Source organism: Pleuronectes platessa, chromosome 6, assembly GCF_947347685.1.
Source record: "Pleuronectes platessa chromosome 6, fPlePla1.1, whole genome shotgun sequence".
NCBI classification, from domain to species: domain Eukaryota; kingdom Metazoa; phylum Chordata; class Actinopteri; order Pleuronectiformes; family Pleuronectidae; genus Pleuronectes; species Pleuronectes platessa.
Window position 1 is genome coordinate 20,964,570 of NC_070631.1, and position 144,179 is coordinate 21,108,748.

At 42.2% G+C, this 144,179-nt stretch overlaps 6 protein-coding genes across 21 annotated transcripts; 3 read left to right on the forward strand and 3 right to left on the reverse strand.

Moving 5' to 3' along the window:
- Positions 1–34,429: 34,429 nt before the first annotated feature.
- On the reverse strand, positions 34,430–40,328 carry bcas2 (BCAS2 pre-mRNA processing factor). The gene is made up of 7 exons (XM_053423787.1): positions 40,132–40,328; positions 37,072–37,164; positions 36,906–36,976; positions 35,536–35,697; positions 35,392–35,442; positions 35,218–35,298; positions 34,430–35,118 (listed from the first exon to the last, which is right to left on the reverse strand). Exons 1-7 carry the CDS (start codon positions 40,222–40,224, stop codon positions 34,992–34,994), a joined length of 678 nt encoding a protein of 225 aa, XP_053279762.1. The 5' UTR covers positions 40,225–40,328; the 3' UTR covers positions 34,430–34,991.
- Positions 40,329–44,291: 3,963 nt separating this feature from the next.
- Positions 44,292–70,765, forward strand: trim33 (tripartite motif containing 33). 4 transcript variants are annotated; one of them, XM_053423790.1, is made up of 21 exons: positions 44,292–44,913; positions 49,405–49,523; positions 51,734–51,884; positions 52,153–52,285; positions 54,457–54,573; positions 54,667–54,781; positions 55,248–55,394; positions 56,314–56,431; positions 56,629–57,032; positions 57,758–57,952; positions 59,428–59,484; positions 59,736–59,936; positions 60,618–60,750; positions 61,250–61,313; positions 61,554–61,707; positions 62,379–62,800; positions 63,349–63,460; positions 63,543–63,617; positions 65,054–65,206; positions 67,193–67,243; positions 68,919–70,765. In XM_053423790.1, the coding sequence occupies exons 1-21, from the start codon at positions 44,343–44,345 to the stop codon at positions 69,183–69,185; spliced, it is 3,759 nt and encodes a 1,252-aa protein (XP_053279765.1). In that variant the 5' UTR covers positions 44,292–44,342; the 3' UTR covers positions 69,186–70,765. The 4 variants fall into 4 exon arrangements, with proteins under 4 accessions (XP_053279765.1, XP_053279766.1, XP_053279767.1 ...); XM_053423791.1 differs by lacking the exon at positions 67,193–67,243; XM_053423792.1 differs by lacking the exon at positions 59,428–59,484.
- Positions 70,766–71,184: 419 nt separating this feature from the next.
- On the forward strand, positions 71,185–78,752 carry slc66a1 (solute carrier family 66 member 1). 9 transcript variants are annotated; one of them, XM_053423796.1, is made up of 11 exons: positions 71,185–71,343; positions 71,448–71,508; positions 72,048–72,091; positions 72,768–72,830; positions 73,574–73,770; positions 73,862–73,991; positions 74,421–74,508; positions 74,928–75,082; positions 75,173–75,265; positions 76,350–76,535; positions 77,700–78,752. In XM_053423796.1, the coding sequence occupies exons 4-11, from the start codon at positions 72,813–72,815 to the stop codon at positions 77,784–77,786; spliced, it is 954 nt and encodes a 317-aa protein (XP_053279771.1). In that variant the 5' UTR covers positions 71,185–71,343; positions 71,448–71,508; positions 72,048–72,091; positions 72,768–72,812; the 3' UTR covers positions 77,787–78,752. The 9 variants fall into 9 exon arrangements, with proteins under 9 accessions (XP_053279771.1, XP_053279774.1, XP_053279769.1 ...); XM_053423794.1 differs by having other exon boundaries at positions 71,186–71,343; positions 72,626–72,830; XM_053423800.1 differs by having other exon boundaries at positions 71,186–71,343; positions 72,626–72,830; positions 73,577–73,770.
- Positions 78,753–79,675: 923 nt separating this feature from the next.
- Positions 79,676–91,104, forward strand: nr1h5 (nuclear receptor subfamily 1, group H, member 5). 3 transcript variants are annotated; one of them, XM_053424412.1, is made up of 11 exons: positions 79,676–79,832; positions 82,266–82,407; positions 86,083–86,478; positions 86,565–86,705; positions 87,152–87,276; positions 88,232–88,330; positions 88,413–88,509; positions 89,493–89,609; positions 89,729–89,818; positions 90,015–90,128; positions 90,407–91,104. In XM_053424412.1, the coding sequence occupies exons 2-11, from the start codon at positions 82,311–82,313 to the stop codon at positions 90,607–90,609; spliced, it is 1,479 nt and encodes a 492-aa protein (XP_053280387.1). In that variant the 5' UTR covers positions 79,676–79,832; positions 82,266–82,310; the 3' UTR covers positions 90,610–91,104. The 3 variants fall into 3 exon arrangements, with proteins under 3 accessions (XP_053280387.1, XP_053280388.1, XP_053280389.1); XM_053424413.1 differs by having other exon boundaries at positions 79,678–79,832; positions 82,272–82,407; XM_053424414.1 differs by lacking the exon at positions 79,676–79,832 and adding an exon at positions 79,856–80,296.
- brpf3b (bromodomain and PHD finger containing, 3b) lies at positions 90,665–102,229 on the reverse strand. Of its 3 annotated transcripts, none has more exons than XM_053424411.1 (13): positions 101,838–102,229; positions 99,118–100,691; positions 98,803–98,959; positions 98,497–98,628; positions 97,881–98,009; positions 97,160–97,472; positions 96,052–96,351; positions 94,787–95,389; positions 93,593–93,674; positions 93,417–93,502; positions 93,058–93,152; positions 92,713–92,867; positions 90,665–92,132 (listed from the first exon to the last, which is right to left on the reverse strand). In XM_053424411.1, exons 2-13 carry the CDS (start codon positions 100,665–100,667, stop codon positions 91,949–91,951), a joined length of 3,786 nt encoding a protein of 1,261 aa, XP_053280386.1. In that variant the 5' UTR covers positions 100,668–100,691; positions 101,838–102,229; the 3' UTR covers positions 90,665–91,948. The 3 variants fall into 3 exon arrangements, with proteins under 3 accessions (XP_053280386.1, XP_053280385.1, XP_053280383.1); XM_053424410.1 differs by having other exon boundaries at positions 93,417–93,505; positions 94,787–95,386; positions 101,838–102,228; XM_053424408.1 differs by having other exon boundaries at positions 93,417–93,505; positions 101,838–102,228.
- Positions 102,230–103,513: 1,284 nt separating this feature from the next.
- Positions 103,514–114,316, reverse strand: mapk13 (mitogen-activated protein kinase 13). The gene is made up of 12 exons (XM_053425307.1): positions 114,082–114,316; positions 112,081–112,210; positions 111,825–111,883; positions 110,480–110,585; positions 109,528–109,557; positions 108,329–108,376; positions 107,429–107,543; positions 106,734–106,805; positions 106,118–106,197; positions 105,162–105,240; positions 104,500–104,673; positions 103,514–103,888 (listed from the first exon to the last, which is right to left on the reverse strand). The coding sequence occupies exons 1-12, from the start codon at positions 114,186–114,188 to the stop codon at positions 103,803–103,805; spliced, it is 1,086 nt and encodes a 361-aa protein (XP_053281282.1). The 5' UTR covers positions 114,189–114,316; the 3' UTR covers positions 103,514–103,802.
- Positions 114,317–144,179: the final 29,863 nt, after the last annotated feature.

Here is a 144,179-nt window from a genome sequence, read left to right on the forward strand (position 1 = left end):
TTTGTGTTCATTAAAAGATAAGAGTGATGAAGGGCTGACATTTTTTTAAATAGTGCTTTCTAAATAATGACTTAATTATTTTTCTGGCACAAAAAGGTGAATGAATAATAACAAAAAGAAAATAAACAAATATCGGTATCGCCTATCGGCCAGATTGTTATTTTAAATATCGGTATCGGTATCGGCCAAGAATTTCCATATCGGTGCATCCCTAGAAATTACCATATACAGTTTGATTGTTTCTAGTTAAATTCATAATTAAAAGCCTAAGAAGTGAATAATAAAAAGTTTAAGAGACAAGTTGAGGCTGATGCTTTTTATTTTTGTGTCTGGTTTCACTTGGTACTCAATTGGCTCATGGGTTTTTAATGTTTTATCAGTTTCCTTTAATTCCAGGTGAAGCTAAAAAGTCTGACAGCTCATCAGATGAAGACCACAAAGACCCCAACAAAGCTGCTTGTCCAGTTCCACCAAAGACAGAGGACAATGAGAAAGACAAAAGAAAGAGAACTTGAAATCAGAAGCTTCTGAGGTCAAATCTCTCAATGGCAGCAGCGTCGCCTTTGATAGCAGCGTCGCCTTTGATAGCAGCTTCGCCTTTGATAGCTGCTATAAAAGGCGAAGCTCCTTCCAAAGGCGACGCTGCTCTCAAAGGCGATGCTGCACTCAAAGGTGACACTGCTCCCAGAGGCGATGCTGCACTCAAAGGTGACACTGCTCCCAGAGACGATGCTGCACTCAAAGGTGACACTGCTCCCAGAGGCGATGCTGCTCTCAAAGGCGACACTGCTCCCATTTGCGAAGCTGCTCTCAAAGGCGATTCTGCTCTCAAAGGCGAAGCTTCTCTCAAAGGCGATGCTGCTCCCGGAGGCGACGTTGATCCTGGAGGCGACGCTGCTCCAAAAGGCGACGCTGCTCCCAGAGGCTAAACTGCTCCCAGAGGAGCAAAACTGCTCCCAGCTGCCTTTGGGAGAAACGCTGCTCCCAGATGCGACACCTCTTGTCCCAAATGCGACGCTGCTCCCAAAGGCAGCGCTGCTGCTTCCTGAGGCGACGCTGCTGCTCCCTGAGGCGACGCTGCTGCTCCCTGAGGCGACGCTGCTGCTCCCTGAGGCGACGACGCTGCTCCCAGATATGAAACCTCTGGTCCCAGATGCGACATCTCTGGTCCCAGATGAGACACCTTTGGTCCCAGATGAGACACCTTTGGTCCCAGATGCGACGCTGCTCCCAGAGGCGACGCTGCGACCCGGCTCCCAGAGGCAAAATGGCTCCAAGAAGCGACGCTGCTCCAAGAAGCGACGCTGCTCCAAGAAGAACTGACGACTGAACCTCCTGTGGTTAAACCTGTGGAACCAAGAGAAAATGACTGGCAGCCAAGGATAAAAAGGCGAAAGATAAAAAAGATGAAGCTGGCCGTGCAAAGGATACGGAGGAGGTCGCATTGCACCAGGAGAACTCAGATAAGAAAAATGTAGAAAAGGAAAACGACGCAGCAACAGAAAATAAAAAGAACCACACGAGTATTGTCCTCCACCAAAAGGAGAATCCCCATCTCTACCTAGAGATGTGAAAAAGATGTAAGCAGCGGTGAAGTCATCGAATCACAAAGAGTATGAGAAGACAAAAGAGAACCCGGCCGGTACTCTCTTACGTCTGGAAGGACCGGAGAGGTTGAAGATCACCAGCTTGTCCGTGTGAGCCGCCATCTGGAGGAAGGCCTGCAGGCTGCAGACCGACTGGTTTCCTGCCGCTGACGCTCGTCTGCTCCCAGAGAGCCGGCCGTACCAAACGGATCGAGCTAGAAGGGACGACCGTCGATACCCAATTAACACACTGACACAAGCTGGACGATATGTTCTTCACCTGCTCACTGGTGACTGTGTGATGCTGCTGTAAATGCTGATGTGTGATGCACACTTTGATATTTAGTATCTTCATTTAACAGCTATATATTTTAAAATTTGTATAATAAAAACACTTCTCTATATTGTCTACTGTGCGTTTTCTGCAACTCACAGAAAGAAACCAGGAGCCGGCGCTCAGGCTCTGCAGTTCGGCCCAGGTAAACATGACCGCCGTGGTATCGGTCCGGTTTTGGGAAAAACCTTGTCGATGTTGGTCGTCCGCCGCAGCGTGCGGTCGTGCGTCAGGAAGGGGAATCCATAATAACTGTAACCAGGACAACACACCAGCTATCATCACAGTAAAGTGTGTAGAATTACTTTCCACGCCCACCGACCTGATGATGACGTCGGTAATGACCTGGCCATGACTTTAAAGGCCTGATGACTTGGACCAGTCGAGTTGCTGGGAGATTTCGTGGGGCACATCTGAAAGTGCCCCAGCTCCGCCCACCACCCAGTGTTAACTTCGGCCTGTGCGGTTCACGCTCATTGGTGTTCCATCCCAGAGCAGACGGACGGCAAGAGAGAAGCATTTCACAGAGCAAGCACACAGACAGAAACATACACATTACATGTCATTTGGCTGACGCTTTTGTCCAAAGCGACTTCAAATTAGTACACTCAACATTTATGAGGGGCCATTTAAAGGGGTTCAGTATCTTGCCAAGGACACTTCAGCATGCAGATGAGAGAGAGTGGGGTTTGAACCGGCAACCTTCTTGTCGGAGAACCACCACTCTAACCACTAGGCCACACCACCCCAAACAAATCAAATGACTCCAAAACAAGAATATAATGCTTGTGAGTCAAGTTTATTCACAAAGACATTCACGCTATTTTTCCATCATTTTTTCCAGCCAATTATTTGGGTCAAATGAAATCAGGGAGTATAATGAAACAGAACACAAGTAACCGTTTTTGAATGTTCATCATCACAGATGCTTGGACTAGACATGAGCATCATCTGTGCCTTTATGCAGCTTGAAGTCAAAATTAACAGTTGAAAAAAAAGATGAAGCACTTTATGGCCAAACATGTGGGCCAGTGTAGAAACTGGGCCAATGTACTGTCCTTGTCCCAGAGGCAGCAGCTGTTCAACTTCTTCAAGTCTTCGGCCTTTTTCTAAAACAATTGACTTAAACAATACACCCATTCAGTGTGGGGCCCTGGTTTGAAATGTTGTTTTTCTGTGTTTGTCGTAGAAGATATGGGTGCATAAAGGATAAGCGTCCATCTCCGTTCTCCCTTGTGCCGATGTTCATCACCACACCATAGCTGTTTCCAAATTCAGGGGTTCCTGCTGAGGTCACAGTCAACAGGGCCATCCCAGGCCACGTACACCTCAAAGGCCAAAACGAAATGAGACTAGGATTTCCTATTCAGCTTATCCCACACCTACCATGGCATCATTAGCTGGTTTGAGCTGCTGTGTTTACTGGAGCTCAGCTACGTCATTCGCTTCGCAACATTGGGGACGAGGTTGGCCTGAGAGGGATCCACCTGTTTGAGCGTCTGTTGCACGGGAATGAAAGGACACATTTGTTGGCCACACTTAAAGAAGCCTTGTCGCGGCACTGCAGTTTTCGCGGCACTGCAAAAATCTGGTGGCTCAATTTTGTATGACGTCATGTCACCGTCACAAAAATAGAGGTAGCTGATTATTATAAGCAGTAGGCCTGTAAAGACCAGTAAGATATGGGCTCCATTTTGAGTGCCAGCAGGGAGCAGAAATCCTATTACAAATACAATTCACATGCTTTAAGATTAACATTAAGATACATTTATTTATCCCAAACACATGCACAGACATGCACAGGCACACTCATGCAATTGTAGGGAAATTTAACCTCTGCTTTTAACCCATCTGGTGCAGGACACACAGAGCAGTGAGCAGCCATGTACGGCGCACAGGGAGCAGATGTTGGGGGAGTAAGGTGCCTTTCTCAGGGGCACTAGAGAGGGCAGGGAGAATCCTCTTGGATTTTTGGACAGAACAATCCAGGTTCGTCCTTTTGTTTTTTCACCGAGGAGTCGAACCAGAGACGACCCAGAGACCTTTTCTGCCCACAGTCCAAGTTTCTGCCACTAGTCCACCGCCTCTCCATAAAGCGCTCAGCGCGACACAACGATGTTGCCTATAATACAGCATTAAAGTAAAATGATTGCAACAAAGTTAAAAGATTAGACAGACACATAGCTTCACATCAACGTCATCATCAATACTCTGAATAAAGAGCTTTAGAGACGTAATGCTACTTTAAACAGCTGCTCTTAAAATGCAGATGTGACTTTAAATACTCACGTTTCAGTTGATCACATTAAATCTGTTTCTGCAGAATAATAATCTGTGTAACGTAGTCAAGTCAAATGGGTTGGTGAGTGAAACAACTTTACGTACCATTAGATATCTTACGTGGTGGAACTTATTCTCCAAACACACTCATCCTCATCAACTCTATCTCTGCGGGCCCTCTGCGGGCTTGCGTGTGTCGGCCAATTTTTCTAACTACACGACAAAGCGACGCGAGCCTCACGCAGCCCGCAAGGCTTGTGATTGGTCTGCTTACTACATCCCGTCCGGAGTCTAGTTTCCGGTTTCATGCCCCACAATACGCGGAAATCACGGAAGATTTAGAAGAACGAATATGGACCAAATAGAAGAGCACTTGGCAGAAGAGATCCGAAAGTATGACCACTTGTATAACCCGTCACTGACTGGCCGATTTGTCCGCCAGAAATAGGCTATGAGGAGCCGGAGTGGCGATGTAAATAAACAGTCGACGAAGAAGAAGACGTCTCTTCTTTGTGGGTTTTGTCTTTGAAAAAAAACGTTACTCCGCCTAGGGTTCTGGCGGTGAATTGCGTAGCCTTCCGCGGTTGCAGTCGCAGGACTATAATTCAGCCTTCAGTGTGCGGCACCGGGAGGTCCTCATCCGGTGGCACCTCACGGCGTCACTGGTGCGGGGGCTTTCTTTCTCTTGGACCGCGGGGCGGTGTCCATCGCCGGCGCGGAAGGCGGGCCGTTGGAGGGGACCGGGTACTTCTCGCGGATCACCTCAGCTACGGCGACCGCTGGGGGAACCCTGTGCTCGCGCGGGGGGCACCCTGCGGTGCGCCTCGGCTGGCGCCTATCAGCTGACTGAGAACTGGTGCGGACCAGGGGAATCCGACTGTTTAATTAAAACAAGCATCGCGAAGGGCCACGGTGGGTGTTGACGCGATGTGATTTCTGCCCGACACTAAAAACAGGTAAAACTCAGGAGGGCTTGTTAAGTTATCTTGACTCACGCAGTGTAACTTGGCATAAAAAGTATGAGCGTAGCGTCTGTTTAAGTACTTTATTCTCATTTGCATCGGCTCTATTCATCCGTCTCATGCACAGGTGACTAGGGAATTGACAACATACGTCATACACACAGAAGCCGTAACACATCTAATAAACGGGCAATACTGCTACCGTAAATCAATGAGAAGAGCGTTCTCTATAATGATACTTTAACAGGGCTGTTTTAGACAGGGTAAAAAGGTGCTGTTTTAAATTATTCTTGTGGTATTTTGACCAAAATATGTTACAGACATTTCATTAAGATCCCGAGGAACAATTTCAACTTGCGGTAAAATGGGCATAATATGTCTCTGTTAAATAAAGTTTAGTTAAATCAAAGATTGTTTCATAAATCTGATTCAATTTGTGTTCATTAAAAGATAAGAGTGATGAAGGGCTGACATTTTTTTAAATAGTGCTTTCTAAATAATGACTTAATTATTTTTCTGGCACAAAAAGGTGAATGAATAATAACAAAAAGAAAATAAACAAATATCGGTATCGCCTATCGGCCAGATTGTTATTTTAAATATCGGTATCGGTATCGGCCAAGAATTTCCATATCGGTGCATCCCTAGAAATTACCATATACAGTTTGATTGTTTCTAGTTAAATTCATAATTAAAAGCCTAAGAAGTGAATAATAAAAAGTTTAAGAGACAAGTTGAGGCTGATGCTTTTTATTTTTGTGTCTGGTTTCACTTGGTACTCAATTGGCTCATGGGTTTTTAATGTTTTATCAGTTTCCTTTAATTCCAGGTGAAGCTAAAAAGTCTGACAGCTCATCAGATGAAGACCACAAAGACCCCAACAAAGCTGCTTGTCCAGTTCCACCAAAGACAGAGGACAATGAGAAAGACAAAAGAAAGAGAACTTGAAATCAGAAGCTTCTGAGGTCAAATCTCTCAATGGCAGCAGCGTCGCCTTTGATAGCAGCGTCGCCTTTGATAGCAGCTTCGCCTTTGATAGCTGCTATAAAAGGCGAAGCTCCTTCCAAAGGCGACGCTGCTCTCAAAGGCGATGCTGCACTCAAAGGTGACACTGCTCCCAGAGGCGATGCTGCACTCAAAGGTGACACTGCTCCCAGAGACGATGCTGCACTCAAAGGTGACACTGCTCCCAGAGGCGATGCTGCTCTCAAAGGCGACACTGCTCCCATTTGCGAAGCTGCTCTCAAAGGCGATTCTGCTCTCAAAGGCGAAGCTTCTCTCAAAGGCGATGCTGCTCCCGGAGGCGACGTTGATCCTGGAGGCGACGCTGCTCCAAAAGGCGACGCTGCTCCCAGAGGCTAAACTGCTCCCAGAGGAGCAAAACTGCTCCCAGCTGCCTTTGGGAGAAACGCTGCTCCCAGATGCGACACCTCTTGTCCCAAATGCGACGCTGCTCCCAAAGGCAGCGCTGCTGCTTCCTGAGGCGACGCTGCTGCTCCCTGAGGCGACGCTGCTGCTCCCTGAGGCGACGCTGCTGCTCCCTGAGGCGACGACGCTGCTCCCAGATATGAAACCTCTGGTCCCAGATGCGACATCTCTGGTCCCAGATGAGACACCTTTGGTCCCAGATGAGACACCTTTGGTCCCAGATGCGACGCTGCTCCCAGAGGCGACGCTGCGACCCGGCTCCCAGAGGCAAAATGGCTCCAAGAAGCGACGCTGCTCCAAGAAGCGACGCTGCTCCAAGAAGAACTGACGACTGAACCTCCTGTGGTTAAACCTGTGGAACCAAGAGAAAATGACTGGCAGCCAAGGATAAAAAGGCGAAAGATAAAAAAGATGAAGCTGGCCGTGCAAAGGATACGGAGGAGGTCGCATTGCACCAGGAGAACTCAGATAAGAAAAATGTAGAAAAGGAAAACGACGCAGCAACAGAAAATAAAAAGAACCACACGAGTATTGTCCTCCACCAAAAGGAGAATCCCCATCTCTACCTAGAGATGTGAAAAAGATGTAAGCAGCGGTGAAGTCATCGAATCACAAAGAGTATGAGAAGACAAAAGAGAACCCGGCCGGTACTCTCTTACGTCTGGAAGGACCGGAGAGGTTGAAGATCACCAGCTTGTCCGTGTGAGCCGCCATCTGGAGGAAGGCCTGCAGGCTGCAGACCGACTGGTTTCCTGCCGCTGACGCTCGTCTGCTCCCAGAGAGCCGGCCGTACCAAACGGATCGAGCTAGAAGGGACGACCGTCGATACCCAATTAACACACTGACACAAGCTGGACGATATGTTCTTCACCTGCTCACTGGTGACTGTGTGATGCTGCTGTAAATGCTGATGTGTGATGCACACTTTGATATTTAGTATCTTCATTTAACAGCTATATATTTTAAAATTTGTATAATAAAAACACTTCTCTATATTGTCTACTGTGCGTTTTCTGCAACTCACAGAAAGAAACCAGGAGCCGGCGCTCAGGCTCTGCAGTTCGGCCCAGGTAAACATGACCGCCGTGGTATCGGTCCGGTTTTGGGAAAAACCTTGTCGATGTTGGTCGTCCGCCGCAGCGTGCGGTCGTGCGTCAGGAAGGGGAATCCATAATAACTGTAACCAGGACAACACACCAGCTATCATCACAGTAAAGTGTGTAGAATTACTTTCCACGCCCACCGACCTGATGATGACGTCGGTAATGACCTGGCCATGACTTTAAAGGCCTGATGACTTGGACCAGTCGAGTTGCTGGGAGATTTCGTGGGGCACATCTGAAAGTGCCCCAGCTCCGCCCACCACCCAGTGTTAACTTCGGCCTGTGCGGTTCACGCTCATTGGTGTTCCATCCCAGAGCAGACGGACGGCAAGAGAGAAGCATTTCACAGAGCAAGCACACAGACAGAAACATACACATTACATGTCATTTGGCTGACGCTTTTGTCCAAAGCGACTTAAAATTAGTACACTCAACATTTATGAGGGGCCATTTAAAGGGGTTCAGTATCTTGCCAAGGACACTTCAGCATGCAGATGAGAGAGAGTGGGGTTTGAACCGGCAACCTTCTTGTCGGAGAACCACCACTCTAACCACTAGGCCACACCACCCCAAACAAATCAAATGACTCCAAAACAAGAATATAATGCTTGTGAGTCAAGTTTATTCACAAAGACATTCACGCTATTTTTCCATCATTTTTTCCAGCCAATTATTTGGGTCAAATGAAATCAGGGAGTATAATGAAACAGAACACAAGTAACCGTTTTTGAATGTTCATCATCACAGATGCTTGGACTAGACATGAGCATCATCTGTGCCTTTATGCAGCTTGAAGTCAAAATTAACAGTTGAAAAAAAAGATGAAGCACTTTATGGCCAAACATGTGGGCCAGTGTAGAAACTGGGCCAATGTACTGTCCTTGTCCCAGAGGCAGCAGCTGTTCAACTTCTTCAAGTCTTCGGCCTTTTTCTAAAACAATTGACTTAAACAATACACCCATTCAGTGTGGGGCCCTGGTTTGAAATGTTGTTTTTCTGTGTTTGTCGTAGAAGATATGGGTGCATAAAGGATAAGCGTCCATCTCCGTTCTCCCTTGTGCCGATGTTCATCACCACACCATAGCTGTTTCCAAATTCAGGGGTTCCTGCTGAGGTCACAGTCAACAGGGCCATCCCAGGCCACGTACACCTCAAAGGCCAAAACGAAATGAGACTAGGATTTCCTATTCAGCTTATCCCACACCTACCATGGCATCATTAGCTGGTTTGAGCTGCTGTGTTTACTGGAGCTCAGCTACGTCATTCGCTTCGCAACATTGGGGACGAGGTTGGCCTGAGAGGGATCCACCTGTTTGAGCGTCTGTTGCACGGGAATGAAAGGACACATTTGTTGGCCACACTTAAAGAAGCCTTGTCGCGGCACTGCAGTTTTCGCGGCACTGCAAAAATCTGGTGGCTCAATTTTGTATGACGTCATGTCACCGTCACAAAAATAGAGGTAGCTGATTATTATAAGCAGTAGGCCTGTAAAGACCAGTAAGATATGGGCTCCATTTTGAGTGCCAGCAGGGAGCAGAAATCCTATTACAAATACAATTCACATGCTTTAAGATTAACATTAAGATACATTTATTTATCCCAAACACATGCACAGACATGCACAGGCACACTCATGCAATTGTAGGGAAATTTAACCTCTGCTTTTAACCCATCTGGTGCAGGACACACAGAGCAGTGAGCAGCCATGTACGGCGCACAGGGAGCAGATGTTGGGGGAGTAAGGTGCCTTTCTCAGGGGCACTAGAGAGGGCAGGGAGAATCCTCTTGGATTTTTGGACAGAACAATCCAGGTTCGTCCTTTTGTTTTTTCACCGAGGAGTCGAACCAGAGACGACCCAGAGACCTTTTCTGCCCACAGTCCAAGTTTCTGCCACTAGTCCACCGCCTCTCCATAAAGCGCTCAGCGCGACACAACGATGTTGCCTATAATACAGCATTAAAGTAAAATGATTGCAACAAAGTTAAAAGATTAGACAGACACATAGCTTCACATCAACGTCATCATCAATACTCTGAATAAAGAGCTTTAGAGACGTAATGCTACTTTAAACAGCTGCTCTTAAAATGCAGATGTGACTTTAAATACTCACGTTTCAGTTGATCACATTAAATCTGTTTCTGCAGAATAATAATCTGTGTAACGTAGTCAAGTCAAATGGGTTGGTGAGTGAAACAACTTTACGTACCATTAGATATCTTACGTGGTGGAACTTATTCTCCAAACACACTCATCCTCATCAACTCTATCTCTGCGGGCCCTCTGCGGGCTTGCGTGTGTCGGCCAATTTTTCTAACTACACGACAAAGCGACGCGAGCCTCACGCAGCCCGCAAGGCTTGTGATTGGTCTGCTTACTACATCCCGTCCGGAGTCTAGTTTCCGGTTTCATGCCCCACAATACGCGGAAATCACGGAAGATTTAGAAGAACGAATATGGACCAAATAGAAGAGCACTTGGCAGAAGAGATCCGAAAGTATGACCACTTGTATAACCCGTCACTGACTGGCCGATTTGTCCGCCAGAAATAGGCTATGAGGAGCCGGAGTGGCGATGTAAATAAACAGTCGACGAAGAAGAAGACGTCTCTTCTTTGTGGGTTTTGTCTTTGAAAAAAAACGTTACTCCGCCTAGGGTTCTGGCGGTGAATTGCGTAGCCTTCCGCGGTTGCAGTCGCAGGACTATAATTCAGCCTTCAGTGTGCGGCACCGGGAGGTCCTCATCCGGTGGCACCTCACGGCGTCACTGGTGCGGGGGCTTTCTTTCTCTTGGACCGCGGGGCGGTGTCCATCGCCGGCGCGGAAGGCGGGCCGTTGGAGGGGACCGGGTACTTCTCGCGGATCACCTCAGCTACGGCGACCGCTGGGGGAACCCTGTGCTCGCGCGGGGGGCACCCTGCGGTGCGCCTCGGCTGGCGCCTATCAGCTGACTGAGAACTGGTGCGGACCAGGGGAATCCGACTGTTTAATTAAAACAAGCATCGCGAAGGGCCACGGTGGGTGTTGACGCGATGTGATTTCTGCCCGACACTAAAAACAGGTAAAACTCAGGAGGGCTTGTTAAGTTATCTTGACTCACGCAGTGTAACTTGGCATAAAAAGTATGAGCGTAGCGTCTGTTTAAGTACTTTATTCTCATTTGCATCGGCTCTATTCATCCGTCTCATGCACAGGTGACTAGGGAATTGACAACATACGTCATACACACAGAAGCCGTAACACATCTAATAAACGGGCAATACTGCTACCGTAAATCAATGAGAAGAGCGTTCTCTATAATGATACTTTAACAGGGCTGTTTTAGACAGGGTAAAAAGGTGCTGTTTTAAATTATTCTTGTGGTATTTTGACCAAAATATGTTACAGACATTTCATTAAGATCCCGAGGAACAATTTCAACTTGCGGTAAAATGGGCATAATATGTCTCTGTTAAATAAAGTTTAGTTAAATCAAAGATTGTTTCATAAATCTGATTCAATTTGTGTTCATTAAAAGATAAGAGTGATGAAGGGCTGACATTTTTTTAAATAGTGCTTTCTAAATAATGACTTAATTATTTTTCTGGCACAAAAAGGTGAATGAATAATAACAAAAAGAAAATAAACAAATATCGGTATCGCCTATCGGCCAGATTGTTATTTTAAATATCGGTATCGGTATCGGCCAAGAATTTCCATATCGGTGCATCCCTAGAAATTACCATATACAGTTTGATTGTTTCTAGTTAAATTCATAATTAAAAGCCTAAGAAGTGAATAATAAAAAGTTTAAGAGACAAGTTGAGGCTGATGCTTTTTATTTTTGTGTCTGGTTTCACTTGGTACTCAATTGGCTCATGGGTTTTTAATGTTTTATCAGTTTCCTTTAATTCCAGGTGAAGCTAAAAAGTCTGACAGCTCATCAGATGAAGACCACAAAGACCCCAACAAAGCTGCTTGTCCAGTTCCACCAAAGACAGAGGACAATGAGAAAGACAAAAGAAAGAGAACTTGAAATCAGAAGCTTCTGAGGTCAAATCTCTCAATGGCAGCAGCGTCGCCTTTGATAGCAGCGTCGCCTTTGATAGCAGCTTCGCCTTTGATAGCTGCTATAAAAGGCGAAGCTCCTTCCAAAGGCGACGCTGCTCTCAAAGGCGATGCTGCACTCAAAGGTGACACTGCTCCCAGAGGCGATGCTGCACTCAAAGGTGACACTGCTCCCAGAGACGATGCTGCACTCAAAGGTGACACTGCTCCCAGAGGCGATGCTGCTCTCAAAGGCGACACTGCTCCCATTTGCGAAGCTGCTCTCAAAGGCGATTCTGCTCTCAAAGGCGAAGCTTCTCTCAAAGGCGATGCTGCTCCCGGAGGCGACGTTGATCCTGGAGGCGACGCTGCTCCAAAAGGCGACGCTGCTCCCAGAGGCTAAACTGCTCCCAGAGGAGCAAAACTGCTCCCAGCTGCCTTTGGGAGAAACGCTGCTCCCAGATGCGACACCTCTTGTCCCAAATGCGACGCTGCTCCCAAAGGCAGCGCTGCTGCTTCCTGAGGCGACGCTGCTGCTCCCTGAGGCGACGCTGCTGCTCCCTGAGGCGACGCTGCTGCTCCCTGAGGCGACGACGCTGCTCCCAGATATGAAACCTCTGGTCCCAGATGCGACATCTCTGGTCCCAGATGAGACACCTTTGGTCCCAGATGAGACACCTTTGGTCCCAGATGCGACGCTGCTCCCAGAGGCGACGCTGCGACCCGGCTCCCAGAGGCAAAATGGCTCCAAGAAGCGACGCTGCTCCAAGAAGCGACGCTGCTCCAAGAAGAACTGACGACTGAACCTCCTGTGGTTAAACCTGTGGAACCAAGAGAAAATGACTGGCAGCCAAGGATAAAAAGGCGAAAGATAAAAAAGATGAAGCTGGCCGTGCAAAGGATACGGAGGAGGTCGCATTGCACCAGGAGAACTCAGATAAGAAAAATGTAGAAAAGGAAAACGACGCAGCAACAGAAAATAAAAAGAACCACACGAGTATTGTCCTCCACCAAAAGGAGAATCCCCATCTCTACCTAGAGATGTAAAAAAGATGTAAGCAGCGGTGAAGTCATCGAATCACAAAGAGTATGAGAAGACAAAAGAGAACCCGGCCGGTACTCTCTTACGTCTGGAAGGACCGGAGAGGTTGAAGATCACCAGCTTGTCCGTGTGAGCCGCCATCTGGAGGAAGGCCTGCAGGCTGCAGACCGACTGGTTTCCTGCCGCTGACGCTCGTCTGCTCCCAGAGAGCCGGCCGTACCAAACGGATCGAGCTAGAAGGGACGACCGTCGATACCCAATTAACACACTGACACAAGCTGGACGATATGTTCTTCACCTGCTCACTGGTGACTGTGTGATGCTGCTGTAAATGCTGATGTGTGATGCACACTTTGATATTTAGTATCTTCATTTAACAGCTATATATTTTAAAATTTGTATAATAAAAACACTTCTCTATATTGTCTACTGTGCGTTTTCTGCAACTCACAGAAAGAAACCAGGAGCCGGCGCTCAGGCTCTGCAGTTCGGCCCAGGTAAACATGACCGCCGTGGTATCGGTCCGGTTTTGGGAAAAACCTTGTCGATGTTGGTCGTCCGCCGCAGCGTGCGGTCGTGCGTCAGGAAGGGGAATCCATAATAACTGTAACCAGGACAACACACCAGCTATCATCACAGTAAAGTGTGTAGAATTACTTTCCACGCCCACCGACCTGATGATGACGTCGGTAATGACCTGGCCATGACTTTAAAGGCCTGATGACTTGGACCAGTCGAGTTGCTGGGGGATTTCGTGGGGCACATCTGAAAGTGCCCCAGCTCCGCCCACCACCCAGTGTTAACTTCGGCCTGTGCGGTTCACGCTCATTGGTGTTCCATCCCAGAGCAGACGGACGGCAAGAGAGAAGCATTTCACAGAGCAAGCACACAGACAGAAACATACACATTACATGTCATTTGGCTGACGCTTTTGTCCAAAGCGACTTAAAATTAGTACACTCAACATTTATGAGGGGCCATTTAAAGGGGTTCAGTATCTTGCCAAGGACACTTCAGCATGCAGATGAGAGAGAGTGGGGTTTGAACCGGCAACCTTCTTGTCGGAGAACCACCACTCTAACCACTAGGCCACACCACCCCAAACAAATCAAATGACTCCAAAACAAGAATATAATGCTTGTGAGTCAAGTTTATTCACAAAGACATTCACGCTATTTTTCCATCATTTTTTCCAGCCAATTATTTGGGTCAAATGAAATCAGGGAGTATAATGAAACAGAACACAAGTAACCGTTTTTGAATGTTCATCATCACAGATGCTTGGACTAGACATGAGCATCATCTGTGCCTTTATGCAGCTTGAAGTCAAAATTAACAGTTGAAAAAAAAGATGAAGCACTTTATGGCCAAACATGTGGGCCAGTGTAGAAACTGGGCCAATGTACTGTCCTTGTCCCAGAGGCAGCAGCTGTTCAACTTCTTCAAGTCTTCGGCCTTTTTCTAAAACAATTGACTTAAACAATACACCCATTCAGTGTGGGGCCCTGGTTTGAAATGTTGTTTTTCTGTGTTTGTCGTAGAAGATATGGGTGCATAAAGGATAAGCGTCCATCTCCGTTCTCCCTTGTGCCGATGTTCATCACCACACCATAGCTGTTTCCAAATTCAGGGGTTCCTGCTGAGGTCACAGTCAACAGGGCCATCCCAGGCCACGTACACCTCAAAGGCCAAAACGAAATGAGACTAGGATTTCCTATTCAGCTTATCCCACACCTACCATGGCATCATTAGCTGGTTTGAGCTGCTGTGTTTACTGGAGCTCAGCTACGTCATTCGCTTCGCAACATTGGGGACGAGGTTGGCCTGAGAGGGATCCACCTGTTTGAGCGTCTGTTGCACGGGAATGAAAGGACACATTTGTTGGCCACACTTAAAGAAGCCTTGTCGCGGCACTGCAGTTTTCGCGGCACTGCAAAAATCTGGTGGCTCAATTTTGTATGACGTCATGTCACCGTCACAAAAATAGAGGTAGCTGATTATTATAAGCAGTAGGCCTGTAAAGACCAGTAAGATATGGGCTCCATTTTGAGTGCCAGCAGGGAGCAGAAATCCTATTACAAATACAATTCACATGCTTTAAGATTAACATTAAGATACATTTATTTATCCCAAACACATGCACAGACATGCACAGGCACACTCATGCAATTGTAGGGAAATTTAACCTCTGCTTTTAACCCATCTGGTGCAGGACACACAGAGCAGTGAGCAGCCATGTACGGCGCACAGGGAGCAGATGTTGGGGGAGTAAGGTGCCTTTCTCAGGGGCACTAGAGAGGGCAGGGAGAATCCTCTTGGATTTTTGGACAGAACAATCCAGGTTCGTCCTTTTGTTTTTTCACCGAGGAGTCGAACCAGAGACGACCCAGAGACCTTTTCTGCCCACAGTCCAAGTTTCTGCCACTAGTCCACCGCCTCTCCATAAAGCGCTCAGCGCGACACAACGATGTTGCCTATAATACAGCATTAAAGTAAAATGATTGCAACAAAGTTAAAAGATTAGACAGACACATAGCTTCACATCAACGTCATCATCAATACTCTGAATAAAGAGCTTTAGAGACGTAATGCTACTTTAAACAGCTGCTCTTAAAATGCAGATGTGACTTTAAATACTCACGTTTCAGTTGATCACATTAAATCTGTTTCTGCAGAATAATAATCTGTGTAACGTAGTCAAGTCAAATGGGTTGGTGAGTGAAACAACTTTACGTACCATTAGATATCTTACGTGGTGGAACTTATTCTCCAAACACACTCATCCTCATCAACTCTATCTCTGCGGGCCCTCTGCGGGCTTGCGTGTGTCGGCCAATTTTTCTAACTACACGACAAAGCGACGCGAGCCTCACGCAGCCCGCAAGGCTTGTGATTGGTCTGCTTACTACATCCCGTCCGGAGTCTAGTTTCCGGTTTCATGCCCCACAATACGCGGAAATCACGGAAGATTTAGAAGAACGAATATGGACCAAATAGAAGAGCACTTGGCAGAAGAGATCCGAAAGTATGACCACTTGTATAACCCGTCACTGACTGGCCGATTTGTCCGCCAGAAATAGGCTATGAGGAGCCAGAGTGGCGATGTAAATAAACAGTCGACGAAGAAGAAGACGTCTCTTCTTTGTGGGTTTTGTCTTTGAAAAAAAACGTTACTCCGCCTAGGGTTCTGGCGGTGAATTGCGTAGCCTTCCGCGGTTGCAGTCGCAGGACTATAATTCAGCCTTCAGTGTGCGGCACCGGGAGGTCCTCATCCGGTGGCACCTCACGGCGTCACTGGTGCGGGGGCTTTCTTTCTCTTGGACCGCGGGGCGGTGTCCATCGCCGGCGCGGAAGGCGGGCCGTTGGAGGGGACCGGGTACTTCTCGCGGATCACCTCAGCTACGGCGACCGCTGGGGGAACCCTGTGCTCGCGCGGGGGGCACCCTGCGGTGCGCCTCGGCTGGCGCCTATCAGCTGACTGAGAACTGGTGCGGACCAGGGGAATCCGACTGTTTAATTAAAACAAGCATCGCGAAGGGCCACGGTGGGTGTTGACGCGATGTGATTTCTGCCCGACACTAAAAACAGGTAAAACTCAGGAGGGCTTGTTAAGTTATCTTGACTCACGCAGTGTAACTTGGCATAAAAAGTATGAGCGTAGCGTCTGTTTAAGTACTTTATTCTCATTTGCATCGGCTCTATTCATCCGTCTCATGCACAGGTGACTAGGGAATTGACAACATACGTCATACACACAGAAGCCGTAACACATCTAATAAACGGGCAATACTGCTACCGTAAATCAATGAGAAGAGCGTTCTCTATAATGATACTTTAACAGGGCTGTTTTAGACAGGGTAAAAAGGTGCTGTTTTAAATTATTCTTGTGGTATTTTGACCAAAATATGTTACAGACATTTCATTAAGATCCCGAGGAACAATTTCAACTTGCGGTAAAATGGGCATAATATGTCTCTGTTAAATAAAGTTTAGTTAAATCAAAGATTGTTTCATAAATCTGATTCAATTTGTGTTCATTAAAAGATAAGAGTGATGAAGGGCTGACATTTTTTTAAATAGTGCTTTCTAAATAATGACTTAATTATTTTTCTGGCACAAAAAGGTGAATGAATAATAACAAAAAGAAAATAAACAAATATCGGTATCGCCTATCGGCCAGATTGTTATTTTAAATATCGGTATCGGTATCGGCCAAGAATTTCCATATCGGTGCATCCCTAGAAATTACCATATACAGTTTGATTGTTTCTAGTTAAATTCATAATTAAAAGCCTAAGAAGTGAATAATAAAAAGTTTAAGAGACAAGTTGAGGCTGATGCTTTTTATTTTTGTGTCTGGTTTCACTTGGTACTCAATTGGCTCATGGGTTTTTAATGTTTTATCAGTTTCCTTTAATTCCAGGTGAAGCTAAAAAGTCTGACAGCTCATCAGATGAAGACCACAAAGACCCCAACAAAGCTGCTTGTCCAGTTCCACCAAAGACAGAGGACAATGAGAAAGACAAAAGAAAGAGAACTTGAAATCAGAAGCTTCTGAGGTCAAATCTCTCAATGGCAGCAGCGTCGCCTTTGATAGCAGCGTCGCCTTTGATAGCAGCTTCGCCTTTGATAGCTGCTATAAAAGGCGAAGCTCCTTCCAAAGGCGACGCTGCTCTCAAAGGCGATGCTGCACTCAAAGGTGACACTGCTCCCAGAGGCGATGCTGCACTCAAAGGTGACACTGCTCCCAGAGACGATGCTGCACTCAAAGGTGACACTGCTCCCAGAGGCGATGCTGCTCTCAAAGGCGACACTGCTCCCATTTGCGAAGCTGCTCTCAAAGGCGATTCTGCTCTCAAAGGCGAAGCTTCTCTCAAAGGCGATGCTGCTCCCGGAGGCGACGTTGATCCTGGAGGCGACGCTGCTCCAAAAGGCGACGCTGCTCCCAGAGGCTAAACTGCTCCCAGAGGAGCAAAACTGCTCCCAGCTGCCTTTGGGAGAAACGCTGCTCCCAGATGCGACACCTCTTGTCCCAAATGCGACGCTGCTCCCAAAGGCAGCGCTGCTGCTTCCTGAGGCGACGCTGCTGCTCCCTGAGGCGACGCTGCTGCTCCCTGAGGCGACGCTGCTGCTCCCTGAGGCGACGACGCTGCTCCCAGATATGAAACCTCTGGTCCCAGATGCGACATCTCTGGTCCCAGATGAGACACCTTTGGTCCCAGATGAGACACCTTTGGTCCCAGATGCGACGCTGCTCCCAGAGGCGACGCTGCGACCCGGCTCCCAGAGGCAAAATGGCTCCAAGAAGCGACGCTGCTCCAAGAAGCGACGCTGCTCCAAGAAGAACTGACGACTGAACCTCCTGTGGTTAAACCTGTGGAACCAAGAGAAAATGACTGGCAGCCAAGGATAAAAAGGCGAAAGATAAAAAAGATGAAGCTGGCCGTGCAAAGGATACGGAGGAGGTCGCATTGCACCAGGAGAACTCAGATAAGAAAAATGTAGAAAAGGAAAACGACGCAGCAACAGAAAATAAAAAGAACCACACGAGTATTGTCCTCCACCAAAAGGAGAATCCCCATCTCTACCTAGAGATGTAAAAAAGATGTAAGCAGCGGTGAAGTCATCGAATCACAAAGAGTATGAGAAGACAAAAGAGAACCCGGCCGGTACTCTCTTACGTCTGGAAGGACCGGAGAGGTTGAAGATCACCAGCTTGTCCGTGTGAGCCGCCATCTGGAGGAAGGCCTGCAGGCTGCAGACCGACTGGTTTCCTGCCGCTGACGCTCGTCTGCTCCCAGAGAGCCGGCCGTACCAAACGGATCGAGCTAGAAGGGACGACCGTCGATACCCAATTAACACACTGACACAAGCTGGACGATATGTTCTTCACCTGCTCACTGGTGACTGTGTGATGCTGCTGTAAATGCTGATGTGTGATGCACACTTTGATATTTAGTATCTTCATTTAACAGCTATATATTTTAAAATTTGTATAATAAAAACACTTCTCTATATTGTCTACTGTGCGTTTTCTGCAACTCACAGAAAGAAACCAGGAGCCGGCGCTCAGGCTCTGCAGTTCGGCCCAGGTAAACATGACCGCCGTGGTATCGGTCCGGTTTTGGGAAAAACCTTGTCGATGTTGGTCGTCCGCCGCAGCGTGCGGTCGTGCGTCAGGAAGGGGAATCCATAATAACTGTAACCAGGACAACACACCAGCTATCATCACAGTAAAGTGTGTAGAATTACTTTCCACGCCCACCGACCTGATGATGACGTCGGTAATGACCTGGCCATGACTTTAAAGGCCTGATGACTTGGACCAGTCGAGTTGCTGGGGGATTTCGTGGGGCACATCTGAAAGTGCCCCAGCTCCGCCCACCACCCAGTGTTAACTTCGGCCTGTGCGGTTCACGCTCATTGGTGTTCCATCCCAGAGCAGACGGACGGCAAGAGAGAAGCATTTCACAGAGCAAGCACACAGACAGAAACATACACATTACATGTCATTTGGCTGACGCTTTTGTCCAAAGCGACTTCAAATTAGTACACTCAACATTTATGAGGGGCCATTTAAAGGGGTTCAGTATCTTGCCAAGGACACTTCAGCATGCAGATGAGAGAGAGTGGGGTTTGAACCGGCAACCTTCTTGTCGGAGAACCACCACTCTAACCACTAGGCCACACCACCCCAAACAAATCAAATGACTCCAAAACAAGAATATAATGCTTGTGAGTCAAGTTTATTCACAAAGACATTCACGCTATTTTTCCATCATTTTTTCCAGCCAATTATTTGGGTCAAATGAAATCAGGGAGTATAATGAAACAGAACACAAGTAACCGTTTTTGAATGTTCATCATCACAGATGCTTGGACTAGACATGAGCATCATCTGTGCCTTTATGCAGCTTGAAGTCAAAATTAACAGTTGAAAAAAAAGATGAAGCACTTTATGGCCAAACATGTGGGCCAGTGTAGAAACTGGGCCAATGTACTGTCCTTGTCCCAGAGGCAGCAGCTGTTCAACTTCTTCAAGTCTTCGGCCTTTTTCTAAAACAATTGACTTAAACAATACACCCATTCAGTGTGGGGCCCTGGTTTGAAATGTTGTTTTTCTGTGTTTGTCGTAGAAGATATGGGTGCATAAAGGATAAGCGTCCATCTCCGTTCTCCCTTGTGCCGATGTTCATCACCACACCATAGCTGTTTCCAAATTCAGGGGTTCCTGCTGAGGTCACAGTCAACAGGGCCATCCCAGGCCACGTACACCTCAAAGGCCAAAACGAAATGAGACTAGGATTTCCTATTCAGCTTATCCCACACCTACCATGGCATCATTAGCTGGTTTGAGCTGCTGTGTTTACTGGAGCTCAGCTACGTCATTCGCTTCGCAACATTGGGGACGAGGTTGGCCTGAGAGGGATCCACCTGTTTGAGCGTCTGTTGCACGGGAATGAAAGGACACATTTGTTGGCCACACTTAAAGAAGCCTTGTCGCGGCACTGCAGTTTTCGCGGCACTGCAAAAATCTGGTGGCTCAATTTTGTATGACGTCATGTCACCGTCACAAAAATAGAGGTAGCTGATTATTATAAGCAGTAGGCCTGTAAAGACCAGTAAGATATGGGCTCCATTTTGAGTGCCAGCAGGGAGCAGAAATCCTATTACAAATACAATTCACATGCTTTAAGATTAACATTAAGATACATTTATTTATCCCAAACACATGCACAGACATGCACAGGCACACTCATGCAATTGTAGGGAAATTTAACCTCTGCTTTTAACCCATCTGGTGCAGGACACACAGAGCAGTGAGCAGCCATGTACGGCGCACAGGGAGCAGATGTTGGGGGAGTAAGGTGCCTTTCTCAGGGGCACTAGAGAGGGCAGGGAGAATCCTCTTGGATTTTTGGACAGAACAATCCAGGTTCGTCCTTTTGTTTTTTCACCGAGGAGTCGAACCAGAGACGACCCAGAGACCTTTTCTGCCCACAGTCCAAGTTTCTGCCACTAGTCCACCGCCTCTCCATAAAGCGCTCAGCGCGACACAACGATGTTGCCTATAATACAGCATTAAAGTAAAATGATTGCAACAAAGTTAAAAGATTAGACAGACACATAGCTTCACATCAACGTCATCATCAATACTCTGAATAAAGAGCTTTAGAGACGTAATGCTACTTTAAACAGCTGCTCTTAAAATGCAGATGTGACTTTAAATACTCACGTTTCAGTTGATCACATTAAATCTGTTTCTGCAGAATAATAATCTGTGTAACGTAGTCAAGTCAAATGGGTTGGTGAGTGAAACAACTTTACGTACCATTAGATATCTTACGTGGTGGAACTTATTCTCCAAACACACTCATCCTCATCAACTCTATCTCTGCGGGCCCTCTGCGGGCTTGCGTGTGTCGGCCAATTTTTCTAACTACACGACAAAGCGACGCGAGCCTCACGCAGCCCGCAAGGCTTGTGATTGGTCTGCTTACTACATCCCGTCCGGAGTCTAGTTTCCGGTTTCATGCCCCACAATACGCGGAAATCACGGAAGATTTAGAAGAACGAATATGGACCAAATAGAAGAGCACTTGGCAGAAGAGATCCGAAAGTATGACCACTTGTATAACCCGTCACTGACTGGCCGATTTGTCCGCCAGAAATAGGCTATGAGGAGCCGGAGTGGCGATGTAAATAAACAGTCGACGAAGAAGAAGACGTCTCTTCTTTGTGGGTTTTGTCTTTGAAAAAAAACGTTACTCCGCCTAGGGTTCTGGCGGTGAATTGCGTAGCCTTCCGCGGTTGCAGTCGCAGGACTATAATTCAGCCTTCAGTGTGCGGCACCGGGAGGTCCTCATCCGGTGGCACCTCACGGCGTCACTGGTGCGGGGGCTTTCTTTCTCTTGGACCGCGGGGCGGTGTCCATCGCCGGCGCGGAAGGCGGGCCGTTGGAGGGGACCGGGTACTTCTCGCGGATCACCTCAGCTACGGCGACCGCTGGGGGAACCCTGTGCTCGCGCGGGGGGCACCCTGCGGTGCGCCTCGGCTGGCGCCTATCAGCTGACTGAGAACTGGTGCGGACCAGGGGAATCCGACTGTTTAATTAAAACAAGCATCGCGAAGGGCCACGGTGGGTGTTGACGCGATGTGATTTCTGCCCGACACTAAAAACAGGTAAAACTCAGGAGGGCTTGTTAAGTTATCTTGACTCACGCAGTGTAACTTGGCATAAAAAGTATGAGCGTAGCGTCTGTTTAAGTACTTTATTCTCATTTGCATCGGCTCTATTCATCCGTCTCATGCACAGGTGACTAGGGAATTGACAACATACGTCATACACACAGAAGCCGTAACACATCTAATAAACGGGCAATACTGCTACCGTAAATCAATGAGAAGAGCGTTCTCTATAATGATACTTTAACAGGGCTGTTTTAGACAGGGTAAAAAGGTGCTGTTTTAAATTATTCTTGTGGTATTTTGACCAAAATATGTTACAGACATTTCATTAAGATCCCGAGGAACAATTTCAACTTGCGGTAAAATGGGCATAATATGTCTCTGTTAAATAAAGTTTAGTTAAATCAAAGATTGTTTCATAAATCTGATTCAATTTGTGTTCATTAAAAGATAAGAGTGATGAAGGGCTGACATTTTTTTAAATAGTGCTTTCTAAATAATGACTTAATTATTTTTCTGGCACAAAAAGGTGAATGAATAATAACAAAAAGAAAATAAACAAATATCGGTATCGCCTATCGGCCAGATTGTTATTTTAAATATCGGTATCGGTATCGGCCAAGAATTTCCATATCGGTGCATCCCTAGAAATTACCATATACAGTTTGATTGTTTCTAGTTAAATTCATAATTAAAAGCCTAAGAAGTGAATAATAAAAAGTTTAAGAGACAAGTTGAGGCTGATGCTTTTTATTTTTGTGTCTGGTTTCACTTGGTACTCAATTGGCTCATGGGTTTTTAATGTTTTATCAGTTTCCTTTAATTCCAGGTGAAGCTAAAAAGTCTGACAGCTCATCAGATGAAGACCACAAAGACCCCAACAAAGCTGCTTGTCCAGTTCCACCAAAGACAGAGGACAATGAGAAAGACAAAAGAAAGAGAACTTGAAATCAGAAGCTTCTGAGGTCAAATCTCTCAATGGCAGCAGCGTCGCCTTTGATAGCAGCGTCGCCTTTGATAGCAGCTTCGCCTTTGATAGCTGCTATAAAAGGCGAAGCTCCTTCCAAAGGCGACGCTGCTCTCAAAGGCGATGCTGCACTCAAAGGTGACACTGCTCCCAGAGGCGATGCTGCACTCAAAGGTGACACTGCTCCCAGAGACGATGCTGCACTCAAAGGTGACACTGCTCCCAGAGGCGATGCTGCTCTCAAAGGCGACACTGCTCCCATTTGCGAAGCTGCTCTCAAAGGCGATTCTGCTCTCAAAGGCGAAGCTTCTCTCAAAGGCGATGCTGCTCCCGGAGGCGACGTTGATCCTGGAGGCGACGCTGCTCCAAAAGGCGACGCTGCTCCCAGAGGCTAAACTGCTCCCAGAGGAGCAAAACTGCTCCCAGCTGCCTTTGGGAGAAACGCTGCTCCCAGATGCGACACCTCTTGTCCCAAATGCGACGCTGCTCCCAAAGGCAGCGCTGCTGCTTCCTGAGGCGACGCTGCTGCTCCCTGAGGCGACGCTGCTGCTCCCTGAGGCGACGCTGCTGCTCCCTGAGGCGACGACGCTGCTCCCAGATATGAAACCTCTGGTCCCAGATGCGACATCTCTGGTCCCAGATGAGACACCTTTGGTCCCAGATGAGACACCTTTGGTCCCAGATGCGACGCTGCTCCCAGAGGCGACGCTGCGACCCGGCTCCCAGAGGCAAAATGGCTCCAAGAAGCGACGCTGCTCCAAGAAGCGACGCTGCTCCAAGAAGAACTGACGACTGAACCTCCTGTGGTTAAACCTGTGGAACCAAGAGAAAATGACTGGCAGCCAAGGATAAAAAGGCGAAAGATAAAAAAGATGAAGCTGGCCGTGCAAAGGATACGGAGGAGGTCGCATTGCACCAGGAGAACTCAGATAAGAAAAATGTAGAAAAGGAAAACGACGCAGCAACAGAAAATAAAAAGAACCACACGAGTATTGTCCTCCACCAAAAGGAGAATCCCCATCTCTACCTAGAGATGTAAAAAAGATGTAAGCAGCGGTGAAGTCATCGAATCACAAAGAGTATGAGAAGACAAAAGAGAACCCGGCCGGTACTCTCTTACGTCTGGAAGGACCGGAGAGGTTGAAGATCACCAGCTTGTCCGTGTGAGCCGCCATCTGGAGGAAGGCCTGCAGGCTGCAGACCGACTGGTTTCCTGCCGCTGACGCTCGTCTGCTCCCAGAGAGCCGGCCGTACCAAACGGATCGAGCTAGAAGGGACGACCGTCGATACCCAATTAACACACTGACACAAGCTGGACGATATGTTCTTCACCTGCTCACTGGTGACTGTGTGATGCTGCTGTAAATGCTGATGTGTGATGCACACTTTGATATTTAGTATCTTCATTTAACAGCTATATATTTTAAAATTTGTATAATAAAAACACTTCTCTATATTGTCTACTGTGCGTTTTCTGCAACTCACAGAAAGAAACCAGGAGCCGGCGCTCAGGCTCTGCAGTTCGGCCCAGGTAAACATGACCGCCGTGGTATCGGTCCGGTTTTGGGAAAAACCTTGTCGATGTTGGTCGTCCGCCGCAGCGTGCGGTCGTGCGTCAGGAAGGGGAATCCATAATAACTGTAACCAGGACAACACACCAGCTATCATCACAGTAAAGTGTGTAGAATTACTTTCCACGCCCACCGACCTGATGATGACGTCGGTAATGACCTGGCCATGACTTTAAAGGCCTGATGACTTGGACCAGTCGAGTTGCTGGGGGATTTCGTGGGGCACATCTGAAAGTGCCCCAGCTCCGCCCACCACCCAGTGTTAACTTCGGCCTGTGCGGTTCACGCTCATTGGTGTTCCATCCCAGAGCAGACGGACGGCAAGAGAGAAGCATTTCACAGAGCAAGCACACAGACAGAAACATACACATTACATGTCATTTGGCTGACGCTTTTGTCCAAAGCGACTTCAAATTAGTACACTCAACATTTATGAGGGGCCATTTAAAGGGGTTCAGTATCTTGCCAAGGACACTTCAGCATGCAGATGAGAGAGAGTGGGGTTTGAACCGGCAACCTTCTTGTCGGAGAACCACCACTCTAACCACTAGGCCACACCACCCCAAACAAATCAAATGACTCCAAAACAAGAATATAATGCTTGTGAGTCAAGTTTATTCACAAAGACATTCACGCTATTTTTCCATCATTTTTTCCAGCCAATTATTTGGGTCAAATGAAATCAGGGAGTATAATGAAACAGAACACAAGTAACCGTTTTTGAATGTTCATCATCACAGATGCTTGGACTAGACATGAGCATCATCTGTGCCTTTATGCAGCTTGAAGTCAAAATTAACAGTTGAAAAAAAAGATGAAGCACTTTATGGCCAAACATGTGGGCCAGTGTAGAAACTGGGCCAATGTACTGTCCTTGTCCCAGAGGCAGCAGCTGTTCAACTTCTTCAAGTCTTCGGCCTTTTTCTAAAACAATTGACTTAAACAATACACCCATTCAGTGTGGGGCCCTGGTTTGAAATGTTGTTTTTCTGTGTTTGTCGTAGAAGATATGGGTGCATAAAGGATAAGCGTCCATCTCCGTTCTCCCTTGTGCCGATGTTCATCACCACACCATAGCTGTTTCCAAATTCAGGGGTTCCTGCTGAGGTCACAGTCAACAGGGCCATCCCAGGCCACGTACACCTCAAAGGCCAAAACGAAATGAGACTAGGATTTCCTATTCAGCTTATCCCACACCTACCATGGCATCATTAGCTGGTTTGAGCTGCTGTGTTTACTGGAGCTCAGCTACGTCATTCGCTTCGCAACATTGGGGACGAGGTTGGCCTGAGAGGGATCCACCTGTTTGAGCGTCTGTTGCACGGGAATGAAAGGACACATTTGTTGGCCACACTTAAAGAAGCCTTGTCGCGGCACTGCAGTTTTCGCGGCACTGCAAAAATCTGGTGGCTCAATTTTGTATGACGTCATGTCACCGTCACAAAAATAGAGGTAGCTGATTATTATAAGCAGTAGGCCTGTAAAGACCAGTAAGATATGGGCTCCATTTTGAGTGCCAGCAGGGAGCAGAAATCCTATTACAAATACAATTCACATGCTTTAAGATTAACATTAAGATACATTTATTTATCCCAAACACATGCACAGACATGCACAGGCACACTCATGCAATTGTAGGGAAATTTAACCTCTGCTTTTAACCCATCTGGTGCAGGACACACAGAGCAGTGAGCAGCCATGTACGGCGCACAGGGAGCAGATGTTGGGGGAGTAAGGTGCCTTTCTCAGGGGCACTAGAGAGGGCAGGGAGAATCCTCTTGGATTTTTGGACAGAACAATCCAGGTTCGTCCTTTTGTTTTTTCACCGAGGAGTCGAACCAGAGACGACCCAGAGACCTTTTCTGCCCACAGTCCAAGTTTCTGCCACTAGTCCACCGCCTCTCCATAAAGCGCTCAGCGCGACACAACGATGTTGCCTATAATACAGCATTAAAGTAAAATGATTGCAACAAAGTTAAAAGATTAGACAGACACATAGCTTCACATCAACGTCATCATCAATACTCTGAATAAAGAGCTTTAGAGACGTAATGCTACTTTAAACAGCTGCTCTTAAAATGCAGATGTGACTTTAAATACTCACGTTTCAGTTGATCACATTAAATCTGTTTCTGCAGAATAATAATCTGTGTAACGTAGTCAAGTCAAATGGGTTGGTGAGTGAAACAACTTTACGTACCATTAGATATCTTACGTGGTGGAACTTATTCTCCAAACACACTCATCCTCATCAACTCTATCTCTGCGGGCCCTCTGCGGGCTTGCGTGTGTCGGCCAATTTTTCTAACTACACGACAAAGCGACGCGAGCCTCACGCAGCCCGCAAGGCTTGTGATTGGTCTGCTTACTACATCCCGTCCGGAGTCTAGTTTCCGGTTTCATGCCCCACAATACGCGGAAATCACGGAAGATTTAGAAGAACGAATATGGACCAAATAGAAGAGCACTTGGCAGAAGAGATCCGAAAGTATGACCACTTGTATAACCCGTCACTGACTGGCCGATTTGTCCGCCAGAAATAGGCTATGAGGAGCCGGAGTGGCGATGTAAATAAACAGTCGACGAAGAAGAAGACGTCTCTTCTTTGTGGGTTTTGTCTTTGAAAAAAAACGTTACTCCGCCTAGGGTTCTGGCGGTGAATTGCGTAGCCTTCCGCGGTTGCAGTCGCAGGACTATAATTCAGCCTTCAGTGTGCGGCACCGGGAGGTCCTCATCCGGTGGCACCTCACGGCGTCACTGGTGCGGGGGCTTTCTTTCTCTTGGACCGCGGGGCGGTGTCCATCGCCGGCGCGGAAGGCGGGCCGTTGGAGGGGACCGGGTACTTCTCGCGGATCACCTCAGCTACGGCGACCGCTGGGGGAACCCTGTGCTCGCGCGGGGGGCACCCTGCGGTGCGCCTCGGCTGGCGCCTATCAGCTGACTGAGAACTGGTGCGGACCAGGGGAATCCGACTGTTTAATTAAAACAAGCATCGCGAAGGGCCACGGTGGGTGTTGACGCGATGTGATTTCTGCCCGACACTAAAAACAGGTAAAACTCAGGAGGGCTTGTTAAGTTATCTTGACTCACGCAGTGTAACTTGGCATAAAAAGTATGAGCGTAGCGTCTGTTTAAGTACTTTATTCTCATTTGCATCGGCTCTATTCATCCGTCTCATGCACAGGTGACTAGGGAATTGACAACATACGTCATACACACAGAAGCCGTAACACATCTAATAAACGGGCAATACTGCTACCGTAAATCAATGAGAAGAGCGTTCTCTATAATGATACTTTAACAGGGCTGTTTTAGACAGGGTAAAAAGGTGCTGTTTTAAATTATTCTTGTGGTATTTTGACCAAAATATGTTACAGACATTTCATTAAGATCCCGAGGAACAATTTCAACTTGCGGTAAAATGGGCATAATATGTCTCTGTTAAATAAAGTTTAGTTAAATCAAAGATTGTTTCATAAATCTGATTCAATTTGTGTTCATTAAAAGATAAGAGTGATGAAGGGCTGACATTTTTTTAAATAGTGCTTTCTAAATAATGACTTAATTATTTTTCTGGCACAAAAAGGTGAATGAATAATAACAAAAAGAAAATAAACAAATATCGGTATCGCCTATCGGCCAGATTGTTATTTTAAATATCGGTATCGGTATCGGCCAAGAATTTCCATATCGGTGCATCCCTAGAAATTACCATATACAGTTTGATTGTTTCTAGTTAAATTCATAATTAAAAGCCTAAGAAGTGAATAATAAAAAGTTTAAGAGACAAGTTGAGGCTGATGCTTTTTATTTTTGTGTCTGGTTTCACTTGGTACTCAATTGGCTCATGGGTTTTTAATGTTTTATCAGTTTCCTTTAATTCCAGGTGAAGCTAAAAAGTCTGACAGCTCATCAGATGAAGACCACAAAGACCCCAACAAAGCTGCTTGTCCAGTTCCACCAAAGACAGAGGACAATGAGAAAGACAAAAGAAAGAGAACTTGAAATCAGAAGCTTCTGAGGTCAAATCTCTCAATGGCAGCAGCGTCGCCTTTGATAGCAGCGTCGCCTTTGATAGCAGCTTCGCCTTTGATAGCTGCTATAAAAGGCGAAGCTCCTTCCAAAGGCGACGCTGCTCTCAAAGGCGATGCTGCACTCAAAGGTGACACTGCTCCCAGAGGCGATGCTGCACTCAAAGGTGACACTGCTCCCAGAGACGATGCTGCACTCAAAGGTGACACTGCTCCCAGAGGCGATGCTGCTCTCAAAGGCGACACTGCTCCCATTTGCGAAGCTGCTCTCAAAGGCGATTCTGCTCTCAAAGGCGAAGCTTCTCTCAAAGGCGATGCTGCTCCCGGAGGCGACGTTGATCCTGGAGGCGACGCTGCTCCAAAAGGCGACGCTGCTCCCAGAGGCTAAACTGCTCCCAGAGGAGCAAAACTGCTCCCAGCTGCCTTTGGGAGAAACGCTGCTCCCAGATGCGACACCTCTTGTCCCAAATGCGACGCTGCTCCCAAAGGCAGCGCTGCTGCTTCCTGAGGCGACGCTGCTGCTCCCTGAGGCGACGCTGCTGCTCCCTGAGGCGACGCTGCTGCTCCCTGAGGCGACGACGCTGCTCCCAGATATGAAACCTCTGGTCCCAGATGCGACATCTCTGGTCCCAGATGAGACACCTTTGGTCCCAGATGAGACACCTTTGGTCCCAGATGCGACGCTGCTCCCAGAGGCGACGCTGCGACCCGGCTCCCAGAGGCAAAATGGCTCCAAGAAGCGACGCTGCTCCAAGAAGCGACGCTGCTCCAAGAAGAACTGACGACTGAACCTCCTGTGGTTAAACCTGTGGAACCAAGAGAAAATGACTGGCAGCCAAGGATAAAAAGGCGAAAGATAAAAAAGATGAAGCTGGCCGTGCAAAGGATACGGAGGAGGTCGCATTGCACCAGGAGAACTCAGATAAGAAAAATGTAGAAAAGGAAAACGACGCAGCAACAGAAAATAAAAAGAACCACACGAGTATTGTCCTCCACCAAAAGGAGAATCCCCATCTCTACCTAGAGATGTAAAAAAGATGTAAGCAGCGGTGAAGTCATCGAATCACAAAGAGTATGAGAAGACAAAAGAGAACCCGGCCGGTACTCTCTTACGTCTGGAAGGACCGGAGAGGTTGAAGATCACCAGCTTGTCCGTGTGAGCCGCCATCTGGAGGAAGGCCTGCAGGCTGCAGACCGACTGGTTTCCTGCCGCTGACGCTCGTCTGCTCCCAGAGAGCCGGCCGTACCAAACGGATCGAGCTAGAAGGGACGACCGTCGATACCCAATTAACACACTGACACAAGCTGGACGATATGTTCTTCACCTGCTCACTGGTGACTGTGTGATGCTGCTGTAAATGCTGATGTGTGATGCACACTTTGATATTTAGTATCTTCATTTAACAGCTATATATTTTAAAATTTGTATAATAAAAACACTTCTCTATATTGTCTACTGTGCGTTTTCTGCAACTCACAGAAAGAAACCAGGAGCCGGCGCTCAGGCTCTGCAGTTCGGCCCAGGTAAACATGACCGCCGTGGTATCGGTCCGGTTTTGGGAAAAACCTTGTCGATGTTGGTCGTCCGCCGCAGCGTGCGGTCGTGCGTCAGGAAGGGGAATCCATAATAACTGTAACCAGGACAACACACCAGCTATCATCACAGTAAAGTGTGTAGAATTACTTTCCACGCCCACCGACCTGATGATGACGTCGGTAATGACCTGGCCATGACTTTAAAGGCCTGATGACTTGGACCAGTCGAGTTGCTGGGGGATTTCGTGGGGCACATCTGAAAGTGCCCCAGCTCCGCCCACCACCCAGTGTTAACTTCGGCCTGTGCGGTTCACGCTCATTGGTGTTCCATCCCAGAGCAGACGGACGGCAAGAGAGAAGCATTTCACAGAGCAAGCACACAGACAGAAACATACACATTACATGTCATTTGGCTGACGCTTTTGTCCAAAGCGACTTCAAATTAGTACACTCAACATTTATGAGGGGCCATTTAAAGGGGTTCAGTATCTTGCCAAGGACACTTCAGCATGCAGATGAGAGAGAGTGGGGTTTGAACCGGCAACCTTCTTGTCGGAGAACCACCACTCTAACCACTAGGCCACACCACCCCAAACAAATCAAATGACTCCAAAACAAGAATATAATGCTTGTGAGTCAAGTTTATTCACAAAGACATTCACGCTATTTTTCCATCATTTTTTCCAGCCAATTATTTGGGTCAAATGAAATCAGGGAGTATAATGAAACAGAACACAAGTAACCGTTTTTGAATGTTCATCATCACAGATGCTTGGACTAGACATGAGCATCATCTGTGCCTTTATGCAGCTTGAAGTCAAAATTAACAGTTGAAAAAAAAGATGAAGCACTTTATGGCCAAACATGTGGGCCAGTGTAGAAACTGGGCCAATGTACTGTCCTTGTCCCAGAGGCAGCAGCTGTTCAACTTCTTCAAGTCTTCGGCCTTTTTCTAAAACAATTGACTTAAACAATACACCCATTCAGTGTGGGGCCCTGGTTTGAAATGTTGTTTTTCTGTGTTTGTCGTAGAAGATATGGGTGCATAAAGGATAAGCGTCCATCTCCGTTCTCCCTTGTGCCGATGTTCATCACCACACCATAGCTGTTTCCAAATTCAGGGGTTCCTGCTGAGGTCACAGTCAACAGGGCCATCCCAGGCCACGTACACCTCAAAGGCCAAAACGAAATGAGACTAGGATTTCCTATTCAGCTTATCCCACACCTACCATGGCATCATTAGCTGGTTTGAGCTGCTGTGTTTACTGGAGCTCAGCTACGTCATTCGCTTCGCAACATTGGGGACGAGGTTGGCCTGAGAGGGATCCACCTGTTTGAGCGTCTGTTGCACGGGAATGAAAGGACACATTTGTTGGCCACACTTAAAGAAGCCTTGTCGCGGCACTGCAGTTTTCGCGGCACTGCAAAAATCTGGTGGCTCAATTTTGTATGACGTCATGTCACCGTCACAAAAATAGAGGTAGCTGATTATTATAAGCAGTAGGCCTGTAAAGACCAGTAAGATATGGGCTCCATTTTGAGTGCCAGCAGGGAGCAGAAATCCTATTACAAATACAATTCACATGCTTTAAGATTAACATTAAGATACATTTATTTATCCCAAACACATGCACAGACATGCACAGGCACACTCATGCAATTGTAGGGAAATTTAACCTCTGCTTTTAACCCATCTGGTGCAGGACACACAGAGCAGTGAGCAGCCATGTACGGCGCACAGGGAGCAGATGTTGGGGGAGTAAGGTGCCTTTCTCAGGGGCACTAGAGAGGGCAGGGAGAATCCTCTTGGATTTTTGGACAGAACAATCCAGGTTCGTCCTTTTGTTTTTTCACCGAGGAGTCGAACCAGAGACGACCCAGAGACCTTTTCTGCCCACAGTCCAAGTTTCTGCCACTAGTCCACCGCCTCTCCATAAAGCGCTCAGCGCGACACAACGATGTTGCCTATAATACAGCATTAAAGTAAAATGATTGCAACAAAGTTAAAAGATTAGACAGACACATAGCTTCACATCAACGTCATCATCAATACTCTGAATAAAGAGCTTTAGAGACGTAATGCTACTTTAAACAGCTGCTCTTAAAATGCAGATGTGACTTTAAATACTCACGTTTCAGTTGATCACATTAAATCTGTTTCTGCAGAATAATAATCTGTGTAACGTAGTCAAGTCAAATGGGTTGGTGAGTGAAACAACTTTACGTACCATTAGATATCTTACGTGGTGGAACTTATTCTCCAAACACACTCATCCTCATCAACTCTATCTCTGCGGGCCCTCTGCGGGCTTGCGTGTGTCGGCCAATTTTTCTAACTACACGACAAAGCGACGCGAGCCTCACGCAGCCCGGAAGCCTTGTGATTGGTCTGCTTACTACATCCCGTCCGGAGTCTAGTTTCCGGTTTCATGCCCCACAATACGCGGAAATCACGGAAGATTTAGAAGAACGAATATGGACCAAATAGAAGAGCACTTGGCAGAAGAGATCCGAAAGTATGACCACTTGTATAACCCGTCACTGACTGGCCGATTTGTCCGCCAGAAATAGGCTATGAGGAGCCGGAGTGGCGATGTAAATAAACAGTCGACGAAGAAGAAGACGTCTCTTCTTTGTGGGTTTTGTCTTTGAAAAAAAACGTTACTCCGCCTAGGGTTCTGGCGGTGAATTGCGTAGCCTTCCGCGGTTGCAGTCGCAGGACTATAATTCAGCCTTCAGTGTGCGGCACCAGGAGGTCCTCATCCGGTGGCACCTCAAGGCGTCACTGGTGCGGGGGCTTTCTTTCTCTTGGACCGCGGGGCGGTGTCCATCGCCGGCGCGGAAGGCGGGCCGTTGGAGGGGACCGGGTACTTCTCGTGGATCACCTCAGCTACGGCGACCGCTGGGGGAACCCTGTGCTCGCGCGGGGGGCACCCTGCGGTGCGCCTCGGCTGACGCCTATCAGCTGACTGAGAACTGGTGCGGACCAGGGGAATCCGACTGTTTAATTAAAACAAGCATCGCGAAGGGCCACGGTGGGTGTTGACGCGATGTGATTTCTGCCCGACACTAAAAACAGGTAAAACTCAGGAGGGCTTTATAAGTTATCTTGACTCACGCAGTGTTACTTGGCATAAAAAGTATGAGCGTAGCGTCTGTTTAAGTACTTTATTCTCATTTGCATCGGCTCTATTCATCCGTCTCATGCACAGGTGACTAGGGAATTGACAACATACGTCATACACACAGAAGCCGTAACACATCTAATAAACGGGCAATACTGCTACCGTAAATCAATGAGAAGAGCGTTCTCTATAATGATACTTTAACAGGGCTGTTTTAGACAGGGTAAAAAGGTGCTGTTTTAAATTATTCTTGTGGTATTTTGACCAAAATATGTTACAGACATTTCATTAAGATCCCGAGGAACAATTTCAACTTGCGGTAAAATGGGCATAATATGTCTCTGTTAAATAAAGTTTAGTTAAATCAAAGATTGTTTCATAAATCTGATTCAATTTGTGTTCATTAAAAGATAAGAGTGATGAAGGGCTGAAATTTTTTTAAATAGTGCTTTCTAAATAATGATTTAATTATTTTTCTGGCAAAAAAAGGTGAATGAATAATAACAAAAAGAAAATAAACAAATATCGGTATCGGTATCTGCCAGATTGTTATTTTAAATATCGGTATCGGTATCGGCCAAGAATTTCCATATCGGTGCATCCCTACAGAAAACGTCACCAGTGGGACTCTCACCAGTGTAGTGGGTCTGATAGCTGGGGCACTGGTGCATGATGCTGATGATTTAACAGCGAAGTTCATGAGTAGTGTTTTTCCTAACAGGTCACCAGGCAATCAGCTTTAGACACGAGGGCAACGTGCAGTAGGTCACTGCCAGTACGTGAGTTTAGCGAGTGTTATATCTCTCAGTCCAATGAATAAGAGGCTATTTATCATAATGATAATGGGATGTTATTTTGAATGTACTGCACTTTCATGCTTGCTAGTTGATTTAGCTCCTTTAAAATAACAACAGTAAAAATGTTGAACAATTGTAATCCATGACTTGATAAGGATTTTACATAAACAGAGTGGCACTCAGAGAGCACATACCTCCACCAAGGCCAAACAGCTCCACCAAGTTTCCCAAACTCCTTACAGTTCCCTAAATGTGCCTGACTCTTTTTCACAAGGATCCATGAAAGAAATCTGTTTAACAATTCCACCTCATTATGTTGTAGAAAGTGAAGCCTGAATCCAGCCCCTGATTCTGCATAAACACAATTACATTTATACTCTAAAGGTGGGTTATAGTATGTATAGTTGAAGTATGACTTCTTATTTGAGAAATAATCAAATTGACAGACCAAGACATATTAAGAAATGTTCACTTTATTAAACAGCATAAAAAAATACACAAATTGAAGTCACGGTGGGGCTCACTGAGATTTGATTCAGAGACTATGTACAATATTTGAAACCTGCATGTTTGTATAAATTACTTTTTAAAGAGAAACTATGTAACTTTTATTGAACTGTTACACACATAAATGCTGCAACAGTAACACACAAAGAAAGAACATTAGCCTCGCTAAGCTACTGGCTGTACTGTAGCAGCAAAACCAGATTGTATTAATGTGAGATGTAATCTCCCTTTAAACAGCTGTGTGTTCTTGGAAAAAAGAAGCTGCATTATACCATATTTCATCACGGCTTTAAAAGGTAGAATACAAAGTGTGAGGTCTTGTAAAATGTGTGTTGTCACTAAGGTTTCGGGGCACATCCTTCTGAGTGTTGAAGTTATTGGATGGTGAGGTTTCACATTAGATCTTCTCCATACAGGTAACGTTCCCTCCTCTGGGTTCTCAGTCCAGTGAGCCTCATAAAACCAGGTGAATCTGTGCGACTGACGGAAGTGCAGGCTGCTCCAGCCGCTCTAGAAGTCCTGTCGGATGTTCTCCTTATTCTCATCCCCCTGCTGTTGTCTGAGCTGAGTGACTTCGTTCTCCAGCTGGATGATGGCCCGCTCGATCTCGTAGTTCTTGCTGACCAGAGACACCCAGCTGTTGAGGGACAGACACAGATGTTCTTACAGAAGGAAATCCAACCTGCATATTCTCTACATAGAGCGAAACAACCATGTGAGCTCTAGAAAAACCTACTTGGACTCGAGCTCTCGCAGTTTGGCTCCTCCTGCCAACTGATCATTCTTACGCTGCCAGTTTATATCCTGAATTTGCTTCCTGTGGACCAAAAACAAATTTTAAACCTGCAAAAGGTGAATAAAGGGGTTATTCTATTTTTAACATGTAAATCTTGTTCCCATCTTCAATAACCTGAATTTCTGAAGTTCCTTTTGTGCCATCTCAATCAGGAAGGCCAGGTTACTGCAGGCGAAAGATAAAATAACACAAGATCAGATTTAGACTAATTCTACACAGAGATACGGTCTGTGATAAAAAAAAGCCGCTGCTACATACTCATTGTAGACTTTCCATGCGTTGGTTCCATATTGTGACATGAGCTCCAGGTTCTCAATGCGGATGGCCTGGTGCTCAAGCTGAGCCATCGAGTTGTTGACACACTCCTGCCACGCTGTGATGTCGTTCTTCTGTCCTGCGGAGGGTGCTGGCAACTCATATCTACACAGGGAAGAAAAAAGTCATGAAATAATCAACATCGGGAGCCACAGAGCAAAGACATAGTCAAAGAGCTAGAAAAATAGACCTGTTCTTTGCTTTACAATACAGTGGAGTTATACTTGAAGCCGCAATCTATCAATTATTGTTGAATTCATATAATGCGTCACTTAAAGTTGTATTCAAATATTGGGTTTTACAATGAGCACTGGCAGGAAAAGACATCCACACCCACAGAGATGATTGACCACTAAAACTATTTGAATCACCTAACCATGCAAATTAGCTTGAAGCTACAGAGCATTCAGGACAGTTTTAGACCCCTTCACTTTTTGTGTTGCAAACTAATTCTAACATTGTTGAAAATCATTCCCCTCCTTATCAACCTATACTTAATACCCCATTATTAAGCAAAACACAAACTTTAGATCAGTTCCTTCTCTAATCTATATATAAAGGTCTCAGTGCAATTCCAAGGCAAAGGAACGGCCCTACAGAGCTAAGAGACACGACTGTAATGAGACACAGTTCTGATGAAAGCAAAAAAAAAAAAAAATCTGTGCGGACGTTTGGTCAGAGTCAGAGGGGAAACCAAGTGTAGCAACGTTTATTGACATAGCCCAAAATAAATTTACCAAATATCTAGACTAAATGGCCTGAACATAGCTTAAATTTTTTACCACAAGATACATTTTAGACTTTTTTTTACATTATCACTCAAAATGAAGTGAACTAGCCAAGCAGAGGATAACCCTCGAAACAATAACAATAAACCATCTGTCAAGTTACAGTCAGATGGTAAGAATCCATAGACTCAGTGCCATATAGGTATTTTTCGGTAGTTTTGTAGTTGATTACAGCGTGCTAGTATATGTGTATCCTTGAGAAAGAACATCACACAAATACATTTCAATCTATGCATGCAACTAAAACATTTCTGGGCAACGGAAATAGGGTTATATGAACATGAACATAAACCTACCTATACTAAGTACGGAATATTTTAACAGATATACAACTTTTTTTATTCAAATAAAACTTTTTATAACCCAACAGAAACCCGGAAAATATGTCATTAAAAACATCACAGCAACTCAATAAGCAGCATATTTCAATGTAGTGCACATATAATTGTCAAAAAGAAAAAGCCCAGTTCCTGTCCAAACTATACAGAGGCCCCAGCACAGGCCCCTGCAGGGTGTAAGGTTTACCTCTTCATGCTCAGGAGATCCATGGGCTGTCGAGCCGCAAGTCGCTCAAATTCATTCCTCATGATCTCTGTCTGAAGGGTGACAAGACAAAACAAAGGCTGTTTATTTCTGTCGAAGCACTGGCCAAAGCTGTGGAGATGGTTTGCGAGGTCTGGGGAGTTGTCACCTCAAAAGTAGTGAAGTCAGGGGTGGACAGGTAGCTCAGGTAGTTCTTGGTAGGTCGGTATCTTCTGGTCTCCTCCTCAACCAATGCTGCAGCCTAGAGGTCAAAGGAGAATCAAGACTGTGGACAGGAAAAGCACTGGAGCTTCCAGAAAATGTACTTTTTTCCTTTGTACCAAAACTCAACATTGACTGGTACAGCTGATTTTCAAAACTTAAAAAGGATAGGTGCGGTTTATGTTTTTTTTCTGTTTGAGGAAGGAGTCCCCAGTTACTTTAATTGTATGGGATTTGGCTGCAACACTGAAACCCTGAAACTCCAAAAGTGTTTTGTGGACAAAAACACTTCACCCAGCCCTCGATTGGCATAGTGGTGACTAGATAATGAGTGAATTTTCATTTTTCAGTGAACTATCCCTTTAAGCTGAAGGGCAGATAATTAATTGGTTAACTACCAATCAATTATTTCACCATAATCTTATATTTTAGCAAACTGGTAAATTCTCTGAAACAGCATTAAGGCCTAACACAGGCAATTACGTGATGTGTCAAGCAGTCCTGAGAGTCTAAGGCATATATAAAGATAAACCCAATCAACCAATCGTAAGCCAGTCTCTCTCCGCTGTCAATCATGATGTTTCATCCAATTTGTATCACAACCAATTCAACCCAGTCACATCCATGTGATAAGAACTACCTAAAATGACATATGATTTAATAAAATAATGTATTTGATGTGTATTTTGACTTTTTGCACGATGTCTCATCTGTCAACAAAGAGGAGGCAAACGGTGTCAGGAATGAGGGACATCATTTTTATTATCATTATTGTAGGCGAAGGGAGTAATGAGGAGCAGAGGAATAAAGAGGGAATATGATGTGCGTCACACTAAATGCACCCACTGTTTTCAATTGGTAGTGAAACAGTTTACCGCAGAGCGTCAATGGGCCGCTTCAGTAAACCCTTTTGAAATGATGCGACTCAATCATCTCCGCCTAACAGATGCATCCAAACTTAACAAGCCTGATCATGAACCGAAAGACTTGGACACAAGTCTTGGACACAAGAAATCTTCACAGACAGTGTATACTGTGCTCTGCATTGCTGTGGGAGAGTCATAGGCATTTCGTGGTACCTCAAATACAGTCAACAATCCTGGTACCCAATTCTTGTGAACTTTGTGAAGTCCATGTTGTGCTTCTAAGGCATTTAATGTTGGCTGATAGTAAACTCTGTTGAAGGGATTCCGGTCTCTAGTGAGATCATTTAAGTACATTTAAATGATATCAATGTGACAAGGAACTGATATGTGTGCAACAACTCATACATAATTGCATATTAGCATAATGTGAACATCATCCTTTCATCAACCAGCAGCACCAGCTCACTACTTTGGAAGAAGCTAGCAGAATAGCGTAGCCCATTGACACATCGAAAAGGAACCGTCAGTATTTCAGCTCGCACATCAAAATGTGTCAATGATTTAAGTCAACATTACTTATTTGGAGTAAAACAATTTTTTTTATAGTAGGTGCATTTGAGCATTAATAAAAGTTCTGAAGTCCTTTTCTGTGAGGTGACTGTCTGGTAGTAACTAAAGTGACATTAATTTGACAAATATCTGAATGGAATTTAATGTGGTGAAAAGTACAGAATTACCTGAGGTGTCACAAATATGGGACTTCATCATAGACAAACATTTTGCCATGCCATGGCAGAAAAAATCAAGTTACCATTCGTGCCAAGGCTCTGTTTATTAGAATGCTGGCCTATAAGGATGCAATACCATGATACATGATTAGGAAATAAAAGTCATAATTACGAGATAAGAGTTTAATTTCTTCCTCTTTGTTAAATGCAGTGTGCCTCCTTATAAATCCAAAAGCCATCATTAATGTTATAAACAACACAAATGCTTTATGTGCAAAGGTAATAAAGGATGTCTGCTGTGTAAAAGATCTGGGTGAGTGCTGGTGTCTAACAAAAGCCAAAGACACTATGCTTACAGAAGGGCTGGACAACAAAAAAATATCAATAATTACCCCTATATCATTTTCATCAATAGGAATATAACAGAACTTTCAAAATACAATGATATATCTTATGCAGTGTGCAAGCACAATGAGGAGTTATAACACATTATTGATCTACCTCAGATGTGTGAAATGTTTGACTGTTCATCAAGTGTTTGTCATTCTCTGGTCGTAAAGAATTCTAAAACCAAAACCTTCTCTCCTACACTCGGAGCGAAAAATCGGTATTTAAACCTAAAATAAATAATAATGCGGAATTTATCATGATAATTATTGCTTTGAACTGATATGAAAATGTCTATCTTTATGATTTATGGCCGTATCGTTCAGCCCTAGTTTACAGTGCAGTGTCAAAATGTACGTTCTCGTCCATCACACCATACGGTCATGGCCGGAGGGATCTGATTGGTCTCTCATACCCATACAGAACTATCTACAGGGAGAGACCAAGGAGACTTGCAGCAGATGATCCGACCCCACAGAGCCCTGATCTCAACAGGAGTCTGGAGTCTGAACAATCTGGGATCATAAAACATGTGCAGACTTTTAGTTTGTTATGAGATTTTTCTATGTTTGCTCAGGTGGAAATTGAGTGATACATAAAAACTCTTCATTGCTCAGTGTTTGAAAGCATCCTCTATTTACTAGTACATGAATCATTACAAAAGCAAATAAGAATCAATACCACGTTGATTTCATAAAAAGATCATGATTAACTAACTGCTATCATATATATGATATAGATATACAGACAGATATATAATCTATCTACATATAGAAAGATACATCTCCACTCCTGGTGTCAGTGAGCTGTAAGCGTGAGTGAAAGACAACTAGACGGAATAGATCCAATATATAAAACTTAGTACTTATTTAAATGTGTTTTTATTTCCAGAATGCCCCATTCAAAAGTAAAATTTCAGTGTGTCATTTTCATCTGTGGGTATAGCATGCTTGGCTAAGCTAACATGCTGCGGTTAGCATAGAGCAGATTCCCGGTCTGATTCAAAGGAAGTACCGGTTTACTCACCGCTTCCCGGACACCTGCTGCATCGTAACCTTGGTCAAAATATGGCAAAGCATCGACGAACACTTCACCAGCGACTGACGCCGTCCCGGCCATTACCAATTAGTCTTTATTGTATAGATTATTGAATTTATAACACGTCTCTCTTGGATGAGACACTTCCCCTAACAGCTAACTAACAACAGCAAGGATTTCCGGTCCGACCTTCAAAATAAAATTCTTATTTGAAAAGGCCTTGAGTTTTTTACTCGTGACATCTAGTGGCGTGGAATGGAAGTGCAGTCAGGTGCAAAACAGAAAAAACCCATTAGGTAGATAACATAACGTAACATAAAATAATCTTTTATTTATTTCACAATTGGGCTATTTGCTGTGTTGCAGTAGCAAAAGCGTCAGAACAATAGACATCAGTAGAAGTAATAATGACTAAACATGCAATATAAATGTGAGGAAATATCAAAATATGAATATAATACAAATAATTTATACAATGTGAACATAGTGAGCAGAATATTTAGAGCTTAACAGATGCACATGATTAAATATTGTGAAACAGAATAAACATGATGGATGTCACAAGAGCCAGTAATTGCATAGTTAAATGACTTGAAAATTAGTTAACAAGGCAGATATAAATACTGTGGTGAAGGTTTTTAGCTTTTTACTAAGTTGCATTATGCTTAAATTTTGATAAACATTAAAGCAACATAAACACCATATCTGCAATCAAACTGTGGAATTCTCTTGGAATCATTTTAAATGTTGATTAATTAATTAATTAATAAATAAAGACCAACACATTGAATGATATAAGCTGAAAGAGTGCTTTTAATTTTTTTGTTATTTTCATTTGTTGTATAGGCTGTGTATGTGTGTTTATGTTTCCATAGAAGCACACACATACACAGTAGGCAGTTCAAAGTACAAGAACACTGTATGTCGTAAACCAATGGGATTTATAATGAAATGGCATGGAATGTAAAATTCCTCATCTCCCTGATCCTTTTTGATTATGAAATGTGTAGACGCTATGTTTCTTCAGAGACTAGAACTTGTATGTCATGTTGGAATTGTAAATCAAAGAAAAATTATGTATTAACGCATGTGCACCTTTTGTTTGTTTATATTTCAGCTGTGTCCAAGTCTATAGGGATGATGTATTATCTAACGTTTTCCTAATATTATGACATTTGAGCTTGAAGACAAAAAATAAAACAGTAGTTCGACTGACCTGCTGGACCTCTTAGGTTAATGGATAGATATTTTAAAAGATTCATCTGTGTTTGACAAGTCTTTTTGGGTGGCTAGCATGTGGACATCATCAGTTCCTGTAGCAAATTCTTCACTTTTTTTTAATGCTCCCATTTTGGGGGTCAAAAGGTTACATTTTAAATCCATGTATCCTGAAGGTCTCGTGCACCCTAACGCACCATTGTTAACATCACTACAAAAACTGCACACGTGGCAAAAAAACACAGTGGGAGGGCACCATGGCCTATATTCACTATTGGACTGTGAGCTCTCCCTCTCAACCAGTCAGCTTTCATTATGGTAATTCATGGTGGGACAACTGGCTGCTGTGTTGTCAGCAGTGTCCTCTGCTGCATTTAGCTGCTAATCTTTTCCCCTCTTTTTGTATTTCACAAAAATGTTTGCTTAAACTGTAAGCATTCAAATAATTTACTTGAATAAAGTAGCAATATCATAGTATATAACCACTCCATTCAGTTCTACGTTCAGTATGAGTAACAAACCGTAGCCAATGTATCAAAAGTAAATACAGTCATTGGATTATTATAATGGATTTATAAAGTGGTTCTGTATGTTGTAGTTGGTTGAGGTGGGCTCATCTTTAACCTTTGACTTCGTCAATCATACACTGGTGGGTACTTTATAGGAAACACGTAGTGCTTTTACAGTTATTCCCTTTTCTCTGCAGCCTTATATTAGTTTTTATGCCTCCAAGCCAGTGACAGCCAATGGCCAGAGACATTATGTTAAGGGTTGTAATTCCAGACACACATGTCTTTGGTCTCTTGAACATGATATCTCAAATCTGCCTTTAGGGAATTTCTTCAAATTCTGAACAGTTTTCACTTTAAAGATGAAGTGATTAGATTCTAGGGGTCAAAGGTCAGGGCAGGGTGACCTCATATCATTGTGAATGCAATATGTCAGGATCACCTTGAGGGAGTTTCATCTGACACAATAATTTACTTGGACTGAAGGAAGAACTGATTAGGAAATGGGCGGCAGAAGTCAAAGGTCAAGTTAACTGTGACCTCTGATCCATGCCTTCCTTGGATTGGATAGAAACAGCATATTTCTGCCCTGTTTGTTTAAGACTTTATCCCTGTGTTTTTCCTTATATTTATTCAAGAGTGTGGTCTTCCAGTTTGAGAACAGGACTTATTGATTCCATGTTCAGATATAGGTATCTGAACATAAGCTTTCACCTCACTCATACTCAAATAGCCCCCACTTGCGCTTAGATGCCCCTGCATTTGCTCAAAGTGTGCAGGTGGTCTCAGATATTTCTTTGCTCTAAATCTAAATGTTAAATGTCAAATCTAAATGTTAAATTTTAAACCTAAATATTAAAATCTAAATGTTAAATCTAAATGCTAAATCAGCTTTATCCCCTATACCTGTCAGGTCTTAACACTGGCTCGGTTTATTCAATATATTTTATTTCATGAATTTCTTCTCTCATTTCGCAACTGTATTATCCTTGACACTTTGCAATTTTGTTCACCATGCATTCTTTCCAATATAGCATTCAAAGTCATGCAGTTCACGCATTAGGTATAATACATCTCGACTTGTTCAAGTTGTTTTTCACTTTAAGAGGGTATTATCTAATTTAATCCTCTTTCATGAACTGACTCATATGAAAGACAGACACTCTTAGCTTCTGCTATCGAAAGTATCATCTTTATTATTGTCTTCCTGTCCATCCAAACAAAACAGTAACCTCTGCAGTGGAAAAAAAACTAAATGTGGTTAAAACCTATTTTGTAGTTGAAAAGTATGCTTTTGCACACCTGTCTAAATACTTTTATGACCTTTCTAAATACATATATAACTTGTCTAAGTACTTTTATGACCTGAACTGTTTATGATCTGAACTTTTATGACCTGAAACCTTTATGACCTTTTTAATACTTATTTACTCCCCAAAGAACTGAATTTATGTCTGCGTTAACTCCAAAGGAAACATATGTGAATCAGTTTTCTGTGTCTTGATTCCTGTCTCAAACTGTGCCTACAGCACCAGTCTGAACCGGCTCAGACAAACAGCTTTAGTTCTCCTATATAAGATCCTTGCATTTTAATGTTCTGCATCTTCACTAAGAGATCCCTGTGACTCTCTGTGTTGATCCTTTCTGTATAAAGCCCCTATTAAAATACACAAAGACAAATTTGGTGTTCCAGCCTTTTGTATTTTGAGATTTCCATCACACCTGCTGATGATCAGTACTCTAGTATACTCTCCCCTCTGTATGAAGTCCTAAAATGTGTTATTATACTTGTCAAGACACTTCCATACAGGCACATCCTTACAATATAAAGCCATTGAATATGGGCTATACCAATACAATTTGATTGATTTGTTGATTGATTGATTGATTGATTGATTCTAAATCAATCAATAAACCCCCACCAGGCTACACAGACTGACTCGGAGTAGTGCTGAATTGCATGACACATCTTCATTCTTTGTGACAAATTAAATATTACACTTCATGCATGGTTCATTATCCTATAACATAGATAAATATGTATTTGAACATCTCTGGTATCGTAAATTGGGGGAAAAATAGATACAACTCAACACTGTAATGTGTAATGTGAACACAAACTGAACGTATAATTCAGTCTTATTTTAGACTCCATTAGCTTTTAGCTGAATCATGTGACATAAACATTGCAGATATGGGCTAGGCACAGAAAATAACCAGTTATGGTGACAATGCAGTTAAATACAATAGTACAGTTACATTTTTTGTTCTTAAAAATAGCAACATTATATATTACGTAAAAAATAATGTATAAAATAAACTTAAAAGGAGAGAAAAGACAAAAACAACCAAAAAACGACCAAGCAGAGCAAATAAACAAAGTCACGCCGTAGCTGACGTCACGACGTACGCCTACGTACTCCTAGCTGGAGAAGTTACGCAGGACGTGCAGCGGTTCAAAGAGGAAGGAAGATGGCGGACAACAAAGACGAGGAGGATATGAAACCCTCCAGTAATTCGGACTCGGTGCCTTCAGCCCAGGACAACGAGCAGCCGGAGACGAAGAAGGAGAACGCGGTTATAGTCATAGAGGTGGACGTAAAGGGCAGCGAGGAAACAGGACCCAATGAAAACACTAAGGAGGCACCGACACCCACCAGCGACGGGGGAGGCGCTAGCAGCGGCGCGAGCGCTGGAGCCGAGTCAAACGGTCGCGCTAGCAACGCCGCGAGTCCAACGGCGACAAACGGTTCCGCCGCAGAGCCATCGGCCGCTGAGGCTCCGACCGCCGGGGATGCTTCCTCCGGCGGACTCGCTACTGAAATGTCCCCCCCTCCTACCGCTCCAGCGGCCACGCCGGTATCCGCTCCCATTAATCTGCTGGATACGTGCGCAGTGTGTAAACAAAGTCTCCAGTGCCGAGACTGTGAACCCAAACTTCTGCCTTGTCTTCACTCGTTTTGCCTAAAATGTATCCCGCAACCGGAGAGACAGATCAGCGTGCAGGTCCCGGGACCGCACGGGCAAACGGACACGCACATAGGTGAGTTTTTAAGCTCTGGATCCACCTGTGGGCAGGAACTCTGCTCTTCCACCCGATTTTAGTCTGCATCAATAAGTGTGATCAGGTCAGAGTTGACTTGATGGATCCATTTTTAATGGGTGCACAGATGGCTTCAGGGAACTGGTGACACTTGGAGGTGTTGATATTAGAGTCTAATCTAAACACACTTGCTTAGCGACAAGGAAGCCTTGCACAGAGGAAGGTGTCTGTACACTCCCACCTCCCCCTGTAAGCCGCCATTGGTGCTGCTGTTTATCACTTCTTCCCCAATGCATATAAACAGAGACTAGCAGTATCCAGACGATGGGGGGCCAAATGTTAATATTAATCTACAATTATTTCTCTGATAGATTTTAAATATTTAGATCACATTCTTCACATATAGCTAATTCTCCTCACAGTTAAGACAGAAATGTATGTTGTATACAAGTTAAATGTTATATCTATATGTGAATGTTAAATGTAACATCTAAGTATGAAATCTTAATGTAAATGTTAAATCTTAAACATAAATGTTAATGTTAAATCTTAATATAAATGTTTATCTAAATCTTCAGGTTAAATTTAAATGTAAATTTCTCGTCAAATGTAAAGCTAAATATTTAGATAACATGCAGATAGCCCATAACCACAGGGCACACAACCCCGCCCACATTACAGATCGTGAATTGGTTCTGGAAAGACAACAAATTGTGAATGAATTTTGACATTTGACACCCTATACAAGCTCTCTCTGCTTAGGTTAGATTGGGAAAAGGACTGCTGGGTTTCGGAGCGCTCTTTGTAAAACGTTGTATGGTCGTTATCCTGCTCAGTTTCTACACATGTAATTGCAAAATATAAAAAAACTAAACTATTTTCAATAGTCAGTCTTTCAAACTTTCATGTTAAATAATTCATTACATTTCAAAGAGCAGTGTTCTGCAGTAGCACAAATTCATATCTCATCTTATGAATGAATGTATGAATGAATATATGAATATAAATCAAATTTTAAATATATATGTGTAGATGTTCTAAATAAATGCAAATGTAGAGCTTTATTACTAGCAAATGTGTTAAGTGGCCATGCTCCCTTTAATGGTAATGTGAAATGTATAAAAAATGAGCAATGATACGTCAAAACCATTTGGAACAGACATCACATTGTAATTTATCATAGTTGCCTTGGTCAATATAGGCAGACAATATTAAATTGACAGACTTTCAGTACCTTCTAAATTTGTCCATCTTGGTCTCACACTAAGATATATAGTATTATATGTCTTGTAATTTTGTAACACATATTAGTAAATTGTCAACTATATGACATGAACATGAATGGTTGCTCATAAAACTAGTCAAACTGATAATACACCTCTGCATATTCAAAAGATACTATGAACCCCCGGAAAAGCTAGATTGTTGTAGAAAGTAATTATTGATGGAGACACAAAGTAATTCAGTATTCCAACTGGATCCAAATGTCGTAAGATAAGACGTATAGATCCTTTACGATAAGGTAAGGTGAGATAAACCTGAGGCATCCCACGCAGGGGACATTCACTTTTTACAGCAGCAGATAGTAACAATGAGGTAGATAAGAGAATAAGATAGTCAATAAATCTAAATACAAAATGAAATCAAGCAAAAATGCAGAGAATATGTACATATTATACACCTGTCACTACTGTTTTAAATATTATTTGTAGAGAAAATGTACATGCTTGAGTAAGTGCATAGGCATAGGATGATCACACAATGATGTTTACTGTGTTTGTGCATTGGTATGACGAGATAGTAAAAGATATATTCATATATAAGTATAAAATTAAATTTGATATATATAAACATAGATGGTTAAGAACTCACTGTTGTTGCCAAATAGCAGTATACTAAATAAAATATAACTATATAAACAAACATGTATCTATACATAAAAAGGGACAAATTGACATTACTATTCAGTATGACATGAATTTGAAAAGGGGTTGTAAGCTTATGTATAAATGGGCAGATTTCACACTTAGTGACATACTCAGTTGTGGAATTATATGATTGGTAAACGTTACGAAGATAATGTGCAAGTTTGTCTCACTATGGGAAAATCTGCAGTGTAACAACAACAAGAGGGATATTATAAACATACCCATCTGTAAAAGAAAAGTAAAGATATAATATAAACGCATGGAAATATAAAAATAATGATTTTCAACATGTTTACAGCATGTTGTTCATGTATCTATATAGCTCTTATTAAAATACAAATCTGGGATGTCGCTATCCTAAATATTTTTGAAAGATTTTCTGGTTAATAGAGGATCTTTTCTTGTACGTATATAATCCTCATCTTCAAATTCCATTACAGCGAACAAAAATGATAACTATGGCATGTGAAATTAATAATCCAAGATATGATCTATAGTTCTTAGGTTTTTTGTGACTGCCAATCAGTATAATTTCCAACACTGTGAAAGTAGATGCATAAAGCTGCCTTACCAATATGTTGGCTACATCAATGTTTTTTAAACGATGCATACAGAACAGAGTCTGCCAAGTAGATGCTGTGATGTAAGTACAGTTTTGGAAAGCCTAATTGTCAGATACCTGGCAAGAGATCTACTGATGATATACTGGAAGGTGTCTGCACTAATTTCATGTTTATGTGAACCACAACAGCAGAATAATTTTACTGCGGGCTGCACCACAAAATCCTTTGAAAACTGACCTGAGTACTTGCAGTCTATCAGTCTACAAATCTGTGTCGTATTTCAAGTTCAAAGAAGGGGCTCTTGTGTTGATGTCTCATATTACCCCTTGTTTATCCAGTTTCAAAACTGGAATATATTTGTTCTAGGGGGATTTTCAATTTACCTTTTAATAAATGAGTAGTTGTTGGTAGAGGGTGCCTCTCAGTTCTTGTAATAATGAAATGCTCAATATATTTTCCACATGACTCCTCAGTTTTTTAAACTCAACATTGTTTATAAATCTACTACCTCTGCATCAATACTTAAATCCTCCAAAAAGTTTGATGGTAACTACATTTGTGTCATTGATTTTCATAAAGGATTACAAATGATGTCATCTTGACCCCTTTCACAATTTAGCCAGGGTATAGTTTCAAGCCCTGGGCTCTACATGGTCAAAGGAAGGCTGTCTAATAATATGTTATCTGAAACAATGATAATTACATAGAATAGATGGCCAGTTTCAGTGCTGTTAAATGATGAAAATGTAAAATCCTGTTGAGTTTGTTGAGGTCTTAACCGTCACATGAAACAACTTTGTGTTTCCTTCTCAGACTGAAGGAATTCATAATTCATTCTATCCTCCCCACTACTTTTCATTTGAAGCAGCTGGTGGCAGAATGTAGTGCAACACGTTGTTCTTCTTAAATATAAGTTTTAAAATAATCGGAAATAGTTCTCACATGTGTCTTAAGAATGTTTCATCTGCAGCACATATGTTAGACATTTGTGTTAACCTGAAAATGAAGTCTTTTTTTATGTTAGCATTTTTTGTCTCTTTATTCTGTAAGGACAATTAAATGTGAACAGAGATATTAATTATATTCTGCTATCCCAAAATTGCCATTTAATTTTAAATGTATGTATATATATATATAGGCGTATTTATGATATTGTGGTTTTCATATTATAATGAGTGACAATGTCACCTTTACACGATCGAGAGTGTCAGCTCTGATTTCTGTTTTTGGGTTATTATAATTGTGTGTGTGTGTGGTGACAGCTGTATGATGCATTTTTGTAGGTGTTTGTGGGTTGGGGGTTAAAAATGACAGATGTGCGATCCGTGTGTGTGTAGCAGCTGGAGCTCACACAAACCGGCTGTGTGCTGCTTTAGTCAGTGTAGACTGGCTGAAACCGGCTTACACTGGTTTTTACCTCCGCTGGCTGGCTTGAATTAATGGCTTTATGACTTACCAGAGGGGCAACATATTATGTTGACCAAAACATTATGTGAAGTTTAATCTTGTGCCTCATATTAAGACTTTAGGAAACAAGTGGCAAATTTAACTCACCAAGCTCATTATTCGTCGGCTTGTAGGATTAAAGCGGTAATTCACCTAATTCCATTAAAAAGTCCCAACTAAAGTGATTAAGTGAAACATTCGTCGTTGTTTGGCGGTGGGATTTAATATTCTAATAAAAATGCCAGGGATGACAAGATTGAATCTTCTTGAAACAAGTGCTAAATCAATTAGCTGCCACGAACAGGCGGCTGGTGTCCCAGGCATTTTCAATAACAACAGGAATTGACCTAAAGGAAATTATGGAAATGAACTTAAAATCTTGCTCAAGGCCTTTTCTTAATGATCTTTTATTTGAAACAGCACACCCCGTTCAGGCGTTTAGAGGCCTTCAAATTGTAGTATTGTGCTTTTCCTGAGCAGTTCTGGTTTATTTGGTTTGTGTCCATTTGCCTTTGCCCAATGTTTGACTCATGTTCTGTCTCTTCTGTTTTCAGTAAATGTCATGCGGTGTTCAGTGTGCCACCAGGACTACAAACAGAGTGACATTGTTGAAAACTACTTTGTCAAAGATACCACAGAAGCAACCAGCACATCTGATGAAAAGTCTGCACAGGTAAGTCATAATGGTGAACCCAGTGGCAACGTACATGTGTTTCAGCTCCCCGCAGTATTTTGAAGAGGCTTCAGCTGGACCTTTTGGTTTCTGATGTTTCATTTTCTATCTTCAATACAAGGGAAAGTCTACATAAGCCTCAAAACCATTTAGTCCAGAACAAATATAAATAGCATGACTAAGATCATACACTTACCTTTCTATTAGCCTCAACCATGTTTGTTTTATTTGTTTAGATATTTTTAAGCCAAGTATGTAGGTAGACATGGTTAATACTGTAGCATTACAGGAAGGATTTATTTTATGAGTGATGCCAGATCCTGTGATTTACATACCACACTCTTATTTATTATGTTGTATTTAAAGAAAACATTATTTTTCAGTATTTCATTAATGTTGTCCAGGTTGTCCCAGGTCTTGTTGGGAGGGCAACGGTTTATTGATAGCTGCAACAGAGTATACTAAGAAAGATCTCCATTTTGTGTCATAAGTCGTTGTCTTGGTCTATGCTCAGGGGAAATGTTTGGAACTCCATAGCAATCATTTTTATTGCAATTTGACCATCCTGCCAATAGCAATAGGTCTGTCCTGGAGAGCTATTATTTGTCTTGAATAGGTTCGAAAAGGATTCTCTAATGCATTAAATGTTGTCTCTCTTACTCATATTATTCAAGTCATCTTCTTCAGACATTTGTACGCTCCCATTTCTTGTTGAAATAGTTAAGTTAATAAGTTTGTAGACTTTTGAACTGATAAACCTTTTATCAGAACAATCTCGGATAGTGAAGAAATACAGTTTCAATGGCAAAGATAGACAAAGCTCCTACATACAAATTCCACCTAAAAACCTGTGGCTAAAACAGATTAAAACATAGAGAAAGCATTGTGGTTGTTCGGTCATAGATCTTGTTTGTCTGCTTTACTTCAAAGGATCCACGAAATTAATTAGATTATTAATGAATAGTTGCATACCTACGTCCAGAGGAAGAAGCTTTTTTTATTTTTTATTTCAAATGCTTTTCTCTAGATGCACTTAACCTTAACTTAAAGGCTCATTTTGCAAAATTTAGTTGAAGGGATCCATTATCAGAAATTGAATAAAAAATGTAGCCGCAAGCCTCAATAGGAGGAAATAGCAACTCAATAAGAGGAAGTAACTCTATAGGAAGAAGTAGCTCAATGGGGAAAAAGCGGCTCAATAAGAGGAAGCAGCTCAATAGGAAGAAGTTGCTCAATAAGAGGAAGCTGCTCAATAGGAAGTGCACCCTATGGTCAAAACGCAAAATTCTTAAACATCCCTATTTTACCATACAGGATAAACCTATTTCAATAGTTTCACGGTGATTGGACAAATATTTAAAGAGTTATGGCCAATTTCCCTCTAACCCCTGTCCTTGGCAAAAGTTTATGGTTGTTAACTGCTGTGATTGTTGACCAATCGTGATCATTTTTAATACAAATTTGTATCTCAGTCTCACAATGCTCTATACTGAATATAGTGTTGATTGGTTGAAAGAACAAAAATTAGATTTGACATTACTGTTTTAAAATGTATGCAAATTAGCAGAAATCCATTATGGCGGACACTTATGGTCCAGGAGGATTTTTGTAGAGCCCATTGAGCTGGGCTTGTATGTGAAACTTTAGGTGATAGTCTCCTTTCTCAGTGCCAGTAGAGAAGTTTGTCTCTGTTTTTCTCCCAGAGTGTTATGTTCAACTTTCAACACAAACAAGGCACTCTATCATCTCTTTGTCTCGCCAAATTAGTGCATCCACCCAGGTGTCACGTTTCCACCACTGTTGATCAAAGCCAATTAAATTTGTCTACTGCAGAGTCATTTGAACTGCGAATGAATGCTTATTGTATCCATTTGTATCGATTCCATATGAGGACATAAGCCAGATGTTAGTGGCTGTTAGTGGGTTTTTTGACCAGTGGAAATGGGTCTATATTGACCATGACACTTAACACTTAATTCATCTTGCATGATATAAAAGCATTTCAGCAATGATGTATTTGAAACTTAATATGCCCAAACTAACATCATGCTTTGAACGGTTACAAAGAAAATATACTTTTTTTTTTATTCTGTCCCAATATTCTGCAAAGTACAGTGCCATTATCAACACAACATTTCTTGATGATTGATGACTGTGAGAAGACCCACTCCTGAGTTCTTTCAGATATTAAATAATGTTATCGTCTCTAGGTGTGCACAAGTTGTGAGGACAACGCTGGAACTATAGGCTTCTGTGTGGAATGCGGAGAATGGCTTTGTAAGACCTGCGTGGAGGCCCATCAGAGGGTCAAAATTACCAAGGACCACAAGATTCGCACAAAGGAGGATGCGGATGCCTCTGGTAAGATGGGTGACCTTCAAAGTGAAGGGCAGGACAATATTTACTGTAAAAAGACTGCAAAAGCCTGAATAGGACAAAATGTAGTTGAAGTACTGTGCATGGAGTGCTGACAGGCTGTTGCCATGGTAACTATGCTGCAGAGTCTTGTTGGATAGATGGTACCATTCATCCTGAAGCTATAACCAGATTTTTTTAATCCTTTTTTCCTTTCTGTTTTCAAACTGTCATTACTATTTAAACCTCAACTTTGTTTATTATGTTTTCACAGAGTCTGTTTGTACGTCAGGACAGAGACCTGTTTTCTGTCCCATTCACAAGCAGGAGCCATTGAAGCTCTACTGTGAGACCTGTGACACTTTAACTTGTAGGGACTGCCAGCTGCAAGAGCACAAGGAGCACAGGTAATGAAGCCTTTATCTACAGTTAGCATAGACTTTACATTTCTGGTGACAGTATCCCATAGCACACAATACGATTTGAATTGATTGCCTACCACTTAGGCACCTGTTGAGCTCCGCTCATTACATTACATTATTATATTATGATAAAGATGATATATATTATGATGAGAAGTCGTGTTTTGAAACGTACATCAAATTTCAACCTGCCATACATATCATTAAAACAGCTTTACACAGGTAACATTAGTCATCTCTTTGGTAAAGGTTATAAAAGGTCAGCAAGTTTTTTTCATAATTGTGTGGCTAATGATCACATGGAGTAAGACTATTGATATAGATATATAGATGTATATATATTAATCTGCGGCTATATGCAGGTTTATATATATAATTTAGATAATGCACAGCTCCAATGCCTCAGGCAGGACGTGACGTATCTCTAGGCGACGTGCATAGCAGCCAGATATTACATCTCTGCTATCCTAAATCGGTGTAGCGGCCATGCTCCCCCTTCTCAAAGTATTATAACAAGTCACCGGCAAAATAGAAGATTGTGGTCAGAAGAAAAGAAAAGGCAGAGCAGAGAGGGAGAGAATTAGGGAGAGAACCTGTTCACCAAGGAGGGACCAGGTCAGTCAAGTGACACTCGCACTGTACAGCAGTAAAGGACTGTGGCCAAGCCAGCCTCAACTTCCGAAACAGATGGTCAACATTTTTTCTCAATTTATCATTACCACTGTGTGACTAATAACTCAAAACCTATAACGAAGAAAAAGTTTAATTCAAGCAGCAAAATAACAGAGACTTTCCACAGACCAATTTCACTTCACAAAGTTCAGCACCTTAGATTGTTCATTCAAAAGACGGCAAAGGGCAGTGATGTACTGTGCTGCCTGCTTGTTTCCTAGTCTGAAAACCGTTACATCAACAAATTGGGTTAGCCTAAAAAATTAGAGGTCTGGTGCTTTGCATGAAAAGGGTTGCCTGAAAATGAGTCAAATTTCATATTGTCCCAGTCCTACCAATGGCATGGAACCAGGTAGGACTGGTGACCCAGGACAGCACAACCGCCAAAGCCAGAGGGCGCACAGCCCAGCCTCAGCGCCACCTAGCCCAGCACAGACACCCAGGGAGTCCTGCACAGCTCCACTAAGTCTGTTAACAGTGTTTATTTAGGCTCTTTTCATACATGTTTAAACCGTTAAAAAGTTATTTTTAACGTTTTTAACAGCTCTGTCAGTGATTTACAGCACCACTTGGTGTCTCTGTCATTCACACTGCGCACTGCCAACCAAATCGAGTCAAACACAGCGTGCCCTGCCATCTCCTCCAGCTCTCTATACATGGCCGAATTCACAAATTCTGTTGTTTTTACCCAGTTGGAGTTCACACGTGTCTGATGACTGTGTTTTTTTGGGCTAGTGTCGGATTTAAGAAAAGTATTGATCATTATGTGTTGATCAGTGTTGATATTGTTGCGTCATTTCAAGCAAATCTACGTTTAAACTGTAGTGGGTCAGAGACATCAGCTGAGTGGGTGTTAGTGAGAGAAGAGAGAGAGGCGAAAAGAAAGAGAGCGAGCAGAGTGTGCACAGCTAGAAAGATTTTACTAATTTAACAAAAGTATCGATCATTATGTGATGATCAGTGTAGCCATTTGGTGTTATTTTTAAACAAATAGATGCCTAGACTGCTTGGTGAGTGAAAGAGAGAGATAGGGAATTTTTTGTTTATTAAAAGATTAGGCCTCCCAGAAATGAAAATTCACTCATTATCTACATTATCAGACGTAATAAAACAGGGGGAAAAAAATAACATGCCTCCCTACTGCTTGTGTGGTGTCTTCCAAACATACACATTTGAATATCGATAATTTGTTATAATACCTGGTAGGACTAAAACCGAATACTTGTTTTTCCCCACCATAAAATACAAAAGAAGTTGCCAACAGAGACTCACACAAATTGATAGTGAGAGTCTGCAGTTGCCTTTGTTCATCTTTCTTAAGTTCTGATTGATTAAAAGTGCAATTGAAAGGGTCTCGTCACCAATTTGTGAACGGCCCGTAGAAACAGTGTTTAGTTTTAAGTTTGTTTAGCATAAGTCGAATCATGGTTTGTCATTTAGTTGATTATTGTCTAAGTCTATTAGAGTATCTCTTCTGTTCTCAGGTACCAGTTCCTCGAGGAAGCTTTCCAGAACCAGAAAGGCATCATTGAGACCAGTATAGCCAAGCTCCAGGAAAAGAAAAACTACGTCCATTACTCTGTTTCTCAGGTGCAAAGCAGGTGCGACTTTGTCATCTCAACATTTTTCTCCACTGCAACTCACTGAGACAGTTTCTGTATCTTAATACAATCTTTTTTTTTGTTTTCATCCAGGTTAAAAGAGCTGAATGAGACACACAGGAAGGTGGAGCATGAAATCAAAATTGCAGTGTTTACTCTTATAAATGAGATCAACAAGAAGGGCAAGTCCTTGCTGCAGCAGCTGGAGGTAAGAGAATATTCATGACAGTCAAAGAAGGTCACTGTAAGAAGATAATTAACTAATATATATATATTATATATATATATATATATATATATATATATATATATTTTGTATAGATCTTGTGTCTGGGTTCTCTTGAATGTATCTATACATAGACATAAGTACCATGAGACATAATTATCACAATGTCACCTGCTTTTCACCTACTTCAAATTTGTTCCTGCAGTCTCTGATACCAGTTCATATAATGTTGTATACTTCTCTTGCTTCCCATATGCTGTAATCCTATTCATATATTATTGTCTGCTAGAATCTATATGAACTTCTGTAGTAACCCAAAATGCCCATCAGAATCATTATCTAATACATCTTTAACCTATGCCAACATTTTTATCTAACTGTTTAACACTGGTGTTCAAGTTCTTTCAGTAGTAGACTCCTAACCAATATATTCTCCTTTTCTGTCTAGAGTGTATCCAAAGAGCGCACTATGAGGCTTATGGGTCAGCATAAGGATACCACTCAGCTTGCCCAACAGATCAACCATGTGCTCGGCTTTTGCCACTGGGCGATCACAACTGGCAGCAGCACAGCGCTGCTTTACAGCAAGAGGCTGGTAGGTTTCACATTAGCTCCAGATGTTCAGCAGTTTGAGGGGCGAAAGCCTCCAGTGTACTCAGAACAAAATGGTGTTTGCATCAGAGATACAAGAAGATTGGTTTGCAACCAAAGAAGCACTGCATTTGGCCATAGTTGAGGGTTCCCATGGCTCCTCGAACATGTGTGGATTTGAAAGGTTAATCAAAGCTTGAAATGAAAAGCGTTTGAATCTTTTAAACCTTTTTTTACAAAACGTTTTAAAATAGGTCTCATTCTGTTTCTCTTCAACTTGTAGGAGTACATCAATGTAACATTCAAGCCTCTCCCTTTTTAGCATCTGTCAAGTATTTCTTAATGTTCAAATTCTTAGTGTTGAAAAGAAATGAATCTTGATCCCTGTTTCAAACTATGCTGCTTTGGATCCTTGAATTGTAGCAGATTGAGTCTTAAAAAAACTCAAATTCCTCGGAGGTCAATGTTTAGGAGGTTGTGGGAATGCTGATAGTTCGGCTATAAATTTTATTGTATGTCTTTTATTATTTTATTTTAATATTTTATAAGAAGTGATTGGAGTTTTAAGAGATGTGGTGTGGTGGATGGTATTATTCTGCCTTGTTAGTTTGCTTTTAGCAGCAAAGCACACAGCATTGTTTGGAGTAATCTGCTGGCCCAACCTTTTCGAGATTTATTTGAACAGTTGCAAAACCAGCTTTTTTCCCCACATTATGTGGACATTGGCACAAACAAGGGATGCTTCTGCCACGTGTATTCAACTACTTACCACAAGACAGGCAGCAAATTAGATAACTGAGATAACTTTATTTTTGGATTGTAATGTTTTTTTGAAGGGCAAGTTGACAGATGGGCTTTTTGTTGCCCTGATGTAGCCAGGCATACTAACCTAAGAACATTTCTATGTTTGTGTGTGTATGTAGATACTTTTCCAGCTTCGACAGCTCTTCAAAGCTAGACTGGAGCCAGCACCACAGGCCAATGGAGTTGTGCGCTTCTTCTGTGACCCCACCTTCTGGGCCAAAAATGTGGTGAATCTAGGTGAGATTGCAATTACGAGACTGACTCAAGAAATACAAATGTCCATAACTGAATATCGATTACAGACACAGGTGCTTTTCACCCCCCTCTAGCAACGTTTTTCTACAAAAAATAGCAACTAGTGAAAAAACTAGAAGCTGTGGGACAGACCGAAAGCAAAAGGAATATTTCATACCTGGTCTTCTTTTTAACTTTAGGTAATTTGGTCATTGAGAAACCACCTCCAGCTGCGCAACCGCCCAATGTGTTGGTAGGAGCACCGCCTATTTCACCAGGCCAGAGTCATCCCACCAAACACCCAGGACAGATCAACCTGGCCCAGCTCCGGTTGCAGCATATGCAGCAGGCAGCCTATGCACAGCAGAAACAGCACCACCAGCACCACCAACAGCACCAACAGCACCAGCAACAACAGCAACAACAACAGCAACAACAGCAACAACAGCAACAACAACAGCAGCAACAACAGCAACAACAGCAACAGCAGCAGCAGCAGCAGCAGCAGCACCACCAACAGCAGATCCAACAACAGATGCGCATCGCCTCCCAACTGTCCCAGCAGCACGCCAGACAGGCCGGTCCACCCATGGCTCAGCAGCAGGTACGAACCAAGAAAGAAAGTGATGATCTGTCCTCCAATCAATAGCACAAGTGATAGGCAATATCTACATGTCATAGTGGGGAAAGCACAGGGCTTACTGATAATAATAATGTGGCCCAGTAATTCATTTCATTATTTCATTCGTGCTTTTCCTACTGTCATGACATTTCAAAATGTCTGCTGTGACCAAGGCTTATTGAAGCTTACCTTGATATTAGACTTAATCCTACTGACTATTATTATGATTATTATCGCTGTGCTTAATATTATTAGTAGTATTATTATAAATAGTGCATTACCCATTTTAAACCTGCTTGTTTGGAATGGGTTTTTAAAGGCTCTGGAGCTAGTTAAGAATTATTCCTTGTGATTAGTGAGTCCTATGGTGCATAAGTGTGATGGTTTGACATGGAAATTACCTTGTACAAGATTAGAATTATGAATAAAGGAGCAGTGAGATGATTTGGTGATAGACTTAATCCATGATGAACATACACTTGGAACATATGTTTATTTACATAATATCATGGACCATCATGTATATGTCACGGTTTTAATATCATGGTCTCCTTAAATTCCTGTTCCTCTCATATTAGCAGATATTTAGTGCATAGGTTTTCAAACAACAAATCTTTGAAAAAACAGTTAGATATTTTGTTCCCATGTTTGTATCACACCTTTTGTTATTTACCAACTGTTTGTATGTATGTATGATTTTTGAACAGCCTCCAAGGCTCATTAGTATGCAGCAGCTACCAAGAGGGCCTGGGGGTATGAACGGTGGACCAGGCTCCCCAATGTACCCTTCCTCCCACCACATGCGCCTACCTGGTCCACCACAGGGCCGAATGCCCACAGCCCAGCCGAGACTCAATGGACAGCAGTACCCCCCCATGATGCAGCCTCAGCTACAGCGACAGGTCAGTACAATCACCTTGATCTCACAATGTGGAAATTATGTCACTTTGGTCTTTTATAGCATATTGTGACTGGTTTATAAGGAATGCCTTTGTGTGTTTGTAACACATTCAATGCTGCAACTGTTGGATTAACTGAAACTGGGTTGATTTGTTAAAAGGTTGTTAAACTCAAAATGTAATTTCAAGTGTGATAGCAGTTGAAGTGTTACAGACAGGAATATAGGAATGCCAAATATAATGTTGAGGCCAATACTTGACCCAACAGAGAGCACTAACCAGTAAAATTTAAATTTAAGACTTTATTTTTTACATTTAAGTGAAAATAGAGTAATATAAACGACGTGAAATGAGAAGATGTATGTTCCTAAAAAGTTTGGTGGTGATTCTGACTTTTCATAGTACTTAGGTCAGAGGTGCCAGTATTACAATCAAAACACTGAAATATCGTGAAAGTTATTTTTTATGTGCATCATACACAAATACAAAAATAACCAATGAAATTCAGAGTGGAACTGACCTTTTCATGTCCTTGTGTCGACTTTGATCAGAGGCCTGTAAGCTTTCTTGATAGGTCAATTTCTGGAAATTACGCATGGTTTATCACTTTTTTTTTTTATACCTTTTTTTTTTTTGCAACAATGTGAACGGGTCGGATGCGCCTAGTAGGGTTTTATAGCAAGTTTCAACTCATTTTCATTTAAAGATAGTGGAGGCTTTTAACTGCTCAAAACATATCTCTGAGGCTGGTAGAGACAATAGAGTGAAAGTTAGACTTTGATTCACTTAATACTAAAAAACACAACTACCAATATGTGCTTATCTTTCCAGAATTAGCTTGTCTACAAAAAAGAAAACCATCATCAAATCATTTCTGCTGGATGACAAAAATACTGGTAGAAGTTCTTGCCCTTGATGTGATCACTCCTTCTGGGTCAATTGTAATCAAGGCTGTCTTTATTCTCTGAGCATCAACTTTAACTTGATTTAAATGTAAAGGCTTTGGTCCAGTTTGTTAATTTTCAGGTGTAGGTAGAATAATGTATGTCAGTTGAAAGAGTAAATGCATTCTTAATTTGATTAATATTCATTATATTTATGGCAGGATTGTAATATTTTTTGGACCCTGAGTCAATTGATATGTTTCTATATTCAAGTTTTTTTTCATTTCAAATTTACAAATGGCAGTTTAGCTTATCTGAACTTCCATAAACAAAATGCAGGTGAGCAAACTAATACAACGATGTTTTACCTTAACAGACCTGTTTTTACTTTTCTCAGAACAGATGCTGATTTGTTTACGGTTTCCTTGGTTTATATTAACACTGCCCCACTAACGTAGCTAGACATACAGTACATCTGGTTATTTTTTCTCAAGTCAATTATTGTGTACAGTATTAACATGTACATTCATTGCCTGCATACAAGACTAGGATAGAGACACTCCAGATATCCAGCCCCTTTTTCTTTGTGTCCAGATGTCTATAGAGTCTGAGATGAGCCACCCAAGGTTTCGTTTCTTACTACAATCAGGGGTTTGGCACCTTTTTTCCTACCTTGTCATTTTTGTGTCTTGTGCAGCATGTGTTGTCACCCAAATGCATGATCATGCAAAAATGTTGTTTTCACAACAAAGTGTTTTTAGTTTTTCAATTGAGTGAGTGACCAACCTCATTGTTTCCTGTCCTCCCTTCCTTTATACCCTTCCTCTTTCCTTCTTCTCTTCTCTCTTTATCCTTCCCACCCCTGTTTCTTCCTCCATCCCTCACTCTATTTTTCTGTGCAGCATTCCAACCCAGGGCACGCAGGACCTTTCCCGGTGGCGTCCCTCCATAATGCCAACCCCACAAGTCCGACCAGTGCCAGTATGGCTGGTGCCCATGCTCACCGAGGGCCTGCCAGTCCCATCATAGGTCCCATCGAGCTCATCCCCTCTGTTACAAATCCTGAGAACCTGCCCTGCCTACCTGAGATCCCCCCCATTCAGGTGCGCACATTCTTTCCATGTTGGTTTCAACCACAATTCTTCATCTGCCAGCTTTAGTATTTTATCGGCCAAATCAATTTTTAAATGTCAGTGAAAGCCAGACATTTAAAATGATCAATATATACAAAAAAACTTTAACTGTATTTCTTCAAAATATTACATTGTCATTCCTTTTTCACATCAGACAATATGACCTAAGCTGGTGTTACTGATAATATTAACCATAGCTCTGTTCAGTTCAAGTAGAAGACATAACCATGACATAACTGTGACAGTGAACCAGCAAGTGAAATACCAGGACCCTAGAACGTAATTCAGCCTGCATTTGTTTGATATTTACACCTGTGCTATTCTTACTGCATCATGAGAAAATATCTGCCAAAAATAAAGGCTGGTGTTATAGTGAATAACTGAACATTATGAGAAGAAAAATATTTAATGAAATTTTGAAATGCATATATGTAATGCAGATGAATGAAAGTGAATGAAAAAGAAACAGAGATTTTATAGAAATGGGCTCTACAAGATCTACTCACAAGTCTTGAGTCACACAACCACAACTGCCAGACTTCGTCTTTCCTTGGCTGAGAATCCAGTCTTCCTTGAATCTGTAACTCCCTTTGATCACCTTGAGTCACAGCTGATGTTTTCCCCGTCACTTTTCTTCTCTGGCTCTATTAGATAGAGGATGCCGGCTCTAGCAACCTTGGAAACCTCCTGTCTCGCTACATCACAGCCAGCACCCAGCACCAGCTCGGCTCAGTAGACATGAATGCATCACCTGGACTGTCAACACACTCTCCTGGATCTTCAGGTACACTCATATTCTCATCTAAAAATGTTCTATTATTTTCTGCTTGCTAAAGGTGTCCTAATCAGATTCCTGATAACATCACAGGCTTTATGTCGCCATGTCACAAAGCATTCTCGGTCTCACTCAGTCACTCTCAGAGCTCTGCGTAGCTGATGGCTCTGACTGTAAAATACTGTCACTCGACTACTAAATTAGGAAATTTCTAGTTTTCTTTCTTTGTCGTTCTTTCTGTCAGATAACCGCTCATATGATTTATTTCAAACTTGTTGGGTGTATTTTGTTGAAGCCAGGAAGTGTAGTGTTGAAGTGCTTTGGATGAGCGGTTTTCGAGAACCTGACCCTAACCCCCGTTTATTATGAAACCCTTCGATGATGTGGTGTCATCATCAGTGATGTTATGACGGGGTTTTTTCAGACTATCCTCTGTCGTGATGGGTATCAATTTGATACTGATAACTGCTGCTGTATCATCTGTTTCCTGTCTCATCTCGGTTTGCAGGTCTGTCCAATGCCCACACACCAGCACGACCTTCCAGTACATCCAGCACAGGGAGCAGAGGCAGGTAAAAATATAAGATGGAAGCAAAACTCCCTGTTAAAGCTTTTAGAAAATATTAACACAGCAGAGTCCACTAATGCATTAGTTAAAATCTTTAAGCTTAGAATAGAGATGTTTGCCCTGTGCTCGACATAGGGACTGGAGTGCCTGCTGTCTTACTGAACTAAATCATGATAATCATTGGTTTAATATTAATTTAATGATTGATGATTTTCTCCATTATTTTTTTTTGCGTCTATTTAAGCTGTAGCTCTGCAGGGAGGGCAGGGCCAGGCACTGGAGCTGCCGCCGACCAGGTGAGGGTGAAGCAGGAGCCAGGTACCGAAGAGAGCTACAGTTGTCCAGCTTCTTCTCTGAAAACAGAGCGCAGCAAAGAGGGCGGGAGGAGTGCCTGCATGGTATGAACACTATTCTTCATCCAGCAGTTTAAAACTGGAAAGATGTCATCATCTGCCTGCAGCTTGTTATCTGTACTACTGGGTGCTGATGGTCAGATTTTTATAACAAAATGTTAAACCCTGTAACACGGTGACATGCCTTAAATGGTCATTAATGCATAATTACAGTAGATCTTTAAATATATATAAGGGTCAGTGTTTGGCTCCAATCTCTTCTTTTTACATTTGACTTTCATGACATACACAATGCTGTATCTGTTTTTCAAAATAAGGCATTACCTCAAAGAATATACAGATCTCTGCTAAAGCAGGTCACATTTGATACAATAGTGAAGCTTGTCTGATATTTAAGTGAAGACTTTCTAGCTCTGATTTTTAATACATATTTGCAGATTATTTTAAGGACAGACTATTTTACATATTGACTAATCTGATCACGCAGATTGAGATTTTTATAAGACAGTCATGTTTGTATATACACGTTCATACAATATTGCCCCTTTAACAAGAGTATATGGATGATGGAACAGTGAAATTGACGTGAATACATTTATTGTGATTTATCGTTGCATTCACTTTGACTTTTTACTAAGTAAAATGTGTGAAAATAAGAATACAAAGGAAAGATTATCACACCAAATTAAAAGTTAATATTTGTGTGTTTTCCCCAGATGAGCAGTCCTGAGGACAGCCCCCTCCCTGCATTAGGACTCGCAGTCCAAGATGCCTTCAAGTCGCTGGGGGACCTCATTAAAACAGAACCCCAGTCTGAGACAACTTGTTCTGAAACGAATGGCTCCTATGCAGCTACATCATCATCTTCCACTTCCACTATGACCTCCACTACCTCATTCCCTGAGAACAAAAGCAGCACGACAGGCCAGCCGCTCACTAATGGAAATGGAGACAAGATAACGGATAGCAATGCAAGCACAGCGTCTGCTGGAACAGGCAATCCTGCTGGGAAAGAGGATGATCCCAATGAAGACTGGTGTGCTGTTTGTATCAACGGTGGTGACCTGCTGTGCTGCGACCACTGTCCCAAAGTGTTTCACATGAAATGCCATGTACCCACCATAAAAATCTTCCCAAAGTAAGTGCTCCGAGCAGCTTATTTTTTTTCTGATGTTAGTTAAACCTGGCTGTGGAACTCTCGTAAAACTCACACACTTTGAGGTGACCTGACTTGGGAACCGTATCATGTAGGGACACTCACTGCAAGACACAAATTCAAACAAGCATCAGCACAAAATTTTAAAAAAGAAACAGAAAGACAGAAACAAGAGTAAAAACAGAACATGTTTTAAAATATAGACAAGTTGATGCCTCCTTTGGAGAACAACTGGCAGTGCAGTTCTTCTTCAGTGCCTGGTCAACATTATTCTAAAAGGTGTCTGGCATTGTAACAAAACATTTCCTGATGGGCCTATTGGATTTTATATACCCTCTGATGTCACTGTGATTTCATTGAAGTCACTGATGATGTCAAACTTGTGACATCAGACAAATTGTATTTTTTTAAAATAAATTTGGTAGTCCTCGAAACATTTGGCCTTGGCTGTCGATGATTGACACAGTATATTAATGGTTCGAGAAAATGTGATTGTGACACAATGTCCTCGTGTGATTTTTGTGTCTCAGGGGCGACTTCCTCTGCACTTTTTGCCGGAGCCTATCGAGCCCCGAGATTGACTACTGTGATGACAGCAAGAAAATTCAAGGCGAGCAGAACCTGAATCCCCAGGACCAGAGGGTCAGTACATCCACACTTTCCTCAGAGAACCTCATTGTGATATGTACACAGCAGCTAATTCTCTCTCTTCCTCTCTGTACAGAGATGTGAGCGCCTCCTGCTGTACATCTTCTGTCATGAGCTCAGCGTTGGCTTTCGGGAACCTGTGCCTAGCTCTGTAAGTGGCTCATCACCACACACACTCACACACTCCGGTGCTTAGTTCAGCCTGTTTCACTATCAGTTGACTGACCATCATTCCACTTTCTCATTCCCGATTGTATGAAAAGATTTCCTTTCCTGTTTTCAGAGTTTCGTCTTTCCTCTTTGGGCTTTTGTAGTTCACTCTCATGTTGTTGTTCTGCCCAAAAGACATGTTTAGTGGTTGCCATTTGGCATCTCAAACTGAAAAGCTAGAATTGTACTCATAACCCGTCCAAGAGTGTTTGTATAATGCTGCTAAGTAACAGACAAACAAACAAACACTGAAGAAAACGTAATGTTATTGCTGCAGGTAAGAAATTAAGCTTATTTTAGACCACGATGGCAACTTTTGGGGAATTTAGTTTTATTATAGTTAATACATTTTGCAAACCAGAAAAAAAAATGTGAATACACAAAACTGAAAGTACCTCAATTTTATCCTATGCGCTGATATTGTTTCATTTAGTTTATTGCATAACAAGTAATTTTCAATGTGATTAATAATATATTAGTTAGCTCTCTGTAGGCTCGTTTATTTTATGAGCTCATAACATCCCGAGACATGCCTTTATTGAAACGCAATACCAGTGAAAATGACTTCATATAAGCTTGAACGTTGACAAATTATTGAGCTTTCAACCACAATCACGTTAATGAGTTTTCAGTAGGGTACAAAGGAGAGACTCAATTCACGTTCTGTTTATGGTGATATCCTTAGGATGTTGTGCTGTGGGGGCACACGCCATTTGGCTGCACCATTTCCACTTCAGTTTCACCTGGGGGCAATTTTTTTTACTCTCCCCTCAGCTTTATGCCACAAATATCAAGCTACCAAATAAGGGCACAATACTTGCACAATAACAAGTAGTTATACATTATGGATATGAAAAAAGCCAGAGTTTTAAATGCATTTCATGTTAAAACACAAACATCCACTACCCAGTATTAAAACTAGATTTTTTTCGTCAGCAACTACCTACAGCTCAGTTGCACATCATGATGCTGTACCCTTCATCAAATATGTTCTGACGGATGGACTTAATTCATCTGGGTGTATTGTTGTATTGTAGGTTGAAATGCTGTTTTTTAAGGGACTGTAACTCGATTAACCAGTTACCAGCTCTCTGAGACACCTGTCGACACTAGAGCCTCAGCCAGATTTAATAGCTATTTATCCTTTTTACAACCAGTGAATAATGCATACCACCACATGTTGTGTCCTGATATGGACCAAAAGATGTTCTATTTTATAGGTTTTCCTTTAGAGCTGATCCATGCTTTCTCTGTTGTTTTTCCCAAATTACAAGCTCCACTTCCCGCCACCTCTCATGTTCACAGCAAATAGAAATATTTTTTACAATCCTCTGAAATGGTTGAAGTTGTTGTCTAACCCACTTTTGATTCACGTAGGTGCCCAATTACTACAAGATTATCAAGCGTCCCATGGACCTGAAGAAGGCGAAGAAGAAGCTGCAGTTACGAAGCTCCGAGTACTACAATTCCATTCTGGAGTTTGTGGCCGATATGCGCCTTATCTTCAGCAACTGTGCAAAGTACAATGAGGTGAGCAGCATGAGTGTTTAGCCTGCTTCGGGGAATGACATCTGCTTGTGTCTGTGCATGTTTTCAATGGTTAGACTGGTATGGGTTGAATTTTAAACAGCGACCAGCATATTCAAACGTATAGACTGAATAATTTGACCATTATCTTATACAGGAACAAAAAACTTATACATAAGCTCTTTAGTTGATAATTCCTTGACAAAAACACATTACTGTTAAGTATTATGTATATTCTTCGTAAAATCAAAGTTGTCCAATACTTTAGTCTAACCTTAATGTGAAGATTGGAAAAGGGAACTGGGAAGTTGTGCATTCAGCCTGCATTGTGCGTTAACTTTTATTAACACTGGCTGTTGGAGGATGTTTTCTTACACTGGCTTCAGGTACACTGTATAAACCCTGTTAACACTCAGCATCACTGTGATATAGCACAAGTTTGTTTTTAATGGATGGCTGTTGTCACTTATTTTGAAGTTGTGTTATTTTTGTTGACTCTTCACATTGGGGTGTTGCTGTGTGGGTATCCATTAAAGTGCTTATGAAACCATGTACCCACGCACATGTTCACTTAGTATGCACATGTATCATACTTGAAAACCACATGAGCTGCTATTTTTATCAAGGAGATATACAGTCCTAAAGACCCAGCGTCTTCTTTCGGCTGACAGTGATCGTAAAGGAACAAAGCCTCAAAGGATCCCCTCACTTTACATATGTTGTTGTTATGCAAACCGAATTAATAGCAAGTAGGGTCTCCACTTGACAGGCATGTTAGTAATGCTAGATATATCAATTTAAATTTCATAAGTCAACAATATAGTGAAAGACTCTTCAGCTGCACATTGTCATTGTAATGTGATTAGATTACATGAACTTCAAAGTAAGTAGTTAGTCATGACTGGCTGAGTAGTAGTAGTAGTTTCTAGGTAGTCATTTAGAGCACAGCCCATGGCAGCACATGTCCAGATTTTTAAGATCGATTTAAGCTCTTTGAATTTATTCTTGTCACATAATGCTTTTTGTTATAGATTAAATAATTATTAATCTATATCAAAAAGTGGCATTATCATATATATATATATATATATATATATATATATATATACATATACATATTTCAAATGAGAACTTTATTACACATTGAATATGTGAAGATCCTTATTTTATAAATATTAGCATTAGAGAAAGCTACCAACAAACCGTAGTAACCTAAGAATGAATCCTTCATATCTATATCGAGAGTGATTCCTCCTTCATCTGAGTCAGCCGTGTTCCACTGCCATGTTTCTACAGTAGGCCCGATGGGACAAACCAAATACTATCTCTAGAGAGGCCCTTTCACCTTTTTACATAAACACATGGAAAGAGAGGGTGAGGGAAGGGGTGCTCAGTTGGTTGCAATCTGAATTCTTACCACTGGATGGCACTAAATTGTAGGCATTATACATATAAGGATTTTTTTCTAAGGGTGAAGAAGTAAGGATGTAGGGTGTTGTAGAAGAGCACAAAAAGCAGAGGCAAATTAAATAAACTTCGATATGATTAAATAATCCATGCTAAATTCCGATTATTATATCACTGGCAAAGATTACATTCTTAATCCATAATATCAAATAATAAATAAGCTTGAAAGAGTGACCTCGGTAAAACAGGGAATGTGTCCTTTTCAGAAAGTGCACTAAATTAACCATCATAGAGATGGTGCCGCAGTAAATGTATTGCAGAATAATGATAGTCTTATAAACTCTTAATGACCTGAATATATTACATTAGAGCCTGTAGTGTCCCACAGCCTGCGGAACTGTATGGACCTTTACTCGCTGTTAATTTGTGCAGTAACAACCTGGTGATTCACACATCGTAGGCCCGAGCACAGTAGGCTGTAGCAGATTTCTGGTCTTATCAAATAACCTGCCTGTGCTGTGAACTCTTTTCTTCCCCCTGCTGCTTCACTGTCTTTGTTGTAATGTTATTGCCCCTTTTTAGATGTCTCGAATAATCCAGGTTTATGATGAGGAGAAACAGATTAATACACAGGTAAGCCGTTTCAAATAGAGTACAGATGCATTGTCTCCTCCCACTGAGGCTCCAAGAAGCATTTTAGCCTTCATCCTAAAGAGAATAGAGAATCCAAGAGCATCAGATTTGGGCACTCAAACTATTTGAAACTGAAAAAATATATTTACAAAACTGGCTGAAAATATGGATTTGATTATTTTCGGTTAGTTTTAAATGAAAATAATTTGGATAAATTTACTATAGAAGAAAATGTATCATATTCATTGTGAGGGAGGGATCACATGAGCTATTAGGGATTTATCAATTCTGTATCAAAGACTAAAACTGTGACAAGACGGAAGCACTATGCCCCAACGTGCTGCCATTCTTACAGATGCAGTCTGTTGAGCTCTCATTTCTTTACTATTATAACAAACATATTTTTTCATATTACTTAAGTAATGTCGCAGCAAGCTTTATACATAGTAAATATAACATAGTACACCAATTTTTTTGTCAATGTTCATGTTGAAGTGATCACATCTGCGGGAAAAGTTAGATAATTTCAATTAGCTCAACGATGTTGTCTATCTTGCTGAAGACACTAGGGAGAAAAGCGTATACAACTTTCCTATCAAGTTAAATCAGGGTAGCTTTTTCTTCTTTATTCAATTGTATGATCCATTATCAATTCATAGATCCAGATATTGATCTTTTTGTCACTAGTTGATTAATTTAGATAAACCGTACATTAATGTTATGGCTTTGTGCTCAGTTCCTGATTAAATCCATGATACTATTAATAATACACTAGGTATACAAAAGCACTGAGTCGCAAGTTTTCTACAAATATCTTTCATATCCAAGCAAAATTGTAATGTAAGTCGCTTTGGACAAAAGCGTCAGTTAAATGACATGTAATGTAATGTAATATTGTAACTCAAATATCCCGAAGCAAATCAATATTGAATCAAATTTAAAATTGCATCGAGACTTTGTGATTTCGAAATAAACTGATTTAGTACAGTGGCTTCAGTGTAGACTTTGTTTTGATGTAACACGTTTTTCAAGACTAAGTTTCTCTTCATATGAGTGACATCCTGGGTTTGGGGCTTGTTTCCGGCTGGTTTTAATCTTGATTTCAGGAAATTGGCTATGAAATCATTTAGTGCCATTTAGGGTCTTCCCCTTTATAGAGAAGGTGGTGGGTGTTGAATGGAGATCACAGAGTGAATCTGACAACAGAAAATACATTTAAAATCAGATGCTTTACTTAATTGCTTTCAATAAACTAGGGAAGTCAATGGGAGTTGGCTGGGCTTCTAGGTTTTTCTACACAGGAATGGATTAATGTCAGTGGTATTCAAATATTCTGAGTAGCATTTAAGCTTTGCAAATAACTAATTTCTTCCCTGAAACCTGACATTTTTTCTCAGTATCGTAAACCAGTCCGGCTGAAATTTGGCCACTTAACTGTGAACTGTGAATGCTTCCTGGAACCACAGTGGGACAGGGAGGCAGGATATCTCTGCTCTGTACAACTAGGTTGAGCCGGGGCCACCCTGCTGCCAGGAGTCTTAACCACATCTAATTTATCTCCTCATTGTCCTGTTCGTCATCCCTGCTTCCCCCCCTTTCCTTCCTCCTCCCAATGTATCGTGCTCTCACACCTGCTCCCTCCATATTGCTCTCCCTTCTCCTCCTCGTCTGTCAGGTGGAATCAGAGATGGCGATCTCCGGGAAGGCGGTGGGTCTGTACTTTGAGGAGAAGCTACAAGAGATGTTTCCGGGGGAGAACTTCCCAGAAGTGCCCGAGCCAGATCCCCAAGATGAAAAGGAAAAGGAAGCGGAGAAAGAGATGGAGAAGGAAAAGGAAAAGGAGAAGGAGGAGGACAATGACACAGACGACAATGATGAGGACTTCATACAGCCCAGACGCAAGCGATTAAAAACTGATGAGAAAGTGTTACACATCAAGTGAGAACCAACCAATTCAAAAACAAGAGAGGTGAAACACCGTCTTCCTCGTGTCCTCCCACTTTTCCATTGTTTGATGCAGCAAACAAAAAGGACGATTCGCTGTATAAGCCGCTTGGTTTATCTGATCCTTGCCTTTAAAAGAAATATCAACTATATGTGAAGTATGCCTTCATCAGAACTCTTAAGGACAAAAACATAGAGGAGCTGCATTCCCTCCTTATTTCAAAGACACTTGACTCGCCTGTACAGATTTTGAAGTAGGACTTGTTTTGCAGTAGTTAACGATTTGTCCTTTTTCTTTTCTATCATCCATTTCATTTGTAGATTTGTTGTGACAATTGCTTTATGAAAAATTGAAACCCTGTGTTCTGTTTAATGTATTATATATATCCTTTGACATGAAACCTATTGAGTATTTGTATGACTTTGTGGAAGAGTTATGTAAATAAGAGAATCTGAACCACTGAAGCTACAGGATAGATGTTTGGGTGCTTCATCAATAAAACCTGTTCTTGAAATATATCAAAGAAACTGTGTGGCGTAAAGTAGGTTGGGGGTTTCCAGGGAGCAGGTCGCCTCAAAAACCATGTTCTCACACGTGCCTCATGGTATCTGACCATTTGGAAAGCTTTGATCGATCAGTCTATCTGAAACTTATAAATTGATTTGTTTATTTTGTTTAAATATGGCGAAGTTATCCAAGCACTTGAATACAGTTTGATTTTGGGAGGGATTTTTCCTTAAATTTACTTTAGAACCATTCTGTCCACTTAAGATTTAATATGGTAATTGTCTCACTGAGCGAGAATCCAGTGAATATACGAGCAAACCCTAGAGAAAGTGGTGTGTTTTAATATGTGGAATCAAACTATCCAAATATTAAGATGCATTTTGATTTTAGGTTTAATTCTTCCAAACTTTGTACAGTTTAATTCATTAAAATGTGTTTGTTTGGAAAAGGTCATGCTCATTCTGAGCAGTTAACTATTTAATGATTTATACAAAGTATTGGAGAAATGTCTGTCAGTTTGTTTTTTGTTTGTTTTAGAGTTTTCCCAGATACATTGTGTAAGGATGGAACATGTGACAAGAGATAACCCAATACGTTTTGACACAGATGTGGATAAAGGGGCATATCAGTATATATATTTGTTTTACGTTCTTTAACAATGCAAAATTGGACTTTTACATTTTCACCAGTTTCCCAGGGAATAAGTGTAATCAGGCATATTTAGGGGGACTAATATGCAAGTGTGAAGAATTTGGTGCAGCTTGATTAAATGATGGGACTGTTGGGCCTTGGTGGAGGTATGCAGATTACTGCGTGCCGTTATTGTTACCTCCATGGAGGAGGTTATGTTTTTTCTGTCAGTTAGCAAGATCCCACAAAAAACGACCGGAGGGATTACCACGAAACTAGGCAGAAGGCAGATCTCGGAAAAAAACATATAATTTTGGTGTGGATCCGGATCAGGGGGTGGATCCAGGAATTCGTTTCACTTTCTTCAGCATTGCAAGATGGGATTGTTTCTCAGAGAATCGTTGATCTTGATTCAAATAAAAATATTTTATTTAGACTAACTGATATTGAGTGTTTCTAATTTGGTGCAAATCCAAGTAAAAATCGGGATCTAGTGAATTTAAATGTGGCTATATAAACAGACTTTTAGACCTTGGTGTCAGTAGACACTCTGCTGAGAGCTATTCTAGTTTAATGCAACTATAGTTGCAGGGAATTGTCATTTTAATGTCACAAATAATACCCATTTCTCTGGTTAAAGAACGTACCGTATATTCCACTTCATTCTGTGTAAACATATATGCAGTGCACTGTTTGTGCTCTGTTCACATTCACCTTGGCTGCTTTCAGCACCAGTACCGTAAGTACACGAGGAAATGCACAACAAAATCTAGAGGTCAGCTGACTTAATTTTGGTTACTTGACCACAATCACGTGACGTAACGGTGGAAACTTAAAGCAAACGGGAAATAAAACTGCAGGAGCTGACGTCGGCGTGTTGAGGTGCTGAGTCGTCAGTCTGACTGATGGTCAGCTGACACAGTTTGTTAATCACCTCAGATCATTTATTGAGTGAAGTCCTCTCTCTCTCTTTCCCTTTCATCTGAAGTCTGACATTGGATTTGATATTCTTCTCCAGGTAGGATGTTTATTCTTGATAATTGTTCTTTGGCAGCAATGGAATCCTGTGTAACTTTCAACGCAGAAGACTGACCTCATGAACTTTTTCTCCTGGGGAAATAGAGACATCACCTTCTCTCTGCCTATAACTAAAGAAAGGAACAGTTGTCTACAACTTCTCCGGGTAAGTACATCTGCATACAAGCCTGTGGTTTTAACCCTTATGGACCTGGATATCATATTGTTTTTCACGGCTGCTCACTAAAATCCAAAGCTTGTTGAAGAATGTAGGAGGCCTCAGAACTAATAACTGATTTACCCCGGAGAGTTAAATAACCAGATTTAGCAAGGCTTGTTGATATGTGATGAGAGAACGTGAAAATGTGTGCAAGCTGGAGAATCAGATCTGCACCACTAATCTTTCTTGTGTGAAAGCATATTTTGAGCTGGTTCTCAGCATTAATAAATATTCTACTATTGTGAGAGTTTCCACCATGGAATGATGTTTATATAGATCCTTGACTGTGTAGAGGAGAAGAAGAATTTTCTTCTCAACCTTCACAGTCGGAAAATGTCATCCGAGGGAAAGACGGGGTGTGATGAATTACATGTTTCAAAAATATTATTTTTCTAATGATCATGATGTCATGGTAGCTTTAACCTCAGGGTCAAAGGCTGTTATTGACTCCTATACTAAACTTGGCAGTTTCATTATTTTCCCAGACTCCCAGAAACCTACCAGTTCACATCTCTTGCGCCTTTAACAGGTGATGATTTCCCCTAACTTGTACCATTGCATTGACTGAGTGCTCAATCTGTTATATTTTTAAAGCACATTTCATACGGCAAAGTTAAAGATATTAAAAAGGATGCATCTCTATAAGAAGAAAAGTAATACAAATAAGATGGTAAAGTAGAAATGTTTAAAATTATAAATTTTAATAGAATATTGACCTTGTAATATAAACTGCAATGGATGGAGAATTCACAAGATCATGCAGCAATTAAAGTATAAAGTAAATGTATTAATCATAATATCATCATATATAACATATATGTTATATATGATTAATACATTTACTTTATATATGATGAAACTAACAATTCATATATATATATATATATATATATATATATGAATTGTTAGTTTCATCATTACAGTTCCTGTATGATGGAATAATAATACATTAACTGACGATTTCTCTCTTGATTACCATTAGATTTCAAAAGTTAAATTACTGTTCCTCTCGCCATTGTCTATCTTATTGAATCTCATTGAATTTACTTCTTTTTTTTTACAGTAGCTGTGGCTGTTTGGACGTGGAGCTTTTATTTTGAAAGCGACTCTGTTTTCCTTTAGTGACGTTTCAGCGCAGCGGCCAATCAGCTCGCAGTCCTAGATCAGACATGTTTATCTGCAGCTTCCGTGTTGTTTCTGTGTAGAGTCTGCGGCTGCTCCTCTGTTGTTGTGCTGAGGAGTTCACCGACATGTCAGCAGATATTCAGGCAAGATAAACACGACGCTCTCCTCTTCTCCTCTGTGCTGCTTTCTACGTGTTGGTCCTGTCGAGCCCCGGACATGTTTTATTCTGTGGCTGTTGTCGGGTCTAACTTACTGCCTTCATTTGATTTATTCGTCCCTGGCTTTCTGTTGACTTTATTGTCTCTGGGTGAAACGATATGTTTTCCTGTGTCGGCCTGTGTAGAAATGCAGCCACTCTTAAAGCGACTTTATTCAAACAACCCTGTCTTGATCTAATCAGCGGCTCAATATCTGAGTCTGGACAGAAACCAGCTGTTCTGATGTTGTCCACAACAACCTTTGACCTCGTTTCAACCGTGTGAACTGCGCCATGTCGGCATCTCTGCGATTAGACATGTTTTGTTGTCATAATAATAATAACTGATCAAATCAAATGTTATTTGTATAGCCCATATTCATAAATCAGTTTGCCTCATATGTCTTAACAATGTCTCTGCCCTTAACCCTCGATCAGAGTGAGGACAACTTCCAAAAACCCTTTAACAGGGGGAAAGTTAAATGCAGAAATCTGAATTATAAGAAAGAAAGTAACAGATGAGGATCCCTCTCCCAGGATGTACAGCAGCGCAAGATATATATGCTTGTAACAGAGCAAGGGAGAGAGAGAACAAAATTTGGAACGTTCATTAGGAAAGACAGCGTCTATGTTTAAAGCATTAATGCAAAAAAAAGAGAAGTGGATTTTTACCGATTTTGTTCTCTCCAGCAGAGTATGTGGACAGAGCCAGCCCTCACGCGGAGTCCCTTCGGATCGGGCAGTCAAGGAAACTTCAGCTCTTTGTGCCCTAATGGCTCCCAGTGGGTTTGGAATGGTCTTGGGGAATGTGCCCAGGATGCCAGGGACATGGCCAGCATCTACCTAGGCCTCCTGTCCATCCTCTGCTTCATGGTGTCTTCACTTCCGTATGTCTTGGCATCTGTTTCTCAAGGGCAATTATTATTTTAAAATCTAAACGTGTGTGTAATTGTGTAATTTGTGTGGTTGCGATTGCAGACAGTACTACAGCTCGTGCAAAACCGGGAATATGGACAGTGCCCTTTCCATTTGGTTCCTGTTGCTGTGGTTGGGAGGTGACACATGTAATCTGGTGGGCTCCTTCCTGGCAGACCAGCTTCCACTTCAGGTGACTTGGGATAAATGTTTGCCTCAGTGTTTTCACCATTATGAAGTAGAGCTTGGAGTCAATCTATAACTTTTTTTAAGCAATTGATTGATCTGGAAAGTGCCAAAAGCAATGAAAGTACTTATCAGAAATTATTTAAGGCAGAAATGATATCTTAAGACAGTAATTTTTTTAATTTAAAGAAGCAAATGTTTGTATTTTATGTTATCAGTAAAGAGGAAACCACATTGTCATATTATCAGAGCCTTTACCTGCTAATTAGAGTTCATTTGTTGTTGAAGGACTTAGATGATAAATGTCGATGACTTGACAAAGTGACTCAACATTACAATGGGCCCCAATAACAATGATTTTCTATGACAATAATCAAATGTTTCCTTCTTCTCTGATAACGTGTTCTGTGATAACTCATTTCTTCTTCTCTTTCAGACATACACGGCTGTTTATTACGTGTTTGCTGACATACTGATGCTGGCCATGTACTGTTACTACAAGTTAAACAACAGAATGGATGAAAGTGAGTATTTTACTTTGTTAATTTGAATTTGTTTATTTGCGTTACGGTGCCTTATTTGGATTCTAGCTCCTTGTGTGGTATCATGCTCGTTGTTAAAATGTGGTAAAGGAATGAAAACCCCCCACGACTTGCATTTCGCCCTCAATGCTGGAACTGCAGCCACGTTCTTTACTGATCCAGCCACCATCACAGCACTGATTACATAAATGCTGATGAACAATGGTCCAGCACCAGTCCAGAGAGAGGAAGAGTGTAATCTCGTGATCCCTGTGATGATGTCATCACATGTCTCATGTCGCTGTGGTGTTTGTTGCCTTCACCACCTTTGACACAGTAGCCCCTGTCTGAGGTCTGTGGGAATGTGCTGAGAGATCTTTCTCAGTATTAACAAATAAACTCAGGTGCCGTCTCTTCTCCAGGAAGGAGGGTTTTGAACGTGGTGGGTGTAGCCTGCGCCCTGGGCGTCACAGCAAACCTCATCCACCTTCCAGGGCCGGCTGCGAGACAGGAAGATATCTCCTCGGGGTTCAGAAGTCGCGCCTTGCTCTCGACCTCTACCCTGAGCCATGTCAAGGTGCGTCCTATTCATTTGTTTAATAAGGAACCCAAGGAATGTGAATCATTTAGGATTGTTTCCCCTAATTTTGTGTCTGTGTCGCTTCAGGCTTTTTCCCCCAAAGAGATCATTGGTTTCTCCATTGGCTCAGTGTCATCGGTGCTCTACCTGTGTTCTAGACTTCCTCAGATGTACACTAATGTAAGTATGACAAAGCAGTCTCTGCTGCAAACTGTAGACAGACATTGATTGATGCTAATACTGATAACATTAATAATGAAAATTAGAGCAATTATAATAATTATAATAACTTCTGCATAACTGTCTCATACAATGTTTAATATTTTATGTTTACCTTTTTATTTCTGATTACACCTGTTTTATTATCACACATATATTTTTGAAACCACATCCAATAAAAAAAAATTGAAATAATGTGGTTCTGACTGACCACTGTGTCGATGGAGGGGTGGGTGAAGTGTTTGAGTCCACAAAACATTTATGGAGTCTCAGGTCGAGCTTGATACAATAGAAGTCAATGGTTAGCGAGACTTCAGACATAATAAAACAACAGAAAAAAAAACATACTGCTTGTGTGGTGTCATCCAAGTGTCCGCAAGCCCGACATTCATATTCGACTCGAAATGGCATAATTTTCTCTAAATGTCCACTGGAAGTGGCTAAGCTAGCAGACATAGATTTTCAGAGGGTCCGTGAATGCACCTCGTAGGAATACATCCGCAGACTCTTAGGTTTAAAACTCATTGAAAATGGCCCTGTTTCGAGTCGAATATGAATGTGGGGCTTGCGGACACTTTGATGACACCACACAAGCATTTTGTGTTTTTGCTGTTTTATTACTATTAAATTCTCGGTCACCATTAACTTTAATTGTAGCAGAGTCTGCTGCTACAAAGTTTACTTCTGAGACTCCAGATGTGTTTTGCGGAGTCAAACACTTCACCTACCCCTCCAACGACATAGTGGTGAGTAGATAGAGTGCATTTTCCTTTTTTAAGTGAACTATCCCTTTAAAATAAAAAAGCTGTTACGGCATTAAAAGATTTTGTATATTTAAAAATGCACAAACTAATAAAGTAAAGCGAAAGTCAAAAATTCCATGTACCTAAAACACTATTGAAACTAACCTGCTGTCAAGTTTTTTCCCTTCTGCACTCTCACATATACATGAATGCATCAGTCTGGTGGAAAATATGTGGCAGTTGTATAAAACAGCTTCTAGTGCTTTTTTAAAATATTTTTTGTTCTTCCCACTTCCCCACAGTTCAAGAGAAAGTCGACAGAGGGAGTGTCTTTCTTCCTGTTCGCGCTGGTCATCCTGGGAAACACCACATACGGCCTGAGTGTCCTACTTAAGAACCCAGACGACGGCCAAGGCGAGAAAAGCTACATGATCCATCACCTGCCCTGGCTCATCGGCAGCCTCGGCACCCTCTCTCTAGACGTCCTTGTATCCTTTAAACTATTCTCTTTAAACAGGCACGGGGCCTGCTGCACGTTTCTCCTTAATCCCATGTACATGCTACATATCCACCAGTGCTGAGCTGTGACAGAGGGAGGTTCCTCAGATGGTTATGATCTCGTGTCTGTGTGTGTAAAAACGTTATATACAGTCTCAAAGGTCCTCACGGGGAATCTAGCTCGTTGTCAAGAAAGAAACCAGACTATAACTTAGATCAGTGGCCCCTGGAGGCCAAGTGTCTCTTCAAATGCTAGTGGTGGACTAAAGTTGCGCCACTCTTGGTTTTCAGTGAAGATGTAGATGATGCAGATGCCTGTGAATTGAAGATGTCGGGTTGTGTGTTTTTTCATCGTCCAGTTCATCAGATTGTCTACATGACCCACCAGCAGGCCCTGGGGTAAAACACACCTGACCCTGGTACTTATCAAAGGAATAGCTCAAATTAATCGAATTTTGGAAAATACACTTAAAAATTACTTGCACAACAATGAAGTTTCAGCTGTGCTAACCAGTTAATGAGCTGCCAGGAAATCAGTATTCTTAGAAAAAAAATCCAGCACACAGGGCCTTGAAACCCCAGTTTGTTGTTCCTACACTGGTATATGAATTAAACTAAGAGACGTGTTATGTATTAAGCCTCAGAGCTGCTGTACCTTTGGACAGAGTCTAGAGCGGCTTTCCCTGCTTCCAGATTAGCTAAAATAATCAGTTCCTGGCTGCAGCTTCATATTTGCTGTACAAACACAAGAGTGGTGTCAGTCTTCTCATCTAACTCTCTCAGTAGGTAAATTAGCCTTTTCCCCAAAATGTTGAGCACAGCGCTGACCAGCAGAATATTCCCAAACGCAACTTTACCAAAAAAAATATTTGAGACTCATGTCACATTGATTTAGTTGAGGGATATTTAACTTCAACATCAGAGGGTTTAAAGCTGGAAAATATTTTTGAGCACCAAAAATTGTCCAGGAGGAAAAATGTACTATGCATTGATAATACAATTCATAATTCCCCTTAAATGCAGCATACAACTTAGAAGATACTCGAAAATGAGGCCCTGCGGCAGTTATCCCAGTTGTCCAGTCAATAACTGTTCTTGCATTCAACAGACTCTTTCCCAGGATCTATATTGATTCCCTTGACACTCTGGTTCAGATCTCCATCCAGTTCATCATTTACCGCAAGGGTCCAGGGCCGCTGGACACCGGCTATGACGAGACGTCGCCTCTGATCGCGACCTGAAGGGACAAAACGAAGGGCGAAGCAGAGGGACATGAGCACTTGCTTTCCGAGAACCCTCCAAATCACATTTACAGCACAAAATCAAGATGAGAACCAAACTGTACATTTTATTTTAATTTCATTGTTTTATTTATTATGCTCTTTTATTGCAAAGTTTACAATGTGTTCTTATCAGCTAAGTGAAGCCACAGATTCTTCACTTGGGTTCAGCTGCAGTGATGTGACTCACGCTGCTTCTCTAGTTTCTAATAGATGTAGATACATGGACATGGCAATATGTGTTACCTCATTCAGCGTTAGAGACATAACTGACATCGTTTTTATTGAACATTTTTATGATTGCTGATTCAATATTAGTTTTAAAAGGGACGATTGAGGCGTCAGATGTTGATATAAACTCCTGTCAGCCTCCTCTCCTCTTGATTTTAGGTCAACATCAGTTGGATAAAAGACATGATGTCAGAAACCTGCTGTTGAGAGCGAACAGTCAACACAGAGGTTTTTATTTTTTAAGTTTTAAAACTCGGACCATATGAAATATACATTTGTATGAAGTTGTGACAGATTTTATTTACAGGGTTTTAGCTGGTGTTTTTTGGGGGCTCTCCGATAAATGCACAAAATATCACCTCATATTTGGGAAAAAATTGTTTTTTTTGTAACTTCTTAAAACAGTCATGTGTAAATACATATACCAGCCATGAAAGTATCTTGGAGAATTTACGTTTTTTTTTGCATTTTATTGCTATTTTTAATTGTAATCATACCTTCTCATTTTATTTTATTTTTTTAATCTTTTATTGTTTGTTTTTAAAATCAAACAACTTAGTTTAATTTACACATTTTCACTTTCAAAAGTTTTGCCCATTTTCATGGTTTATTTTTTATTTTGAGGTATGTTAAATATCCGTGTTGGGTCAGTGTACTGTAAACAAACAAATAAACAACATGTTTTATCTGTGTCTATCAGTCGTTATCAGCTCCCTTCGTTTACTTCAGCTGACTTATGAATTTGATCTGATGGCTCCTCTTGAGAAGAAAGACACTTTCCCTCCACAAAAGTTTACTCTGCACCTCCCACTTGTTTTGCAACTCAGCAGAGGTCCCGGCCTACCCTTGGCCTTGAAGTTGACCTTTGACCTTGTGCCCCCCTCTGACCTCGACCCCTCCAGCTACTGTGTTTGACCTGCTCGTGGGAGGCCTTGACAGCCATGTTGTTTTTCTTCATTATCAGACTCACACTGGCCTCTCAGATGCACCCTCCTCCCTCATAACACACACACACATTTTCTCTCACTATTAAAAATAATGCAATCACATAAACTCAAGGGCCCACCCACAGAGGAAGAAAGGTCACTGATGAAAATATGGAGGGTTCAGTAAGTGTAAGTGTGTGTATGTGTGTTGCAGTGTGTGGTTGTGAAACAGTGGCAGTGAGATTGTTAGAGAGGATTTGGGGAGTCAGGGGGAAGAGCTTGTGATAGGGAGCACACATCCATCACCAGGGATGAACAAGAGCCTGTTTATAAACACTCTATACTGGGAATGTCTTAATGAGATGATTCTAGTTTTTCTAGTGGGGGAGGCAGGGGGGATCCTCAAAAGTTGATGGTTCAAATCCCTGGTGCAACTAAAGGGCCCCATACCGGGAATATTGATGGTAGATTTGTGTCATGTGCAGTTTTCTATCATTCACATATATGGTGACACACACTGCTTTTGTCCCCCTGCTGTTTATCCAATTCATTCCCATATGATGGCCATGAATAATCTCTTTTTTTCTCACTGAAAATGTTTTGTCCCGCACGAGAACATGTGAACATTTACAGGAAAAGGAGAAGATCTTTGGTCTCGTTGCTGCATGCCCCACTGAACACACATGAGGAGCCACTGTCTCATTTGAAAGGTTCTGTTTACTTTGTGTGTGTGTCGGTGTGTGTGTGTGAGAGAATGGAGGCTGGTCTGCAGTCAACGTTACAAAAAGTGAGAGTTGGATAGCGTGAGAGGACGTCCAGACGCTCTGCACAGCGGGAAGGCTCCTCAGCGGTGAGTCCACAGCCTCTGTTCCTCCCTTAACACAGCTGAAGGTGTTGTTAAGTGATGCTGACTCAAAGATCATGATAAAGATGAACTCTGAACCAATGTTCCAATGGGAGTAATTGATCAAATGTAATTTGAAATTCCAATGTCTCGGTAACCCCGAAAGAACAAATTCTTTAAGTGGACATAGCTAGCTCTGGATAATACATTCCTTCTCATGATAGCCAGATACCTCATGACTGCACTCATCCACATATGCTCAGAAATGAACTGTGGACTTTACTCTAAAAATCCCGAGGCCACTTTAATGTGAGCGTCAGTTTCCTGCGAGGATCAGTAAACAGTGCGGGCCATTATCGAGCTGCAGCTACCAGCCAGCAGCTCCCTGATAACAGAGAGGAGCTGGCCACACGGAGACGGCGTCCTGAAGGGATTTATGATGTGCTGAATTTATCTCCAGGCTTTGTTCTGTGAGTGATTCAGGACTAATGAGTCCAAGAGCTTGAACATACTACAAGTTTGGCTTTTTTTTGGTCTGAAACACATAGGAGAAGTGGACTTAGTTGTGTGTTTAAGTTTGGTTTGTTTTGTTTTGTGTTGAGCGGAAAGGCCTGATTTGACTTTTTTCCTGTGTTCACCTCATCGTACTGTGTCTCTTTTTAAAACACATATCATCAGGCCTCTTGGTGATTCAGTGAACCAGTGAGTCCAGTTGAAGTAACCATGTTTTATGTGAATGTGCTCAAACCCCCCCCCCCCCCCCCCCCCCGAAGCGAGCCCTTGCAGCCAGGCCCATGTCCAACAGTGTGACACCTCCAGAAGATCCATGGTGACAACCCTAACCCTAACCCTCTCAAATATTGTCCCCATCGCTTAGTGTCACTCTCAGTGCTGCTGCCGGCTCTCTGCTCTCCGTCCATTCCTCGGGGGTCAGAGAGAGTCGGAGGAGCGGCCGACGGCTCGTTTTGCCACATGTGTGTTGACAGGTTACGAGACCCGCGGCTGTTAACTGAGAAACATCAGTAGACTTCAGTGGATTCCTGCCATTCTTCACAAAACGATCAATCTATTGTAGCAGCATTTGTCTGTGATGCAATCATGCTCTACGCAGATGATACTGTGCTGTTCATTCAACATAAGGGTTGTGTATATATATATGTGTGTGTGTGTGTGTGTTTCTTTTGCAAATTTGTCGTTTTAAGTTGAGATACCATCTTTTGGTTTCTGCTTCTTCCTCTTCTATGGTGACTTGAAGCAGAGTTGTCATTGTGAACTGTGGCGACACTTGTACCAGTTTACCTTTGGGACATAATCTAAAACACACACATGCACACACGCGCGCACACACACACAAACACACAGTGCAGCTAGCAACTAAATTCCTGTTTTATTTGTCATCACGATCGATTGCTATCTCTCAGTTAAGGCTACAGCTTCAGTGACCGTGACTTTGCTATCCACGGGTCAGCACTGGTTCCCATAATGAGCCAGTGAAAGCGATGGTGTGCGGCTGGGAGGACGCAGTTAATCCTGAGCGAGCATGCTGCATGTCGGACGACCCCGCTCAGAGATGCACGGGCCAGTGTTGAGGTCAATCCTTGGAGCCTCGACTCCTCTCGCTCTTTGCTCGGCCTGGTTAACCGTCTGTGGGGGAGGCCGAGGTCCCCGGGCCGCTTAAATCTAATGACTGTCCAATATTAACTGCAGCACAAACAGACCAGTGGTAAACAAAAGGCAGAGTAAACACACTCCCAAGGCTTGGTGGGCAAACGGACAGACACACACACACACACACACACACATACACACGTATAGAAAATAGCTCATTAGAAGTCATACAGTTTGTTCAACTGGACTGAACATGCCAGAAAGTAAAAAAAACTTTACAAGAAGCATGTAATGAATTAAATGCTCATATTATCTTATTTCAATTTACCTCATGATAAGATTTTTTATGGTACAACTCATCAGATTAAATTGAAAAAGTGTGTCTTTAACCCAGGATGTTACACACACACACACACACACACACACACACACACACACACACACACACACACACACACAAAGACACAGACACACACTCCATCCATCCCCATTGTCTTCATGATCTGTGAAGTCCCTGCCAGGTCCAGCTGTTTGGACCACAGTCCCATCCCTGTCCTTCCTGGGTGTCCCTGCTTTCCCTTTCGCCCCCCCCCGGGGGATGGGTTGAGACCTCCTCCAGCGTTGGTCCACCACTGACCAAGAGCCTCAGCTGCACTCTTTCCTCTCTGCTTTTTTAAAAATAGGCTGGGATATCAGACTGGACAGCTAAGAGACCTGCACGCATCTTGGGGATTAAGGAATGTCTCTGCACTTCCCAGATCCTTCATATCTGTGTGAATGTGTGTGAGTAATTGTCTCTCTGTGTGTGTGTGTGTGTGTGTTTGTGTAAAGAGATAGATCCAGCATTAGTAGCTGAAGAGAGGATCTTGTGTCCAGATGAGAGAGTGGACAGAGTTGGAGATGAGCTTTTCAGCAGGGGGGTTTCTCTCCACTTCGGATGGTTACTGCTCCAGCGAGCAGCTCCAGTACTACGGTGAGTCCAAAGTGACACTTCTCTCTCTCCTGCTTTTTAATATTCCTCATCCTTCTGTTCTCACTTCTCTGCTGTGACGTCAGTTACAGACACATTAACGACTGACATGAGAATGAATGATGCTCTGTCTTTACTGGAGTGTTGTGATAACAATGTTAAAAGCCAGTTGTATTTAAATTCAATGAAAGACTGGGTATTCAGGATGTAGCTCTTGCATAGATCAGTGGTGAGTGACTTCAAATGATTCTGTGTAACTTCATTGGTTTCAATGGCAGGTTGATATTTCTTGTTTATGTTTGCTGCTATGGTAAAGACTTCATTCACCCAAGTTAAAATCACAGTTTTCTCACTTACTTCACTTAGCCTCGTTTTTCCAGATATTCTAATAAAATCCTTATTATAGTTTCTAACTGTATTTCAATACAACGAATGAACAGAAAATACAAAGCAACATCTCAGAGCTTGTTAACTTTTTTACATTTCTTTCATAGAGCTCTCAACTTCCACAGATCGCATCTAAAAAATTCAAAAGCAAACATCTCTTTCAAGAATATGTGTCTCTGTAATTTATAATAAATCCACAGCAGACACGATTAAACTCGTGACAGTTTTTACTTGGGTTACCTGGGCAATAGAACTGCTTATGCTATAGATGTGTGAGATACCGCTGGTGTTAAGAGAGAAAACTCGTTTTTATTAATAAAACACGAATCTTTAATAAATCTGGTATACAGACCTATTTAAACTGCTGGGACTAATTATGATTTCCCAAAGTTTTTCTTACCACCTTTGAGAACTTCATGTCATGGAGAAAATAGTTCTTGAGCCGGCTCGCAGCGTTCATAGAGGGGAGGATACCGATGTACACCATCAACAAATTCCCCCCCCCTGTTGTCTCCCCTCTTGGCCTTTAGGAGAGGGGGGTGAGGCGTGGGGGGGGAGCTATGGGGGGTGGTTTGCGGGTGTTGTTTGGCTTCCTTGCGTGCGTGGGATGGAGGGGAGGCTGAGGAGTGTTTAGACAGCGTTCGAATGGTTTACAAACAGTACGAACCACAGCTCTGTCACACGCCGAGGAAGCAAGGACCCCCCCCCCCGCCTCCTCCTCCTCCTCCCACCAAATAATTACTGTCACAGTCGGGTGAAGACAGGAAACATCTGGAGAGAAAACCAACGAGAGGAGACAACAGAAAGGTTAATGAGTGACATTTAGACACGTTTCCATGATTATTTTCTGGCTGAGAGCAGGGGTGTCAATCCACATCAATTTGTCCATCATCAAAATCCTCTAATGTTTTTCACTCTGGAATCAAATGTATCTGTTTTTGATGAGAATTTACTGTAACAGTCATTACTGACCGATTCATCGTGACAGTGGCGTGCACAGACACTGCAAAGGTCATTTCGGCATTATGGTTTAGATTCTGTTTTATTTTACCCGAAAGTCACAGCGGAGAACATTTCAGCCATTTCTCCACCGTTATTATAAAAGATCATATATATATATTTATATATACTTTATATAAAAGGCAGCAGTTAAGATGCGGAGCCTCACCTCACAGACGCAGCATCCACTGAAACCACGGCTGATGGTCAAATTCAGGCAAATCTTGAAGGGGACGAGAGAGGTGGATGCTTCATGGAGGGAAAAACGATTATTTGGAGTTGATATGACTTGACCTTGAGCCCTTGGATCTGTTGGCTTCTGCACTTTTGTACAGTAGCAGCATTAAGAAATCCATCAGTGGTCATTAGGATCATCTCCACCCCGGCTTTTGGACTTTCTAACAGAAAGCAATGTTATGACTGACGGGTGTAGAGGCTCAAGTACCTGGGCACTTATTAGATGGGAAGATCTGAGCTAAAACTGGTGTGTAGTTGCATCTTGGGAAGAGTAGGATACAGTGTTTTTGAATCCTGACTCAAAGTCATGGTTCCCCTGACTTGATGGTCATAAATGATCAAATCATACAAGCAAGTTGAGTTTAAAGGTAAAGTTGGTAAGATGTTTGTTTTTTCATTTGTTGAGATATCCTCTTCACAACCCGATAGCCATCAATCCCAGAGAGACCTATATGACAGATAGTCACAACTTAGCGAGAGGGTCACGAGCAGTCGGCTTGTAGCAGTTATCAGTCACTGCTTGTTCATGTGTTCTGGAGGCGTGGCTTTGACAAGAGCGCCGATGAGAGGTGGTGGGATTGGTTGCAAATGAAGCTTTTCCAGGATTACCAACCCCAGATTTAAAGGAATTCTTCGACCTTGTAAAATACAGTAACATACATTTAGCAGATAATAAGAGATGGAGTATTACTATCAGCCCTCATCTTCATGTTTTAAACAGTTTTACCCTTTAAAAAGAGAATTGGGGGGGGGGGGGGGGGGTTTACAGATTTACAGATTTATAGATCCCAGTAGTGCTGGTCCAGCTGTACATTAGAAAGCTGCCAGTGGTCAAACATGTTTTCTCAACAGAGACAGGACTCAGATGTTTTAATGCTGTCGCTACACTTAACGACCAGTACAGACCCAATGACGAGCCCAGGAAAATTCTAATGGCAGTGGGAGCTCTCAGCTGCATCCTGTTTCTGGACCAGTTCACAAGGTCTCACTCTGCTCTTGGCTTTTTATTGTATCCCCCAAGAGTTATGAAAGGCACCAAAGTCACACGAGTCAAGTCACACCACATTCCCCTCATGCTCTTTGACGTCAAATATGAAATTACATTTCTGCCAATGTCTCCGTCCATTCTTATATTTTCCTCCTGTGGCTCAGTTAATGACAGGATTCACTACTAGGGATACTTCCTATACCTCAACTTTCTAAGATGACAGCTATGAACTTGTTCACAGTGTTGGAGGAAATACTCAAACATTTGACTGAAGTTTATGTACAAATGAATTGACAGAAATGTACGAGAGTGAAAGTAAAAGTACCCACATAAAAAAGTACTTGCTCTTGAATATAGTTACAATTTAGAATTCTTGTTGAGTGTAGCCTGTATGCAATGGTCTACAACATCATTCTGGCTGATTCCTGGCAGGGTTTCTTCTTCACCTCCAGCAGATACACTTTGCTCTCTTCGAAGGAGGCGGGGTCTAATATTAACTTACTGCTCGGATTGGATCAGTGAACCAATTACCTCTAGTTATTACTTTTGAAAAGATAGAAACGATGCAACACAATTCTTTGTAAAAATGTGGTGGAGTAGAAAGTACAGATATTTATGAAGGCTACTACTAAAGTAAAGTATAGTCACATGAAAGTATACGGTAAGTACAGTGACAGAGTAAATATACTTTGTTACATACCACGGCTGCTTGTTCACAGTTATTATAAGTTCCTTAATACAGGTGTTGTATGTGCTTTCAAATCAGGATGTACATGAGGAAAAAGAAATACGATATGGTGTTATATCAATCTTAAAGGATTAATCTATTTCTTTAAACCAACAGCATAATAGTCTGTATTTTTTACTTACCTACCAGTTTGTGTGTCTCAGCTCCCAGTGCAGTTGTTCTCACACATGTCCTGTTTCATATTTTAAAAAGAGACAGGCTCAGTATTTTCTTGAAACACCTGGAAACTGCAGTTTTTAGCAAACGTGACTCAAACAGATGTTAATATTATTTTCAGCTGCAGATTAACTCAGATTGGCTCTATCCTTTTCCATCTCAGACATGCTGGCTGACCCTCTGGGCTACCCCCTGCAGGACCCTGACCTCCAGCTGCTCCCTTACAGCCAACAACAGTACGCCTCTGCAAACCTGCCCTTCTCCCTCTACGGCTCGCCGCCCTCCTCCACCTCCTCACCGTCCTCCTCTTCTTCCTCGCAGCTCTGCCATCCCCCGTACCACTACAGCTCTCACTGCCTGGAAGTCCCCTGCGTCCCCAGCCCCGAGTCCTACTGTGGGGGCCTGGTTCAGGGGATCGGAGCAGTCGGGCTGACTCTGGGGCGGAGGTCGCGGGTGGGGTCGGTGGGGAAGAGCAGAGGTCAGGACGAGCTGTGTGTGGTGTGTGGAGATAAAGCATCGGGGTATCACTACAACGCTCTCACCTGTGAGGGATGCAAAGGTATTCCTCACCTCACCGTCTTCGCCTTCAGAGTCATTTACTCTTTGTTTGAACCTCACCGGGTCCCTCTTTCCTTTTTGTCGCAGGCTTCTTCAGGCGTAGTGTCACTAAAAAGGCTGTGTATCACTGTAAGAGTGGTGGGGCCTGTGAGATGGACATGTACATGAGGAGGAAGTGTCAAGACTGCCGGCTGAGGAAGTGCCGTGCGGTGGGAATGCTGGCTGAGTGTAAGAATCGTATGCTTTTATGGTTTTATCTCCTATGCTGTGAAACACACTCAACATCAGAACTGCAGAATCACTCTCAGTTTAAAAACTAGTTAAAAACGTATCTGTATAGACTTTAGATTATTATTTCTAATAATTTTTATATTATTTAAACACATTATTATTATTTTATTTTACTGTTTTATTGTTCTTGTTTTACCGGGTTTGATTAATCGCATTGCTGAGTATGATCTGGCTTTTCTATGATCTGCTGTATTTGCATTTAACACCGTGTAAATCTGGCTTTATAAGACGCTATAGAAATACACTTTGTTATTATCATCACATGTTGAGCTACATCAAATCATAGGTTTAACTTAACATGATGGAAGCAAAAGATTGTTGGAGAATCTCCTTAAACACAATGTATTTGAATGATTTGTATATGTATATCTCCCTCTCCCCAGGCCTTCTGACCGAGGTGCAGTGTCAGTCCAAGCGACTGAGGAAAGGAGGTAAAGGCCGAGGACAGGAGGACGAGGAGCTGACAGACAGCAGGAGGGTCAGCTCCACCAGCAGACTACCTGGACAGGTGCAGCAGGAACCGCTGTCTGTGAATGTTTGCTTGTCTGAGAGGATGTAGCTATGGTCATGACATGGTGGTCCAGGAGGTGGCGCTGATGGTCATTTGTAGACTGAGATATCTCAACAACTAGAGGCATCACTTAATACACATTCCCATCAGCCTGAGCTTTTCTTTATGAATAAGTCTTGGTTAACTCATTTTAGCATTTAAAAGCTTAAACTAAGATGATCTATTGTAATCTTTGGCAGCTAAACAGCTGCATGCTAGCACTGTCATTGTTAGCATGCTTCCAGTAGCATTTAGCATTGTTAGTCATGTAGTCGTTGACTATTGGTTTGAGGGACGTTGGCGTGTCTAAATCTAAACATTATTATTATATAGGTCATGTTTATTACAGTAGCCCAACCTGGACTAAACACCTTTTGTGTTTTTATGACAACTGAAGGTTACTACAAGTTCTCTCTCATGTTTGGAAAGGGAGGGGGAGGTGAGGGGTTCTCAGCTGCACCATGCAACGTCACCACTAGAAGTCACTAAATGCCACACACTGACCCTTTAAGGGCAGAATCGCTGATAACCTTGGTTTGAATGTTTGTTGGATTGTTGCTGCTGGTGATCATGTGGTTGATTAGCTCAATGGTTGAGGGCAAATACTTGTGACTCAGGAGGTAGAGAGTGTCAAGGTTCGATCCCCGGCTCCTCCAGTGGGATTCATGTGATGGGTGGTCATTTGTGGGTTTATGTTTGGCTTCATTGGATGGTTGATATAAGTTAGCGATTGTCAGCCTGCTGGACGATTCAACAAAACAAGAATAACCTCTTCTCCCCCAGGCTGGTGTCAAATTGGCATGACAGCAATGATCTGCCTTCTCAAATCTTCCTACCTCTCAGATTTACCATAGAGAAGTGATGTCAGATTAAAGACACTGGTTTAATCTCATGTTGTGTTAACTTCCATCAGACTGTGTCCACCAGTTTAACCCAAGAACAGAAGTACATAGTGGACCGGATGGTGGAGGCCCATCGCCTGTACAGAGCTCAGGGCAGCAGCCACAGCAGGGTAGGTCACAGTGTGGGAACTCACGCTCCCAAATCAACAGCTCTCATGTTGTCCTCATGATTTCTTGTGTGTATGTGCTCAGTTGTTCGAGTGGCCTTACACAGAAGAGGTGGAGGGTCTGTCTCATGTTGTGTCACCACACCTGGACAGACTGCTGCAGTTTGCCAGGACAGTACCAGGTATGACAGACAATAATATCTGACCCTCAAATTCTATTATATTCCTTGTTAATACCCTAATAAGAGTGAGATTCTAATATTTAAAGAAGATAAAAGAGATGAGAGGACCTGTGCGCTTAATAAAAATAAAAGGCCCTTTTGAAATATAGCCCTCGTGATTTGACCATTGACCTTTCCAAATGCTTGTTTTTTTTTAAGCACGGTTATGCCAATTAACCAACCTGAGCTATTTAAACATTTTAGAAACTTCCATTTTCTACCATGACATTGATAGCAAAAGAGAAGACTGACTATACTCTTCTTTTTATTGTAAATGAATCCCATGAAAAGACAAAAACTAACAAGGTACGATTCTGTTTCATAAAGTTGTCTTCCTCCCGTAAAGTTCTTCCTTACGCAGATTTAGATTAAATTTAAACTCAAGTCAGAATTTTGTTAAAGCTCAGTTATTTACTAGTGGAAACATCAAGGTGCATGTATGAAGGACTATGTCCTGCTGTCACAGACACACTGTGTAATCCAGTGCAAATATCTACCAGCATTTTGTTGGATCTAGGACTGACTTTGACCATTAACTTATTAGTTTGATCAGCTCATTGTCGGTCTTGAAGTTTTAAACAGTAATTCAAATCGAGATTTTACCTTGAAATATTCATATTTCAGCAAAAGTTCTGCAGAATAAGATGAGAAAGAACCAATGTTGGTAGTTGGTCGAGTAGCAACTTTTTTGATTTTCATGTCACCATAAAAAATTGCTTAATCCAAATATAATTACATGATATGAAAATACCACATAAAAAATGACAGATGGCAAATTGTGTTTGAATATAATAAGAATTAGACACTTAAACTAAACGATAAGAACACAGAAAGGCAGTATATTTGAATGCAGTGCCAACTACTGTCATAACCATTGTGTGTAGCGTGTGATGCTAACATTAGGTTCTATCACAAACAGTAAAGTTGTGTTGTTTTTGGTCCAGGTTTTGAGCTTCTGGATTTTTCCGACCAAAGCTCTCTGTTGTCTGTCTCCTCACTGGAGGTCATGTTTCTGCTCTCAGCTCAGCAGTTCTCCAATAACCCAACAAGCTCCAGTCCAGGTGAATACACCAGCAGGAGACAAAATCAGAAAACATATGACATATGGCATTTCAGAGAACCAACATTTATGACTTAATGTTGAGTCAGCGAGTACATATTTCTTTCTTTTTATTATCAGCCCTGCAGGTTTTCAGTACATCAACACACAACTGGCTGAGAAATGTAGAGTCGACGGAAAACCTCCAGAGTACGACGCTGGTCGATTCAGGTAAGTTCAGAAATACACTCCCTCAGAAAAGAACTTGCAATTCCTGGATCCATGTTTTTTAGACAAACTTTAACAAGGCCCTCCAGCTCCCCACCCCATCCCTCCACCAAGTTTGGTTCAAATCCGTTCAGTAATTTCTATGCTGACAGACAAATGAAAATGAACATTGGCCTCTCTCGTTTGTTTGTGCGAACAGGAAGCGGCGAGGATCTCTTCGGCCCGGTGCTCACCTTCTTCCACAGCATGAAAACTCTGCGGGTGACGGAGGCGGAGTACAGCCTGCTCACTGCCACAGCTCTGCTCTGCTCAGGTCAGAGCAGGAAACATGTGTTTGGTTTGAACTAATCCAATCAAGTGAGGAGATGGAAGTTCTTTGTTTAAGTGTAAATAATCAGTATAAACCTATCTGCAGCTCTTCAGCAGGTCCAGATAGTCAAATACAAGCCTGAATGATTCACTCAGAATGTGCCTGTAGATTTGATCAGAGCTGGAAACAGACGACTGTAGCGGTTCGGAGAGTTTGATTAGTCAGATCAGTGTTAGGATATGAACGCTAAGAGTTAGTGCTCATGTGTCCCTGTCCTACAGACCGGGCGTCCCTGCACATCACCAGCTGTGTTGAGAGAATGCAAGAGCTGATCCTGGACCTGCTGTCCAGGGTGTGTGGGGCCCAGGCCGGAGCCACGCGAGGGGGACCACAGCGGTTTGGCCGCCTGCTTGGCAGACTGACGGAGCTCCGCACCCTCCGTCACAATTACCTCCTGCTGACCAGACAGCAGCCTGGACCCTGACGTAGACAGCTTTGGACTGAATGTGCTTGTGGACTGCTCTAGTTTTTTGACCAAATAAATGTTTATATCTCTTTTTACAACTGTTTATAGCTGACATATACTTCCCACTTTGCTGAGTGTGGTTTGAAAAAAAACCTAAATGGAATTTTTCACAGAAATTTCCCTATTAAAACAAAAACTGCAGTTAAAGTATCACAAAATGTTTTTAATTCAGCATCTATTTTCCAAAAGGAGGAAAGACTGGTTCAGACAAAATATTTGGTGGGCAGGTAAAATATGCAGGTAGTACAAGCTTATAAAGGTGTATTTGTCCATTTGACAAAATGGGGCTCTCATCAATAAATAGACACTTCTGGGGGATGGTGAGTAAATGATGGCGATTGAGTCAAATCATCAACCAAACATGATTCAATCTGTTCAAATGTTTGCTGTACGTTTTATTTTTTAAAACCTCACTCCATTTGTTTTAAATAAAATTTAATTCTCAACTTTTAACCAATATAGCTTTATTTCTATAGTTCTGTCTTCCATAAATAAATAATTTCTCTCAGTATTAAAAAAGAGAATTCAAATATAAAGAACAGTTCATTTTGTTGTATGCTCTCAATGTACACACACGCACGCACACGGACACACGCAGACACGCACACATACACACAACAAAATCACATTACATCAAACAACCTAAGTACACTGCAGCAAGTCAGGAATTATTTTATCTCCACATATATACACAGCCTCACTTTGCCCCTCGTGGGTTGATTGAAATACGCAATTTTAAAAACGGCAACGTTTAAATTAAAATTGAGTTTTGATAAAACACATACATATGTACACAAAGTGTGCCTTTATAATATACAAGTGTCTTTGTAAAAGTTTTAAATGTAAAAAGCTATTGTATAAAAGATGGCAGTGATCCATTCATTTGTCTTCTGTGGTTCATATAAATATGTCAAATCTCTTTTCTGACAATTTGATTCCTTGGCAGTAGTATTTAACAAAATAGAGGGAACTTCTTTTACATTAGATCCAGACACACAGTCTCATCACACAGAGGTGGAGAGAGAAGAAACCTCCACACACTCAGAGACTTGAGACTTGAAGGTGACTTCATCATCATCCCCTGGAGCTCCACATCCTCAACACAAGGCAAACACGACCACTCCGTGTCTGACACTAGTGGTTTGATAATCTACTACAGTTGGGATTCTGTGCTGCCATGTCAACCTCTTCAGAGCAGTGGGAATATAAATTCAACCCGCAGTGGGACTCGCCCCATCCACTGCTTTAAGACGATGGATGCATAGTGGCTGATGGTGGGGGGGCTCACTGTCGCCCTCTACAGGAAGTTGGAGGCCACGAAGCCTTGGCTGTGGCTGACTCTGCTCTGGTGGATCATAGCCCGGTCGTACGCCACCTGGACAGACTTGCGGATGCTGGCCTTGCGGCCCTCCATTATACGCAGCTTGTCCCCTGTGTCGTCTACACCCAAGGGTGTCACCTTTTCACGAGGGAGCCACTGCCTGCAAAACCAGACACACATGCAGACTGTGTTAAGGAAGATTTTTGTGATATTGTTTGCAGAGATGCTGAGTAAAATAACTCAACAATGCATTGATGGATCTTAACCAACTCGGTATGACTATTACCTGGTATCTCAATATGAATAACTTTTGGAGCTGATCGGCTGGGTATTGGATGTGTGGGGGACAATACCCTTATTGTAGAGAACTGTATAGTCCTGAACTCAAAAGTGGTATCTACCAGGTTAATGCTGAATCCAATCTGCCGAAGCAGTAAAATCTTTACAGATGTTTTAACTCTGGTGCTGCCGATGGTCACTAAGAGAGCCGTCCTTTCTTTTTTTAAATAAAATAAACTACGGATCCAGTGATTTACTTTGGTAACATTAACTATAGGATGGATGTTCACCTGCAAACCCAAACTCTATCTGCACATGCAGCTCTCTGGTTAGGATGAGAGTGGATTTCAAGGTGGTCATTTTAATTGAAAGGGAATTCGATTTTTGTAATTTAACTCATCGCCTACTGTTTTTAATTCTGGCATCTGAAGTGTCGTGAACACACACTTTGTGAGACTCACCATGTTCGCTTGTTGTCAAAGAAAAGCACCAGGAAGAGCCTCTCGTCGGCCTCCTCCTGTCTCTGCTCCCCCAGGTGTAGGACATCTTTGGGTGGGATGGGGATGGGTACCCCGTTGTGCAGCAGGCCCTCCTCAGGCATCTCTGGGTCAATGATCTGGTACAAAAACAGTCAGTCAAAGAGGCACTTGAGGTTTGCTCTTAGCTTTGTTCTCTCATTCAGTTGTAATGTAATCTCAGGAAATCTCATCATTAGTAGTTCTTAAAAAATGGTTTGGTGAAAGCTGCTTATTTAAAAGCTCCAGCACCTGTTGACAGCCCAAGTGTTAGATGAAATAGGGGGTTACCAGAGCAGGATAGGAGGGATATCCACGACACTTTGCCCAAACCAGATCTAGAGGCTCCAGCTCTGCCGCTTCCTCGGATTTTTGGCTGACATTCCCTGCAAGACATCAGCAGACTCTTACAACCATTGGTTTGCGTCCTCAACTTCCAGGAAAAACTGATCGGCTGAATGCAGAGAGGTTCTTTATCTGCACGGACAGGTAATGACCCACATGCTGACTGGTTTAATGCTCAGACAGAGGGAGCATTCATGTCACCAACAAATATACAAATATAATGTTCCTATAGATAATCAGATTGCTGTTTATGCTGAAGGGAAAAAAACGTTAAATGAAATATTCTGTCAAAAACAGAGACATACCGGTGTAATCAGAGTCTCCATTGAGTATCTCCCAGTAGGGAACTTTGGAAAGAGCTGGTTTCCCGAGGCTTCGTTTGGGCGGCGAGCTGCTGTAAGACAGCACGTGGTTTGGTCAGTGTATTGTGCATCATGACTAAAGGCAGACAAGCGACGACCACAGAGACACCATGTCTTACATTTCTTTTTGGAGGACAGGGCAGGGGCTGTACTCAGAGTCAGAGCCAGCGTCTTTGTGCTTGTTGAAGCCGTTGGTGAGTCCTGAAATCAAATTAAATGAATCTCAGAACAGTTCCTGCTGGAATGACAAGACCCAGAGCAAGACTAGAGAGAAAATATTTAAAAGAGCTAAGAAAGGGATTTTCTGTATTTAGTCTTAGCTCAGTCACAACGAAAAAACAGCAAATCAATGCAGTGCTATGACCATATTCTGTGCAAAGGAGTACAGCACCCATTAATCTTAGATTACATTACATTACATTTCATTTAGCTGACGCTTTTATCCAAAGCGACTTACAATAAGTGCATTCAACCCTGAGGGTACAGACCCAGGACGAAAAGAATCAAGAAAGTACAATTTCTTCAAAATAAAGCTTAACTACAAAGTGCTATAAATAAGTGCCATTTAAGTGCTACTAAAGTGTTAGTTTCAAAAGTTGTTAGTATATATATATTTTTTTTTTTATTCAAGGTAATACAAGTAGAGGGTAGCTGAGGCATTGCTTGATCTAGAGACTGAAATAGGAAGAAACAAGCTCATAAGCCATTTTCCTCATTTAACTAAAAGTAATATATGAAAGCTAAAATAAAATAGTTTGAAATGTTTAGAATATGGATTCAGTGTTACTTCACTAACCTGCTAAAGCTGAAAATTCAATCAAACTGCACCAAATTTCACATACTCATAGATCTCAGTTGCAAACATTAACCAGATTTTTTTAATCAAGATCCATGAATTATTTTCTAGGTTAAATCAGTGATAGAAAAACCACCCTATTTCCCAATGTTAATGGTTTCTTCCTTGGCTCATACCCCACCATTCCACCAAGAAACAATACATTTAGATCTGTAGTTTTGACTGTTCTTTTGTTTTTAAAGAATGGGATGATGACATCACAAAATCTGTAACTCCACTCCAACCTTTATATTCCTTCAAATCATTTTGTCTGACATTGTCATTATTTGTGAATTTGTGACATAACTATTGTCAATTGGTAGTTCAGTTCTGATTCCAGACTGCTGCCTGTATGATCACATCTTAGTCAGCATCTTCACTGCCAAGAGTAGACGCTCTGAAACACCAGCCAGAGTGAAGGCCCTGAAACTTGAGGTAAAGACGTGTCTGTTGTTAGCATACATGTGAAATTACTCACCACTTTCCAGTGTATGATTCGGTGTTCTCTCTAGCTCACTATCTGTGCACACGTCTCGCCTTGGGGTCCACGGTTCATTCAGGGTGGGGGGTCCTGGGCTCTTCTGTGGTGTTTTGGAAGGAGTAGAAAGAGGTGTGGAGCATGGGGTGCTGGCTGCAGAGGTGGGTGTTGTGGGGCTTTTGCTTGCCTTGTTGTCCTGCAGCCCCTTTCCATTCAGCAAAGAATTTTCTCTGTCTCTGAAGAGCTTTGCTCCATTTTTTGCCTTCTTGAACAACACAGAGGTTCGTCGTCCCACTCCCCCAGTGATGGGCCGTGGGGGGGCGCCGGGCTCTGGCAGACCATTGGCCACCACCGGCCGTTCACTGTGCAAAACAGGTGGCGACAAAGCTGGCCGTTCCTGTGTTTTAGTGCAATTAATGTTCTCTGTGGCGCTGTCTGGGAGGTCACTGTCCATCTTTAAGCGCTTGCAAGCCCAGCTGGGGGACAGCGGCTCCCCTGTGATTGGCCGCAGTGTGGGAGGCTCCAGTTGTGCATCCCCCCGTCGTGGTGGAGGAGCCGGCCCTGTAGGTTCCAGTGTTGGTGGCGAAGTGGATTTGAGGTCTTCTGGAAGATGAGAGGAGAAAAATGAAATTCTGTGTGATTTACCATTGATTTGAAATGAGTGCCAATTGAGTATGTAGTGTGATGTGGTGGTGTAGTAGTCACACTGGAAAATGATTGACATTTCATTCTGACCACAGTCCAACGGGAGTTGAACCATTCTGCAGACATGGACGACCTTGTCAAGACGAGTGAATAAATAACTTGTTGCTGTGAACCAGCAACATGGTAACATGGCAGCCTGCAAAGACTGAACTGACACAAATCCCAGGTGTTCCGTTGCCCCCACTACAGTGGCAGGAATCTGTTTGACTGGACTGCCCTGCAGTAAGTGGGATGGTATGGCATGACAGTACGTGGCCAATGGAGAGTGGTGAGTCCATGAGTGATGTACTGAAGAGGTGCAGACATAGAGTGCACTGGGAGAGAGGAGTAGTGAGGCAGCCATGGCTAACGAGACTCTGTGGGCCCCTACTTACTAGACTGGAGACAGTGGGGTGGTTGGGGTTGGTGCGTGGGGGGGACCCTGGCTCAATAACCTGAGGACAATGTTTCATTAGCTCATGTTCACAACTGGTCTCATGGTTAAAAAAGTGGCTTTTAAATAAAGGTACATGCATTGGCATTTTCATTCTCTAGCAGCGTCAGTGCTTTTCATCGCCCACCTTTGTCCGAAGACGAAATGCCGTTATCTGCCTTGGTCGCTTTGTCATTGTCTTCCTCCTCTTCGTCATCATCATCATCCTCGTCCTCTTCTTTCAGATATCCGTTGTGAAGCCTGTGGCGGGGGTGCTGGCCCTGCTTGTAGCGGATGTTGTTGATCTCGCGGCGAAGAAGGCGCATGCGACGAGTTCGGGCGCCGCTGCATCGCATGGAGGTGACAAAGTCCAGCTTCTCCAGCAGCTCCTTCAGCTGTTCCTCCACTGACATATGGAGCCGGTTGTCCGGATCCAGCACACTGTCAACTGGACACAACAGAAAGGAGTCAGCCGAACACAACGTATACATGCATGTTCCACATAGTAGGACAAATTCGAGTTTAAAACTGCATTTTTTTAACTGAAGCTTTTGTTAGCTGACATGCAATGTACTTATAAATGAGAACCTTAAGTATTGCACAGTCATCTTCACTTTCAACACTTCCTACTGTGGCTACCTTCAACAAAGCTAACACATACATTACAAGGGTGATTGAGCAGCAACCCATCTTCAAATTAAAAAGGTAAATGGACTTTATTTATGTAGCACTTTTCCAGTATTTTTTGATTAGTCAAAGCCCTTTACTGTACAATTCGCATTCACCCATACATTCATAGAGTACTCCTATAGGCAGCGCTTCCTTCTATGACACAGTCGAAACAATCATCAGGAGCTATTTGGGGTTCAGTATCTTGCCCAAGGACACTTTCAAAAGTGGACTGGAGGGGACCGAGATCAAACCACTAGCTAAACCACCTCAGCCGCCAAATTAATACGAGTCAGACTACTACAAAATTGTCAAAATTCCAATTCTTAGAAAGTCAGCCCTTAAAAGGATAAGCAGTATAGGGGGAGGGAGAGAAGGTTGAAGGAACGAATATCTATTACCTCTCAAATCCCAAAACACAACATGTCTGCACTACACACGCACAACACACACACACACACGGAATCTTGAGTCACATATGAAAAAAAAAAGATAGTAAGACAATGACCAGCAGCAGCACCATCCTGCCAACTAAAAAAAATGTCTGAGATCATATTTTCCTTTAGAGCCCCACCCCTGTGTCTTACCATCATCCCAGGTGCAGCTGTAAAAGTCTCCTTTCTGTGGCGACTTTGGGAGGTGCATGCCGGTGTCCAGGTCCAGGCCGGTGTTGGTGGCTTGTCGTTGTGCATGGCGGAGTATAGCCCCTCCCAAATCTCTAAGACGCAGTGCTGCCCGGTGGAAGACTGTCTCTTTGGAATTGTAGAGGAGACAGTTGGACACCATAAGGTTGAAGTCGGCCTCCAGGTCAGCCACTGAGCGGTAGACGTGACCGTCCAGCTTCGAGCGCATAGTGGAAAAGTCTATGGGCTGGCTGATGAACTCCAGATAATCCGGGACCTTAAGACAAGACAAAGCTCCAAATGTTAACGACAAGAATAGAAATAATAAATGCAAATTTGGGAAATTGTGAAAGTGCTGAAATTTGGTCTTTAACATAACAACAATTTCTTGTAAATAGTATTATAAACATATTGCAGGGCTGTGCAGAAAGGGAAAATGTGAAATCCAGACTACAGTCAAAATTTGTCTGTTCTGTGTTTGAGTCCTCTGCTTCACCGAAACAAAATTTAAAAACTTAAAACTGCTGGTAAGAACATAAACCTGAAGAGTCATTACATTATCTGGAACAATGCTGTGTTTTTCTATTTAATAATGAATTAACAATGTATATGTCATTGAAATAAATATTGGAATAAATTTGCAGGCTCTTCCAATCATCTCTATATGAACAGTCACATGTCTCACCTCCTTGATGTCTACTGGCTCTGCAAAGATCTGGGCTGTGTCCTTCTCCTGTAGTTGGTCCATAGTGGAGCGGAGCAGCATCAACATTGGGGTCAGCTGCATCTCCAAAGCCTCCTGGTGAACTTTGACCTGTGATTGTTAAATGATACACGTGTGATGTCAACATACGTGTATCTATTAAGATTGCAGAATAGTTAGAAGGTTCAAATGAGGTGAAAGAACACTAAGTTCTATTTTATGAGGGGCTGTGTGATTTTTACTAACTAATAATATGCAGAGAACATGAGAACACATTAATATCGTAATCAGTCTACAAAGATGTCCATGGATAACCAGAAAATAATTTTTCAGTCCTCATCTGGTCAGATATTAACATCCACAGACCACTGGTTGTCCTGTAGATCATGAGGACAACTGTCAATCCTGATGGATTTACAATGCTATTGCTAGTGTGTTTTCATCCTGGTAATGCCTCCAAGATTTTGATGTAGAAGAAGAGCTGGGGAAAGTGAGAGCCTTTGTGCATTCAGAGATGTAAAATGGATTAGCCTGAATAGGACACCCAGTTAAAAATTAAAATTCCTTTGAGCATTTGAGAATCGTCTTTGTTTGTTACCTGTTCTCGTTTGAGTTTCTCCCTCTTGCGGATGAGCTCCACCAGCAACCTGGCCTTTTCAAGGTCATGCCGAAGTTTCTGCCAATATCTCAGTGCTTCTCTTGCTGCAGAAACCTTCTCATCCACCGGAGGCTACAAAGTACAACATATTTCTTTAGAAATCCGCTGTACGTACACGGTACCAGATGTGTATCGAAAGCAAATCAATGATTTTTAGCAATAGCTTGGTGAGACAATTACCAAGCACATATACATAATAATAGCACAAAAAAACACAGGGGCTTCCATTCTTTTTCCTTCCCTGACCTGTTCAATAGTCCTCTGGGTTGGGATGTTAGAGTGCAAACGCCGGACCAGCGGCACATCGTTTCTCGCCTGACGCTTCAGTAACCAGTAGCTGTGCAGCCTTTGCATGAACTGGCTTTTCCTCTGGAAGATGATGCCTTTGCAGATGATGTTCAACCTGTACAAGTAATGGGTAAAGGTTGGTTGATCTGTGAACATTACTGACATATGATAAAAACTATCTGTAAATTGTTTTTCAAAAAAGAAAAAAAAGTTGAATTTTTATGAGCAACAGAATCACAACCTTTTAGCTTCTTCAAAATAAGAGAATCTTACCTGCTTGTGGGTATCTGATGCACTGTCACTTGTGGTGAAGCAGTTTGTTGAGCTGTTGAGTCTGGGCTCTTCTTCCCTTTCTTTTTGTCCGATTTAACATCATCATCAGACTTTCTGCCTTTTTTTGGTGTTGCTGGACCCGCTGTGTAGGCACTCCGTCCTCTACTAGCCCTCCCTCTGCTGCCCACCACTCTGCCTTCACCCTCCTCATCTGATGCAGTTTCTTGACCTGGAGGTGAATGCGCCTCACAGAATGCTGTCTTCTTAACGGAGAACATGGTCCCGTTGACATTAGTCTCTCGCACAGGATCTATCTTCATAAACAGGCCAGCGCGCTGAGCACATGTGACGTGAAATGCAGTGTAGCAGTTGGCCTTGTGGCACTGAATAGATGCACCACGGCCCTTCTGCTTGCACAGGTAGCAGGTCAATTTCCAGCGTGCTGGGGGAATGTTACTGACCCCTTCCACTGGCTCCAGAAACACTGTGTTGGCAAAACAGACTTCAGGGATCCAGATGGCACAGACCACATGCGCCCAGCGGCCATCACTTGTTTGCTTGAAGGCCCCACCACGGTTTGGACACAGAATACAGTCAACAGGTCTCTGAGGGGACTGGAGGCAGCAGCGGCACAGCCATTGGCCCTCCGGGATATAGGGAACTCCATAACACTCCTGGTGCACAGCCAGGTTGCAGGAGTCACAGAAGAGGATGACGTTGCTGTTGAGGCACTCGTCATCTAGGCATACGCAGCAGAAGGCATCATCGTCAACAGTACTCTGAGAGGGGGCCCGGCTGCGGGCTTCCCGGTAAGATTCCTCCTCCAGCCGGTCCACCAGCAACTCAAAGGTGTCTTGTGAGACAGCCGAATAACTCTCTGATGTCCGGCCAGCATTGACCATCTCCAGCCAGGCAGTGTCCTCTTCGTCCATATCATATTCTGCCTCAGCTTCCTGCTCCTCAGCTGAGCGCTCCATGTAACGGTAATATGCCGCGGGCAGAGGAGCTGCCTCGACCGCTGTGAAGGTTTCTAGCACACGAAACGTAGGCTCAGGGAGCGTTATGTGGTGATGGTGTGTTGTGTGTTGTTTTTCAGGTGTTTGCGGATGGGAATTAGAGCAGTGGTTCTTAGAAGGAGCAGGCGATTTGATAGAGGGGCATTTGGAGTCTTTCCTGCGACCCCGAGGTGTTATTGCTTTGCGAACTGTTTGGGCACTGCTGGCGGGAGGTGATGACTGCTCACTGTTCTCCTTGTTACTGTTACACTCACTAATGTCCTGAGCCATCATCTCATCTTCAGTAATGACCTCCAGGGGGTCATGAATAGAAATCCGGTGAAGCCTGCCATCCAGTTCCACCTCCACCACCTTCTGGGACTGGGCATAGGTCAGGGTTTCTCGGCTTGGAGATGTTTTGAGGCTGTAAGGGGACGGAGATCGCTGTCGGGCACCGCCACGGCCACGGCCACGCCCGACAACTGTCCCATTGGACTTCTTGACATCTCCTTCACCTCCTGCCGCCACCTGGGCTTTTCGACGTGGCTTCCTCATTGGCCACTGATTAGACTTTCCCTTCTGTTGGTTAAATAGAATATAAGACGGTAAATATTAGGCAGCACAAAATGTATACTGTTTATCGCACAAGATTGATCATTTGATGATGCAACAACAGAATATAGAAAATATTATTATGCCATTATTTCCCATTATAAACTTCCTAAAATCACATTGAGTGAACCTTGCTGTCTGTTTACCTAAGCAGACAGCAATATCTAACCAGACCTCTGAAGTGACAGTTGAAGCTGAACATACATGGATTGGCATTCTTTTGAACTAAGGGCAGACTAGAGGAAATCATCAAACATAAATCTCTATCTGTATTTAATCTCTGCTGCTTCGACATATCAACTTGTCTTGTGATCATTATATTAAATTTGAAAAACTAAGCAAACTTCTGTCATTACTGTTACAACCAAAGCCAAAATGACAAATATGCTAAGTCTATCTTAAATGTCATGCATTGTAGTGTACTGTCCAGTGTTCTTAGGCAGGGCTATCACATGCATTGTAAACATTCCTTCACACCACTCTCAATGTCGTTACTATTCATATCATTACTACGTATGTTGCCAGTGGATCAGCTGCCAAGCTTTGCTCTTCACTGTCTACACACGATTTAATGAGAAAACTGTGCGTAGTTTATTACAGAGCCGTTATGAAGACTTTGATAATTCTCGACTTTATCTCATTTAATTGTTGTCAACTACTCTCGGGCTAACCACAACACAGCGGGGACATCCAATCCGCTCGCAGGGAAGTTTGACTGAAGCACAGCCGAGCCAACCAGCATCGAGAACACCACGGTCTCAGCAGATCAGTGCCCTTATTTCGACAGTAAAATGTCAGCCATATTTACAGTTTTAAAACACTGCCAAAGGCTCTTCTACACTTTTAATAACATTATTAATGTGTCACGTTGAAGTATCTTGTCCACGTGGTCTAAGAAAGGCGCAGTATTTTGACACTTATCCGGGAATCTGACATCAAAGTGAAGATATCAGCTAGCTAGCCTGCTAACTTTAACAGACTGACAGAACCGACGATTGATAATTTTACAACGTTGACAAGACGAAGAATAGACTTGTATCAGTGCTGGCCAACAAGGAGAACATAGTTTAAACCCACTTCACAAGCAAAGATGTCAAGGAGAAGCCATCTTACCTATTATTGCGACGGACCGACCCACGGAGCTCGTCAGCCGGCGGTGTGAAGCCGCCTCTACAGTAATGGTTGCCCAGCCAGCCGCTTCACTGGCTGCACTCTGGAAGCTAACAGCTAACAGCGTTAGCCTGCTACACTTCGCTGGTACAGCCGGTATATTTCGTCATTTTATAACACCTCCGTTTCTCCACAACACTGCGTTTGGGAGGCAAGCGATCAACCCCGAAAATGTACGGAGAACACGAGCTGCATTGCTGCATCAATAGCCCGAGAAACAACTTACTGTCGACCCAATTTTACGAGAGGCAGAATTACTTGCCTCCCTCGGCTAGCTGGCTAGCTGGTTAGCTGTTTGGAGTGAGTTCTACATGGATGTTAGCCGAAGAGAAAAAATGGGACTTCCGAAAACTGCTTTCACAATAAAGCCCCACTGTGGTATAAATGGGTTTCAAAGTGATTACGTTTAACGTGAGGCCGATTTTAATCACATCTAGCAAATAACGTTGTTTTGCAGTTTTCTATTACCATTCAGTCCATGCCGTGCTGTAGTTTTCAATTCATATGATTCAATGTGTCAAATAACATTTGTCACATCTAATGTTGCGTTTGATCCTCTTACATCCAATAACCCCCCCCCCCCCCCCCAATACAGTATGTTTAATGGTCAGCCTTTTTAAATGTTTTTAAGTGATGAAAAAAGATTAGGTTTAAATTCAGCTGATTTTCTTTGTTCATTGGACATGAGTGATACATTATTTTTAAACAACATATACGTTTTGAAGCTTGATTTTCATCGAATGAATTGTGAAAATCAATTTAGCTATTCATATTTACATTATTGAATTTTATTCTGATGAGGAAATGCTTCTGTTCCGCTTGTGTGGTCGCCCGTGGGCTACCTTGACAACAGAGGACTAATAGAAGTTTATCCCGCCCTCGTGACGTCACACGGTCATAATTTTACGCGCGCAAGCTATTTAATACATCGTATATTTTCTACTGATCTCATTAACAGCTCCGTATCCTCCGAACACGTGGTTTCAGCACGGTGCTGTTAACTAACTCTGGAGTCGTGCTCTGGATGACACCTGTCCTGTGTCATCCATGTGTACACAAAATATCTGTGCACACATGCATACTCATGTTTATTCTATTTGCATACATGCACGCACACACACGCACACTTATTTAGGGGAAAGGTGACAGACAAGCATCACATGGTTAAAATCAGTCTCTCTGGCAGAAAAATGTCTTGATCTGGATCCTCATTTAAACAGGTGAAACAGTAAATAAAAATGACCTACAACACTAAGAATGACCACTGCACAATATTATATCTAACATCACACAGCAGCCTCTAAATCTACCAGCCCATTAGGTGATATGTTCAAATGTTGCTAAGAAATTGATAAGACCCACATGGGTTGAGTTTGAAAGTGTGTGTGACATTGATATGGCAGAAACTACAGCATTGAAAAATGAAATCACCAGTCATCAAAACATAGTCGTGAATCAAAGGAGTGTAGTTGCTCTCAGCATCATACACAAACACTGTCATGATCACACTCATTACATGTGTATTCAATGTGCTACATAAACCCCCATGGGTGCTAATTAACATACAGAGATGCTATATTAAACATGACAGCATTCATTTGAACGACACAACACTTGAGTTGCTTTTGAGTCTTATACTTTAATCCGAAAACAATATTACAGTAAATCTTACAGTAAACCCTGTGACGCTCAGTCACAATACATTTGCAAGACACTTCACTGATGTGACACAGAGAGCAGTTTACATTCAGGAAATAATTGCACATTACAAAAAGAAAAAAAAGGTAAACTCTCGTTCATGAATCTAAACATATCCAGGCCAGAGGGTACAGAGTGAATCCATGGTGAGAATGTACAAGGGCACGGGTGGCTGTATTCTGTGTCGGTAGTGGCTGAGAATTCATCAGGTCAGGAAGACATGGTCAGGGTGTTTTTCCTCTTGGAGTCCCTCCGTGGGATCGGCACGAAGCTTTTCACCTCTTTGAAACATAACCCTGTGTACAATAAGGGGGAAACCATTTTTGCTTTCTGCATGTCCACGAGGATTTAAACAGAAAATTAAGTTGAGGACATATTAAATGGTGTTTTAACATTAATTATTCATTACCACATAAAGCAGAAGCCCTGCATTAGAATATTTGTATAGGTGTAAATAATTCAACGTGGCCAACATGGTAAACACTGTCCACTTTGACCATTTACGAAAAGCACATTGTTAATACTGTTCCACTGTTTACTGTGTCCACTATAGCTGCTTTCAGACGTGAACTGAAGTTTGCACGTTTTCCAGAGGGGCTCTATATGAGAAAGCCAAAGTTCAAATCTGTTGCTCAGGACATTGTCAGAAATGTTCTGCAAACAACCAAGTCAAATGTCATGAATAAGTCAGAGTAAGACCAGGGGGGGAAATGTATAGAAGAAGACAATCTCCTGCTGCCTTCTTCATGTGTGAAGAGCAAACACCCATCCCAATTTTCAAGAGTTCATGTCTGAAAACAGCTTAAGAGACACAAGAATATTAATTCATTCTCATTTAACGCTATCAAATTGTTACATGATGGTTATTTCTTTCTAATTAATGGAAAATTATACTTTGTTCACTTACGCTTCCACTCCTCCAGGGACAATACAGCGTTGTCATGGCTGTCATCATAAGGCGTAGGCTCAGGAAAGTCGTCTGGGTCCCTCAGGCCGTCGAAGTACGGGTGCTCCAGAGCCAGTTCTGCTGTAAGCCTCTCATCTCCATCGAGAACCAGCATCTTCTCCAGCAGGTCGATACCTGCAAATGGTCAGAGGGACAAAAACCGTCTGAACATACAAATCTTCAAACAGTAGATGTCAGTGAATGTGTAAAACGTTTTTATTGACATTAGCCATTAGGTTGCTGCAAACTTTCCAGAAAATGAAGATTACAATATACAGACAAAACACACAGAACAAAGCACACACTATTTTTCTGCTGCTAGAGACGTAAAATATCTCACTTATAGATTTTCTCCTGTGCTCTGTCTGCCCCGCACTGACAGTCCGTGCAGGGGGAGTCATTATTTCACTACATTGCTCAGAGACAGAGAGAAAAGCTAAACAGACGTAATAAGCAAACGAAACACATGATTACTGTGAAAACAAACTCCCGACCCTGACCTCCTTTGGTGGGCCAGCGCTGGTGGAAGACTCTGGTCATGTCGAATCTCTGTGTGCGGTAAAGGGTAAATACAAACATTTGTGGATGAGTGGTGTGGTGCCAGTTGCTGTATTTCAACTTACCGTTTGCACTGGCTCTCGGGAACAATGTTGAGAAGTCTTTTCTGGGATAGCGGGGAAGAGCCTTTATATAAGTTTTAGCCTGATAGAGAAACAAGCACAAATCAGAAACAGCCTATTAGAGTGCGTCATCTTGTGAAAGATAAAAATACAATTAAAGCTTTTTATTTGCAATCAACAGAATCTCACAAAAAGCAACTCAAGAGCCTAAAATGTAACAATAAGTAGATAAGTTGTGATTATTGAGTTTGGTGGTACTTGGTAGATAAAACTCCTAATTTTAACATTATTTACACATCCTAACTTTAACCTTATAGAATGAATCCTCCTTCATGTCTTGTTGATGCGCTGCCTTTTCTCTAGTGCCACCCTCAGGACAAATTCTAAATCTTCAGCATCCCATTATTGTGGTATGAAATATATACTGCAGCCTCTAAGGGCTGCTAGTGAGACTTTATTCTTATTAATGTTATTTTCATGGGTCTCGAGGAAGGATTTAGTGAACAGTTTGATTTGTAAATCAGTCCTTAGCATTTATCTAATTCTGTTTGACATTTCTTAATATTATTCACCTCAGGGATTAAAAAACCTGTCTGAGTGAGTAATGCCAAAGTACTCTTTTCGGAGTATTATAGTGGAAATATTAATATAATTATTTTATATTTTATTCATATTTATATATATTAATTGTTTAATGTGCCTTAAATGTGTACATGTATGTCTGTATACATTCATTTCCCTTTGCTTGTATGATCTGTTTTGGGAATACTTTGACTTTCATTATCCTGGTCACCCGTTATTTTATACGTATACACTTAGTCATGCCTGCTGTGTTTGAGGTTGTTTTATTTCGTATGGAAACAATAAAAAGCATAATTTGAAAACACATTGGAGTGATACTGCAGTTTCATGACATGCTGTATTTGAGCCATATGAACACATGCAGTAATTCATCTTACCTCTGGACTGTCCAGCTTCTGGATAAACTCTGCTCCCGGCACTCCAGTCACTTTCAGGATCTGAGTCAGCTGGTCCATGTCTGGGGTTACGATCAAGGATTTAAAAAAACCGGCGAGTTCTGGTGCTTCAGTAAGTGTGTGTTTCCACACAGATGCAGTGGGAAGTATGGGCTTCCAAACAGGTCCATAAAGCAGATTGATAAAGGAAAATTAAAGTCATTTGATAAGACAGTGGCAGCTTTATATGCGAGCCGGTGCTATAAATCAGTGAAGTGCATAAGGTGCCAAATAGAACATAAAAAGCAAACATAAAACATGCAGAAGAAGTTTGTAATAGTGCAGTCAAAGCAGCACAGGATGCTGCCTTAGGAAATGTGTTGCTTTTGCTGCATGTATTTCACTATGACTCCTTTTCCTTCCATGTTGCACCTGATTTCTGATGCTCACCATCAAATAAAGCTGTCGCTGTTTAATCAAGAGGCTTTCAATCTCATTTACTATCACAATGATTTGATGGACCTTGATGTGAGGTTATTTTTGCATTCACTGAAAATTGTCATTACTTAACACGAGATCAGCTTCAAAAGTTCATGTCCAGTCAAAGGTGAAAGGATACAGTCTTTTCCTTTGAAAAGAGTCTTTCCATTGATCATTTCTGCCATGATACAGCCCACAGACCAGATGTCCACTAGAATAAACACCAGAGGAAGAAAACATCAGTGAAAATCCAAGCAGGAATCACATCACATCAACACAAGAGGGTTTTAAGGATAGCTCAGTGGAGCAGAAATGAGGAAGGTGGCATTTAAATGGTAGAGCAGAGTTCCTATTCTCAACAGAGTGCAGAAAATATTGTGCTGTTTACACTGGGAACACTCAGTGAGTAATACAATCCTATGAAGGGTGTAAACTTGCCCGAGAGGCTCTCTGTGCCACATTCCATCCTGTAGATATAGTTTACAATATGAGAAACATCCCCTAAATAAACATAAATCCTGGGAAAGTCACTTTCATCTCAGTGACAGTTCAGTCGTTCGGTCTATCAGGCTGCTGTCAGACCCAATGGAAAGAATACGATTTATTGTCAGAAGGACACCCATGCGATGTCAGATGGATTTCATGCACCAGCGACATTAATATAAAAAAACTGCTGATCTCTAAAGTAACATAAAAATCCAAAAATAAAAGACAGAAATCCCCATGTGACACAGGGAAAACAGTCGCAGTCACTGCACCAACAGACCAACTGAACACAGAGGCGACAGTGGGGAGGACACGGGTGAGAATATGTAACAGCTATGATTGTCTTGCCAGTCTGGGTGTAGTGCATCCAGTTCAGAATGACCTCAGGGGCCCGGTACCAACGGGTCACCACGTAGCCTGTCATCTCAGCATCAGCCCCGCGAGCCAGACCAAAGTCCAGGATCTGCATCAGAAACAAACTCTGATCACCACCGGCACAAAAACACTGAAAAAAGTAGTGTAAAGTAGGTATCTGTTAAGTTTATAAACTGTTAGACAACGTGTTGGATTCTTACGCCTATGACTTACACGTGTGGACACTTTATATATCGCAAACACTATCTGCTTCTATATTAAAATGTTCTGGTCAAAACAGTTAAATCTGTCTTTTATCGAAAACAACCGACAGTAAATCATATGCTGTTTCTTGTTTATTGCTAATTTTATTATAGTGGAGGAAGTACATGAATAATACTTGTGATATAATAACAATAGAGGTAAAAGAAACAATAATAGCCTAGTAAATTCAGGAATTTGGCTTCTGAATTTTTAGCTGAGACTTGAAAGAAGACATTGTCTCAGACGGCCTCTTTTCCTAAGGCAATTAATTCCAGAGCCTTGAAACCCTGACGGCAAACCCTCTGCCCCCCCACCCCACTAGTTTTCAGCCTAGATTGAGGAAGTGACAGCAGACCCCAAAGATCACAAGCTGCACAGAGGTAGATAAGGATTTAAAAGATCAGAGATACAGCCTGGGGCCACACCATGAAGACCAATAAAATGAACCAATAAATGTTTTAAATCAATCCTAAAACAAATTGGGAGCCTGTGTGAAAACGATAAAACAGGTGAAATGTGTTCATATAATATATTTGTTATTTCATGACATTCTTTTATTGCAGCTGCACCGTTATTTGAATGTGTTCATGTTGTTTATGTTTTTCTTGTCTAATCCTTCAAAGTACCAACCTTCAGTTCACAGTCCTGGTTCACTGCCAAGTTTCCAGGCTTAAGATCCTGTAAAACAGAATGAGCTGAGTGTTGGTTACTTGTTGCACATAGTGATTAACAGAAAATTACAGCGCTGGCACTGTGCAGATTCAGAACTACGCCAGGGGAAGAGCTTTAGCGCTTGTAGTTCCTGTAGCCTCACACGGCTCAGCTCTTTGTCTCAGTCCAGCTGGGGCATTTGTGCAGATTCAGTCACACAACCCTGTGACATAATGTGTGATAAGTGTTGGACTGTTAGTGAGTGTTGATAACACCTTCATTGCTTTAGGAATCCCTGCTGTTAAAAGCAGGATAACACTTCAGACAGAGGACCGAGCCAGGGTGTGCACAACCAAGTTTTCTACAGACGAAACACAAACACACAATGACCTGATCACTAACAAGTGCACACACGAGCAGCTCAATCACAATTAAGTTTAGCTGATAAATATGTTGAGATTAAAAGGCTAAGAACGCAACACTGCTCATTTACTCTAAAGTATGTGTGACAGAGGGAATATTAATTTACTATTTTCTTGCATCTACCACTTATTATTGTATGCACATTTGAATGATTATTTTCCTGCATTCAATAATAGGAGGTGCCTAAGTGCTGTACGTGCTTCATTGGAGTAACTCTATGTTCCCGCTCCACACACACCCACAGGTGTTGGCACTGGTGCAGCAGGGTGTGAGGACGGCTCCAGACATGCAGTCAGGCATCACAGGTGAGTCATCTCATCTTACCTGTTAGGGCAGGGTTTATTCTGACTTGATAGTCATAATAAATTAGGTCAACAAGACTTTTGCATGTCCTTCTTAGGTACGTACGGGAATATGTGCACATGCAAAGAATTACACAATAACTCCTCTATTGTATTCCACGGAACTTAGTGGAAGGATCGGACATGGGCCAAGAGAGAAGCCGTTAAATTGTGGGGCAGGAATTTTATTACACTTTATTTACCAATTTCTTTTCCTTTTACTAATTTCCGAGTGAACAGTAAATTATTTACAAAATCAGGCGTGTTTAGTGGACTGTTATCTACGAGTGTGTACGTTTGAAATGAACCAGACTGTTGGAACTTGCCTGGGGAATCTGCTCTACTGAGTGCCACTCTAGTTTTCTCTAAGCCCTATCGTCAGCTCTGCTCATTGGCATATTGACTTGCACTTACCCTGTGGATGATTCCAGCGCTGTGGATGTACTGCAGACAGGGAGAGACAACGCAGGCAGACATGGATTAATATTGCATTCACATCCAAATGTAATGCTACGGTTTAACATGTTGTGTATTTATAATGAGGCTGGTTTTAGAAGAATGGCTGAATGCATAAGTTCACCAAAGTAAGTTCCTGACAACATACTCGCACAGAGTGGAGTTTTATTTAGAATATACTTATGTCCCATGAAATGTAGAAAATAAACTATTGTTCTTAATAATACATCTATACTTTATTCCTTTATATATAGTATTCACTCTGATTTTGTCGTATAAGGCAAAAGAGGTACCTGTACCTCTCATTTTATATATGTGTGACATGTTTACCATAAAACATAATCAACCAGCTTTGAGTCCTGGTATTAAAATCCTGAGTGACTTGATTACATGTGGTCAGCTCTTGTCTGAACGCACCTAATGCTGAGTTGGTCAGGGACGCATGTGGCCACATTCTTTTCATTGTATGTACACAAATGGATCACAGGCTACATACAAAGGACCTACTCAGCTGACGTCCTCTGACTGTTTCACAATGAGTCAAACATATTTTTTACGATTCTCAGTGTTTTGATTTCCTTGGCTACTGTATCTGTACAGATCACCACATAATGATTGATACTTTTCTTATATGGCTCAAATGTGTCTTCATAGCTGCACTACATTCTTTCAGCCCATCCTGACTCCTCTCTCTACCGCTCGTGCCAACAGACACACACACACACAATGACATCTGACCCATCTACTAACTGGGTGAGAAGAACATATAATTTGGTCTTCACAAACATAATTGACCTACGTGATTATTTGCATAAAGAGCGGCAATGGGATCCAATACCAATACCAGGTCTGAACAAGGCCTTTGATAGCTTCATGATACAAAATTGAAAGGTTGGCCTCCTTCGCTTACCCTGAGTCCACAGAGCATCTGGTAGACGAGGAACTTGACTTTGTCCTCTGAGAGTTGACCTCGCACCTTTGACAGGTCAGTAAACATGTAAGGCATCACCAGGTAGCTGAGGAAAAAGAGTGAGAGAGAGGTAGAGGACGATATAATTTACATTCGTCAAGTTGAAGATCAGAACTAAGCATAAAACAAAGCTATCCCTAACCCAGTGAGTCATCCCACTGTTATTTAACACACCATTAATGCTGTAATCCAAATACTTTCGTTGAAGGGGCTTAGGGTGCTTGTGTATGTTTATGTAGGCCTCAATTAACAGGATTCTTCCAAATGATTGTCTTCTCTAAATGTGCTTCAGTCCACATCTGAAGCTCTATGCATATGTCTTATTAACTCACTAAACTTAAACAAAATCAAATACATTTAAAGTAATCATTCAGTTCAATAACTTTCTGTAATGTTGTATAATTTCAATGAGTGTGTGCTATGTCAGGAGGCACACATCAAAACTCCCCAGTGAACCTAAAGCTTATTGTTCAATACTAGTAAGATAAGAATATATCAGCATGACAATCACGACACATTTGTTGAGCAATCCTGACTGAACACACACACAATATCAAGACACAAAGTTCTATCCTGATTTTAGGTACTTAATGGATTTTGTTCTCTCTATAGTGATTCATTCTTATGCAGTTGGACACTTTCAGTTGCGCTATAAGGGTCTTAAGTTTGCGGATTGTATTCATCGGTTCGGTTTTAAGGCTGTTGGGCCCTCTAGCTCCTGTTGAGGAATTCACAAAGCTACGTGGATGTTGACCTCCGCCAAGTAGGTTGTATTTTCACCTGCGTTTGTTTGTCTGTTGGTTTACAGGACTAAGCAACAGCTTACGACAAAACTTGGTTGAAGGATGTTGTATGGGTCAGGGACAAACCCAATATACTTTCACAATATGAGATGTTGATTGTTGATTTCTCAGAGAGTTTTTCATGGGTATCAGCCATGTTTAGGGGACTAAAATATTTTTTGGGGGGATCTAGTGAATTAAAATGTGGTTTCTTAAGGGGACTGTTGGTTCTTGGTGGAGGAATGCGCTCTACTAGTTCTTAATGCTCTACAGTGATAGTTTAGAGTGCTTCCATGTCACAACAGTTTAGGTCAAACCAGATCTTCTTTTGGCCAAGTCATTTTTCCCTTATCAGAGACTCATTTGCTGTTAAGCTAAGCCAAAGACAGAAAACAACCATTGTTCCCAGTCCTGTCTCCAATGCTGAAGGTGAACACGATGCATCAGAGGGGCGTTGTCTGCCTCTGCCTGAGGGGTGTGCTAATATGCTGAAAGATACTCACAAGTCTTGGAAGTCACTGAAGCCTGGGGCAGATGTAAACACATTGAGAAGTCCTATCACCTGGTTGGAATGAAAAGGAGATGTGACAGTTACAGACACGTGGGAGCAGGCAGGTCTGAATGAATGTAGAACAGATTAGTTGATCTAAAGCTCACAATGATCGTGCAATCGTGGGGGCACGAAAACAAAACCCCCAAAGCTGCCTGTCTGTTACCAGAAGTAGGAAATTAGGTGGAAATATACATCGCTCTACTCACATTTTCATGCTTCATGTGTTTGAGCAGCCGCAGCTCTCTGTAGGCCCTCTTTGCAAAGATCTCTGACTGGAAGGGCCTGTGGAGTTTCTTGATGGCCACTTTATCTGTAGTCTTTTCATTTATTGCTGAGCTGTGGTGAACAATGAAATAACAAGTCAGGCTCTGCAGGCTGAGTGCATGCGTTTGCTACTTTCACTGTGATTCCACTCGTTTGAAGTCGCAGCAGTGGGGGGAAATGACAGAGGCCGGTCTATTTTCAGATTTCACTTTTAAATGAAAGTGAAATGAATTCAGATGACACAGAAAAGATGGCTCTCAGATAGAGCTACTGTTTGTGGGACTCATTGTCTAACTGATTGTGTGTGTGTGTGTGTGTGTGTGTGTGTGTGTGTCGGTCTGTGGTTTATTGAGTGTTAACATGTAAATGTTTGGCAGCTGATGATGTTTGCAGTGATCTGCAGGGCATCACATCGTAGGAGGAAAGGCTTGTTGGGCTATTTGGAGCCACATCCACCAACACACTGTACACACATCACTTATGCACAGCGCTGTTGACAACACTGACACATTCATGTAGGATACAACAGTCAGTTTTACATGCAGCAGACGATCCACGATAAACATCTAAAACAAACAAAGTGCATTTCACACATACAGTGGACAATGAAATGGTCAAATATGTGTCTGTGTGTTATTTCCTTCTCCTCCTGCATCTGCAGTTTCTCACAAGATGTTTTTTATACGAGAGATGTGCAATTTGGCAAAATTACAGATAATGGTGGTGGTGTCATGATCACAGTTCTTCAGATGGAGCATCTTTTAAAGGTCAGACATTTGAAGCTGAGAAACCGACCATAACTCCCACATCATAAAGCTGAAAACCCTGGTAACCAAAGTAAGCGAGTCATTATCTGCTGGTCTGAGTCCACGACGAAAGATCTTATACCATTTCAATATTTTGAAATGTAGCATGTAGTCAAACGCTCTTGGATAGGTTATAGGATGGAGGTGCCTTTGGGTAATGTTAATAGGAAACGGCTGCAGAGTTGTGTTAATGCCAGCTCTCGTCCCACACTGTTTTTATTTTTCTAACAACATGGCACCTGTAAACCAATATCACAGAGTGGTGCTGTCTTTGTATGAATAGATTACTTATATCATGTAATATGAATTATGTTTACTTTCATGTAACTAAATACAAGCAAATACATGTAGAGACATAGTGTGTAAAATATACATGATGTTATATGTGTTCACGTTCAAATATGTGTGCATAGGAGTTAATGAAATGTAATTTGTTTACGAGACACATTTTTGGACCTAATCATCTATTTGAATCATTCAATTCTGTTTTATTTGGTCATTTTTTTTACTATTTCCTCATGTGTAACTTTACTTTCTGTATCTGTGCTCTGCTGCTGTGTGATTTTCAGATTGCTTTCATTTCATTTTTAAGTTGTGAAGCACCTTGTTACTGACTTTTCACAGGTGCTAGATTATTAAAGTTTATTATTATTATAAATACATATGATCCGATTCTGTGGCGTTACCGATTGAAGCTTATAACAGCTACAACCTCAGCTATGGTACATAAAGCATGTATGAGAGCTACATGCTGTGAGGCTGTGACATGAGCTATGACACGCTGCTGGCCTGTGTAATAACAACGTGTAATAACTTGTTCTACGTCGTACTACGGTGTCATGAGTGTTGACAGTGTGTTGGAGTCCAGGATGTAACCTGGGCCCACCTCAGGCTCGGCAGCAGCAGCCACCACACGCACACACCCACCCACCCACAGACACACACACCCAGACAAACACACAAACACACACAGACAAACACACAAACACAAAAACACACACACACACACACACACACACACACACACACACACACACACACACACACACACACACACACACACACACACACACACACTCACACACACACACACACACACACACACACACACTGTAGAGTAAAGGCTGTCACACTCACCATACTGTGCCGTACGCCCCGGTGCCTATCTGTTTGAGCCGTGTGTATTTCTCCGGGACTTCCCACACCGTGCTGTTGATCTCCTGCCGGATGAAGTGAGCCTCCATGGTGAAGGTGGGAAGGTGAAGCGCGAAGAAGAAAACTTCTCCTCTCTCCTCCTGATCGCTCGCTCACGACGTTCAGCAAAAACCATGTAGCCATACACAGCTCAAGCGCCAGGTGGTGAACAGCGCGTGTCACTTCCGGTGTGGCTTTTCAAAATAGTCACGAAACGTTTAATGACACACTTTATTTAGAATCAGAATCAGAAACAGAATTGTTTTATTTGCCAAGTATATTTACACATTCGGGAACTTGCCTTGGTGTGGTTAGTGCATTGTACATAAAACAACAATCGGCACCTTTCAAAACACAGGTGCAAGGTGCCATACAAATCAAAAAGTTAAAGCAAAAAACAACGAAAAAGTGTTATAAATGAGAAAAGAGTAAAAAACAAGGTAAAATAAAACAAAGGTTAAAATAGAAGGCAAGCTCAGAACTAGGAGAAAGCACACCTATACAGATGTGGGGTTAGGGTTAACCTCTGATCCTCAGCTGGGACTGTAATGTCAACAAAAAGCTAGTAAACAGGCTGTAGTATACGGGTAGTGTATCCACACTGGCATCCTGAATTTCAGAATAGAATTTAAATCCCTTCTCCTCAGCCACAAAGCCCTTGAAGGTCAGGCACCATCATATCCCAAAGAGCTCATTGCACCCTACTACCTGTTACCTGTTCCTAGAATGGGTTCAAACTTTCCTGTTTAGTAAATCCTATAGTTAGGACCAGCTTTGGCTTGTCATGAACCCCTACACTGCCAGGGGGGACTTCCCTTGATACATATTCATATTCCATTGATACACAATACTAACTCTACGTCCTCTCGATCCAGTATCTTTCTCATAGCTTACTCATCTGCCTCCTCCTGTTGTCTTCTGCAGGTATTTCTGCCTGCAAACAATCCACTCTCCCCATGATCCTGCTAAACATACACTTTATGTTTATTTTTTAATTAGCTTGTTACTGGGCCAATAGCTTTATTAGTCATGGCACTAGCCTTTATTTTGAAAAAAAAAAAAAACCAAACGTCCGGTATAATCCTAACAGTGTTGTACTGTTGTACACTACCGCCAGTCTATTCCCGCAGACAACATGTTGTCTGTAGCAGTCTGAGGACCAGTCACCGTTGTAGTCTCATACAGGGCTCAGTTTTCAGAAACACCTTCCACTTAAAAAAAAAAAGAAGCTTTATCCAATAAATAAATAACACCTAACAAACCATGAAATCCCTGGTGTGTGAAATCTGACGATTTGCCTGCTCCAACATGTCAATGATTCCATTTGCTCCCACCCACACACAGTAGGTGTTACTTGTCATGAATAATTACTCTACATCGCCTGGACTTTATGAATCACGACAGTCTACTGCAAGACATTCACAGTTACAGGCGAGGAGGAAAAACATGTACACCCATTATCAAATGTGTAAATATCCATATAAGTAGATGTTATGAATATCTTTCACCGATTTTTGCTCACTTGTATAATCCACAACAACAGGTTTCCCTTGAGAAGACAGAAAATATAATCAACCCTACAATCAGCAGTGTCGTCATGATACATTATCAGGTGCAGCTCCCATGACAGCTGATAAAAGACTGACCTTGTGAGCTGAATTTTGTTTTTTTTTGTTTTTTTCCCTCTTCATCTGTAAGAGTGTTCCTGTTTCAATGATACAAGCTATCAGGTAGTGCAGCTATCAGGACTGCATTTATCAATGTCCGTGAAATACATGTAGGCCTATGGATATAGACATATCTATACCTATATCTATCTTCCATCAATAACAATACAAAATGCAACCTGATAATAATATGAAATACGTAGTTAGACGAGGTGGAAACTTTAAGTCAGTGCGTTCCGGAACAGACTTATGTGTAACAGGAGATCGTAAGGAAGATAATAACAACAAAAGTTCAAATCGAATTAAATGCTTAGACAGTAAAGCAATACAAAAATCCCATTATGTTACTAATGTTTAATGGCTATTTGTGAGTTGAGTCAATGCAGCCTCCATATTTTGGTGGCAGCACTTAAAAAGAAAAGGATGAGGTGACTATTTTTTAAGTGTGCCATAAGTACGATCTTTACTGCCTGATGGCACAAAATGACCATTATATATCTGCGAGGGTTGAAAGGGTCATGGATCAATAGCAATGACTCAGCCGTTACTTGGCCAGCTGCTGAACTTGCTGGAAATCACTTTCCATCCTGTCCTCTGTTGTGGAGAGATAACAGCCCTCACACCACCTGGAGTTTCAAGACGTAATCTAGTCTCGGTGCCGTCAAGTGATTAGTGGGCTAGCCTTAAGGAGAACGAAAACAGGCTGCGTGACATGGAGGACTCACTACGAATAACTTGTTTGTCAAATCTCAGCTGAAGCTTAGTTTCTTTGCTTTTTTCCCTATATTTACCCCTCCTACATGTCTTATACTTAATCAGTGGCTAGAGATTGTTTGGTTGAGCAAAGAGAGATGTTTGAAAGCCCCAGAAAACCGAACAGGTTGACCTTGGTTATGTCAGAGACCTGCCTCTAAGGTCAAGCACAAACTTTCCCACTCAACAGCAGTTTATTAACATCAGACAGGTTGAACTGGCAGATAAACATCTGAGCTAGGTTTGAATCCAACAGCACCAAAAATAAATGTGACCATGTTGGTATTTGGCAGATATTATGTTTACCATATTTGCGTTTTAGCCTGTTAATTTGCTAGTTTTTGCTTATTAGCACTGAACACAATAGTTTAACAGTAGTGGATCTGAGATGTTTCCAAATCAGTGGGGCCATAAAGGAGTCGAAATTTACACAGAGGGGCCAATTGTGTGTCAAACATCCATGCACAGTTCGTGATTCAGTAAAGTACATGTTTAAGTCAGTCCTTGTTTAGTGTTAGCTCTATAGCTAAAGCCAAACATTGTTGAATTGTGTGAATGGGTAAGATATGGAGCCCCCTGGTGACATTTTGGGGGAAACATTTTTTCACGCTACCAGAAATAATAACGCGTGGGAGATAAATAACTCTGTTCTTTACTGACAAGACCTGTGGATCTAATCTGAAGCCTTTTGGATTAGAGATGAAATGTTTCACTTATTATCATGATGAAGCCTCTACAGTCTATAATGAGCTTTAGTTTGACACACACTGCACGGACTCTGCACCTTCCATTAAATATATATTTAATTTTATAGGATAAACCTATTTGAAGTGAAGGATAAAAGTATAAAACTATGTCTGGTTATCCAGCCGCTAACACACCCACTAGATCAATACCAGTGACTCCCACAGGTAAAGAACTGTATATCAATGCAGACAGTCTGTGTTACTGTGAGCACATTGCTCTATATGTGTCAGGTTGGTTCAGTTCGGCTCCAGCAGCTGTCAAAGGTTTATCATTCCCTCTGTAGATCTATATCTTTTATTAAGATACTCATCATCTCTGAAGACACTAGTCCTCCTCAGAGACCCTCTAATAATAAAATCCCAGCTCCATATTATTATTTGTTTTGCTCTGCGGGATCCTCGAATGGTGACGTCATGTTTCCAAGGAATTGATTGGTCAGTGGGCGGTGTGTGTGTGTGTGTGTGTGATTGTGTTTATCTATTTCTGATCCAAGTTGGCTGCATTTGAAATGACAGCCCTGTGTGAAAAAAAACCTCAGCCCCCTCATTAGTTTGAAAGGGCCTGGTCCAGCAACACAGCAGGGGGCGAACTGCATTGGCCAGTTAAATCCTCGCATACACACATTATTGCTGCTTATGTCATGAACGGCGTACTTGCACTGTTTATTTTGTAGTCATTTTAAAGAGAGATAACCTTTTGGCATCATTATAACTTGTCTAACTTCTGAGCTCTGTCTGTGATTATTATAACCTGTGTATTGTTTGCATCTGACAGCCCTTACAACCTGAGGATCTGTCACTCAAACTCTAGGTCCTCATTTGCAGATGTAGCTGTCACAGCAACTTGGTTGAATTGTGCCCTTATGTCTCAATAACATCTCTGGTTTGCAAAGAACCTCATTGTTATTCATGCATGGATTAACACAGAGCTTTGGGTCATCAGTAGATTCTTGGATTCTTCACAGGATTGACCTGCTGGAGACTCTAGAGGGAAAGGTGAGGAATCACCAATGTAATCCCTCTGGGGGGAATGAATGCTAGTTTCTTTGAACTACATCCATGAAGTATATATATATATTGATATTTCAGTCTGAAGAATCCTATGCACCGTCTGACCAGGGGCCCAGGAGCCACACAGCTAGCAAGGCTAAAAATAGTGTGCAGTGAGTCCAGTCTGAGTCTGTAGCCGCAGTACAAGTTTGACTTTGTCTGCAAAAGGAGAAATCTGTCTGGATGAATATCTACGTGTATCAGATCTTTGGAGGAACTAGCTCTTAGACATACATGCACCCCCACACAGAAGAACATACTTACAAAAATACAAATACACCAATGATCTGTATGAACATTTACGAAATCTACCCAACCTCTTGTGGTATATTCACACTATAGTAAAGCTATTCCTAATACACACAGGCAGCCACATAAGGGTTGAGGATGAAGCTGGAGCTCCCTGAGCAAACCCCAGCACAAAAAACTGATTTCCAAATGAAATTTTCTCATCTGACATTCAAACCCTATGGACCTTACTGCTGTAACTGTTGAGTCGAAGTGAGGTACAGTAGAGCACATTATAGTACAGTACCTTACAGCTTCAGTACTTTCAAAATCATTACCCAACAGATGCATCTCAGTATAAAGCATGCTAAAGCCAAGTGTCACGATATATCCCTGTGCCTGTGTTTTTACGAGGGAATTTCTCCTGCAGAGTAACATTTGGAATAACAATCCACTCATGGCACACAATCTACTCCAGTACATTTTATCACCTGGCACTGGTTTACTTTAATGGTCTGACTATAAAATGAGCTGAATGAGCTAAAAGTTTCCTTCACCTTGACCAGAAGCTCAAGAGTTTTTTAAGTATATTCTGGCAGCCACACTGTCCCTCTGTCCCGTGGAGTTTGGGAGACGTGCATTTGATTTATGCTTCTATATACAAATCAAGGAGATTATCTCTATATTTTCCTATATCACTATTTGACATACTCTCGGTCAGAATTCCCAAAAGGTCAAGACTACTTTTACATTTCAAGTGAGAGGAAAGGTGATCTCAGACTTCTGGACCCACTATACCTCCTGGCAAATAAAAACTCGCTCACTCCATCTGGGTAAATATCTTTAAAATGCTAAATGTGTCTGGGAAACCAAGAACACAAACATAAATTATTTTTACATTCTGATTAATTAATTAGTTCAGTTTATCGGACTTATCATATAAGCATCCATTTTTCTGTAGAAAGTACGACAGACTTACCTGAATTGAATGAATTTGCCTTTTCTTCACAACATAACATTTCCATCCATCAATTATCTATATATTATTTTATCTAGCAAATCCCAGAGAGGTAGTGTACACCCTGGTAAGGTCGCCAGTCCATCACAGGGAGAAGCCAGAGGAAACGTAAAAGTCCCATGCAAACACAGGACATGGAAACCCCACAAAGAAAGACCCAGAGCATTCAAAAATTTGAACCAATAGCCTTCTTGCTGTGAGGGAACAGAGCTAACCATATATTACTATACATTTATATTAAATAATAGATTTTCATGCCATTTGCCAATCATTTAAAGCAAAATAGATGCAGTAAAATGATGATGTGCTTATGCGTGTTTAGTATTACCCACACAGTGATTGAAATAAACAGTCTGTATTATAAACAGCAGCGTCTAGGTGGATTTATGTTTTGCTTAAACAATGAGACAATGATCCCATTTTCAAAAATGTCATCACATATTCTTAAAGCCTGCTAAGCTCCACCACATGTGCTTTGAGCTTTAAGCCTGTGCTGAAATGCTACTTTTGCAAAATATAGTAGATTGATGCCTTCAGCCGCTCCTGATCCTTACTACACACAATCCAACGCAAGCTGACTATGGCCATGTGAACAAAAGCGATGAATGTGGAAACGTGAAGGTTGCTGCTTTGATGCTGCAGCTTAGCCTTTTCTGGAAAAGATGAAATGTAGCCCACAAGATGGCACTGACGTCCTGCAGTGAGCTTCCCGATGAGCTGAGTGGTGCAGTCAGGCTATTTAATCAGATCAGGGACCACTGCAGCTTTGTGCAGGCCTGGTTATGTGCACACGTGAACCTATTCCTTCATGTGTGAACAGTTCAGAAAATAAAATAATCTTCATGTTTGGTTTTTCAATGCTGCAAAGCATGTCTGACTCTTGTGTCTGACTATGGTGCTGATCCTGAAGTCCATCTTTTCCTGGTATTTTATTTGAATGAATTTTGAGTTTTTGGAGTTGCTGCTCTTCTCTTGCAGGAGCAATGACTATCACTGCCAATGCTAACTACAGAGTTGTTTTATTTATAATGAATCAGATATGAAAAATGCATCCCTTCCTGTGTGCAGGAGGATTAATCCCAGGGAAGATATTTCAGACACTGACGGCTGCTAACAGCAAAATGTAAAAGCCTTCATAGGTCAAATCAATATTCTGCTTTAATAATTGGCAACTGAAACAATGAGACTGAATGAGATAGTTGCGCATGACACATTTATTTATGTGAACATGTCACTTTTTTTGCTTTAAGTAAAAGCCTTTGGGTGGTACCATGCATCAGCATACACAGCATGGATTGGTGGATGATGAAACAACATGGCATGTCCTCTATTCTTGCTTGTGATGCAGATAGGCTGGCATGACTTGTGGCACTAATGTGACTCCAGACAAAGGCAAACACATGTACACACATATGTAGACATAATTGCAGAATATAGGCACACACACCAACAGTCTCGCAGTCACATAGTCTGAGGCCACATGTCTGTTCAACCCCCTCCTCCCCATCATTTGTGTTTCAACCAATCTGCCAAATTCCGCTCAAGCAAAATCTGAGTTGACATTTTCCAACACTGAATCAGCAGAGAAAGTAGGTTGGCACGTATGGAGGCTGTTGATGAGACACAGGAAGTGAGAGGAGGAGAGAAAGGGGGAGAGCAGCTTGTCTCACAAAAGGCCACGGCTGGAGGAAGACATCCATTTGCCCCCTGTGCCACCGGAGCAGACGATGGCATTAACCTAATGAGTCTTTACATAGTAATTAAAGGTTCCCCACTGAATGATACTCGCTGTCCTTCTGTACCGAAGGAGAATTAATTATTAGTATTAATCAATGATGTTATCTGTGGGTGTTACTTGGTTCAGAATGGAGATGGGCAGACAGTGGCATTTAGCTGTGATTAATGAAGTGACCTACCATACAGCCTTGGCTGAGATCTAGAAAAATCTATTCCATTTCAAAGTGACCTCCGGGGAGGGACGGCTGGTTGGAACACCCATACACTCAGCATCCAAATGCAGCCAAACACACATGCACACACACACAACCTTCGCCATGACGCACCGGGTGGTGTTGTTGATCCAAAAACTTCAGAAACTATTGTCAGAGGAAGTCACAACTTAGACTCTTGGCTCATATATTCACCAGTTTCTGACACACAACTCAAGATTATCATCACCATCGCTAAGTATGGTGAACTGACATTACTCCTTAAAAGCTGTAGAGCAGCGTCCCAGCATGCAAATGGGATGTCTTGGTGATGATAATGATATTAATGGGTGCCCTCTGCTGAGAAATTTCCATACTTTGTCCCATGGGCCTGAGTTGTTAGAGCATGGCATTAACATTTCCATATTGGTAGCATTCCCACTAGAACAGGACCAGCCAAGCATGTAGGCTACATTCATTCTTCACACTGGAAAACAGGAGGGAGGAACCGAGTTTTCCACATGGAGGAGACTCGCCAACGAGGCATGGAACCTGTCTGTGAGGAAATAAACATGCTTGTAGTGGCTTTTTATACAACTTCTGCAGTTTATAATGTACATTTTATATTATGTTAAAGCTTTAGCTGTTTGATCATTTGTAGTAAATTTGAACATGCACACATTTCATATTTGTACATGTAGAGTCAACATGTAAAAGCACTGCATCAGTTCCAGCACATAGTGTGAGAACGTCCATGAGATAATGAGGTGCAGAACCCTTGAGTTATGCAGCAAGGGATGATTTGAAAAAATCGCTGGATGTTTAATGCTTTTATTTTATGCTGCTTTCTTTTTTTTAAACTGCACAAAGAGACAAATATGGTATAGAGGAGCTGAGATCAAATTACTGGTGACCCCAATAATGTCCAATAAGTAGAAATACAGCTGATATGGCAGTGCCCCGAGAAGATAAACATAATGACAAAAATATATATATTTGTTATTAATTTGGGTTAGTTTTAGATTGAATGTTATATAACCCCCCCTCTAATGCAGAGGTTCAAGTAATCCAACATGAATTAATAAACAGCAACAGAAAGACTTCTGCAAAACCTTTTCATGCTTCATTGAACGATGATAAGTCATGGCTTTCATTTCCTTACCTGTCCTGCTCATTCAACTATAACTCACTGCAACACTGTCAAATTTTTATTATAAAATCAATGATAATACTGTAGACCTGCATCACCAGTGGAAAAACCAAGATCTTTTCTTATTGTATTAAAGGCAAGATCCCTGACCCTAATTCAAACAAAAAGAACAGCCTCATCAACAAACCTTACAATGATTGAAATGTTATTTCTCTGAGAACAGGTGTTTAAATACAGAGAATAACACTACATATTCCATTTTTATTTAGTTTAATTTATTCAAACTAAGGGTTTTTCATGTTTTGGGTTTTAAATATTTTTGAAGCTCTTTTATATTTCTATAAAGGGGCATGCTTTAGCTAAAATGGGCCATGAGCTAATTCTAAGTGTAATTTTTTTTTTACAAGTCTGGACTCTGTTTGGCTCACATTAATTTGAAGTCATTCATTCGTAGCTTTACTTACCCCCTGACTTTATCAGGTAAGATACAGTACATGGTCATTTCCCCCTCAATGATGTGGAGCTGTCCAGATTCACAGGCAGCAACGCAGCTACAAACCATGGTCCTCCCTCCACTCACTGTTCATGGTGATGTGCAATTATAGCCCGTATTTAGTGCTGCATCCTCCACCCAAACTATTCAACATTTTGCTTTTTTATGGAGTTGCAGCAGCTGTGTCCTGCCATTGAAAAGCTAAGCTGTATTTGGTGGACTTATGAACAGACATGTTGACCGGCCCTGATCCCGTTAAGGCTTCAATTTTTCTCAATGATCGTTCTGCGTTGTGGTTTTGGAGACATCTCAGCTGGATTCTTACTTCAGGGAGAGTAACCATTAAACTAAATTATCTCCATTACATCTATATATCTTTTTTTCAGACTATAAACTGATAAACATCTTAACTTTGAAAGGACTTTGTAAATATTTCCTGCTTTATGCAAATTAACAAATCTAGTAGTTCCTCTGAGATCTGTTTTGTCCAATGAATGGTTGACATAAAGTTTGTGAACATCAATTTCAAAAAGTGTTGAGAAAAGGTCAAATCCTCACCTCGAACCTTGTCTCATCAACTGGACTCCAGATTCACTAACTCCTGACTGCAATTAGCTTTTGTAGATGGCATTAGCCTCAGGCTTCACTTAATTTTCATTGAGAACGATAGCGACAAGAACATGTATTAATAGATTGTGTTTGTTCATTATGTCATTCCAGGGGGTTCACAACTTTTCTTGCCACCGCACACGCACTCTTTTAATCCATCGTTAATATGCTATTGAAAATGGGGCTTTGGTACACAAACATTTTTACTTGAGTAAAAGTACAAATAAACAGTCAAAGTAAAAGAAAAGTATCTGAAACTTTGTTATATGCTATCCCTTTCCCTTTCAGTGAGGAAGACATTTCATTTAGTTTAAAACGAAAGCGCTGGTGCAAAATGGTGCGGTTCCATTTGGAATTAGCCGATGTGAGCAGACAGCTTTCACTGAAGTCACATCATCTCCTCTGATGATCCGGACTCTGATCACTGATGGTTTACGATCCCAAATACGTCTATTAAATTCAGACGGCCACCTGGTTCTCCTTCCATCTGACCCAGCATCAGGTCAGATCCTAATGAAGAGGAAGAGGAAAGTGCATTTGTTAAAATACCTCTCAGAGGGTTGCAGATGTTGCTTCTATTTTGTCACTGATCAACATTTGGTAAACAGATGGGTAATGCACGCACATCTACACAAACAATGCTCACAATAGGTAACACTCCAGTGCTCATCCAAACAGCGATTACCGTCTCGGATGAGGCTGCCCGGGCGATGACAGTACGGAGGGTCCCCATGGTACCACTTTGCCGCGCCTCAGAGGAATGCAAGTCATTGTGCCACATTTCATCTCATCCACTCATTAAGGATGCTTGCTGGCCAGCACATGAGAAACCTCACTTTTACCATTGTTTGTCTGCCAGCAAAGCTGGCCAGTTCAAATAGTATACATGGAGGGTAATCGCTGCATTTCTGTACTTTTTCAGCAATAATGGGCATTTGGAGGCTAAAACTGGGGTGACCCACAGCATAATGGCACAAGGCAGGTCTTATCAAATATTCAGGACATTGGCTTTTCATTCCTGAGTGTGAGACTGAGGAAGAAGCAGATAATAATGAGCATTAGCCATGGCTGGTGTATTCATTTGTGAGTATGACGACCAAAATTGTGTCAGAGGTTACAGAGCCATGTGACTGAGAGGACATAATCAGACTGTAGACCATATCTACTAAATGTGTCTGTTTGTCTGTACAATGCAGCTTAAATGGCGATTTTAGACAACAACCATTGAACTTTGTGTACGTGTGTGTGTGTGTGGTTTTATTTTGCTACTCTAAGAGGAGAAAAGTGCAGCCAGTGCTGATCAATAACATTTTACGGCCAATCCTAAATTGCCCTCGTAGCCACTGAAGTGAAGCTAAATTGGGGTATGATGCTGTATTCTCCCCTTAGCCGCCATCATGGAAAGTGGCTGCAGAATCCCGAACAAACTGTAATCTGGATATAATCTGCTGCGCTTTAAAGCTTTCCATGGATGCTTAATGAAGGAGAAGCATGGCGTTGCACTTTTTAGCATTGAGTCATGGACAGAAAATGTAATAAAGTAAAGTTATGGAAAACTCAACTAGACAACAGTCTTCATTTGATCCTCCATGCAGGGATAGGAATTGAAAGTTAGTCTGGATGTGATCAGACAAAAGGCCTGGTAAGAGCTAAATATATAACTCACTTACCCTAAAGAATATTTGAGGATTATGCCAATGTGGGCCTTATTTTAACAGTTTAGTCTTTATTCTTACCAGATATAATAATGTTGCAATCAACAAAAAAACTGCTGAGATCTGGAAAAGGGAGAGAGTGCTATAAAGTCTGATGGGATAAAATAGCCGCCACAAATCAGCATTGTATCCTTATTAACATTAATGATTGTAAGATTAAGGCCAAAAATACCACAAAAAAATCATATGTTCATATTAAAAAAAAAGTGTTGGGTCTTAAAGTCCCAGGGCTGGGCCAATGAGCACCTGAGTCCTCCCCCAGCCCTGTTTCAGTATCCACGTCAGGCAGGGGCAAGAGGGGGCCTGGCCCCCTCAAATAAATGTTGTGCCCCCTCAAACTAAATCCCCCAAAATATATTAAATTTCATATATTTTTTATTATCTCATGCTTCTCTCCTCCGCTCCACTTCTTAATGTCTTAATGTCTTGCTTGCCCCCTCAAATATAAAATATATCAAGTTGTTTCTCATGTCATGTTTCTCACCTCCGCTCCATCTCGCCTTTTCGCTCTGCTCAGTGTATCGGCCTGCTGCCGGTTCACTGTGAGGGATAGCTGTCTGCCCAACTTCCAATCACCCTTTAGTATGCAAATGAGCTAGTGTCAGGTTTCTAATAGCAGCTTGCAGCAGTAAACTGCGAAGCAAAGGAGCTCTGTTAAATTCGGTCATAGTGTTTTGTGTAGTGACATACTTAGTTGCTAATAACATAATAAAAACAAGAGTTAATATTTTTCTTGAAAATCTTTATTTGCTCAGTCAACAACAACAACCAAAACCACATAACCAAATTCTTGTAGTAGCTAAGCTGTAGCCTATTCTCCTAGATCAGGGTGTGTGGGCCCACAGTCCCTGTCATGTGTCACAGCACGGGGAGAGAGCACTGTCCGCTCCCTGCCACAGACTGAGCACAAATGATCTGTGCGTGCAGACCCCTAAAGAAAGCCCCGCCCCCACCCAACTTCTGCAATCTGGCTGCTATTTTACAATCCCATCTTCACTTTTCCACTCCTGTAAAACTTTCAGCAGACTTGTCCCAACCTTGTGTATCTCATTCTCCTCAGGGACTCAGCCTTGTAAACAAGTGACATACAACACTAGTGTAGAGATTGCTTGCATTCCATTCTGCTAATCATTCTGAGGTTACATATACAATGCATCAGTTTTTCAGAGCTTTTAAAAAACATACTCCTCCTGCCCCTACCAATGGAGATCATGGTGGCAATGCTCTAGCTAGCACCTCAGCAGCTAGCGCTGCACCTACCCCTACCAGTGTTGTAGCTAGCAGCGCATCAGCTAACGTTAGTAGTGGTTCTGCTGCCTGCATCACTCCAGCAGTAGCTAGCATAACACCAGCAAGCACTACTTCTACTCTACCTCCTCCTTTCCCAGCTGTTCTTACAGTTAACCCCAAACTTCCTGTAGCTGTCGCTATGGCTACGGCAATGTGTTATTGTGACAACACCGGAAGTACAAGTACAATTGTCATTTGATTTGTGATTTATTATGTTTATTTTATTACGTTAAATAAGTTAATGATGGAAAGTAAATTGAGTCTAGTTCATGGTTCTGCTGTCAATCTAAATGATTAATGGTCAAAGTCAAACGCCACCGGAAATAGTCAGTGAAGTCTGAGGCTGGAAGTGACGCACTTTGTTTACCCAAGTACGTCGAGAGAGAAAGAGACAGAAAGAGTTGAGATAGGACTATCTACTACTGGCTAAGCAGGCGAAACGGTACTTATTCATAATATTGTATGTATGTATTGTGTATTGAATTAGAAACGTCCGTGAAAATAATGTATGTGAAATGTGTTTTATGTTGTTGCAGTTTTCACGGTGTTCCATATCTTCAAAGAATAAAGTGATTGTGGACATCAGTACGAGGCGTATAGCGTTTTTAACCAGGGTAGATACAGTGAAAACGTGTCCTAATCCATCACGAGGCTTCCGAGTGCAACGTTGCTTCACGTCCCGGCAAAGAGGAGCGGCGGTGTCTACATCCTCCAACGGGCTACGAGCTACCGGCCAGGAGCTACATCGGGCGGCGGTGCTTTCATCCCGCAACAAGCCACCGGCTAGGAGCTACTACGAGCGGTGGTGCGTTCATCCTGCTGCGGTAAAAGGCGACATCGTTGCTTTACGTCCTGCAGCAAGCTACAGGTCTCTGGACACTAAGTGGAGCAGCTTCAGTCTACAACTTGGTCCACAGGTCAGACAGTGCAATTATAATGCCTCAGGAAGTTGATGGATAGAAGGTTACGGTTTTTAATCGTAATATTGAATGCTCTGATAACTGCAATTGTTTGTTGTTTGCTAAATTGCATAAGAAAGTTAATCTGAAGTGCTAACTAGGTATTAAGGGTGTCATGTATTACTGTAGGTGTTATTTGGTTAATCTCTGCTAATTACAGCCATCATAACTTACCTTACTTTCTCCATATGGTAGTTCTAAAAGGTTAAAAATGTCTAAAAATGGTGATAATCAGTCTGATGTCATGTCACAAGGGCAAGATGCAGGGGAGCTAGATGCAGAGGAGCTAGATGAGGGACAAATTAGAAAATCCTCTCGTGAAAGACGATTAACACCTAAAATGCAAGAACTGAAAGAACAAGAGTTAATTTCAAGGGAGAAGAAATTTAAAGCAACATATGAGAAATGGAAAAGTAATGTAAGAGACATTCGTACAAGGTTGAAGCAAGATTGCTCTGAAAGTTACATGTATAACATGATGGATGAAGCTGAGAAGCAGGACTCAGAGTTAAAGGAGCTGTATGATGGCATCAGACTCAAAGCCGCACCAAGTCAAGAAATTCGGAGAAAAGTTGATGCATGCTCAGCCGTGACAGCAGACTTACAGCAATCGATGAGAGTGCGCCTCACCGAAGAAGGAGGTGAGTTTGATGCTGAGGAAGAGAGACCAAGGTTACGCATGCTTCTTGATAATGAATATGCTAGGTCCATATCCATATATGGACCTATGGACAGCCTCCAGAGTTACTGCACGCAGCTGCCACCATTCAGAGCAACTCTCAGAATCACCTAGCATTTCGGCTAAGAGGGCAGAAACAGCAGCTCAGCTGGCTGCAAAGAGAGCTGAAATTGACATGGAAGCTGTTATCGAAGTTCAACGTCAGCAGTTGAGAAAACTTGAGAATCAGAGAGACATTGATGTTATTCAAGCAAGGCTAAATGTTTACACTGAAGAAGAAAGAAAAGGAATGGATGGATCACACAGTCCTGTATGCGGCAAAGTTGATGATACAAACTCATTCACTCACCCCATCTCAAGTCAAGAACAGCAAGCTGTAAAAAATGAGACATCCTTAGTCCAGGCATTACAGGAATCATTAGCTCTCACTCGCCTTCCAACCCCAGAACCTACCGTATTCTCAGGTGATCCTCTGAAGTTCACAGAATGGAGCACAAGCTTTGAGGCTCTTATAAAGAGACGATGCTCCAACCCTGTAGATAGGATGTTCTACCTGCAAAGGTACATAGCAGGGGAGGCTAAATCCTTTCTAGAAGGCAGCTTCTACAGGAAAGATGAGGAAGCCTATCAACAAGCATGGGATAGGTTGAACACAAGATATGGTAATTCCTTTGTAGTGCAACGAGCCTTTAGAGAAAAACTTAATACGTGGCCAAGGATTGGTGGAAAAGAGTTCCTCAAACTGAGAGAATTCAGTGACTTCCTGCAAACATGTAGTAGCGCCATGTCTCTTATAAAGGGTCTACAAGTTCTGAATGACTGCGAGGAGAACCAGAAAATGCTGGCCAAGCTTCCTGAATGGGTGACGTCCAGGTGGAACCGCTACGTCACGGAGCAGCTGGATCGAGGCCAGGAGTATCCAAGTTTTCATGAGTTTGCTTCACACATCGCCAAAGAGGCACGTATTGCATGTAATCCAGTGTCATCCTTACATGCTTTAAGGCACTCTGCAGAGACACCAGTAAGAGAGGTGAAGCGCTCAAAAGCAAACACGTTTGCCACAAATATGAAAGCTCCAGTTCTATCAAGCTTCACATCCAAACCAGACCTTGGTGAAATCCAGTTGAGAGATACGGAGAAGTCAAAGAAATGGAGCACACCACTACAAAACTCAAACACGACCAGGTGTATTTGTTGTGGAGAAAACCACTCCATACATAGATGCACAAAGCTAACCGAAATGTCTAAAGAAGAAAAGAAAAAATGCATACACGAAAACAAACTGTGTTTTGCATGTCTAAGAAAAGGTCACAACTCTAAAGACTGTAGAAACAGAGCCATGTGTGGCATATGCAGAAAGAATCACCCAACTCCACTGCATGAAGATCGTTTCTCAGCAGACTCAAGGCAAAGTGCAGTTGAGGAAAGTACATCCTCATTATCATGCTGTGTGAATGGAGAAGGTGGGAGCACATCTATGATTGTGCCAGTGTGGATTTCAGCCCCTAACGCTCCTCATAATGAAACCTTGGCATATGCCCTACTGGACACTCAAAGCAGTCACACATTTGTGGATCAAGAGGTGTGTGAAAAGCTTCAGGCAGCGATGGAACCTGTGAAGCTGAAGCTCTCCACCATGATGGGGAAAGATTCAGTTGTGAAGAGTCAAAGAGTATGTGATCTCAAAGTCAGAGGTCTCTCCTCAAACATTTCCATCAGCTTACCTCCAGCCTACACGAGAAACTTCATTCCTCTTGAACGCACTCATATTCCCACTTGCCAAACAGCCAAAAAATGGAAACACCTTGTCAACATGGCCGAGGAGATACCCCCATTAATGGACTGTGGTGTGGGATTATTGATTGGCTATGACTGCTCCAGAGCGCTAATGCCAAGAAGGGTCATCATTGGGGGTGACTATGAGCCTTACGCCATTAAAACTGACCTCGGTTGGAGCATTGTGGGAAGCGGGCCACAGAGTGTGAATGCTAAAGATGTGACTGGACTTTGTCATCGGGTATCTGTAAGAGAGCTACCACCTGTAACGCCATCTTCTATCATTAAGACTCTTGAGTCCGATTTTGCAGACACCAAACCAGGTGACAAAAGCATATCTCAAGAAGATATTCGCTTCCTGCAGATCTTAAAGGGAGGAATCCAGCAAAACGAGCTTGGCCACCTGGAGATGCCTCTTCCCTTTAAAGTACGTCCTCACCTACCAGATAACAAGAAGCTGGCTTCGGCTCGGTTGAAGCACCTCAAAAGGAAGCTGGACAGAGACTCCAAGTTCAAAAATGACTATGTGAGGTTTATGGAAGGTGTTTTCAAGGATGGTGATGCAGAGAAAGTAGACATCCAACCAGAGCCTGGGAAAGTCTGGTACATCCCACATCAAGGAGTTTACCACCCCAGGAAACCAGACAAGATTCGGGTGGTTTTCGACTGCTCTGCAAAGTACGAAGGCACCTCATTAAATGATCATCTGCTAACAGGACCCGACCTTACAAATGGTCTCACAGCTGTACTGTGTCGCTTCCGTAAACATCCCATTGCAGTCATGTGCGATGTGGAAAAAATGTTCCACAGGTTTCATGTCAGCGAAGAAGACAGAGACTATTTGCGATTTCTCTGGTGGGAAAATGGGGACACAAACTCAGAACCCTCAGAGCACCGCATGAAGGTGCACATGTTTGGAGCATCATCTTCCCCTGGCTGTGCCAATTATGGCATGAAACACCTCGCCAGTCAAAATGAGAAAGAATGCCCCTCTGCAGCTAGCTTCATCAGGAAGCATTTCTACGTTGATGATGGCCTCATAAGTGTGAAATCAGTTGGCGATGCAATTGAGTTAGTAAAGGAAGCTCAAGCTCTGTGTGCCAAGGGAGGGTTGCACCTTCACAAATTCCTTTCCAATAACCGAGAGGTACTCGACTCCATCAACAATGCAGAACGCGCTGTAGAGGTGAAAAATGTCGATCTCAACCATGAGGAATTACCAGTGCAAAGAGTGCTTGGTGTAAGATGGAACATTGAAAGCGACAGCTTCTCCTTTAAGGTGACACTCGATGAGAAGCCAGCAACACGACGAGGGATTCTTTCAATCGTGGCCTCTCTATATGACCCTCTAGGGTTTTTAGCGTCATTCATACTTGAGGGTAAAAGGGTGCTGCAGGAGATGTGTCAGAGAGGTACGGGGTGGGATGAATCACTGCCCAGGGAGTTGGAAGTAAGGTGGGAGACTTGGATGAAGGATTTGGAAAACCTTGAGAGGATCGAGATACCAAGATGCTTCACACCTGACGGCTTTGGTGAGGTCCAGAGAACTGAACTGCATCATTTTTCTGATGCAAGCAGTCAAGGGTATGGCCAGTGCTCTTACATCAGGTTGTTGAGCAAAGAAAAAGTGCATTGCTCCCTGGTCATGGGCAAAGCGAGAGTCGCGCCAACCAAAATAGTCACCATACCGAGGTTAGAGCTAACTGCTGCAGTAACCTCAGCAGCAGTGAGCAACATGTTGAGGGAGGAGCTACAGCTCAAGATCGATGAAGAATATTATTGGACTGATTCTCAAGTGGTTCTCGGCTACATCAACAATGAAGCGCGAAGGTTTCATGTCTTTGTCGCGAACCGCGTTGAGAGAATACGAGAAACCACTGAAGCAAGACAATGGAACTACGTCGACACAGGAGAGAATCCCGCTGACCACGCCTCCAGAGGCCTCAAGGTGGCCGACCTCATCAATTCGAATTGGCTCTCAGGTCCTAAGTTCTTATGGGAAAGAGAGATAACCACAAACCAGGTTACATCAGATCTACTGGTGGGAGATCCAGAGGTAAGGATTATACAGGTGCTAAAAACTGAGGCTGTGAGGCAATTTGACATCCAGTGACACCTGTCACGGTTCTCAAGTTGGACCATAGCAGTCAATGTCATTGCTCGAATCAAGACCACAGAACCTTTAAACGTCGAAGAGAGAAGGCAAGCTGCACTGACTCTTATCAAGCTCACACAACGCAATGCCTTCCAAGAGGAGTTGAACATGCTCAGCCAGAAGTCAGGAAAGCTGCCTTGCACTCACCAACTCTATCCGCTTGACCCATTCCTCCGAGATGGAGTAATGAGAGTGGGAGGAAGACTGAGGAAGGCATCTGCGCCTCTGGAGTTGAAACACCCAGTAATCCTTCCTAAAGATGGCGCTGTCACAAGGCTCATCATTGCTCATTATCATGATAAAATACAGCATCAAGGCAGAGGACAAACTCTCAATGGATTAAGAGCCAATGGTTACTGGATAGTTGGCGGAAGTAAAGCGGTAGCCCAACACATCAGGCAGTGTGTACGGTGCAGGAGGGCGCGTGCACCGCCAGAGGAACAACGGATGGCGGACTTGTGACCGTGTTGAGCCTACACCACCATTCACTTACTGCGGCATGGACTGCTTCGGTCCCTTCCACACCAAGCAGGGTCGTAAAGAACAAAAACGGTATGGCCTCCTCTTCACATGTCTTTGTTCCAGGGCAGTGCACATCGAGATGTTGGAGGATATGATGACTGACGCGTTCATCAATGCCTTACGATGCTTTGTCGCTATTCGTGGTAGCGTCAGACACATAAGATCGGACCAGGGCACTAACTTCGTAGGAGCGAAGAATGAAATGGCAAAGGCTCTGAAAGAGCTCGATAAGGAAAGAGTTGCGGCATACCTATTAGATAATCAATGCGACTTCCAGATGAATACACCACATTCAAGTCACACTGGCGGCGTCTGGGAGCGCCAAATCAGAACAGTAAGGAGTGTACTGAGCACAGTCCTTGTCAACAGCGCTGGAAGGTTGGATGATGCTTCCTTAAGAACATTCTTTTACGAGGCTATGGCCATTGTAAATAACCGTCCACTAACTGTCGACACCATCAGTGATCCCACAAGTTTAGAGCCGCTCACGCCGAATCATTTGATAACAATGAAATCTTCGATTCCACTTCCTCCGCCAGGAAAGTTTGTCAAGGAAGACCTATATGCTAAAAAACGGTGGAGAAGGGTCCAATATCTGTCCGAGCAATTTTGGCACAGATGGAGGAAGGAATACCTGTCAAATATCACTTTGCGTCAGCGATGGCATGCGCCAAGGCGTAACGTGGATGTGGGTGACATTGTGATCATTAAGGAGGAGGACGTTCCTCGCAATGAATGGAAACTTGCCAGGGTTGTCGAAGCACATGAGGACGATGATGGACTGGTACGGAAAGTGACAGTACAAGTTGGAGAACGGAAGTTAGGAAAAAGGGGTGAACGTTTCAATCAACCATCCATCATTCAAAGACCCATTCAGAAGCTAGTGGTTCTAGTGAAGAGTAGTGAATAAGGGGTAGAGAGCAATGAGTGGTAGAAAAATAGATTGAGAAAGGTCAGATATTGATTAAATGTATCCTCTCTAAGTTAAAGGTGATCATTATACTGTGGTTCATTTTCAAATGAGTATTCTTAGGTGTTGTCTAACTGTTGTTGAATTGTTGTTGTGGAAATGGTGATTATGGTCACATGGTTCATTTTCGAGAAAAAAAAACAAAACAACAACAAACAGATCAGAGCTTGGAAATTACCATTAATGAAGAGTGTAAATGTATTTCACATCTCCATTTGTTTATTGAAGGTAATTTGGTGGGAGTGTAGCTGTCGCTATGGCTACGGCAATGTGTTATTGTGACAACACCGGAAGTACAAGTACAATTGTCATTTGATTTGTTATTTATTATGTTTATTTTATTAGAAACGTCCGTGAAAATAATGTATGTGAAATGTGTTTTATGTTGTTGCAGTTTTCACGGTGTTCCATATCTTCAAAGAATAAAGTGATTGTGGACATCAGTACGAGGCGTATAGCGTTTTTAACCAGGGTAGATACACTTCCCATTTTACCCAGTGACTTAACCACCATTGCACCATCTCAGCTATTATTAAGTAGCTACCCAAAACATGCATTTAGCAAAAAACTGAGGTCGTTCAATCCTGCCTGGTACCGCACACGACCATGGCTTGAATACTCTGCTGAACGGGATGCATGTTTCTGCTTTCCCTGTCGCAAATACAGTACTGTGAATGAGAGGGATGTTGTGTTCACTCTGACTGGTTTCAACAACTGGAAAGTTGCACTGGAAAGTGACAAAGGGCTGCAGAGGCATGTGTCCTCCCACAACCATGTGCATGATTCTACTCTCTGGGCTGAGCACCAGAAGAGAGAGGCTACTGGGGGAAATGTTGACACATTATTGGTTGGCAAGACACAGGTAGAGAAAAAACGGTACTATGTTAAGAGTGTGGGCAACGCTGTGAAGTTCCTCTGTGTCAATTAGTTGAGTCTACGTGGAACAACGGAACACAGGCGTGATGCTGCTGGTCATGATGATGATGATATTGCTTCTGGGCTTTTTCTTAAGTTAATGGAATATACCCTTGAGAAAGATGAAAAACTAGCCAGCATCGCCAAGGGTATCCCAAGGAATGCATCATATACATCAAATCACATACAAAATGAAATTATTGACACACTGGCAAACATGGTGCTCGGAGAGATAAAAAAAAAAAATGAAAATGCTGATGCTGTGGGTTTTTTCCTCAAGAGTGATGGGAGCAGGGACAGGTGTAATGTCGAAAACCTGTCAGTTATGATTAGGTTTGTCAGTGCTTCCCTACCCGAGGAGCATCTCATTGGGTTGCTTGACCTCGACCAACTAGATGCACAGTACATAACCTCTGAGATCCTGAAGTGCCTCTCTGATGCTGGTTACAGTGCTGCAACATTCTGAGCCAGTGTTATGATGGAGCTTCAGTGATGAGTGGGCTGAGAGGAGGTGTTCAAGCTCTGCTCCAACAGAAGCTGGGAAAGTATATACCCTACATTCACTGCTACAACCACCAACTGCACCTGGTAGTTGTGCATGCCATGCAGAGCGAACAATGTACTGAAAGATCTGTCTTCTTCCTTGTACAACTTTTTTCAGCACCACTACATCACTAGAAAATATGATGCTCCTAATCTTAGGAGGCTAATTCAAATCCGATGGACTAGCCACTATGAGGTGACACGTTGCATTACTGAAAATGAAGATCAAATAATCACTGTTCTGTCTGAGGTGGCAACGGATGATGATGCTGCAGTGGATCTGTGCACTGAAACATCAGGCCTGCTCTGCCAGATTAAGAGGCAGCACTTCTTTAAAATTGGCAAGTTTCTGGTGCAAGTGCTTGATCTACTGAAACCAGCAAATGCCATACTACAGTCTCAGTCTGTGGATATGTGCAGAGCCTCAAACGAGGTTGGTACAGCACTGGATTCTTTGAGGGCCATGAGGGATCACAGCGATGAGTGGGGAGAGGGAGATCACACAGCAGCTGGGGATGACATTCCAGCAAAGAGAAGGAGAACAATGAATAGGCACCTCAGTGACAGTGTTGTAATTACAACAGTGGGCCACACAGACACAGATGACAGTGTTCCCCCCCATAAGACACTTAAAAGACCTCTACTAAACATTCTGGACCGGGCAATTACCGAGTTGGAGACAAGATTCTGCCAGAAGAATTTGGAGCTGATGAAGGCCACGTCCAGCCTTGTGCCTACATCTGGCACATTCCTCCATGGAGCTCTGTTGCATCCTTTGGTTGAGCTGGCTGGCACTGATGCAGGATGTCTGAATAATGAAATCCTGGTGGCAAAGCCCATGTTGCTTAAGGAATGCCCCAATGAACCAGATCTGTCTACAGTGTGCAAAACCCTACAGCACTACAAGGCAGCATTTCCCTTGTTGTACAAGTTATACATTACAGCACTGGTCATTGGGGTTTCTTCAGCTGCATGTGAGAGCTCTTTCTCCACACTGTCCCGTGTCTTAACCCCCTTTCGCAGAACTATGCTGCATCACAGAAAGAGGAACCTGGTTATCTTGGCCCATGAAAAGTCAATTACATACAAGCTGGACATGGACAAATTTGTGAGGGAGTTTGCCAAGGGAAACAGGAGGCTGACGTTGACCTAGAGACCTAGGAGAACTTAACTAAAATTAGTGGCCAGCAAAAATGCTGTAGTTAGCCAACGTTGTTTGTTTTTTCTAGGCTAATAGCCTTTGTTTTATTTCTTTAATTTTTATTTAAAAAACTAAACAAAAACATCCTCCTAAGGGTGTTATAAAAATAAAAAAATACAAAAAAATACAAAAACATCCTCCTGAGGGTATTATAAAAATAAAAAAATACAAAAAAAATACAAAAACATCCTCCTGAGGGATTGCCACCTTATCGTGGTCAGGAGGTTTGAGTGCCTCAGTGACCCTAAGAGCTATACCAACAGAAGCTAGTCTTCATAGGGACACCCAAGTTGGGCAGGTCTTAGGGTAGAGGCCTGACAAAGTGCATTCAGTTTAGGTTGAGGGTAGGACATACAACTAACAACCCAAGTTCATATATGGTTAGTCTAACAACAATAACTACAATGAAATAAGTGTGCCAAGCATTTGAGACCACAGTACTTTACAAGGCACTTGTTCAGTGTACCCGCATCCTAGTGAGTGAATTTGTCAATTAGACATGGTAAAAGGTGCTGGAGCACAATGCCCCCTCAAGATTTGTGGCTGCCCCCTCATACATGCCTGTCTAGACCCGGCCCTGATCCACGTGAGACAAAGAAGTTCTCTAAGAAAGCCACTGGAATCCTCTCCAGTACAAAATCTTTTTTAGGTTCAAACAAACCCGAGCGGGCTGAAGAAGATCCCTCTTTTGTGTGGTGAACTTTGCGTAGTCCACATTCATGTTTTCTATTTTGTTTTTTTGTACATTCGGAAAGTTAAGGGATGTCTGAAAAGTCTAGCCTATGTTTCGAGCACTTTTCCCTATTTATGATGGTTGCTTCCTGTCCCCACCTGCTGCACTTCCCGTTTCCAATAAAGGTAGCTGACTCCATTATTTCAAAAAGCGTTTTAAGACTCTAAATAAATAAATAATAAAGTAAATTCGTGTAATAAATGTAAAGGATGTAACCGGCTGATAGAGTAAAATGATCAGCTGACTTAGGTTGACTTTCCCTGCCACATGCTCATGACAAGATTTCCTGCTGATCATTTTGTGACCCCTCCGAATCACATTATATTTGTCACAGAAGAAACCATCAGTAAGAGAACAGGATGCTATCTGGTATCTGCCATGTTTTTGACAGTTATCTTTTTGGTTGTTTGTTGTTTGCTTTGCTCTGGTTTCCTCAACAGTTGTTTTCCATAGTTAGAAAATGGACGACAGCAGAACGGCAGACCAGACTGAAGCACAACTGGGACCAATAACCATAATTCAGACAAAGAGATAAAGATACAAATTTAACCTAAATACAGACACAGAACTGTCAGGTAAGCTGGTTAGTTTACACTAATCTGTGCTATTTTTTTCTGTGCAGATGCATATTAATGGAAAGATACAATTTGTCAGTCTATTTAAATATGTTATTAGACATATATATAGTTAAGGATATTTGACTACTTCCTATCTTCTTTAAAATTTCCACGAGAAGAATAATGCTCATGTTTAGGATTGTTCGGCCTCAGAGGAGATATGCACTGTGCTGAGTGCCACTGTAGTTTGTGGTTAATGAAAATAATCAGACCCACAATAAACCCACGGGAACAGCACTCTTTAAACTATTATCATAGTTTGTAGCTGTACAACTCATTCCTTTTAAGACTTTTAACATTTTTAAAAGTCTGCATTTATTTTTTGTTGGAAGAACAGCTTCACAAGCAGATGGGAAACACAGTATCCACAGTGTGTATGTGTGTGTGTGTGTTTCAATTTTACCTCATGTTTACTCGTAACAATCCCATGTGTGTTTATGTATTTGTACACACCACTTTACACACAGCCGGATGCCTCTTGTGTATGCATGAGTCAGTGTTTTCACTTGAAACTGGTTTTTACAAGCCAAAATCGTACAACATTTTCCACTCACATGGTATCGCAAATGATGAAATATGCTTTTTGTTAAATTTTTATCCAGAAAACTTAATTTCTGTGGGACCTTATGAGACATTTTCTTCACAGTGGCCTTCTGGGTTGTACAAAACTGAAAATGTAACTATTTATCTGCTGGCCCTTAATGTAAATGCAGGTATCAGCTCCTCGTTGTCAAACACTTCAGATGTGTACATTTTAGTAAAGAATAGCTTAGTTCTGACATAAACAGTGTGTGGGATGCTTCGAAGATGAGTGGTTGAGATGTCTGTGATGGTATTGTTTATGCTCTAGGGGAAAAAAATTATATTTTATGGGATCAAATAAATAACTTGTGCAGACTATGATTCAGTGCGTGCTGGAGGCACTGAAACAGCTTGCGAACGCGGACAAACAATGGCCAAGTAATGAATGAATTACTAGGGTTTAGAGGCTGAGCGAGCACATCTGTCCCTGAGATGTGCTGTTGACTCAGTCAAAACCTTTGAGGAGTAACAGAAGTCAACGCTTTCAGCTATACTAGAAATATTCCTCACACTCCTCGGACCATTTTAATGACTGCTGCTGCTCAAGGTTTTCCAGGCCAAATGAGGTTTACTAATATCTCTTTTCAATTTTGATCATACTTATATTGCATGAATTGTGTTGCTGTATGTACAGGGACCTTGTTCAATGATTGATGAATGAGTTACGACTACAGACACATAAATTACATGCTCCTATAAAAAAGATTGAAAGCCTGCGTTTGATATATGTTCGTCAATAAAAGTTATTCTGGGAAATGTGGGTGAAGTCGGAGAATAACAAGGCGGGTTAAGGAAAGTGGGTACGATCCACAACAGTATTAGTAAATTACTCTGTGCACATTTTAAACACCATAGATTGATGATGCCTAGAAGTGGATAAAGCAATGTGATGGCGGAAGTTTTGTTTGTATTTTCCAATCGCCTCATTTTGCATTTGCATAATGAAAGGCTCATTAGCTCTCATTATGCTTGTTGATTGGGTTACCGACATAAAAGCACGTAGTCCTATTCTTCCCCTGATTAACAGAAACCAATGAGTAAATACATTAGAAGCTTCCAATCAATCCTGCTTCACCACAGAATTTCATCCAAATCGCTGGCACGTCAGTGAAAAACACTGTGTGGTGCCTATAATTAGGATAATAACTGTGAGTGGTGAGTGGGCAGCCTGTGTGTTCGCGAGCATATGTCACAGTGGGTTAGCATCCAGGCTATAACGTGTTACTTACGCCTGCCATGGCCACCCTGGCTGCCTGTCAGACCAGCCGTGAGGTGACAGTGATGTGTTCTTGTCTGTCAAGTTCACTGGCCCAGAAGACCTGTCACCTGTCAACACACAAACACATGTACACACACACACACACACACAGGCACACAGATATGAACACACACAGAGGTTTGGGCAGCTGCCCTAATTAGGACTTGACTGTTGATTGATTGTGGACATTCTATAACCAATGCCTTAACTATGACCAATTCATACTTAACTCTAACCTGAACCTAGCCACAGTTCATATATTACCACTAACCTTAACCAGGACCTCACTTATTAAGTTACTCCTCTTTAGGGACCAGGCTTTGGCCCCATGAGGTTTATGCTGGGAAACGTCCTAAGGAGGTAACAAATACAAGTTCACTGGCCCAGAAGACCTGTCACCTGTCAACACGCACAAACACACACACACACACATACACAGATCGATTGTGGACAGCATATAACCAATACCTAAACCATGACCATCTCATACCTAACTCTAACCTGAGCCTAGCCACAGTTCATATATTACCACCAACTTTAACTAGGACGTCACTTGTCTCCTTAGGGACCAGGCTTTGGTCCCCATTGGGTTTATGCTGGAAAAGTTCCTAAGGAGGTAACAAAAAGAAGTTCACTGGGCCAGAAGACCTGTCACCTGTTAACACACGAATACACACACACACACACACACACACACACACACACACACACACACACACACACACACACACACACACACACAACATTTACTTGTTATTACTATGAGGACTTGCTTTTTGTCACTATAAGGAAGATAAGTCCGGATAATGTGACCATGTAAACAGATTCACTCACCCTTTTCCTCTAAAAGACTACATTCTCTGAATGAATCTTTTCAAGTGACAAAATAAGTATGTAAGTATGTACTGTATTTACTTTTATTGCTCTGCATTCCCTGATTTTACCTCATTCTAGTTAATTATTGTAATGGTTGGTCAAAATTACTATCAAATACACGTTTAGTGTTTTTCTTCTATGGTTTAATCAATAATGACTGCGTTCTTTTTTGTTTGGATTATTATTGATCTTCTTTTGTATTTTTACTCGTGTTTTTTGTTTGTGAAGCACTTTTTAACGTCATATTGAGAGGTGCTATAATAATAATTGTTAATCTGTCTGAATTAGAAACAAAATTGTTAATCCTCTTTTGTTTTGATATTATGTGACATTACTTTAATATTTCAATTTATAATAATAACAATAATTATAGTATTATTGACACATTCACATAAGATTGTTTGCTTTTAATAGGATGAATGCGCAGATAATGTAAACGACAATGAAAGCCAACTTTCACAATAATAACTTTAATACTGATAACTCATAATGATTATTTTCACCTGCAAGCTCATCTCCCTCAGACCTCGCTGTGTTCTTTGCCATTTTAAGTATAATTTGTTTGATGCTAACAACCATTAATTTTCCCTTTTCCCAATTGAATCCTCTTCAGCGTCACTACTGTATATCTGACACTGCAACAGCCCTGTGCCCACATGTGAATCATTGAGGTTTCATGTTGTGGGATCACTAATCTCTTCTGTCCTTGGAAATGGCCCTGCTCTGACAAACCTCTGCCCTCCACTCCGCAGCACATCGACCTCGCCACACTCCATCTTTCCTTCTCACAAACCCTCCTCCTCCTGCCTCCCTCTCTCTTCTCTCCATTGGCCCTTGACTAAGTGTGTATTTGTGTTTCTGACTGAGGCCCAGTGTGTTTGTGCCAGATGACCTGACACCATGACCAGTGGTCTACAGCTAAAACGTTAAGGCAGGGGACTCCTTTCCACAAAGTATGCTTTCTAAACCCTCCACTCCACACTCTGATTATGTAACTTTAATCCCATTTTGCTTTCATTTCCTTTCTTTGCTTATGTCCAGTTTATATTTGAAACCAAAACCAGTATTGATATCGATTCGTGCCAGCCTCTCATTAACCACAATGGTTGACCTGTGGTTCCTTAAATTTTAAGAGGAAATATATATAGATAAATAAAGACAACTAGATACATTTACCCTTCAGAAAAAGATGATAATCAGAGTTATATCATCATTGTTTGCAGCTACTAGAGTTTTTTTCAGTTTAGTGTTGAGTCACATGAAGAAAAAAGAAAGCTGAAGTCCTTTAATTCCATCCAAAAGTTTCTTTCTTCATTTTTGCAGAATATTAAACATCACTTCATTATAATACTTGTAACTAGACTTTTTGATCACATTCAGAAAAACGTTGTCCTTTTAAAAAAGGCTGCTCCTTAACTCAGAAGGATTTTCTTAAGCCTTTGTGACCGATCTGAAAAAATCAATTCTTTCAATCAGCCTAAAAAATATTCCACCCGCCATTGATCTACTTTTGGAGAGGCGGCCAGCAGCTTAGTATTGCCTGGGTAATACCCATGTGAGTCAATGGAAAATCTATTTATTTTGTCTCTAAATCAAATCCTATACGGTTTCTTATGCAACCTAATGGAACAGTTTGCAAATGATTTTTGGAGAAATGGTCCGTGTCCCCACTGACTTTGACTGCAGCTTGTGCAGCCCTGCGTTGGCTTCCCGAGGCCCCAGAGAGGTTTGATTAACCACATCTGGTCCCGCTCTTTATCGGGATTCATCACAGCAAACTCTTTGGTAATTAGAGAGACCATCCTTCACGTCAAATCAAAAACATGACTGATGGCTATTTGTGGTGTTATGAGTGCATGTGTGTAAGTGTGTTGGTAGGACCCAGCAGAGGAATCTGATTAATGATGCTCATCTCAGCCTCCCTTGGCTGTCCAAATGTAAACAGAGGACTCAACTGTTTGCTTGCAGTGTAATTAGTCAGCGGTGACAGGTCTTTTCTCTCTCTCTCTCTCTCTCTCTCTCTCTCTCGCTTTCTCTCTCTCTCCTTGCCCGTCTTGTCAACAGGACAGATACGCACCGTGCTGTCAACAAGCCTGATAGCCAGCACTGGTGGAAAGGTTAAGATTTACATAAAATATAGCAATCTGCTAACACACACTACACATTGGACAGATTTCCCATTACTGGATTTTTCTTCTCTTATTCTCTCCCCTCTGCACTCTCTCCCTTTTATTATTTCACCCTTCTAACACAGACAGTCGCTCCGATTGACTCTCACTCTGGCATGCAGAGCCAAGAATGCATGCAGGATTGAGCGCCCTAATATACACACAAACAGTCATAAACATTTCTCTTTGCTGAGCAGGTAGACAGCAGAATAACGGTCATCTGTCACAGTCAAGGTAATGCAGTTCTGGTGAGTGCTGTCCTACATAACACTGTATACAATATATATATATATGTACCTTATGGCTTTTAATGTGCAAATGTTGTTGTCATTGAGTCGTCCTCACGAACTGGGAAAACACTGTGACAGACAGCGATGATTGACTCAGTTATTGTGAGGTTAAGATACTAATTCCACAAATGTCTGTCTGTCTGTCTGTCTGTCTGTCTGTAGGTAGAACACATATGTGGCAAACCATTCATCTAATTGTTGTCACACTTGGTAAATCCATTGTAAATTGCCTGAGAAAGTGCACTGCGGATTTCCGTGCGATATGGATGCGTTCAATATAAATAATATTACTACAAACTGGCGAACTTCCCTCTTAAGCAGTCGGTGGGGATGGGGCCACGTGTATTAACAGTCAGTTCTATCTCCCACCACGCACGTTTTCTAATTTCACTCTGCACCATAGACTGTTTATAAAAAGCTCTGCACACAAACAATAACAAATTGACAGTATATTGTTGAACTGTTTGAGGAGGACTCAATTATGAAAAGCAATAAGTAGAAGAAGTAGCTCCGGACCACTGGACAAGAGGCAGGTTAGGAATAGGCACTGCACTAGTTTTGAGAATCCAAAGTGCAACATTTACTGAACAAGTGAAGAAAAAATATCCAGTGCCGATGCATGTGTTATGAGCTTTATACCATCAGTAGCGGCAGTGTTTCTGGGTTATTGGATGAATTGAATAAACAACTTAAACACAAACAAATCTGGGGAAAATGAAAATATCCATAAATTTAAATGGACCGTGGTTCTGTTAAAAGAGTGAAAAGGCCATGTCTGGGGCTGACAGATCACCTTTTGCCACTAAAATGTCAAATTGACCATATCTGCACAAAGCTACTTCATTTTTCACATTAAGGCAAACATGCCCTTGACATTTGAGTTTCTCCTTTAATAGGTGCACCTCATCATCTAGAGTTAACACCTTGCTACAGACAGTGAGTCACATATGAATAAAGCATAAGTGTGATGCGTGCAAGCGGGGTTTAAGAGGTCCACTGACAGTTCCTCCGAACGTGAGAATGAGAAACATGTACGTAACTCACAGCATATCCTTACATCCCTTAATTATGGCCTCCTGCCAGTCCCAGGGTTTTTTCCAGAGGCATCAAAACAGATGCATTAGTCAACATTGGTTATTTGCATTTCATT

Bases quoted from the DNA above. Each gene is read 5' to 3' on its own strand.
- bcas2 (XM_053423787.1), bottom strand. From the start codon at position 40,224: ATGGCCGGGACGGCGTCAGTCGCTGGTGAAGTGTTCGTCGATGCTTTG. The intron at 35,299-35,391 runs GTTATTGAAGAT...TTTGGTCCACAG, and splicing joins AAGGAACTTCAGAAATTCAG to GAAGCAAATTCAGGATATAA. The intron at 35,119-35,217 runs GTAGGTTTTTCT...GTCCCTCAACAG, and splicing joins CTGCGAGAGCTCGAGTCCAA to CTGGGTGTCTCTGGTCAGCA.
- trim33 (XM_053423790.1), top strand. From the start codon at position 44,343: ATGGCGGACAACAAAGACGAGGAGGATATGAAACCCTCCAGTAATTCG. The intron at 54,782-55,247 runs GTAAGAGAATAT...TTTTCTGTCTAG, and splicing joins CCTTGCTGCAGCAGCTGGAG to AGTGTATCCAAAGAGCGCAC. The intron at 56,432-56,628 runs GTGAGATTGCAA...TTTTAACTTTAG, and splicing joins CAAAAATGTGGTGAATCTAG to GTAATTTGGTCATTGAGAAA.
- slc66a1 (XM_053423796.1), top strand. The intron at 73,771-73,861 runs GTATGTCTTGGC...TTGCGATTGCAG, and splicing joins TTCATGGTGTCTTCACTTCC to ACAGTACTACAGCTCGTGCA. The intron at 73,992-74,420 runs GTGACTTGGGAT...CTTCTCTTTCAG, and splicing joins CAGACCAGCTTCCACTTCAG to ACATACACGGCTGTTTATTA.
- nr1h5 (XM_053424412.1), top strand. From the start codon at position 82,311: ATGAGAGAGTGGACAGAGTTGGAGATGAGCTTTTCAGCAGGGGGGTTT. The intron at 87,277-88,231 runs GTGCAGCAGGAA...AACTTCCATCAG, and splicing joins CCAGCAGACTACCTGGACAG to ACTGTGTCCACCAGTTTAAC. The intron at 89,610-89,728 runs GTGAATACACCA...TTTTATTATCAG, and splicing joins CCCAACAAGCTCCAGTCCAG to CCCTGCAGGTTTTCAGTACA.
- brpf3b (XM_053424408.1), bottom strand. From the start codon at position 100,667: ATGAGGAAGCCACGTCGAAAAGCCCAGGTGGCGGCAGGAGGTGAAGGA. The intron at 93,506-93,592 runs GTAAGACATGGT...GCTGTCTTACAG, and splicing joins CCTGTCCTCCAAAAAGAAAT to CAGCTCGCCGCCCAAACGAA. The intron at 92,868-93,057 runs GTAACCCCCTAT...TTTTTGTACCAG, and splicing joins ATCCCTCCTATCCTGCTCTG to ATCATTGACCCAGAGATGCC.
- mapk13 (XM_053425307.1), bottom strand. From the start codon at position 114,188: ATGGAGGCTCACTTCATCCGGCAGGAGATCAACAGCACGGTGTGGGAA. The intron at 111,884-112,080 runs GTGAGTAGAGCG...CATTCCAACCAG, and splicing joins AACACATGAAGCATGAAAAT to GTGATAGGACTTCTCAATGT. The intron at 110,586-111,824 runs GTGAGTATCTTT...CTTTTTCCTCAG, and splicing joins TTCAGTGACTTCCAAGACTT to CTACCTGGTGATGCCTTACA.